Raw genomic sequence first — 140,072 nt, forward strand, 5'->3', positions numbered from 1 at the left:
AGACAGGGAGAGACTTTCATTAGAAAGAAACACTATTGCAATAGGGAGAAAGAACGCTCCCATCTCAGAAATGTGCAAGTGTCTTAAAATCAAACAGAAAATGTTTTTTCTTTTATAGGGTAGCGGGAGACGAACGAAGATGAGCAGAATCTTCGGAGGGGACACTGAAGGAGCAAGGGGAAATGCCAGTGAGGTCTGACCAAAAACGTGTCTCACTGTGATCAGCCAGTTTCCATGAGAGGCTGATAAAGAGGGGCGCATTCCCTGTATTTTGTGCTTGCTCAGGCTGGGAAGAAAGCAGAGTTCAGGGCCTGTAGGAAAGAGGGAAGCCTGCCTGAACTGTTCTTGAGGCAAAGCAGGGAGTAAGCAACGGGCAATTGTGGGCACTTGGTCAATCTCTAGAAACCGATGCTTTTGATGCGTGTCAGACGGGTGAACATGAGGCCACCGCTGGGGCCCCGCATCCCTCAGCTATTTCCCGGTAACCAGCCACGCCCACGCCCACACACAGACAGACCACAGGGCTCTTATCCTGTGGTGATTCTGATTGCTTTACTCTATATTTTATATTTCTTTCCAGGCCATGAAGAGTAGCTTCCCTTCTGGTGGGTAAAAGCCAACCTAATTACACCCACAGCACACCCTATGGCCAAAGAAAAATGGAGAGACAGGTTCAGATACATTCCTTTGTTACCTAAACAGAAAAGCCAGAAGAATGGAAACAGAATTTGTAACTTCCAGACCTTGAGAGAGAGAAATACAGTAAGTAAAACTTGACTTACCTCACAAAAGGCAAGAGAGGGGAGGAGAAATAGAAACCAAAAAGCGAGAGGAAACTCAAAATAAGGTGTTAGAAAGAGATCCAAACATATCCTTCAGTACAATAAATTGTGAATACATTGTTACTAATGAAAAGAAAGGCATTCAGACTGGCCAGTTATATGTGATTTGCAAGTGTTTACCTATCTATTGAGCCAGGACAATTCACTCCAAAGTGTCATGGTTAAAGACATAAATGAGGGGTGCCCGGGTGGCTCAGTCAGTTAAGTGTCCAACTTTGGCTCAGGTCACCATCTCATAGTTCGTGATTTCGAGCCCCGCGTTGGGCTCTCGGCTGTCAGCACAGAGTCTGCTCCGGATCTTCTGTCTCCCTCTCTCTCTGCCCCTCCCCTGCTCGCTCTCTCTCTCTCTCTCTCTGAAATAAACATTAAAAAAAATGAAAACGAAAATGATTTCTCCTATTTCATGATCTTGTGGGTTGGCGATCGGAGCAGTTCTTCTGCTGGTTTTCCCTGGAATCACTCGCTTGGCTGCTGTCAGCTGATGGCTTGACTGGGGCTGGAGAGTCCAGAATGTCCTCAGTACATGTATGGCAGCTGGTATTGGCTGTTGGCTGGGGCTCCTCTGTTCTTTTCCATGTGGTGGCTCATCCTGCAGGAGGTTAGACGGGGCTTCTTCACGGCATGGTAATCAGGGGTTCCAAGAGGGTGAAACAGGGAGCTACAGGCCTCCTAAGACCTAATCTCCAAGGTCACATGTTACTTCTGCCACATTCTATTGGTTAAAGCAGTCACAATAATCCATGCAGCGCGGTATTGGTGAAGGAATCAATGGAAGAGAATAGAGGACCCTGAGATAGATACGAGTGTGCCCAACTAGTTTTCAACAAAGGTGCAACAGCAGTTCCATAGAGGGAGAATAGCCTTTTCAGCAAAAGGTGTTGGACCAATTGGACATCCATAGGCAATGCTCCTTCCACCTAAACCTCACGCTTCCACAAACATTAACTCAAAATGGACCATAGATGTACATGTGAAACCTATAACTATAAAACTTCTAGAAAAAAATAGGAGAAAATCTTCAGAATCTAGGGCTAGGCAACGAGTTCTTTGACTTGATGCCAAAAGCATGATCCATATAAGGAAAAGTTGAAAACTGGATTTCATCAAAATTAAAACCTTCTGCTCTGTGAAAGACCTGGTGAGAGGTGAAAAGACAAGCGAAAGAGAGGGAGAAAATACTCAAGCACGTGAGTGCGGGAGGGGCAGAGGGAGAGGGAGGGAGAGGGAGGGAGAGGATTCCAAGCAAGCTCCACACTCAGCACAGAGTCCCACACGGGGATCGATCCTACCCAGGAGCCCCAAGGAGCCCCAAGAACAGCTTTTTATTAAAAAACAAACAGGGGTGCCTGGGTGGCTCAGTCGGTTAAGGGTCCGACTTCAGCTAGGGTCATGGTCTCACGGTTTGTGGGTGTAAACCTCGCGTCAGGCTCTGTGCTGACAGCTCAGAGCCTGGAGCCTGCAATCTGCTTCGAATTCCGTCTCTCTCTGTCTCTCTCTCTCTGACCTGTCCCTGCTCATGCTCTGTGTGTGTGTGTCTCTCTCTCTCAAAAATAAATAAACATTAAAAAATTTTAAAACAAACAAACCATTCAAAGAAAAGAAAAGAGAAGGAAGCTATAGAGAGAGGAAAGACATTTTAAATACAAAGGACTCATATTCCAGAAAATATAAAGAATGCCTGTGAATCAATAAGAAAAGGATTCTTATTCCAAATAGATGAATGAGTAAAAGACACTATGTAAGAGGTGATCCAGATGGACAGTAAACAACGGTGTTCAATTTGTTAATCACCAGCAAAATGTCAATTATAGCCACAGTGCAAATGCTGTTCCACACCCAACAGAATGCCTACAACCCAAAGCAGACAATGCTGAGTGTTGATGAGGACTCTCACTGCTGGCACGAGGGTCAGTTGGTACATATTGCAAAACTGTTAGGCAGTATCTGCCAAAGCTAACCATATGCATACTGTACTGCCTTGTTATTCCATTCCCCCCAAAATGTATAAATTCTACAAAAGACAAACACAGAAATGTTTACAACAGCATTATTTCTAATAGCCCCAAACTAGAAATGGCATAAATGTCTAAAAACAGTAAGAGTACATGAGATTGGTATATTCACACAATGGAACATTATACAATAAATGAGAATGAACAACATGTGGGACAACACAGATGCAATATGTTACATGCAATAACAAGGATGCAATGTGCTATGTACAATAACACAGATGCAATGTGCTATATGCAATAACAAGGATGCAATGTGCTCCATGCAATAATAAGGATGCAATGTGCTATGTACAATAACAGATGCAATGTGCTATATGCAATAACAAGGATAGAATGTACTATGTACAATAACAAGGACGCAATGTGTTCTATGCAATAACATGGATGCAATATGCTGCATGCAATAAAAAGGTTGCAATATGCTCTATGCAATAACAAGGATGCAATGTGCTCTATGCAATAACAAGGATGCAGTGTGCTATATGCAATAACAAGGACGCAATGTGCTATATGCAATAACAAGGACGCAATATGCTATATGCAATAACAAGGATGCAATGTGTTCTATGCAATAACATGGATGCAATATGCTACATGCAATAACAAGGACGCAATGTGCTATATGCAATAACAAGGATGCAATGTGTTCTATGCAATAACATGGATGCAATATGCTACATGCAATAACAAGGATGCAATGTGCTATATGCAATAACAAGGATGCAGTGTGCTATGTACAATAACAGATGCAAGGTGCTCTATGCAATAACATGGATGCAATATGCTACATGCAATATCAAGGATGCAATGTGCTACATGCAATAACATGGATGCAATGTGCTATGTACAATAGCAAGGATGCAATGTGCTCTATGCAAAACAAGAATGCAATGTGCTATATGCTCTAAAAAGGATGCAATATGCTATATGCAAAACAAGGATGTAATGTGCTATATGCAATAAAACAGATGAGTCTCACAAACAGAATGTAAGAACAGGCAAAACTAATCCATGATGTTAGAAGGCAAGAGAGTGGAGGCAGGAGAGTGAAGGAAGGGAACACGAATGATGATGGTACTCATCATTTTTTTGGTGCTCTGAGTGCTGGTTGTACATGTTTTCTCTTTGTGAAAATACTTTTCCATATGTATGTTATACTTCAATAAAAATAGACCTGAAGGGGTACCTGGGCGGCTCAGTCAGTTACGCGTCTGATTTTGGCTCAGGTCATGATCTCGTAGTTTGTGAGTTTGAGCCCTGCGGCGGGCTCTCTGCTGTCAGCACAAAGCCTGCTTTGGATCCTCTGTCCCCCTCTCTGCCTCTCCTCTGCTTGCACATGCTCTCTCTCTCTTTCAAAAATGAATAAGCATTAAAAAAAATTTTAAATATATATACAGTGCAAAACGAGCAAAATGACAAGGAAAAATAGACAAATCCACAATCATGGAAGGAAATTTGAACACACTTTCCTCAGAAATTATTAGAGAGAGCAGAACAAAAAATTGAAGATATAAACAATAAAATTAGCAAACTTGACCTACTGAACGTATAATCAAGAACCCAATTCAGGAGCAAACATTCTTTTCAAACATACATAAACATTCACAAAAATTAACTACATGCGATTCCCCAGAGCAAGATTTAATAACCAATAACCAATAACATCCAGTCCATATTCTCTGACAATACAACTGAATTAGTTTCAAAAACAAAAGTGGCAGGGGAAAAAAGCACATACATTTGGAAATTTAAAAGCATGTGTCTAAATAATTCATGAATCAAAGAACAAATCTCATGAAATAAAATATTTAAAACTAAATGACAATGCAAACACTACGTATCAAAACTTGGGGCATGCTGCTAAAATGGCACTTACGGGGACATTAATAGCTATAAAGGCATACATTAAAATGAATAAAGTTTAAAAATTAATGAATTAAGGACTGAACTCAAAAAGTAAACACGGAGAGTTGTATCGGTCTGAGTCAGAGGGAGCCCGTGCCATCAGTCCCTGCAGTGCTACTCAGAGAGAAAATTATTATGTTGGTACCAGCAGGATTCTGGGTAACCTCACAAAAGAGTTATATGTGTTCCACTGTGGCGTGAAAGCAGCCAAAGACCTTTGTGTGAGTTTCTAGGGGGAGCTGAGTCATGCCCACACACCTCCCAGACTTCACCCTAAGCAAGCATCACCATTGGGCTGGCCCTGGGCCACAGGTTAGCTCTCCATACGGTCAGTATGGGCTAAACCACTTAATTTACAGTCAGCACCGGGCTCCAGGAGCACCCAACAGGAATAGCACCTGTCAGCCTTGCACGGAGACTGTGCCTCGGCTCCTGTCTGACTTGTTCCCAGTGACATCAGTTCTTGCAATATCCCAGGACCACATTGGGCCAGATGAAGGGGAGCAGAGTCCTAGGCCCCTGGTGGGGTGCGGATGGCGGAGATAACACCCTTCACATTCACTTGGGGAGGCTAAACTGAACCAGATGGAAGCTGCCTAGACTGGGGCGGTGTTAATGACACCGCTTCTATTTCCATACAGATACGTACATATTTATAAATGCAGGCAAAATTGGTCTGAAAAGATGCATGCTACCCTGGTAAGAGTGATTACCACTGGGGAAAGCTCTGGGATTGCAGGTTGGTGGTCAAGGAAGTTTCCGTTAATCAGTATCTGATTATCTTAGGATAAGAATATGCTACTCGTGTAATTCAGTAAAACTTCTGAAGAAAGAGACTGAGAGGACTATAAAATGTTAACTCTGGTTTTCATTGGATGGGGTTTATCTAAGTAACAGATTATTTTTTCTACACACTTTTGTGTTTTTTATTTTTCTATACCAATACCACCAGTAGAACTTCCTGTGGTGATAAGAATGTTCTGTATCTCTGATGCTCAATATATAGTAGCCACTAGCCGTGTGTGGCTACTGAGCACCTGAAATGTGGCTAGCGTGATTGAGGAACTACATTTTCAATCTTATCCCATTTCGGTTAATTAAAATTTAAGTTTAAATAACCACACTGGCTAGCGGCTACTGTATTGGACAGTACACTTCTTTTTTTTTTTTTTTAAGTTTATTTATTTATTTTGAGAGAGAGAGAAAGAGAGAGAGTGCAAGCAAGGCAGGGGCTGAAAAAGAACCCCAAGCAGGCTCCACGCTGTCAGCACGGAGCCCTATGTGGGGCTTGATCTCACCACTGTGAGATTGTGACCTGAGCTGAAAACAAGAGTCGGACGCTTAAATGACTGAGCCACCCAGGAGCCCTTGGACAGTACAGTTCTATACTGAGTACATATTACTTGGTTGCTTTATTTTCTGGGGTTATTTTTCCATTAAAAATTTCTTTTAATGTTTATCTATCTTTGAGAGAGAAAGAGACAGAGTGTGAGCGAGGGAGGGGCAAAGAGACACATACACACACACACACACACACACACAAAATCCCAAACAGGCTCCAGTCTCTGAGCTGTCAGCACAGAGCACGACACGGGGCTCGAACCCACAAACCGTGAGATCATGACCTGAGCTGAAGTTGGACGCTCAACCGACTGAGCCACCCAGGCGCCCTATGTTATTTTTCCATTTTTAACAATTGAAGTATAACAAGTACAATAAAGTGCACAAATCTTAAATATATGGTTTGAATAATTTTTGCATATGTATACACCCATGAAACCGCCACCCAGAGCAAGGCAGAGAACATTTCCAGCACCTCAGAACACTCTTTTGAGCACCCTGTCTAATCCTGGTCAGTACCGTCCAACGCTATTCTGACTTCTTTCACCAAAAATTAATTTTGCCTGCCTTGAAATCACACATTACACATTCTTTTGTGCCTGGCTTCTTCACTCAACATTAAGACATCCATGCGGTCGTATGTAATTGTCGTTTGGTTTTTTTCATTGCTGTCTGGTGTCCTATTATATGAATATACCACAGTTTTTTCCCCATTCTACTCTCGGCGGATATGTGAGTTACTTTCAGTTTGGGGTATTACAAATAAAGCCATTACCAACATTCTTGCCCTTGTGTCCACCGAAAGAGTCATTTGTCTTTTGCTGGGCATAAGTGCTCACTTCTATTGGGTACCAGCCCAAGAGCAAAATCGCTGAGCCATGAGTGATAATGTATCCTTCACCTTAGTATAGTGGCAAATGTTTTTCCAGAGTGGCCATACCCATTTACATTTAATCACGCATAACTTTTAGGGGTGCCTGGGTGGCTCCGTTGGTCGAGCATCCATCTGACTATTGATTTCCGCTCATGTCATGATCTCATGGTTCATGAGTTCAAGCCCCTCTTTGGGCTCTGCGCTGATGACGCAGAGCCTGCTTGGGAATCTCATGCTCTCCCTCTCCCTGTCTCAAAATAAATAAATAAACTTAAAAAAAATCACGCATAAAACTTTTATAATTGGGGAAAAATTTGCTATTCTGAGATATAAGAGAGGGCAAGAGAAACTCTTTCTAGACGAACTTCATAATCGGCAGCAAATTTAACAATATAAGAAATATATTATCCCTCACTTAAATTGATTCATAGAGGTATCAGAAGAAGGTTTGGCTTTGTGGCGAAGAGCTCTGTTGGAGTCAGACAATCAAAATACAAACCTCAGCCCTGCAAACCAACAGCTATGTGACCTTCAGCAAATTACTAACCCTCTCTGTTCTTTGTTTTCTTTGCCTAAATTGGAATAATAATATTATTACTGCACAGGATCATTGTAAGGATTAATAAAAGAATGCTTATAAATTCCATAGTATGTGCCTGAAATATGGCAAGCTTTTAATAAATGCTAGTTGTTGGTGGTATTATTAATATTAATTTAAATATAATTTCAATTAATTTTAACTAAATATTTATTTGGTGACCATTAGCATGTTTAGCCTGTCTAAATACATAATAAGCCACTTCTATTAAAAGAAAAATTGATAATCTCCATTCCCGTTCTTTCCCTATTTCAACACTGATCAATTCTTATGAAGTTCCTTTCTGATGTGTATGAGTGTGGCAGTTTTTCTCTCAGATGGCTGGACGCCTTGAATGGCTTTTAGACTCAATTTAAGAACCAGTTTGCTAGAATGTTGCTAAGAGAAAGTACATCTAATTTGCCAAAACCAAATTAACTCCTAATCCACAAGGGGACATGTTTAAGCAGTAAACAGTTGATAAAAATGTAAACATTTATTCTCCTTATTCCATGCGGGCTGAAACTTAATTATTAAACTTACATTCACATGTCCAGACAAAGCACGTGCAATTAGCACAATTTAAAAAATCATATCATCTTCAAATTACCTAAATTACTTATTCAACCAAGGGATGATACAAAGTCTTTCCAACTAATTTAACCCAACGAGTTGGTTTTATTTTCTGCCCATCATGGGGTCTTGGGATGGCTTTTTTAAAAAACCTATATCAAGTCTCATTAGGAACACTGGCCATATTTTGAATTAGATGCTAATACTGTAAGACATTTTCTAATTCAATCTCTTTTATATGCCAGTCACAGCAGATCTCCCGTTTTCAGTGTGTTATTCTCTATTGAGTCCTAAGGCAAAATCTTGTCTTCGAACACATATGTGTGGGTGGGTGCGTTGCAAATGCAATCAATTAATTGACACATTACAGCTGAAATGGCTCTCCTTGCTCCATCCCCAATTTTCCAACAGAATTGCTCTTGTCAATATCTTTATGTTGGCGATTTACAAGGTAAAGGTATTTGGTAGGTCAGACTTCACAATTTATGGCCTCTGCATGGGACCTTTCCTATGTCCTAGTCCCTGAGTTGGGCTTATTCGGCAGAGAATGTACTTCATCCCTGAAAGGTAAAGGCCCCAGAGTTTCTCCTGCTCGGTGGCTCAACCATCATGATTCTTTCTCTGCAGATGATGCCTCCTGTTATGCAGAAGAGCCCTCTTTCCCTGTGGAGTATATCACAACTGGGGCTCTCATACTAAGGAATCTGGGGCAAGAAGACAGCCATAACAAGATGCCACCCCCTTTCCTTTACCTACCAAAATGCTTTGCCCTGAGATCGAGGAGGGAAAATCAAGTTCAGCCTCCCCACCAGGGAGTCACTGTCCAAACATTTACTGACTCAACTAATCTTTAGAAATGTTAGCTTTAGTTGTGGTTGTTATTCCAATGTCGTAGGTAGAGGACTGCATTCCAAACACAATATCAGGAAACACTGAACCCCTACCCCCAGCCCACTCCCACCCCTGCCCTGCACTGCCTGCTTCTTCCTCAAAGCAGCCCTGCCTCCCTTTGTCTTTTTGTATTAATGGACTTTCTCTAACGATCTTCAAGAGGGTTCTCATTCCAGCTGATCTTTAGGAGACACTTGGGGAGGAGGGCCCTCCCTTCAAATCACCTTTCTGCAGACAGGTTTCCAATCTGCTTCAAGGCCACATCCTGGGCATCTGGTTTCTGTAGCTCAAAGAATTACTGTTCCTGATAAATTGCTCTGAGTTCCAAGGCTACTGCTGTCATATTGCATTTTCTGAGCATTTTCCAGGTCCCCCCAATACACGCTTACACACGCTCACACACACACTCCCCAACTTATTGGACCCCATTCCCACGTTGCATCCAGGTAAGTTTTATCACAAAACACACAGGAGAGAGGACTAAGCTAGCACAGTAGCTGGAGACACTAAAAAAAAAAAAAAAAAATCTGGGGGCACTTGGGTGGCTCAGTCGGTTGAGCGTCCGACTTCGGCTCAGGTCATGATCTCACGGTCGTGAGTTCGAGCCCCGCGTAGGGCTCTGTGCTAACAGCTCAGAGCCTGGAGCCTGCTTCAGATTCTGTGTCTCCCTCTCTCTCTGACCCTCCCCCGTTCATGCTCTGTCTCTCTCTCTCTCTGTCTCAAAAATAAATAAAAAAACATTTAAAAAAATTAAAAAAAAATCTGCGTTGGATGGAAAGCGTTACAGCCCTTGAAGTGTGGGGGTGGAGGTGGGTATTATACCTGCAACCTCTGTGGTTTCTCACAGGGATCAGGCAGTGGCAGAGGCAGGCCTGAGGGGTGGAAATAAGGGAGGAACACACTTTACATTGCTCGACAGTTGGTGTCTTGGGGGGAGAGAGTGAGTAGTGAGCTTCCCACGTAGAGGCCCCTTTTAGGCCAACAGGCTTGAGCAATGGAAGATAGAAAGGGCCCACAGAGACCCTCTGGATGAATACAGACAGGCCCATCAGGTGACCCACCTCAAAATATCCATAGGCCCTAAATGACACAGTTACCCAAAAGGGAAAATTCCATACATGGTCCTACCTCCTCATCTTCCCTCTTTTTTTTTTTAATTTTTTTCTAACGTTTATTCATTTTTGAGAGACAGAGAGAGAGGGAGACACAGAATCCGAAGCAGACTCCAGGCTCCGAGCTGTCAGCACAGAGCCCGACGCAGGGCTCAGACTCACGAACTACGAGATCATGACCTGAGCCAAAGTCGAACGCTCAAGCGACTGAGCCACCCAGGCACCCCCTCATCTTCCCTCTTTAAAAACAGCCACACCCACTGCCTCCTTGCAGCCTCTCTTCTGCGGTCCTGTCCACAGCTCCCTTGCAGTGTGTTCAATAAACTTCTATCTCCTCTGTTCTGCCTCAGGTGGATTCTTTTCACCTCCTGCACCACTGGGTGCCACCCGATCATCATCCCACATTCAGGGACCCTCATCTGATCGGTGCAGACACACCATTTAGACACCACACTCATTTCTGGATAAGCACGAGTGGAGGTCCTGCAACCACCCGACGAGGGCTCTGTAGAAAAGAATTGAGCCTCAGATAGGCAAGTCTTCAGGGTCCCTTCCAACCCTGGGATTTTATGAGACTCTCTGAGGAAGAAATCAGGGAGAAGAAGAAAGAAAAAGAACAGAGAAGAGAGATGGGGAGGAAATGGAAATAAAATTTGAAAGAGACGGGAAGGAAGGCTGGAAACCATTCTGCTCCTGTGCCGAGTTAGTACAGAAAGAAGCTGGTAAGAGCCTGAGGGCGCTGGTATCCTGATGGGCAGTCAACAGAGTGTCACGGCACCCTGGTCCTCCACCTCCAGCACCCACCTATTTCTGTCCTGAGAGCCAAGACTTCGGGCCTGGCCTGGCCCTGAGAGCACAAGGCCCAGCTGAGCAGCATATGTTCATCCAGTAGGAAGCCTGGGCCAGGACAAAGGAGGGGCAGAACTCTCAGCCACTCGGCACATCCTCTGGGGCACTAAGGATCCTAGGGGATCTGCAGGAAAACCCCCAATCCTCAGACAGAGAGGGCAGGAAGGATCCCTTCTTTTCCCTCTCCCTCCATACCCATGACCAGAGGATCGGGTTAGACCAAAACTGCTAAGCACTCATCCGCCCAGTCAGGCCTCTGCCAAACGCAATCATGTGGGTGGATTCCTGAACCAGTTATAGAAATTGGGCCAGTCCCTGCCCCCTGCTCAAAGGCAGCATTTTCAAGTAGAACAAAGCTTTTACAATAAAAGATTGTATTTCTGAGGGGCGTCTCTGACACAGTGGGGTGAGGTGTAGGGGCAGGGCTCTCAAGCTGTCACTCTTCAGAGAGGAATTTTTCTTGGACACAGGTTTGCCAGTTTGAGCGGGCAATCAGGGCTCTGGCCCTGGGAAGTATCTCAGCCACAGCCTCTGCCAGGAGACAGGCTAGGATGGGAGACAGGGTGTCTGGACCTGGGCCCAGTCCCCAGCCTAGACTGGTCCAATTAGGAAGACTTAATACTCACAGAGAGGGTGACGGAGGAAAAGAGATCGGAAGCTGAAAGAACAGAGAAGCTGAAAGAACTCTTCCTTTCCTCTTACACCTCCCTTCCTGGCCACTCCCTGTTTGGGGTGGGGGGTGGGGATTGTCGGGGGTTGAGATTCAGCTGAAACACACAGTCAGCCCAACCCCAGGACTGTAGGCTGGTCAGGAGCACAACACGCACTCTTGATCCCTCTGTTTCTTCCCCTGTTCTCCACACAAGAAGCCTCATTTCTAGGACTATTAAATCAGTGTGCTTTCAACCCTGATTCTACATGTGCACCCACCTCAACCCACCCCGAGAGACTCACGGACCTTGTCAGTTGTCCATCGTTCACTGAGTACCCCCTCCCCAAACACATGCACACCCACAGGCACCCCCTCCCCAAACGCATGCACACCCACGGCATGCACTTGGCAACGCACACACGGCTCCTCCACTAAAGGTGCCAACTTGTCCTGTGCAACCAATCCTGCCTGGTTTCCCCTTTTCTGCTCTCCACCGTCTGCCTGCTCTGTAGTTTGCGTTATTTGTGACTTCTTTTGTGCCAGCCATGGCAGTCTGGCCCCTAGGAATGCCCCCACTGGCTTCTCAGAGAACTGAGGGACTGGAGTTGAGACAGAAATGAGACAGTCCTCTCTCTCTCTCAATCTCTCTCTCTCACACAAGCACAACCACACCCCATCCTAGTAAAAGTGTCAACCCATGGAGGGTTTTGCACCTGCACGTAACACCCTCATGCACACACCCCGGGGCTCCCTCCTGTTCAGTCTGCAGAGACCCACCCCACCCTCCCCACGAGCCCTCTCCACTCATTTCCAGCCTCCCCCATCCCACGTGGTTTCTCCCCCTCCATCCCGGAGTTGGAGGCACCAAGAAAGAGCAGGCGCCGGGTGTAGACACCTGGCAAAATCACAGGACAGTCAAACCGACAGGCAATCACACAAAGGATCCCAGTGAGAGGATCCAGGGGCTCCTTCCTTCTGCGGTTTCCTCCAGCAACCCCCCCCCCCAGGCTTTCTTCCACTGTCCCCCGACAAAGAGTCACCGAGCCCAGTTCAAATCGATTGTTTTATTGACTGTTTACATACAGACGCCTTTAGAAAAGGGCGCGGGCTCCAGGGGGGCTACTCCGCCCCGGGCCCGCACTTGTGCTGCGCTTGGTGGACAGGGGCGGTCTCGACGCCCGAACCCCCCAAACCCAATCCCGACGTGTTCCTTCAAGAACGAAAAAAGTACCCCCCCCCCCCCCCCGCCCCAGTCGTCGCGCCGCGTCCACCCTCCCATCCCCTCCCTCTCCGCCCACCTGCCTGCCCGCCCGCCCCCCTACACTACACGGTCACACTTTACAGAACACAGACTTCTCCTACAGAGCACGCTCGTCTAGGACTATACGCCAGGCAAAAACTGTTCCTGTGGAAGGAGGGGCGGGGCGGGGAGACTGGAGGACCTAGGGGCTTTTCTCCATCCGGATCCCGCTGCGCTGTCACACGCCAGCTTTGTGCGAAACAGGGTGCAAGCGCTATAGACAGACCGCGTCCAGGAGGCCGCAGTGTGCTTCCTTTGTCACACTCCCCCACCCCCCGCCCCCGCCTCGTCGAACCGAGGTCTGGGCCACGTGCAGCAGCGGAAGCGGAGCTGTCGAGTGCTTGGATCTCTGAAACCCCCAACTCACCCACAACGAAATTCACCCGGGACCAAGCCCACACTCTCCTCATTAAAAGGGAGGGCGGTTCCGCGGCGCTTAAGTTAGCAGAGAGGGAGAGAGAAAACGGATTCCCCGCCCCCCCTCCTCTCACGCACACCCAATTTTCCCAGAGGCTGGGAAGGGAGTGTTAGCACCAGACCCGGAGTGTCGTTGTCCTTTGGAAAAAAACAAAAAACGAAAATATGAAAATCAGAGTGTGCAGCTGAAAGGCGCCCCAGGCACCGGGCTTGGCTCCAGCTGATCAGAAGCGGATTGGGGGGGGGGGGGGGAACAGACGGGTTTGTTTCCCAGTCGGAAGGGGGCTTTGAAACTAAAACTAGGGAGTTGCTACCGAGTCCTGACTTCCGGGACGTGCACCCCGGAAAGGGCGGAGTAGGGGTCCAGGCAGGACCCTACAGCGGTCCACGCAAGGGACATCTGCTGAGGGTCCCAGAATGACTCCCTGCCACAGCGTTACCACCGGATGTTTCCAACGTCTTCTCCCGTTTCCTCTGGTTCCAGAGCCCACGGTGGGACAGGCTGCAGAGCAGATTTCGCAGATAACAATTGCGGTGGGAATGGAGAGGTGTGGATTTCGCTTCCCAGTCCGTGGGTAGAGCTAGTAACCGTGCTTGCGGTGGTAATGGAACTGAACCCACAAGGACAAGGACAGTAGTGGGCGGCCTGGGACTGCTGAAGTCGCCCCACTCCCCACTGGAAGTCCCCAGTAGTGAAGATCGGGTCTGGTAAAGGGGCGGAGTAAGTGAAGGTTGCGGGTGGGGGGTGGGGAGGCTTACGTCCTGCCAGCCCTAGGCTTCAGCTCCCAGGTACCCAAGGTGGGGGATGGGAATGGGCGGGCCAGTCGGGCTGGGGGTTCAGCCTGCCGTCTGCCTGTAGTTGCCATTAATCTCCTGGGCGATGTTGACCGCCTCTGCGCCCAGGGGCAGCCGATCACTGTATTCAGAGCCCGCCTCGAACTCCTCTTGGTTGGCCTTGGACTGGGACTCCACCAGCGAGCAGGCCGCCAGGCTCTCCTCCCTCTGCAGGTCCCCACCTGGGTCCCCCTGCTCCGCGTCTTCATCAAGGCCCTCCCCGGGAGCCTCCTCGGGCTCCACGACGTCTGCCTCACCGCCTGCCGGGTAGCTTTTCTCGGACTCGAGGTAGGACGCACGGGGGTCAAAGTCTGCGGCGATGCGTTTCTCCATGGGGTCAGGGGCCTGGGGCCTCAGTATAAGACGATAGGGCTTACCCGGGTGTTTGGCCAGCAGATGGCAGCAGGCGGCGCCCAGCAGGGGCACGGTGGCCAGCACCAGGAGGAACACGCTCACCGCCACGATAACCAGCAGCGAGGGCAACTCCTTCTTGGTGGCAAACACCACTTGCACGTGGCAGGCCTCGCCTGCCAGCGCCAGGCACACCGAGTAGTTGGTGCCAGGCCGCAGGCCGCGGAACCAATAGGCGTTGACGCCCTCCTCCACTCGCGACCACTGTACAGCTGCGCCGCCCCCCGCTGGGCACAAGTAGAGCAGGCGCAGCGGCCGCCGTCCCGGCCGCCCGGCTCCCCCAGCCCCGCTGGGCCCAGATCCCCAGCGCGCCGCCAGCGGCGTCAGCTGCACCCGAGCCTCACGCTCCGCCACGTCCAGCGCGATGACGCCCAGCTCAAAGACGTGCTGCTTGAGCTCTGCGCTCTGATTGAATGCGTGGTTGGACACGTACCGCGAGGGGTCCCCGTGGCCACAGCGTTGCTCCTCCACCGGATCTGCAGAGACCTGGTCTTCTGCCTCCTCTCCCTCACCTGCCTCCTCCTCCTCCGGCCCCGCCTCCGTCTCGCCCAGGATGCTAACCCGGACCAGGCCTGGGCCTTTGATTTTACCCTCGGGTTTGGAGGGTAGGACGCTGTTGCCCCGGCCTTTGGCTGTGGACTTGCGCTCAGAAGTAGGGGCCTGCCCATCAGAGTCTCCCCCAGAGCCAGGAGCGTGTTTTGGGGGCCCAGAAGCCGCCACTGCCACGCGTAGTGACGTGGAGTTGGCACCCAGCTCGTTGTAGGCACGGCAGGTGTAGACACCTGCTTCCTTGGCACTCAGGAGCGGAACCAATAGGGAACCGTTTGTGAGGGCCAGGAAGCGTGGGTTGGCTGGGGGTGCGGGCCAAGCGGGTGCCGGAGTCGGGATTGGGGCCTCCGTCTGCGTTGGCCCGTCCCCATCTCCTTCCTCCTCTCCGTCTTCCGCCGCATCCGCGTAGTCCTCCCCGCTCTGGACCGGAGGCTCTAAGACCACGGTGCCACCCGGGATCTGAAGTTGCCATTGCAGGCGGGGCGTGGGATGTCCTTCCGCGAAGCAGTGTAGCAGGAGCGCTAGGCCCGCGGGCCAGGGGCTGTCCGGTGCCTCAGGCGGTGGTTCAGCACTCAGACGCACGCTGGGTGGTGCACAGGACAGGGCGGGCAGGCGGTGCACCGGCACCCCCTGCAGCGCGGGAGGCGAGGCGCACGCGATGGAGTCGGGCTCGGGTAACGAAACCCTGGTGTTTGCGGCCCAGGCCTGCAGCCACACAAGGCTGCAGCCGCAGTGGAAGGGGTTGTGATAGAGTTGCAGATGTGACAGCGCGCTAAGCGCGTCGAAGGTGCCAGGGGCCAGTGTACGAAGGCGGTTGTTGTTGATGCGCAGGGAGCGCAGGTCGGGCAGCGCACCCAGTGCGTCCCGGGGCAGCGAGCCCAAGCGGTTGTGGTTCATTTTGAGCAGCTGCAGCGCGCTCAGGTTACGGAGGTCGCTCCACGGGAAGCTGGATATGAGGTTGTGGCTTAGGTCGAGGTTCTTGAGCTGGCTCAGCACCGCCAGCGCGCCGGGCTCCACCGTGCGCACCTCATTGTGCGCCAGCCACAGCGACGTGACCTGCGTGACGTCGGCGAAGGCCCCACGCCGCAGCACGGTGATCTTGTTGGCCGACAGACTAAGCGTGGTCACGTTGGCCGGCAGTCCTTCTGGCACCTCGCGCAGCTCCTTGTAGGCGCAGTCGGCGAACTGGTGTGCATACTTGTCCACGCAGGCGCACGGCTCTGGGCAAGCTGCGGCCCCTCCTAGCAGAGCCCAGGCCAGCCACAGAGCCCGCAAGCGCACCATCGCGGATCCTGCGGATGGAAGCCGGGGTGGGGAAGAGGGGAGAAGGTGACTTATGAGCCCCAGCTTTCCTCCCCTTTTAAGCGCTGCCTCCGCAAACCCATCTAGGGCAGGCCCTGGGGTTCCGGTAATCTCCTCTGTGCTCAGGAGTCTCTCTCCCACACGAATGGGGCTCAATGGAAATCTCAGGATTCAATGCATCCTCTCTCAGGGCCCTGATTTCCGTTTCCAGCGGATTTATGCCTCGCTTTCCACCCCCTTACTTGCTCGTTCAGTCTAGCAGTGGTCCTTCCAGAGGCTCTGCAGCTCACCTGTCTGTCTGCTCTTGGGCTCTACCCTGGCCCCGTGTGTTTCTGAGCCTTCGTTTAACTCCGTGAGGAGGATACACAGAGAAGGTATTTTTGTCCATGACCTGTCGTCCTTCCTCCAACTCTTTGTCCCCCGCACAGCACTCTCGCGCACACACCCAGACAGCACACAGCAATACAAACACACGCTGGGGCACCGCCATCCAACCGCAAACTTTTACAGGGTTCACAACACATTTCCTAGCACAAAAACACAAAGACATGGACACACTATACTCTGGAGACCTCATTGTTCTTTCAGCTGAACTTTAACATCAGGACAGCGTTTTCCCTTGCGTGCTTTCCTGTTCATTGTGGGAGCTGACAGACACAAGGACACATGTCCTCACACGAACTGACCCACACTCAGGGACACAGGCGCGCACTTGCGCACAAAAGCCCTCCACTGAGACTGAAATCCCAGCTGATGGGCAATGCCCACAACTTGCGGTGGGTGGCAGGAGATGGGACCCCTGGCAGCAGACTCGAAGCCCCCCCCCCCCTCCCTCAGACACCAAAGCAGCCTGCCCTGGGCTGCAACTCCCTGGAGGGGCCAGCCGAGGTTGCTATGTCAACTTCCGACTGAGGAAGGAGATCCTCCCCCAGGCAGGGACCTTGAGCATTGAGGGGGATGTCACTAAAGATTCCCTTTCCCATCCCCGAAGAACGCAGGCGAGGCGGCTCCCAGAGGGCGTTGGGGTCCCCAACCGACGGGTCATGGGGGCTGCCACTAGCTAAGGAAGTAGGAGACGGTGTAGGATTCCGCCCCTTTTCTGCAGCTCCACGATGCCTGAGCAACCCCTCCCCACCCAACAAAAACCTTCTTATCCCCAGCCACACAAACCCACTTAACGCAGACCACCCCGCCCCCCGCCGCCGCCCCCCACCCCAGCTCCCCTCTAGGACTCCTGGCAGGTTGGGCAGAGCCCCTCCCACCCTCCCGTCCTTAGGAACCCAGGTTCCCCACGCCGCCTTTGGTCCGGGGAGAGGACCCCTCCCCACCCCTCCGTGGACGCCCCCTGACAGCGCCAGCGGGGTATGGCACCCTAGGCGGGATCTGCCCACACCGGGGTCGAGCTTGTGGGGCGGCCCCCGCGGCTTACCCGCTGCTGACTCTCTGAGCGCTGCCCTCGGGCTGCCACCCCTTCTCCAGACTGATGTCTCGGCGCCCAGACGATTGCCCAAGGGCGCTTTCCACATCTGTTGCTGGCTGTGGAAGACAGGGGAGGGGCAGAGAAAGGGACAGGTAATTGTGGGGACTGCCCGGGCCCTGAGGTCCTGCTTCAGTTTCCCTTTCGCATCTGTCCCCCCCCCCCACCCCCCACCAGGTCTGTCTGGCCGCAGACTGAACAGAGTCCTCGCGCGCTCCCGGGCGCAGCAGGGACGCGCACAGCCTCTCCCGCCTCCCGCATCGCCCACATTTGTTAAAACCTTAGAGGCTCTCCCCGAGGCTGAGACGCGTTGGTCTCAAGGGGCGCCCCCACACCCACCGCCCTCGTCTGGGCTCTTCCCAGTTCACCGCACACGCATAACCCGCGTCCCTTCGCACTTACACATCTTGCAGGCATTGTCCCTGTGCCTAATCACACCGCCCCCCCCCCAGGTTCAAACACATTTCGTACAGACACACGCAGACCTTCACACCCTCCACCCAGTCGACCTTCACATGTTAGAATTGTCCCTCATCCTGTAATAATAACCGAGTCAATGTGTTGAGCCGTCCTTGCGTTCACACTCATTTTCAAAGGCACGCCTTCACGCGGGACACTCACCCTCTCCCCCTCCCGCGCGCACACACATTCACGTTCACTCACCCTCACTCGCGGGTCCCGCCAGGGCCGGTGAGCTTCGCTGCTAATTGAACGCGAGCCGCTTTTACGCCCCGCAACACGTGAGACAAACCATCTTTGAGGAATTTGGGGGAAGGCAAGAAGCACGACTGGGGGGAGGGCGTGTCTTTGCCTTTAAACTCTTTTTGCAAATGCGGGCTGTGGCACAGACAGACCAGGAGTGAGTAGGGACCCGCTGAGCTGCGCGCAGCCGGGCTCGCGCGGACCCTTCCTTCCCGCACTCCCCTCCCCACTAGCAGCCTCCTCCCCGAAGCCACGTTCAACACGATGCATAATTGATAGTGTTAGCAGAGCGCCTCACCCTCCCTGCTATTTTTGCCAGGATCTGGGTGGATGCAAGCCCTGGTCTCCCCCGCCCCCCACCAGTCCAACCCGAAGACTGGAACGCACGACCCCGCGGGGCGCGCGGGGAAGCGACGCCTCCTCCCCAGCCCACCGCCACCCTGCCCAGCCTCTTAAGCCCTACTCTTTAAGTCTCATCTTTTGTAGCAAAACCAGCGCTTGAAGCCCACAGCCCCACACGCCTGCCTGTGCGCCCCGCGGGGTGCGGCGGGTGTGCGGTATCAGCCTCTGCCTCCGCAGAAGGCTGGCCTGGGCGCACCCACGCGCCTCGCCCTCAGGTCTTGCCAGCCACAGGCGAATGGGGCACCGGGGCTGCGGCAGACCGAGGCACCACCGAAAGGGATGGTTACAAAACGTCCGCTCCTCCCGAGCAGTGTGGGCTGGGTACTTAAGGCCCGAGGCTCTCTCTCCCCGTCCCTCCCTCGCCAACATCTTCACAGCCTCACCACCAAACGCGCCGTCAACCCCACACACTATCCCCCGATGCCTCCGCGGCCCGCCACCGCCAGCATGTCTCACACCCTCACACAACAGCCGGCCTCGGCAGATTCGAATACTCGCTGTTCCCGACTCTCGCTCCCTGTCTCTGGCGAAACCCCGACATTTCTTTTAGCGACGAGGAGGCGGAGGCGCAGGAATGTCGAGGCATTTGGCTGAAACTCGATGTGTGTCTCCCGCACTGCCCATAGCAGCCCTGGAGACAGAGTTGCTGGCCAGAATCGAGTAAAGGGGAAGGGAAACAGGCTCCCGGAGACACGCAAACGCCCCCCCCCCCCCCCGCCTCTTTCCCCGGTCCTTTCTGTAGACATTGAGCTCTCGGGGCACACGCGGCCCCCAAGCCCGCACCTCGGGCCGTAGGGTTCTCTGGCGGTGGGTCGATGGCGCGGGTTTGGGGCCTCTGAGGAGATCAATCTCCTGATTTGAGTGTTGAGCATTTTAATGAGCTAGGGAAGTGGGGAAGAGAGACGCACGAGGAGCGCTGCAGCTAAAGAGACCACCCGACCGGGCGTTCCGAGGATCCTTTGTAAATTAAATATGAACGGACTGGCGCACGCCTACTCCGCATCCCTCCCCCTCTCTTACTCTTGCGGCCGCTGCTGGCGGCGTAGCGGGCTGGGACCAGACAGCTCGTACGGATCAGAATTTAGAACCCAGAACTTCACTCCACTTCCTTGGGTCTGTGGTCCCCACGGACGACCTAGGGGGAGGACACAGGGGAGCTCTGAGAGGGGAGGTGTCTTCAAGGAGGGTGGGAGGGTGAGGGCACCTTGACCCTGCGGTGGACACTGCGACGGCCCCCTAGTCTGGGGATGAGTCCCTGCCGTTGGGCCAGGGAGTGGCGCGGCTGGCTGGCCAGGCACAACCTCTTTGTCTGCGGAGCAAGGGGTGGGGGGGGCGGATTGGGAACGCTGAGGGGGCGGTTCTGGGAGCCTCGGTCCTAGAAGAGGGGTCTGGGAGGCGAGGGACCAGTAGCGAGGAGGGAGAGGCAGGCCCGGGATGGCGGCTCCTGGAGACTTCCTCCGGCGGGGGCGGGGGCGGGGTGGGGGGAGGGGCGCCTGCCCTAGAGGCGGGGACCGAGGCTGCGACTCGGAGGCGCACAGCTTGTGGACCCCCGACCCAGTTTTCACCTCTTTTTCTGGTCCTTTATGCCTTCGTCGAGGAGGCGGACAGGTAGGCAGGTGGGCAAGGGACAATTTGGAAGCGCTGATGGACTGGAAGACAGAGACTGGAGAGTAGAAGGGAGAATGGGCTCGCTTATTCTCTGCGGAGAGCTTCCCAGGACCGCAGGGACCCGCCCCTCCAGCGTCCCAGGAACCTACGGGGCCCACGGGCCAAATAAGACCCCTTTTCCTTGGCTCACTTGCCAGGGATGCAGAAGCCCGGAGAATTTGGCAGAGAGACAGGGCTCCAGGGGCCAGGAGGGCGCCTATGGATGTGGTGGCCACCCAGGCGAGGGCGCAGACTCCCGCGGGCCCCTGCGACTCCCGCCCACTCTCCAGCAAGCGCTTTTGTTCCCCGAGCCTACCCGGGGGGAAAGACAACCCTTACCCCCGCCTTCGACCCCGGAGCGCCCAGGGCCTGCCCTGGCAAAGTCCGCCGAGGCCTGGGGTTGGAGCCACGACTCCAGGATCAGCCTCCGGGCTCAACTAGGAGAGGACAGCGCGTTTCGCCCGGCGCCGCCCGGGCGCGCAGGAGCAGGTCTGATGTCTATACTGTTAATAATGGTACAGTTACTGAGGGGCTGGGGAACCGGGAGCGAACACACCACCCCCGCCGCCGCCGCCCACGTCTTTGATCGTTAAAGAAACAGGCACCTAATCAGGTGCGTGGAAGTAGGTGTGGGTGAAGGAGGGATTTCAAGGTTCTAAGCCGCCAGAGGGGAGGGCCCAGAATCGGAATCTGTAGAATCCAGGCTCAAGGTTTTTGACCAGGTTGGGGTCCAGACCCTAGACAGACGCAGGGGCCAAGAGCTGTGGCTCGGGCAAATTTTTGCGAACCGACCTCTAACTTTGACTTTGCGGACCCGGACGGTCCGGAGGGTGGGGTGGGTTGAAACCCAGTGGATCCCCGCAGTCGCTCTCCAGGCTCTGTCCCCTCTTGGTTTCTGTCCCAGGCCTGGTTCGTGAGCGCCCCCTGCTGCACACCGCTGGCCGGTGCAGAGGCTGGGGCAAGGGTGGCCGGGGGCCTGCGCCGCGAGCGCGGAGGCTGGAGCCCTGCGCTAAGACGTGCTCTGTCCCGGGTTCGGTGGTCCCGAGGCGCAGTGTGCCGGAGTGGGGGCAACGCTTACCGAAGGCACCGAAGCTTCCCTTCTCATGCCCACCCAGTCTACGTCCCCGGAATCTGCAACGTCCTCTCCCCTGCCCAACACGGACACAGCCCCCGCTTCGCACCCCATTGTGTTTCCGGCACCCAGGGCACAATAGGCACCCTTTGAATACTCGTGTAAGGAGTAGGCCCTGGCACGAACCGATGCTCTCAGTTCTGGGAGGAAACCGTCCTGTACGCCTCCCTCGCGGACAGCGCCCCCACCCCCACCCTCAGCACACACATCCCGGGCAGGGTGAGCGCTTTCTCTCTGAGAAAGCCTCTCGTAGGAGGGCTCTAGAGCACAGTCCTTAAGTCTTATGACTTTATCTGGGCCTAAAATGTCCGAGATCTGAAAAAGAAAATCTATCGGCTCTAAGAGGAGAAAGAAAACTACGAAGTAGGAAGTAATAGATGTTTAATGAAATGTTCAGGACAGGTAACATTGTGCAAACGCTTCCATTCCAACTGCATTGAGAGTTGTACTTGCCCCTGTATTTAGCGAGGCATGTGGGTGATTTAAGGGATGTGGGAAGGTCCCGGAAAGTCAGAAAACCAGGGCCCAGAAGGGCATCACCTACCCGCAGCAGAGCGGCCTCAGGGGATCCCTCCCACAGCTGCACTCCAGCCAGAATCTCCAGAACACTCCCCCGCTCCCATCTTTCAGCTACTACAGTCTGTCCCCTTGCCTGCCAACACGTTCTTACCTCTCTTCCCAAGAAGCTGCTTTCTCTTTCTAATTTCCAGCAGAGAGCTCACCTTTCTGGGAAGCCAGTCCCTGTTTATAATGCCCCCTCCCACCTTCTCTCTCTCCTTCCCTTCTTGCACACTCTGTGTGGTGGTTAGGAGGAAAGGTATTAGCATCAGACTCCACCACGTACTAGCTGTGTGACCTTGGCCAAGTTACTTAACCTCTCTGTGCCTCAGGAGGAAAACGGGCTATAAATAAGAATATCTACATTATTGGGTTGCCCTGAGGATTAAAGGAGTCAAGGCATGCAGCTCACTGAGTACCTGGCACTTAGCACTCCGAAATGAGCTATTATTTTTTACAACATTAGCCATCATTATTGCCTTCCAGAGTTGGGTACAAGAATGAAGAGATGTCTGCTACACACGCCCCTACGTGCTTGTGTCCTTCCTGCCTCCCCCACAGGGAGAAGCAGCCCCCAAATGTCTCTTTACTCCCCACCCCCCCACATACCATGGCATAGGTAGCGATCAGAATTACTACTACCATTTGTAAAGATGTCTAGTCTCATCTCAGATACTTAAAACTCAGATTCTGATGCCTGTAGCTGTCACCAGTGTGCCTGTTTGGAAAGAGAGACCAGCAGCTGCAGCCCTGGTGGAAGGTTTTTAATTAAAACCACAATCTGTTTAAGTATTTATTGGGCTCTGTGACTTTAATTATTTTCTAGGGAAAAACAAAAAAAAAAATCTACATTTGCATATGGGAAGACTGTTGATTTCAGAGGAAAGTAGCAACCTGTGGCAGTTTGCTGGAGGCAACTGGGAGGAATTCCCTGAATGGTTCAGATGCAGCTCGACATTATTAATAATCTGGGATCCGGTCCACGACCTTCCTCCTAGTGCTTTCATGAAATTAGCCTAACGTGCTGGCGAGGCCCTTCCAGTGGCATCTCCTGTAATTAGCTGGGCCTGTGCTTGTCTCTGTAAAGATGGGGATCTCCTGCCTGGAGGAGGCAGCATGCTTAGCTATTCTACCAGCCCAGGCAGGACTGGTTCTCCCCAGCGTGGGGGGTCTTGGGCCTCCGCAATAGGGTGAAGCAGGGAAAGGGAGGACTTCCATCTGCGGATAATAAATGTCTCATCTCAAAGTGTTTTAAAAACTGTATGTGTATCATCTCACAAGGAGGGAGGGCTGGCTTTAGGGCTGGTTGATTCGGTGGCCCAGACTCAGTCCCTCTCCTCTGCCAGCCTTAACAGGGCTTCTGCTTGAGACTTGTGTTCTTTGGTGCCCTTGGAGGGCTTCCGCAGCAGCTGGGGTAACATGCTTAGTGGTAACAGACTAGTGGAATAGAGAAACTGGGTTCTCCTTCTAGAAGCCACAGCCTCTCCTTAGGCCTTATGGACAGCTGTTGGCTCAGGCCTTCCCAACTGATAAAATGATCACTGGTAAAGGGAATTGAATTGATTGGCTCAGAGTAATCATCTAGCCCGGAAATAGATGTTGAGGAGTCAACCCCAAGATTATCCACAGGCGAGCAATCCCCTTTAAGTAAAAGTGCTGGGGAGTTGCGTGGTCAGAGTAATCTACTATTGTGTCAAAAGGAATTGAGCTGAAATGGACCATACTTGTAATAAACCATATGAGACATTAAACCATATTCGACACCTTATCTGGAGGTTAGACCAGTCTATGTCTACCATCCGTGACCACGATCAGGGCCCAGTGTGTGACCCGGATGAGGGAGGTCTCTTGGGTGGGAATACATACAAACTAGAGAATTCTGTGCTTTCACAGAATTCTTGAAAGGATAAAAATTTGTTCTTGGAAATGCCTGTGCTGGGATCCAAAGCTATTTTGGGAGCAGTAGAAGCTTGAGTCTTCAGTTGGATATTTATGAGCAGGAGATGTTTATGAACTCAAAGATGTTCCTACATGACTTCACATGACTGAACATGTCACCCGGTCCCATGGCGGAGAAGAGTGGCACTTTACTGTCGCGGTGGAAAACAGGAGGACGAATTGTACCCTGGCCTTGGGAAGAATGTGGAAGCGGTGCAAAGCTTCCGGCTTCACAAACTCGATTGTGTAACCTTAAGCAACTCCTGTCCTCTCTTCTTCAGGTCTCTGTGCTTGCAAAGGTAGGAGAGTGGGCTGGACGTACTCGGGGGCCCTTCAACTGCTGCTGCCCTCTGAGACGCTGGCTCTTGGGTGCTGTGGCTTTAGAAGAAGCCAGTTTGCAGGTTGAGTTGGAGCATCTAGGGGGCCTCTGCCGGGGCTTCCTTTGGAAAGTCTGGGGACCAATGCTTGCCCTCTTCCTCATGACCCTGGGTGGTTTGTTTTCCCTCCCACCGCACTCAGCTGACTCATCAACATGGTCATCAGCACACTTGGGCCCAGGGGCAAACCCTTTCCCCCAAACTGTTGTGCATTGCTCTGAGGGCAGGGGGAGTCCTCTCACTATGAGATGTATCTTTTTTTGCTAAATTTTTTTTTAACGTTTACTTATTTTTGAGACAGAGAGATACAGAGCATGAACGGGGGAGGGGCAGAGAGAGAGGGAGACACAGAATCGGAAGCAGGCTCCAGGCTCTGAGCCATCAGCCTAGAGCCCGATGCAGGGCTCGAACTCACGGACCATGAGATCGTGACCTGAGCTGAAGTCAGAGGCTTAACCGACTGAGCCACCCAGGCGCCCCACTACGAAACGTATCTTGAAGGCCCTGCACATAGTCAGATTCAGGGGATGTGTGTGTGCGTGCGCGTGTGTGTGCAACATCATTAGAGATGAAATCTGATCACTGAATATTTCGGGAGCCTGGTGCATAGGCCCAGGAAGAAATGGCCAAGGCTGCCAGGGGCTCCCTGACTGGTGGGGTCATGTGGAAGGAAGACACAACTCCTCTTGCGGTTCTGGCTACTTCTCTCTGCTCTGCAGCCCCGAGTTCTCCATTGCCTGGTGCCATCAGTGGAGAGAGGTCACGGTGAGCACGTATTCTGAGACCCACCTGAGCTGCGCATTGGAGACCCCAAGGGGCAGGGCTGGGGTGGGGGTTGGGGCTCCTCCTCCTTTATCCTCCAGGCTGAAAACTCCTGGGGGGGTCGCCCAGAGCCTTCTCATCTACCGTCCCCATCAAAGCCAGAACAGCGCACGATAGTGCACATGGCAGCATGGAATAAACGGAATTTCCTGCTATCTTCGGTCTCACTGTCAACAGGCTCTTCGTTTGTTTTTGGAGATGGCTTCCGAAAGCAGAGCTGAGACCAAGATTCACGCACAGGCCGTGGATTGTGGAAATTTCTTCACAGAAACTGGCAGGGGAGAAGGGAAGCAGGAGAGGAAGGGGAGGAAGCCAAGCCAGGGTGTGATTTCAGGAAGTCGCAGCCTCAGCCTGATCCCAAGGAGCTCTAGGCAGAAGTCACACATCAGAGTTTCTACGTGTACTGATTTAGGCAGGGAAGCTCGGTCTTCCGTCTCTGGTCTCCATAGATGCACAGCAGTCAGAAATTGACTAGGGGCTGCCCCTAGGGGGGGCTGTCCCCAGGCACTTAGCTCTCTCTCTCGCTCTCTCTCGCTCTCTCTCTCTCTCTCTCTCTCTCTCGCCTGTGGGAAGTCAGCTCCAGTAGCCCAAGGGCAGGCCTAATGTGAGCTCTCAGAAGACACAGAAGCCAAGGGATGGGCACACAGAAATGGATCTGCTATAGCATTCATTCTACAAATAGGAATGAAGTCTCCTCGATGTTGCCAGGTGCTGTGCTTGGCATCGGTGCAGCTGTGAACCAGGCAGACGCCGTCTCCGCCCTCCACCACCCAGCATGTTCAGGACTCCTTAGGTGTGTGAACTTTAGGGCTTCTGGCATCCCAGGACAGGCTCCGTCTGCTCCAGCAGGTGCTAGAAGGTCTGTGATCCCGCACCTGTCTTAGAGGAAGGATAGACAGGGAGCTGTCCAGAGTCACGGATCATTAGATCTTGGGGCCTGTAGGTCCCCTATCCCAGCCCCTTCATTTTATTGGAGGCAACACAGGCCAAGAAGGAGGTCACAGGAGGTGGGACTGGGAAATGCTCCCAGCATGCGACTTCTCTGAGATTCCCTCCCAGGGCAGTCTGGTCAAGGGCAGGCTGAGCTTGGTGGCCAGTGCTGACCTTGCTGGTTCGCAGGAGGCCCTTGGGACTCTCAGGCAGATGTGGCCTATCTGATGGGTGTTTCTGGGTGGGAAACGTGCCCGCACTCAGGTCTCCTGTATTGGCCCCCTGTACCCCCCTCCAGTGCTCGTGGGCCCCAGTAGCAGAACCCTACCCATGTCTGGAAGAGACGGAGGCTGTGCCCTGCCAGGCAGCTGGCTGGGGCAGAGATTTGGAGGAAGGAGAGCCCACCCTTCGGTGGGTCTTGGCGTGTCCATTTCTGCACCCAGGTAAGGCCAGTTCTAACGACCATGCCTTGGGAACAGCCAGGCACAATTTAGTGTAAGGGGGTGCAGAGCGGGAGACCAGGGAGTAGGGGGCTGACCCTGCTTTTCCACTGACTTTCTGGGGGACTTTGGGAAAGTCTCCCTCCCTTCTCCATTTCAGTTTCTCTCTCCATCTGCCTGTCTCAGCTGAGACAGGAGCTTAGATCTGTCACATTCTTGCTCTCAGCCTGTCCCTGCCAAATCTAAAAGGGAGAAGCATGCTCAGTGGCCTCCCAGGAGAAACAGCCCCCTCCTGTAGTGCTCCACAGTGTCCTCTTTGAAGTGCCCCCAAATAGGTTTTCCCTGCGAAGCCAGGGACCGCCTCAGCCTCATCTCCCTGAGCCCTTATCTCCAACCCCAGCTGGAAACTTGATGTATTTATTTGCTTCTCCCAGGACCTCTTCTGTCCAACCCACATCTCTGCTGGTGCTGCAATGTGACCTTCCTGCAGATGGCTGTGTCTGGTAGCCAGGTGCAGGCCGAGGAAGGAAGGGACAGCAGTAAATCCCTCCATCTTTCCATCTGCAGGGTGACCCCACCGTTGGGGTAGAGGAGACAGTTGTGGAGGCTTGGAGAGGTGGAGACCGAATTCTTGGGAGAAGTAGTGGGGACAGGGTCTCCCAGATCTTAAATGGACTAGAAATCATCCGGAGAGGGAGAGGGAGAGAAGGGAGGGAAAAAAGGAGAGGAGGGGGAGGGGCCTGAAAGGGGAAGGGAGGAGGGGAGGGGGAAGGCCGAGGGAGGGGAGAGGAGGAGGAGGGGAGGAGGAGGGGAAGGCAGTGAAGGGAAGAAGCCCACAGGGCTTTGTGGGGTCAGCAACAGTGCCTTCTCTAGGGCGTTGGAGATACAGAGTTATTTTTTGTTGAGCATTGCCCATTCACAGTTTAGTCTTTATGTACATCATCTCATTTAATCCTTATCATTTTCGAAGTCTGTATTATCACCCCCAATTTGCATATGAGGCCACAGAGGCTAAGTAGCTTGCCCAAGGTCACACAGCAGAGCTAGGATTATGAGTCAGGTTCCTCCAAAGACTGTGTCCTAACCACCACCCTGCACCCTTCCTCACTCCCAAGCAGACTCACTGGCTGCTCCATCATGGGCCCAGCCTCACCCATCCTCTGCCTCCTCCTTGGCTGGTCTAATTGGCTGTGGAATCGGTCCATCCTGGTGTCAGCCAGGGCTTGGTGGCTCTAGAACTCCAAAAGAGGGTCTGCCGGGGTAAATTCTATACCCAGGCCCTCTGCGCTCAGTCTGGTCAACAGTTTTAGGCGATCAGACAGGTGGACTGGGTTTCACAATATCTCCTCTCACACTTGTTTGGCTGGCTAGCTTTGTGGAAAATTTCTGTGGTTAGCTAGCTAGCTTTTGTAATCTGCTTGGCTATCAAGTTTGGGATATTTATATTTATAAACTGACTTTAGCATCGTCCAGGCAGCTGGCCTTTAAAGAATTCCTCAGGGCTGAGTTTAAGGAAGTTCCTTGAGCCAAGAATGAAGGAATTTTCCCTTCACTTGTCAGCAAATGCATTTTGTAAGGGTGGGCAGAGACCTTTTAAACTTTCTGTTTTGTTTTTTTTGAGAAGGGGAGTCAGTTGAAATTCTAGACCCTTCTCTCAATAGATCACCATAGGCATCTGCTTAATTCAAACCCAAAGGGTCTGGAGCTGACACCTGGGTTCGAACATAAAAATAAATGATGGTGCTGCCCCCATTTTCCCCTAGCCCAAGACTCAGCCACTAGGCCCAGTCGGGACCGAGGTTAACCCAAGGAAGCCTGTCCAGACAGACCTTTGCTCAAGTTTGTTTCCATCTCCCTGCAGCCCTTTCCCACCTCATTCCCACCTGTGAACTGAGCCACAAGGAGGGGTTAATACCACGCCCTCCCCAAGCCTTCTTACCTGCATTGTAACCGGGGCTGGCGCCTTACCCTAAATCATGCATTCTCAACAGGAGAAATATCAACCCGCAGAGGACGAAAATTGGCTCAAGAGGGGCACATTAACCACTTTAGATATTTCAGTGGTTTCTGACCTCCAAAGGACCACAGTACATAAACAGATATACCATACCTGTGCGTAAGGAAGAAGTAAAATTGTTGCTATTTGCAGATGATGTGATTTCTTAATGTAGAGAATCCTGAGGAAACTACAGGGCATCTATGGTATTAAAATTTCATTGGGGGGGGAGTCATGACTGGGAAAAAATATGTTTAAAGAAGCTCTGTATGGGAGAAATAAAAAAAAAAGAGAGAGAGAAAGGTTTGAGAAGCACTGGCCTTAAAGAAAAAATTAGGATAAATTCAAGCACTGGGAGCAGGAGGTTGGGATATTAGCCTTCTGAAGCTTGAATTTTTCATCTTGTGAGACCAACAGACCAGGAGGGTACAGGAAGGAGAGGGTGGAGAGCTGCTCACCACCCCCAGTGGCAGGGCAGTGCACCCGGCAGGCAGCCTCATGGGCACAGGTCACAGATGGTGCCAGTCTAGACACAGGTGCCCTGCTGGGCAAACCCCAACTCTGCCACATACCAATTTAATGACTTTGAGCCTGGTGCATGACCTTCCTGCCCCCCCCCCCCCCCGCCCTGTGTTCATCTGTAGAAAGACGGTGATCATGTCACGGCAGAGGGCCACACGGAAGGCTCCATGAGGTTACCTGTGCTAAGTGAGAAGATCGTGTTTAGCACGTAGTTACCTTCCGGTTGTGTCAACTGGGGGCAGTATTCACCTGCTCGTGCTGGAGGCTCTCAGTCCTGGATTGGACCATCACTGTGCCTCCCCTATCCCTGGGGTTCGGTGAGCTCAGGTGGAACCCCTGTGGGGTGCTTCTAGAAGAGGATGCTGGGGAGGGATGCAGACCACACTTAGGGTGCCGTATGAAGGGGTTCTCAGAAGCTCCTGCCCATCTGTCCATGGTCTCATGGACTCTTCAGCTGCTAAAGTGACAAATCCCTGTAGCCTCAAGAGTGACTCTAATTTCTTTGCTATTCTTCACTCCATTGCTAACCTTCATCACCAAATGTGCCCCTAAATTTGATATTAGCCCCAAATCCTAACCTTAGGCCTCACCCGACTTCTAACTCCACCCCATCCCTACCCCAGTTCAAACCTGGGCCCTAACCTTAGCTCTAACCCACATCCATAACCTTCACCCTGATTCCACCAGTATTTCCCGAAATTAAGTTCCTCCCTTCCACACAAGTTTTGCTACATCTGTGTTCCTTCTGAGATTGTAGTTACCTCATATATGTTCTTAAATTAGACCTTTAAATAATCCCAGTTTATCGTTATTCTGAGCATCTATATTCCAGAAATCACGGTTTTGATATGCTGGTCATATTTTTTTCTAATAGCTGTTAACAGGAAGGACAACATGGTTGACGTTTTTGAAAGGTTTTTCCACGCACCATCCACCTAAAGCTACCTCCCATACCACCGGAAGTGCAGGGGAGGGGGCGCTCAGGGAAAGACTGAGCTGCTCGGAGCCCAAGCCCCACGCACCTTCACTCCCCACCCACGTGGAACCCAGCCTGACTGCGAGGCCCGGCGGGGCTGCAGCGCCCCCTGCCGGCCGAATCTGGGAGCAGCTCTAGCTGGGCTCCCTTCCCTCTGGGCGGGGTTCACGACGTGCTACTTTCTCTGACTTGCCTTTTGGTGTCATTAACTGTCGAGTTCCCCTGCGAGGAGTGAAGAAAGGTGAGAGAAGACCCCTCTACTCTAGACTCAGGGGCTGGGGACACCTAGGGTGTGGGGTGCAGACAAGCCTGAAGTCAGAGGATGCAGGAACCTTGCAGGGGCTGGGCCTGCGGGGAGGTGCAGGGTGAAGGGTAAACTCTGAGATAGGGAGAATTGTCAGGGTTGGGACTAGGGGTCAGAGTGAGTGTGGGGGAGGAATAAGGATGAAGTGTGGCAGCCGGGACTGGAGGAGGAGGGAAGGGGGAGGGCGACAGCAGGGCCAGGCACCAGCCAGGTGTTGTGCAGGTAGAAGGAAGAGCGGGCTTGGAGTTAAAGCGGATTTCTGAGGGGCTCCTGGGTGGCTCAGTCGGTTGAGCAACTTACTCTTGGTTTCGGCTCAGGTCATGATCTCACGGTTTGTGAGTGCGAGCCCCTTGTGGGGCTTTGTGCTGATAGTGTGGAGCCTGCCTGGGATTCTCTGTCTCCCTCTCTTTCTGTCTCTTCCTCGTGTGTGTGTGCGATCTCTCTCTCTCAAAAATAAATAAACTTAAATATATATAATATATTATATATTATTATTAAATATATATTATTATATATATTATTAAATATATACATAGTATATTATATTATATAATTAAATATATACATAATATATAATATATTATATATACATTATACATATATATTATATAATTACATATATAATATATAATACATATATTATGTAATATATAATACATATATAATATATATAATACATATATAATACATATATATAATAATATGTATGTGTGTGTATATATATACATATATACATGTATATATATACATATATATAATATATGTATGTGCGTGTGTGTATATATATATATATATATATATATATATATATATATATATACACACACAAGCAGATTTCTGAGTGATGATGTTTCTGGGAGTGTGAGCCCTTGGATCTCAGAAGGAAGGCCCTGGAGCAGGCAGGACTGGCCATGGCTGAGCTGGTTTCTCTGCTTCAGGTGTGTGTGGTTGAAATCCCCCATTTGGCTGTGTTGGGGACACAGAGCCACCCACTTGTCAGCCACTGCAAGGTGGACTCCCCTGACTACCTTGGACCCTAGGACCCCCCACAATTGTCTGCTCTGTCCCAGATCTTGTTCTGTATTGCCTGAAGCCAAGCCCATGTGTATTTTTTTGCTAAGATCTAATACCTGTTCATTTTTATAACTCACGAAGCAGTAAAGCTGTCATCTTGGTTGCCTGTAAAATAAGATCGTATATTTGTGTGGTTCTTCACATATTACATTGTTTTTGAGGTTTATTTCTTCTTGAGGTGGGGAGGGGCAGAGAGAGAGGGAGACGCAGAATCCAAAGCAGGCTCCAGGCTCTGAGCTGTCAGCACAGAGCCCGACGCGGGGCGTGAGCCCATGAACTGTGAGATCATGACCTGAGCCGAAGTTGGACGCTCAACCGAATGAGCCACCCAGGGGTCCCTGTGTGGTTCTTCACATATTAAAAAGCTATTTGCACATTCCCTCATTGGTTCATGCAAGCGCCTGTGAGGTAAAAATGATCTGTATTGTCCCATTGGATAGAGTTGGAGCCCAAGCCTCAGTGAATTTGACATACCAGACCAGTCAGAGGTTATGGAGTGAGAATTGAAAACTCAGTGCCCTGACTTCCAGCCCAGCAAGTTCATGGTTAGTTGACATGGATGAATCTGAGATAGCATTCAAAGATGAAGCACAGGGGACACATGTGGACTTGCTCTTAGAAGCTAAAACTCCAGGGCTGGAATCTGGTCATCTGGGCCAGGGAGGTGGGGTTACGGGTGATGGCCTGTGCCGTGGGAACCCCTGCAGATACTAATGTGGATTCCATTTGGGACACCCCAGACAAGACAGCCCGGACAGCGACACATTAATTACACATTGCTAACATCCTGGGCTCCCCTCCCTCTTGTTAAGGGTGTTACCACCTGTGACTCTGGGGACACAAACAGGGGTGTGAGATTACCCGGCAGGGGGCAGAGGTGACGTTCTTACAGATGCTGGTCTCTGGCTCCTGACTCCCTCTAGAGGGTAATTCTTGAAACTGGCACCCCTTTTCCTCCATGTGCCTCTCCTTTTGGGAGAGGATCCCTGACGGGCCCACCCTGGGTCTTCTCTTTTGGAATGGGGGCGGGGGAGGGGCTCACAGATGTGAGCAACAAGGAGCTCTGGGCTCTGCTAAGCCCTGACAGGACTTCGCAAAGTGCAACTCCCCCATGTTCGGGAACCTCCCCCCCCAACCCCCGCTCCCCGCCCCGCTTTAACGCAGACAAGAAACTGCTCAGTGGCTCCCGGGTGGGCTGAGCAGAGTTTGGTGCCTGAGACTTTGAGCATTCACATCTTTATTAAAGGCTGCATAAATGGAGAGAGGGCAGAAGAGCCCTTTGTTATAAAACCTGTGGTCAACTACATCTGCAGATGGCAAGCACGGGAGGGCTGTAAACCAGCGGGCACTGCCTCGTTCGGGGGGAGGCTGAGGGAAGAAAATACGAGTGGTGGCCCAAGGGCTGCCTTGCATTTGCCAGGATGGTCAGCACAGTCAGGCTGGGGCCCGGCCTCCTCTTCCCCTCATCCATCAGGCTGTTCCCACAGCTTTTGAGCCGGCACTCGCTTTACACTCGAATGCTATTTTAAACACGTCAAAGCTCACGGTTAGAGTTGACACTCCCACTGTGGTAGCTGGTTCCCATGTAATCCCTTCGTGGATCTATCTCCAGGGCACCCAGCGGACGGGGGCTGAGGTGTGGGCACACAGACTTCACTCCTGTGAAAGCTCAGGCAATAGGGGCAGGAGGCCCTGGGCTGTGGCCCAGCTGCGGGAGCCAAGGGAGGGGGAAGGGAGAGGAGATGGGGAGGGACAGTGGTTCTGCTAGTCAGAGGGAAGGCCCTGACCTTGCTGAGTTCTGCTGCTGCCCTCTGGTGTGACCACAGATTGAGGACCTTAGCTTAGATTAGGGCTGAGAGCCAGGTTTTAGGTTGAAAACCATCTTGTCCACTGGCTCGGTGGCTGCCGTCCATGCCTAAAGTCCCAGTATGGAGGAACTGGAATGGGAGCTCTGAGCCCATCTGGGCCAATTGGCCCATTTGACAGTGGAGACACCAGGGGTCATTTCCTAGGTCACAGTCAACGTGCCCAGTCGGGGCCAGGACTTTCTCTGCTGCTCTTTCGGGAAGCAGTCTATCAGAGCACCGGTTCTTAGCGGGCATCAGAACCAGTTGGAGAACGTGCTAAAACAGCTTGCTGGGCCCGCCTAAGAGATGCTGATCCCAGAGGTCTGGTGTAGCGACTCTCAGGGGATGCCAACGCTGAGGGCTCCTAGTGTGTGTGGCGGGCAGCCCTGGGCTAGAGGACATTCCTAATCGGGCTGAGGGGGCGGTACAGAGAGAGCAAAAGCCACCCTGAGAGGGGCTGATGGCCTGAGGACCAAAGAGAAAAGCCTGACTAAAGGAGAGGCATCTGGGTGGCCAGAAGGAAAGAAGCAAGCTTGGAAGGGTCAGACTCTGGAAGGTGGGACAGACATGGGGCAGCAGATTCTGTCTCTGCAGACACAAGGCCCCGTGGGGATGAAAATGCATTTTTATCCCCAAAGGAGAAGTGACCAGGGAGCCGGCCTTCAGACAGGCAGGTGGTGGGAAAACCCAAACTCATGATGGTGGTTTGGTTGAGAGGCACTTTGGGTGCCTGTGGGGTGTCGCCGGCAGGCAGTGTCCACGGGGGCTGTTGGCAGGTCGCCCAGGGCAGTGGCCGGGGTCAGGGAGGAACTGCAGGGACACTCGTGGAGGTGGCGAGTTGGGTGGCTGGGGGCCTTCTTCACGTAAAACCTCCCTGGTTTTGGCTCCTGGAGGAGAGGGGCCAGGTGTCTGGGGAACCAACCCACTGGTGCTCCCAAAGCCGGAATGGGGATTTGGTGGCCCCTGGGGGATTAGGACTTGGACTTAGAACCTTCTCTGTGGGGCTTTTCGAGAAGGGGAATTTGGTCCGAGAGAACTGATTCTGGACCAAATGACAACTGCGTACTGGGGCCCGGGGCCTGGAAATGCGGTCATGGGTGGGGCCTGCTCAGAGGCCTCATCCCTCTCGGCCCCCCTGAGATTCCAAGCCGGTCATCGCCTCCTCTCAGCTCTGCTGGGGCGCCTTTTCTGCCAAGCTGTGGCCAGCGATGCCTTCTGCCCGTGCCACGGCGGCCTCCTCCGACAGGCCTTTGAAGTAGCTGCTCAGAGCCTGCAGGTTGACAGCGCGCTGCATGGGGGGTGACGAGGTGGTCTGCAGGCTCAGGTAGCGGCTGTACTTCTTCAAGCCCCGCTCTGGGTCACGGCGGTGTGCGGTCAGCAGCTCGGTGAAGCTCACGTTGTGGAGGGCCAAGAGGCGGGCCTCGGCCCGGAGCAGGGCGGCCGCCTGCACCAGGGGCTGCAGGGACGCAAAGCACTGCAGGCTGCTGAAGGAGTAGACGTGCTGGGCCAGCTGGGGGCCCGGGGAGACCTCGAGGAGGCGGCACAGGTCTCGCATGGCCAGCACGGCGGCCAGGGCGCTGCGTTCGCTCATGTTTCTCGCCAGGTAGGTCTTGGCCAGACTCTTGAGTTTGAAGCTGCTGGCCCTGGGCACGCGCTCCCGGATGAGGGGCAGAGCGGCCAGGAAGCCCGAGATGACCTCCTGAAACTCCCACAGCCTGTTCATGTCCTCCAGGGCCCGGAAGAAGTTGGGGAGGCCGGGCCCCCACAGCTTGTAGCAGGCCAAGATGGGGCGGCGCATGGAGCCCAGGAAGCCAAGGAAGTGCTGTAGCCCTACCTCCAGGGAGACGGCCTTGGAGTAGATGCTGAAGAAGGCCTCGGGCTGGATGAGCACGCGGAACTCACTCTCCCGGTTCACGGCTGCCAGCTGGCTAATCTTCTGGGCTGGGCAGGAGAGAAGGGCAAGGTGAGGCCCCAGGGGCGGGGTGGGGGGCCCAGGGCGGGAGCAGTGGAAGCTCTAGGACCCCACCTGGGGGCCTGCTGGCAGGACCCAAGCGTCAGCCTCCAAATGCAGCTCTATGCTGGCTCCAAAGGGGACAGGGGTCAGAAGGGGAGGGCGGGCTGCTTTCCAAACACCCCCTACTCACCTGGTGGGAGTCCAGCTCCCCCCTGCCCCCCTGCCCCTGTCCCCAGCCCCAGAGTTTGCCAAACAGTTTAGATCCAGGTCCCTCCTGTCCGGCTTCTGTTAGCCTTACCCGCCTACACTCGGGACCCTTTGTTGTTTCCACCGCATCCTCTCCCCCCTGCCCCAGCCTCCAATCCCATCGTCACTGAGCCGAGATTCCCAGCCCAGGCAGACAGCACACCTGCCCAAACTACTCCACTCAGAACATGGCTCACAGCTGCCCTGTGAGGTCTGCGAAGGACTCCCCTGTCCTAGGGAAACCCACTACTTCTGTCTGGCTGGGCTGGCCCCGTGCTGGGTCTGTGCCACAGGGCAGGCCGGAACCTTCTGGTTCGGGGAAGGGCATTGCGAGGCCAGGGTCAGCACCGTGGAGAGTTGAGGGGCTTCTGGGAGAAGGGGTCATCTTTCTCCGTGACCTGGGCTTTGTCGGCCTCCCTGTGGAATGAGCTCTGTACTCAGAACTGCAGCCACAGCTTAAGGCCTTGCTTGGATCGCTGGCCTCCTAGCAGTGACTTCCCACATTGTGTTCTGTTTACAAGTGTGTTGCCAAGGGTCTCTAGAGAAGCGCTGGTCAGGGGTGAGCTCACGGATGCACCTGCCTCATGCTTTCAGGCCCTGGAAGTCCTTATTCAGACAACCAAGTGTACACCTGGAGTCCCAGGGGAGGCTGGGACTCAGGGACTGCCTGCTCTCTGGCTGCAGTCATTGGCCAGAGCTCTGGGCTCTCCCGGGCCCAGAACATAGCTCTGCCTGCACCTACTTCGGGGGCTCAGAGACTAAGCTAGAAAGGGGTGGGGGTGGCCACTGGAGAACCCACTTTCACTGTCAATCTTGAGGTCAAAGAAAACCAGGGGCCTGTCTTCTGCTTGGGGGTCGGCGAGGCTCTCATCCAGGACCCTCAAAGAGCTGGGACCCTCCAGTTGGAGGTCACTGGACTCGCTGCTGCTGTCGTCCAGCTCCCGGGAGGACTGCAACACAGAGAAACCAACAGGTCAGGGGCCCGGAGGGCGAGAGGGGGGCGTGTTGGCAAGGTGAGCATGTGCCCACGGGCCGGTGTGCGTGTGTGATGTGAACGTGGGAACAGGAGCAAGCTGGTATGGTGGGCGGGGGGGGGCATCCGCACACACATGCGGGAGAGAGGGGAAGGGGAAGGTGTATATCCGTCTAAGCGAGTGCGTGTGCATGAGGATGTGTGCGTATGAATGGATGTCAGTGTGCATGTGCACGTGTGAGGGCCGTGTGGGAACCACACGTTTGTGAGTAGGGGCGAAAGGCTGAGATCACGCAGACGAGTGTGTGCAAAAGCACGAGCATGGGAATGAATGCAAATGCCAAATGTGTGTGTGCACATCGGGTGTGAATTTATGAACCTGTGTTGACAGGTGTGTGGGAATGTGAGCATGTGTGAGTGTGCACATGGGCGCATAGCGCCGGGTCTGGAAGCTCAGGGAAGGGGCCAGTGCTCTGGTGGGCAGGGCCGGAGGGGTCTGCTGCTCCCTTCTCTCTGAACAGACTCAGAAGAAACACTTCTTGGGACGGGAGGAAGGAGCCTCATCTCAAACCTGAGGTTTCTCTGGAAGGGGCCAGGAGCTTGGCTCTTCTTGTCCCCATAGCCAGCCAAGGCTCCAGTGTCTTAGGGGGACCGCTCGCCTCAGGAATGCCACATCTGGGTGGACACACGAAGCCTGGAGGCCCTCTGTCATTTAGCATCCAGGAGCCAGCTGCTTAAGGAAGCCTCAGGCCCGGGGCTCCTCTAGCCTGGGCACCCAAGGCCCTGTTCTCACCAGCACCAAGACAAAAAATTTGAAAGGCCTCAGGGTGGGGGAAGGGCTCTGTCTCCGTGAGCCCCAAGGGGCTGCGGCTACAGAGGGCGGTAGAGGCTCATCATCTGCAAAGCTGCCAAAGCCAGCCGATGTCTCGGGAGGCCTGCTCAGAACTTCCTGTGAATGCCACCTGTGGACGTGAGCCAGAGACCAGGGGGAAAGGACGTGGCCAACGTCACACGGCCAGCTGGGGGTACTGCTGGGACAGAGTCCAGAGCAGCCCTCGGGTCTTTCCTACTTACAGGCTGCCTCACTCGGGGCTATCTGAAGCCTCCAAGGATGAACGCTGGCCTCTGGCTAATGTCCTTGGCTCGGCAGGTAATAAGCATGGGCCTTGGCCCTTTTATTCACCAGGTGAAACATTTTAACAAAACTTCAGCCAAGAGCAAAGTCCTTACTAGCCACAGGTAAAATATGCTGGTTTTCCCCAGGAGTGGCCGATTTTCACTTCATTGGCTTTTCATAGCCCTACCCCAGGCTCACCAACTTCCTCCCGGTCACTGATAGAGAAAGACATTCACTATGAATCCATCTAGAGCTGCTCTTGCTTAGAGAAGCCTGGAGTTCGGGGATTCTATACATAAGGTCCCAATAAAAGTCTTCGTCAAACGCCTCGCATATCTGGATCCTCGATCGGCCACGCATCAAAGGTTTATTTTGCAAGGGTTGCTCTGCATCTTCTGTCTCACTGTGGCAGCTCCCTTTCCTCCCTGTGAGGAACCTTCTCCAGGAATCTTCCTCGAAGTTGCTAGACCAGATACTCCACCTTCTTTCCTTGAGGGAAAACCCAGCTGGTTTTTATCTTCAACCTTCCAGACATTGCCCTTGCACCTGGGGTGGTGGAAAGAGCTGGGCTCTCCTTGCTGTGTCCTCCCCCGGACTGAAGAGCTGTCCCTTTGGCTGAGGCTTCTCTGTCCCCACCGACACGGCACCCGGAGCTGTCTCATCTTCCTTCCTCTTTTGGCTCCCAGCATGACTGCAAGAGCCCGTGCAGTGGCCCTGAGTTCTTCCGCCTGCCTCCTTCCTTCTGGAATGTCTTCTCAGGCCTTAGAGCCTTGGTCACCTCTTTGGGTATCTTCTTTCAAGACTTGAGCTCCCGGGACAGCAACACAGCTGCATCTTTGGGCTAGCTCCATTTCTATACCAGGTTGTTTATTTTTTTAAAGTTTATTTACTTCTTTTGAGAGAGACAGAGAGTGTGAGCAGGGAAGGGGCAGAGAGAGGGAGAGAGAGAATCCCAAGAAGGCTCGACACTCAGTTCAACGTGGAGCCCTATGTGGGGCTCGATCCTGCAACTGTGAGATCACGACCTGAGCCAAAATCAAGAGTCAGTTGTTCAACCAACTGAGCCACCCAGGAGCCCCAACCAGGGTCATTATGATGGCCATCAGAATCTCATTTTTACGCCCTCCCATTGCCCTGGGGTCATTTTCTCTTATAGTGGCAGAATGTCTTTTGTCCTGAACTTACAGAAGAACTTGGTGGCTCCCTTAATAAAAGGACACCCCCTTTCTGCTGAGCTTGTCAATGGAGAGAAGGCTGGAACTTCCAGCTCTGACTCCTCTTCCTTTCTGATCCTTCCTCACCCTCGGGGCTACTGCACGGAGATGATCTTGCCAGCACGCCTTCCACTCAACTCCAGCCAGCTGTAAACCCCACTCCCTCTCCCTGCTTTACGTCCCAGCAACGTGGCCAGGAAGTGCCCGCATGCTTAAAAAGGACTTTTCTCAAGACCCAGGTTTAGCAAAAGGACAATCGGCATGAGAGGCTCTGGGGCAGGAAGGCTTTCTGCCCCCTGCTCACTACCCGAAGCCCTATGTTCCAATGCCCATAGCGCTGCCCGCTGGGCGAGTGTGTGGGCGGAGAGTGTAGACGGAGAGGCACAGAGACCCGGGCCCAAGCCAGGCAAGGGCCTTTTATTGGAAAAGGCTTGACATGTCCTGGGAAGGGAAAAGGAATGGTGGCAGAAGCCAATGGAGTGGGGAAGACTGGAGCCCGTGTGCTCGGCCTGGAAAGTGAAAAGTGGGGAAAGCTCCAAGGAAGTAGGGAGCGGACACAATGGGAGCTGAAGAAAAGAGGAAGAGGAATTGAAGATGTTCTGCTAAGAGCTGGAGGAGTCGAACTCACTTTAATATTCTTTAAAAGATGCAAGTAAATAATAGGATTCATTTCTCTCTTTTTTTAAAATGTTTATTTTTGAGAGAGAGAGAGAGAGAGAGACAGAGCATGAGCGGGGGTGGGGCAGAGAGGGAGACACGGAATCTGAAGCAGGCTCCAGGCTCTGAGCTGTCAACACAGAGCCCGAGGAGGGGCTTGAACTCACAAACTGTGAGATTGTGACCTGAGCCAAAGTCGTCCGCTTAACCAACCGACTGAGCCCCAGGATTCATTTCTTTATTATACTTGGTTAATGGACTTCTTTGACTGCAAAAGTGTGCTCAGACCGAGCCACAGGGGACCTGGGAGTTTCTCAGGACCCACATGTAACTAGGATACACGTGCAATCTGGCTTGTGAGCTTTAGTTCACTTGGATTCAACACAGATCAACTTAGCAGGGCAAGGGCATTCCACCTCCACGCTCCACGCGGCAGGCTGCACGGCCGTACCAAGCACACCCATATGGCTGGCTTGACATTTCAATCACCTTCCCCAAGTCTAGGTCTCTCTGGGAAGATCCAGCACCCCCTCGCCCCCGCCGGATCATATCCCAGTATGTACAGGGCACCCCCATTCAAGGCTGATACACACAGATGACAGATATACAACTGAGTCCCCCCATCCGGTGGTTCTCTCGTTTTTGGCTGGGCATTAGCAGCCTCAAAAATCCAGATGCCCAGGTTGCACCCCAGACCAGTTCAATTACAATCTCTGGGGCAGGGGGAGTGACACCCAGGAATCTGTCGTTGGTAACCACCCCTCCCCCCCCTCCCCCCCCCCCCCCCCAAGATTCCAGTGCGCAGCCAGGGTAGAGAACTACCGTCCTACTGATTAACTCCATGTTTGGGCATCGGCCACTCAGGAGCTGAACTCTGATATTTGGCATCCAGTCGCCTGAAGTTGTCTCTGCAGTGCCCGACATCAATTCTTATCAAGAGTCCCCAAATTCCCGAGGGACTTCCTAAGCCCCCACTCTTGAACAACAGCTGGGGTCAGTTTGGCAACACACACAGATTGCTCTTTTTTGCAGACACAAAATCCCAGCTCTTGCAACGTCCGGAAGCCCCGCGGTACCTCATGCTTGTCCGTGAGCCGGACATCCTGTTAGCTAGCCTATGGCCCCTGCTGCCCCCTGCGCCAGGCCCTCGGGGGACAGGGCTCCCATCTTCTGTTACACACACTCACCAGCATCCCAGCCCCTCCCCTGGATCGGTCGTTTCCCACGGGCCCCTCCTCCTACTGCTGGTCACCACTGCCACTGCAGTCAGGGACTGTCCCCTCCTGCTTCCTCTTGGTCTTGCTACTGCCGGATAGTGGGGCGAGTCCTCTGTCACAAGAGTAGCTGAGAGCATCTATCTTTTCCTGCCTTGGACCCTAACCCAGGGCCCAGGGCAGAGGCACTGCTGACCCACCCTCATTTCCTAGGATAGTCCTCACCCCAGGCCTCCACCATCAGGCCTGGGTCTTGCCCCGCCACCCAACAGTGGCGCCCCCGCCGCTTCCGGCAGCAGCAGGGGCTCTTACAGACCACTCTTCCCGCACGAGCCGTCTCTCCCGGAGCCTTGCCCACCTTGCCAGTTCTGCACCAGAGCCTCCAGGCGTGTCTAGCTGCAGTCTGGGACACTTGGAAAATGTGCTCTTTTCATAGGCCAACTTCCACACACGGGAGGTGGGATGAAGGCCACGGACAGGAGAGGACATGGGTATGTGGGAGCCCGGAGCACCTTGTGGATGTCTCCCTGCTCCCCACCCAAGCCGCTGCGGGTACTCTGGGAGTGCCAGGGGTCTGGAAGGGAGCACAGAAGGTGGGTGAGAAACGCGTGGAGGGGACCTAATTTGTTGTTTTTGCATAGATGTTTTTTAAAGCTTGGGACACATGATGGTTAATTTAAAAAATGTGTGTCTGGAGGCACTCGGGTGGCTCAGTTGGTTAAGCACCTGACTCTTGATCTCAGCTCAGGCCGTGATCTCATGGTTTGTGAGTTCCAGCCCCGTGTCGGGCTCTGCACTGATGGCCTGGAACCTGCTTGGGGTTCTGTCTGCCCTTCTCTGCCCCTCACCTGCTTGTGCTCTCTCTCTCTCTCCAAATAAGTAAACCTAAAAAAAAGAAAGTGTGTCTGAAGAACTGAAGAATACCAACACAAAAGCAGTGGTCCTCTGGCCCTCCCCCACTCCGGACCTGGTCTCCACAGGTGAGCAGCTGTGCTTCTAACTGTTTTAACTCTTCACCACCTGAAACACACTCCCTCCTTCCTGGAATAATTCAGACATAACCTGGCGACTCTGCTGACTGCTGAGGATCAGACTGACACCCCGCCCCCGCCCCCAGCAGTGCTGGTTTCAGTTTCTGCGCCCAACTGTCGTGAAGTCTGGTGAGACTACTGGCATGCCGATCCTTTCTCGAGCTTTCCTTCCCAGACTGCTACCTCCACCCAGGGTCAGTTTTGTTTGATGAGGTTTAGGGGATGGAAAGAAGTGCCCAGATTTCAGAGGAATTTAGAACATGGCTTAAAGGGAAGACTGAAAAATTGACTGGCGGTGAAGAATAATCGAAAGAGGGGCACCCAGGGTGGCTCTGGGGGCCTTGGTTTGTGTAGCCGGGCAGACAGTGTGACTTAACAGAGAGGAGAGGAAGAGAGACGAGTGATCTACAGGACACCCGAGTGCAGACGTCGGAGGGCCACTGGCTATCCTGGTCCGGCAGCAGGAGTGAGCGCTGGGCACCAGCAGCCTGTGGGCGCTAACTGAGGCCATGGGCAAGGCTGAGACCACAAAGATGGGCTGTAGCCGGAAGAACAAGGTGGAAAGGAACAGAGCCCTGAGAGGAGGGTGAGGAGGGGTGGCTGGAGCTACTACAGGAGCTGGGACAGGGAGGGCAGGGGTCCTCGAAGTACCAGTGAGCTCAAGGGGCAGGAAGCTGTGGCCAGAGTCCCTGCAGGCCAGCTTTCAGTATGGTGAGGTCCAGGGGGTGGCCATGGGGCTGGCGGCTGCAGTGGGGTGGGGCAAAGACCCCAGAGAGGCCAGGGTGCTGGATGTTGAAGTCCCCCAGAAAGAAGGCTGGACCTGGCTAAAGAGAGGCCACCTGGGAGGCGGGTGCTGGAGCCTCCCCTGTGTGGGGGGAGGCAAGAGGAGGTGTGAAATGATCTGGGGAAAGTGGGGTTCACCTCAAGAAAGGCGCAGAGAACCTGACTAGATGGTGGGACCGACACAGTCCAGGAGGCACAGAAGGCCTTGACCCACCTACCCACTCTGATGCTCACAGGGCGTTGGAAAGAGGGGACATGGTAACTCCACCAGAGAACCAAGTTTCAGTGCAGGGAGGACACAAAACCACCTGCGGAGAAGAGCTAAGTCCAGCAGGGAATGTGATGGTCATGGAAGAAGGGGTTGCCAGGGCAATCTTTCAACAAATATTTATTGAGCAGCCGTATCTGCCAGGTCCTGGGATCGACACATTCCCTGCCCTCATGGGCTTAGGTCCTGGCAGAGGCCCAGCGGAAAGCCTCGGGGTGGTGGGATGGGGCAGTTGGAGGGGCAAAGGGAGATAAAAGCTTCCTATTTTGGGGCAAAGAGGCCTGGGGATGTGAGGAGCGGGCAGCCTGTATCTCAATCATGCCCTTTCAGGTGAAGAGGGCTTACGTCTCCCTGACGGGTCTGTGCAGCCGCTCCTTCCTTGGTCCGCTCCTTGACCACGATGCACGGAATGCCTACTGTGTGCAGGGCCTTCAGCAAATGGGCCAGGCTGGGTGGTGGGGTGCAGGAGGGACGGGGAGCAGGAGCCAAGTGAGCGAGTGGTCACACGGTTCCAGGAGGACGGTGGCCACCAGCTACAGAAGAGGGAGGTGCTAGGGGTTCTCAGAGGCCTGTCTGAGGGGGGCCAGGCTGGTGGGGGGTAGGGGGAAGAACTCGAGGGCAGGGGGTTGGGAATGCAATTGGAGGCACCTCCAGAGGTCCTGGACGGGGTTCTCCACGGGGGTGGTGTCAGAATTCCCAGGGGGAGATCCTGCCCTAAGAGTCTGGGGTGCTCTGCCTCCCCCCACCCTTCCTGAGAGAGGTGTCAAGCTGGGAAGCCACAGAGAGAGGAACGGCAAAGAAGCTGTTGAGCCACTGGGCTATGTGGGGGGAGCCCCGGAAGGAGCGGCCGAGGGAGCGCACTGCTCCCCGTGCCCGGCCGCGTTGACTGATGGCCCTCTGGAGGTGGCAGGGACTCTCCTGGGGATTGGCAGGATGGCTGGGAGGCCCTGTGGCAGCAGGGGTGGTGGCCTGGACTGCGGGGGGAGGACACGTCCACATGGGGTTATAATACACTTTGAGGGGCAAGTGGAAGGCGCGGTGAAGACGGGGGGTACTCTGTGCTCTACGCAACAGGAAGCTAGTCCCGCGGCGGCTGCGGATGGCAGTGTCTTCCCGGTGACTGGCGGGCTGGCTGTGAGGATCGGCTTCAGGGACCGCAGGTTGTTCGGCGGGATGTTGGGGAGACCAAGCCGGGGGACGGCATGCGCCATGGGGCAGGCGGGGGGGCCGGCAGGGGTGGTATGCTCCTGGTGCTCTTGGCAGGGGGTGGGCTGGCGAGGAGTGTTGTGCAGCAGTCTCCATGCGCTCCATGCACTTTCCAATACAGAACCTCAGACTGAGGGCCGGAAGGGACCTCAGAGGCACCCAGTCCAACCTTTCCCTCTGTTCAACCCCCCTTTCCCCACCTCCATTAACCAACCTCCAGGGACAGAAGGGTGCAATCCACAAAGGTACTCGTTCCATTGTGGGATGCCTTTAAAGTTCTTTCTTATCGAGTGAACGCTTGCCTGTTTGGGCCCTGTACGGTGTTGCCCGTGCCCTCACACCCCTGCACTGACCCTCACTGGCTGCGATTAACTGGGGAATGGGTTCTTGCCCCCCCTCCTCGTTGAGGACTTAGAGGTCAGAGAAAACATAAGGAAGCTCCAGACAAAGGCATTGGCTAGTTCAGAAGAGAGACAGGGCTCTGGAAGGAAGCACTCAGCATTTCAGAAGAGTACATATGGTTACTGACAGCTCCTGCCCTGGTATAGAGGGAGGGCTGGGCTGGTTCAGGCCCGCAGCTGGCATTTGGAGACTGTCCTCAGGACAGCACAGAACTCACTGCCTCGCTGGAAAACTCCCCAGGCGCAGGGCAAGTCTAAGAGTCACCTGCTGCGGCTGGGTCCCCTGGGACCCGGAATGTGGGGAGGCAGGAGTCCAGGGCTGAACTTCTGGACCACTCACCGAGTTTTCGGCATCTGAGTCTTCTGAGCTGCTGATCACCACGACGCGTTCCTCTGAAACAGGGCAGAGGAGACAGAATTAGGCCCTGCCAAGATGCCCACTCAGTGGGGCCCAGGTGTTCTGTGAGAATCCCTGTGGGCCAGTGGATGGGTGGGCGATGTGTGCCCTACAGAGGGGGATGTGAACATTCACCAAATGTGCTAGTATGGATCTGTTTATTCAAAGGGACTTTCCGTCACTGCCCACTGTGCCCTGTACATGAATACTTAATTCAGTTATTGGTCCTGAATTCAGAATCTGTTCCCTATACAGGCAGCTTGGCAAAAAAGCACCTGGTTTGTTTTGCAATCTTAAAGAAGCACATTGGTTTGTTCCAATTCTGTCTCATGAGCTGAGATGTTTGAATTAAAAGCTACTTTATATTTGGTTAATCAAAACCTTTTGATTACCAATAGCATTGTGAGCAAGGAATGTCGGTCAGGGCTCAGTGTGCAAGCAGGATCAGGGCTCAGTCTGAGACCTAGAATGAAAACAAAGGGGGCCTCTGGGTGAAGCATATCTAGGAAGAACTGTCTTGACCATTCCAGAATTCTATCAGTTGGCCTCAACTCATGCCCAAGAACTCCCAGTCTGGTGGTGTCCATAAAAGGTATCTAGGAGAAATGACGTACTTTAGCCAGGTGGCCTTTGCAGACAAATTTGGGAAGTGATGGGTGTGGACTTTACCCAAGGTCTCTCTGGGAGCATGCCAGGCACTCACCAACAGACACTGCCTGGGGAGACCCACCTTGTGCAGAGGCACAGTGCTGGGCGCTGTATGGGTGCGTTCGGGGAAGGGGCTACAGACCGTGGGTTTTAGCCTCTTACGGTCCCCACACTGGAATCCCAGCAAATCACACGGTAAACTGTATCCAATCTTATCCCCCAGGAAAACCATGGGCTTTCCCTGCGCCATTTGGTGGCAGCTGAGAGCAGGACACACAGGGGATGCTGTTGGCTTTGGGCTCCCTGGGTGGGGTGAGGATTTGGGGGAAGGGTCCCACCCCACCCAGCCCCTGGAGGACAGCACGTAGGCCTCAGCCTCCGCTGCCCACCCACTTCCTTACCTGCCTCCCCAGGCTCGCCGGTCGCGTGGTTGCTGTTGGGCAGGAAGACCTCGTTTTCGATGATGGGGCTTTCAGGGCTGCAGGGCCCATCCAGGTGGGGTGGAGAGACTGCCTTGGAGGTGCTGGGCCTGGGTTGCTCGGGGGAGCTCCGGGCCAGCCGTGTCTCCTTCTCCTCCTCAGACTCCATCTTGATTGCCTTCCTGGGGCACTCGGTCTGGCAGGACTTCCTCTTCTGGGGAGTGACTGGGCTGCAGACCTCCTATGCGGTGGGGAGTCACAAGGCCGGGTTAGCAGCCTTCAGGGGTGCTGGGGTGGTGGGCAGAGATGCGAACCTGGGTGGCAGGGACCTGTGGCCCGTCCCCTTTGCTCCTGCTGTCGCCTCTGCTCTCTGCCACGCAGATCGTGTCTCTCTCCACATAGGAAGACCCCTGGGCTGCCATGCACACTGGCCGTCTGCTGACCACTGACTCTGCTGGCCTCTGCCTGCCCTGCAGTGGCTCACGCTTACAGGGGAGCTTCCTGGCAGGGCAGCCAAGAGCAAGGGAGAGAACAGCGTAGGTGCTGACTAAGGCCTGGCTTCTCAGGTGGGAACCTGACTGCCTGGTGGGATCTGGGCCTCCAGGTGCAGAGGCAGGGGGCGGGGAGAACCTTACCTCTCTGCAGGAGGCGTCTTTGATGGAGTAGGCATGTATCGGCACCGGGTGTACCCCGGGCACCGACTGTACCAAAGCCATGACTGGGGTCTCAGCTGGCCCTGGGGCCTGTGCCCGGGCCCTCTGCATCTCCTCTGGCTGCGAAGTCCGGAAATAAGAGAGACAGAAATGAGTGGGTGGCAGGCCCAGGGCTGAGACCCCAGGCCTGGGGTCAGCCCAATCCCCAGGGCCTCAGCCAGCCACAGGTGCAGGCTGTCCAGATTCCCCCGGGGACCAGGAGTCCTCCTCACACCCTCCTTCTGACCCTGAGGTGCTGGCATCCAGGGGCACTTCAATTCCTGTGCATCCTAACAGAGCCAGAAGGTGACTGCTGAGATTACACGGGACCAACAGCGCCTAAAGGTTTGCTCGACAGCTAGCTCCGGGTTAACAAAGCGCTCGCTCCTGGTGGCAGCAATTCCTCTATAGCTGCAGAGCTGTAGCAGTGAGGACACCCTTCCGCTGAGCTGAAACCCTTCCAGGGAACCTCCCTGTGACCTTCACTCTGCCCCTGGGCCTTAACTCCCCCTGGGTCAGAACAATTACACACCTTGACCAAATCCCTTAAAACCCCTCAGCCCTCAGTCCCCCTCTGTGAAATGGGAATAATATTAACATCTGTCTCACAGGATACCGTGGATGAAATGTGTTACCACAAGTAAAGTGCCTAGAAGAGCACCCAGCACTTAGTAAGTGCCACTGATGATAATGATGCTAAATATAGTTTTTATTGCCACTCTGAGCCAGGCATAGTGCTAACTATACATAAACCCACCCCAAAACGGACTTGGGCTGGTTCTTCAAAAAGTTAAACACAGAATTCCCATATGATCCAACAAGTCTTTTCCTAGGCATGTACCCAAAGGACTGAAAACAGATGTTCAAACAGAAACCTGCACACAAATGTTCACACCAGCCCTATTCACGACAGCCAAAAGGTGGACACAACCCAAAGGTCTACCAGCCTCTGAGACATCAGCCAAATGTCTAAACAGCCCAAATGTCAGACAGTCATACAGTGGAATTTTATCCAGCCGTAAAAAGGCATGAGGTTGGGGCACCTGGGTGGCTCTGTCGGTTAAGTGTCAGACTTTGTTCAGCTCGGGTCATGATCTCGCAGTTGTGAGTTTGAGCCTGTGTCGGGCTCTGTGCTGACAGCTCGGAGCCTGGAGCCTGCTTTGGATTCTGTGTCTCCCCCTTTATCTGCCCCTCCCCGGCTCATGCTTTCTCACTCTCTCAAAAATAAATAAACGTTAAAAAAATTTTTTTAAAGGCATGAAGTTCCATACGTCAACATGGATGAACTTTGAACACATTACACTAAGTGAAAAGAAGCCAGCCACAAAAGAATACATGTTGTGTGGCTCCACGTATCCACACAAATATCCACAAAAGCTGAGCGCACAGAGACAGAAAGCAGACTGGCAGCTGGAGTGGGGGTGGGGGCGGGGCAGATGTGGAGTGGCCGCGTCATGGAGACAAGGTTTGCTTTCGGGGCAATGGGAATATTTGGGAACTAGATAGGTGGGGTGGCTGTACAAGATTTGGAGGGTGCGATGTCACTGAACTGTATACTCGAAAATAGTGAAAACGGAATTTTCCTAGATGAATTTTACCACAATAAAAACAATTATAGTTAAAATAATGAAATAGGGACCATCCTGTGATTATTGCCAATCTACAGAGAAGGGTAGGAGGCACAGAGGTGAAGTGACTAGATTTCCCAAGGTCATATACCTAATGAGGGTCTGGACCAGGGTTTGAGGCTAGTGTCTTTGAACTGGTGGTTCTCTTTCCTGGTCACTGTCTCTCTTACATCCCCCCACACCGCCTTTCTCTATACTGTGTGAAACAGAAGCATCCACTGGGCAGTTCACTGAAAATAAGTGACGAATGACCTGGGAAGTGTCCCTCCGAAAGGGGAGGCCCAGACTCTGCCACTCCCGCCTGCAATCCTGACCCCTTGCTGCCTCCAAGTCTGTGTGTGCCCAGGAGATGACCGTGAGCAGGCGCCTGCAGTGGTCTGTGCGGTGAGGGAAAGGAAACAACACCCAGCTGGAGGGGGCGCTTCCTCGAGCACAGCCACGCTGGACAAGTCAGAAGCTGGACTTTAAGATCAGGAAGCCAGGGATAGGCTTTCCTCACAGGGGAACCCCAGGAATTAGCTGGCCAAACCTGGGCTGGGGCAGGTGGGGGAAAGCCCCACGTGGCCCCATCGTGCTGGGACCGGAGCTCGACGTGGGGCGCTTCTTGGTATTGAGCACTTTGATGTGGGCTCCCAAGTCAATTGCTATAACGGACTGACTTCCTTTTCCCCTCCCTCTCTGCGTTTCTTTCTCTTAACATCTTTACAGAAAGGGAGGAGAATTGTCTCTCTGGATCAGAGTGTATCTGGGGGAAGTGGAGAGAATGGAGACTCTCCTGGGCCTCTAGGAAAGTATATAATTGTGGAGTGCTCTACATCAGTGTTTTTCGTTTTTCCTTTTTTTAAGTTTATTTATTTATTTGAGAGAGAGAGAGAGAAAGAGAGAGAGAGGGAGAGAGAAAGAGGGAAAAGCACAAGTGGAGGAGGGGCAGAGAGAGAGAGGGAGACTCCCAAGCAGGCTCCACAATGTCAACTCAGAGCCTGATGTGGGGCTTGAACCCAGGGACTGTGAGATCATGACCTGAGTGGAAGTCAGACGCTTATCTGACTGAGCCACCCAGGTGCCCCTATACCAGTGTTTTTCAGACTATAGTCTGTGACCCATTAGTGAATCATGAAAGCAATCCAGTGGGTCACGACCAGCATTTTTTAAATTATGCAGAATAGTATAGAACAGAAAACCCATGTAACAAGGGTAATTTATTTTGCAAAACTTCCATTTTAGCTACAGTTATGCATGTGTACATATATATACCGTAGATATAAAATATATTTCTTTATAATGGGTAGTGGTCAGAAATTTAAACCATGTCACACCCATTAGGATGGCTATTAGTGAAAAAAGTGTGGATGAGAAGGTAAAGAAATTGGAAACCCACGAGGTGCCTGGGTGGCTCAGTCCGTTAAGTGACCGACTTTGGCTTAGGTCATGATCTCATGGTTCGTGGGTTCGAGCCCTGCATTGGGCTCTACGCTGAACACTTGCTCAGAGCCTGGAGCCTGCTTCAGATTCTGGGTCTCCTTCTCTCTCTGCCCCTCCCCAGCTTGTGCGCTCTCTCTCTCTCTCTCTCAAATAAATGTAAAAAAAAATTTTTTTTAAAGAAACTGGAAACCCTGTGCACTGTTGGTGGGAACGAAGAAGGGCATGGCCAACTGTGGAAAATTGCATAGTGACTCCTGAAAAAATGAAAAATAGAATTACCAGATGAACCAGCAATTCCACCTCTATGTAAATTTTGTTACGTATATTTTATCACCATTAAAAAATTTGTTTAAAAAAGTGAAAAAGGTCCTTTCATGTCTGGATCTACAAATCACTGGTATGTGAAAGACCCTCTTTCCAGAAGGGCAACAAACTCCCTGAAAGTGGGCCTGGGATTCTCTGCCTCTGTCCCACCCACGATGCCCTCCCTCCTGTGTTAATGAAGCAGGGGACAGACAGGAAGGCTCACTAAAAAAAAAAAAAAAAAAAAAAAAAAAAAAATCATGATGCCCAATTTGTTGTTTGGTAGCTTTAAAATGTTTTATTTTTTTCCATTCAAGTATTATAACGTCATGACAAAAAGAGCCTAGAGGAAATGGAAGAAAGATGGCCCCCAAGCTGGGGAGTTCTAGTTAAGGCTGTTGCTGTGTTTTCTCGTCACCTCTGTGCAGATACATGACTGAAATGAAAGTAAACCAACAGTTTCAAGAGGGATCCAGTGTTGGGGCGGGAAGCCCAGCTCCTGCCTCCTAAGGCAGGGACATGGGCCCGAGAGTCACCTTTCTCCTGGCATAGCTGAGCGACCGGACTTTCTCCAGGGACTGCCCGGCCACGCCTGCCTCCCTGGAGCTGCTACACCAGTCCTTTGCACTCACAGAGTGAGACGACATCCTTCCCCCGGCTCCACTGGCCTGCCTGCCCCCTCCTCCAGCCTACTACCAAAGTGAAAGCAAGAGGCTTTGCAGAAAGAGCATTCTTCTGATGCTCCAAGTTCAAACTACTTAGTAGCGAATAGTGAGAGGTCACATAAAGACAAAGACCCGGAAGAATGCCTAGACCTCACACAAGATAGTACAGGGTCTCTTGCTGTCCATCAACCAGCAACTGGCACGTGGAAGACAGCCGAGCTCTGTGGACCTGGGGCACCTTCCCCAACTATTTGTAGGATTTCTTTGGGGGACATTATTCATCCTACCATTGTGATACCAAAACAACCTAAATATGCATTGACAGGGAACTGGCTAAATAAAACATGCTACATCCATTCACTAGACTGCTATACAGACACAAAAAGACATCAGGAAGCTACCTACCTACTGAAAATGTAAGAATTCCAGAATACTTTGTGGGGTGAAAAAGCCTGGGGCGTAATACTATGAACATAGGGTAGTATGCTACCTTTGTGCAAAAACAGAATGGAAAATGGAATTACCTGTAATCATATTTGCTTGTAATTACATAAAGAAATTTGGGAAGGATATGTAAGAAATAGAGACAGGTATATGGGCATAAGAAGTGGAAAGATAGGGACCAGAAGGGAGGGAGACATGATATGTTACTTTCTTTCTTTTTTAAGATCCAGATACCGTAAGTGCAGGATTTGGGCAGTAAGGTGCCATGTGTAGGGTGTTACGTGAAAATATTGGATATGCACAAACACAGTCTTAGTTTGCACAAGAAATTTCTGTGATGCTGAGTAATGGAGAGCTCAAATGAGAAACGGGGTGCAGAGAGATGTTGGGGTGTCCCCCCACCTCAAAGCATTGGTTCTCAACTTAGCTACAAATTATCATCACCTGGGGATCTGAAAAAAAAATTTAGGTACAATTTATATACAGTGAAATGTACAAATGGTAAGCGTACAAATCAATGGATTTTAAGAATTGAAGTGTAGTTGACATATTTATCATTCTATGTTTTTACTTCTGACCGTGTGATTGTATTACTTCAAAAATATAATAAAAATGTCCTTTTTTACTTTTCAAGCTACATATGTGGGGATGCAGGACCCAAAGCAGTTAGGAGTCTGCTTCTAATCCTATCCCTAGCTTGCTGTGTCATGTAGCCTGGAGTTGTCACCCTCTCTTTGGGCCTCAACCTATGCAGAATAGAGGGTTAGACTCCATGCGCTCTCCTAGCTCTAAAACTCTCAGTTCCTAAATCCTGCATTCTCCAGGAAGTCTCTCCAGATTGCCTCTGCCTACAACAATCTCTCTCCCCCAATGGCCATGCATGACAAAGCTAGGCTCGCCACCCGACCGCTACCACCAGAAGACCTGATTTCTGTGGAAGTCTGATCAGTCCTGGGCCCACACCTTTGACAGGCAGACACAGGCAGACCCAGATGACCAGGACGTGGAGGAGACCAGACGCCTAGTCCAAGGAAGGATCTCAGGAAGCTTATCCCAGAGGATCCATGCATGCAAGCACTTAAGAGGGCAAGCCAAAGGGGTACCACTGCATTTTCTCCCAGGGAAGCAATCTAAGGGCAGTGCAGAGATGGGGGTGGCTGTCTCAAGCATGAGTGAGCTTCCTGTCCTTGGGAGGTGTGTGTGTGTGTATAGACAGCCATAGGTCAAGGGTGCTGTAGAGGGAATGCCGACGTTAGAGGGGGTATGGACACCTCCCAACCCTGAGAAACTATGATTCTTGCATATATGCTGGTCCTGAAATCACACCAATGAAACCCAACCTGCTGGGACTGAGGTCTGCCTCCTGGCCCCATTCTCCTCTCCAAGAACCATGTTGGGGGCAGGGGAGAGGTGGGGAAGGCCTCCGTGTTGATTCCAGGAAAATGCTCACATATCTAGGATGGGGGACAGGGTAAGGGAGATGTCATCTACCACCATCTGTCAGGGCCACCCACCAGTGACCGCCTTCTTCACCTCCTGTCCATCCCTGGTTCTCACCCCTCTCATATCTATCAAGTGCTACTTTGGCATTTAAGATCTCAGAGCCAGCCAGTTCACCTGCCCTTCCTTTATTCCTTCCCACCGAAGGCTCCAGTCCGGCCACTTGCTGTCCCTCTCTGGCACTCTCCCCTCTCTAATGCCTGCAGACACAGGGGACAACAAGACTCAGGTTCCTTCCTGACACAGGGGAACTCTGAACCCGTTTGACCTGTGGGACCATACCACCTCCCCTTGAGACCTCAACCCATCTTACCAGGTCAATGTCAGAAGAGTCCCTGGGAGTGCTGGAAGCCTCTGGGCTGGCCCTCCTGTGTAGAGCTGCATCTGGAGAACACAGAAAAGGTCACAGGCAAGTCAGGGACATCCCCGGTGGGAGGCATCTTTGCTTGGGACAGTGACAGAGGAAATGTCTCTGCTGCTTTTCCTAGAGACTCATTCTTCAGGGCCTCTCACAGCACTGGGGCAGCTCCATGGAGGGGCTGTCATTTGGAAGGAGAGCTCCCTGATTGCAGTGAGCATGAACCCAGCCAGAAGGGAGAGGGTGGCATTAGAGAGTGCAAACCCCAGGTGCATCTCTGTCCATCTCTCGGCTGCCACCGAGGCACACTGTGGTGGGATGAGCCCACAGCCATCAGCTCCAAGGGCAGGCGTGAGTGAGTGAGCCCCCATCACTGGCACTTGCCCGGATGCCTTCAGATTCTGTTGCCACCCACCTCTTTCCCAGTAAGGGCATCCTCACACCAGCTATTCAGAGCTCAGATGTGAGCCTAGAGATTTCCTCAAAGAGCTGTTAAAGGTTCCTCACCTTGGAGGCCCTTTGGGGCACCCCTCCCCTTGGCGTCCCTTGAAAGCCCCGATGACGTCACCAGCTCATACAGAGCTGCTCCAACTCCTGGATCTGGACTGCAGAGCCAAGCACTGCCTCATTCTCCAGCTACGTGATGTGCTCCCATCTTGTCCCAGTTGGACTGGACAACTGCTGAGGTCACAAATTGGTCTGCTCTCCACTTCCCAAGGGCCCACAAAGGTAGGCAGCTGGTCCAGACAGCAGGCCACGCTGGAGGCGAAGCATCTCCTCCACTGAGGCGCAGTATGGTTTCTGGTAAACACCCAACCACTCCAGGGGGGTTTTCTCAGTCCCCTTCTGCTCTAACCTCACGTTCCAGTTGACTTCTCTGTTGCTAGCCAGGAGGCTTAAGAGAATTTCCCGAAGTGGTTATCCCTTTGGGGCTAAAATGATACTGTGTCTGGTTCTCAGCTTAGTAGTTTCTTAATTCTCCAAGGGTCACAAGATCACAGCTAATCCACAGAGCCCTGTAAATTAGTAAAACGTGACCCCTCTGGAGGGCTGCAGACGCACGTCAGGGCCTCCTCTCCTCCTTATCCTGTGCTCTGGAATGTACGATGTGAGCAAATCTGACTTTAAACAAAAACAAAACTAAAAACAAACCCACGGCTTTCTTTTCTGCCCTGTCTCCCCCAGGGAGCGACAGCAAGGCATAGGCCCTTAAATGGTAAACAGGTCGGCCACAAGGGTGGCTCGGGTGCTTACCCGTCGCCTGAGTGATGCAGGAGACGAGTCCCTGCAAGCGCACTTTGAATTCGTCGAAGCCATCGGTGCGCACGGCGGCTTGCAGGTTCTGGGGCTCCTCCTGGCGCAGGCGGCTGAGCGCCTCTCGCAGGAAGCCGTGCATGTCCAGCACCTCCTGGTCAGAGGCGTAGCGCTTCATCCTCTGCACCAGCGCGCCTCCCATGCGGATGCGCTGCAGCACCGCTTCCAGGTGGCCCAGCTGGCCCGCGATCTCATCGTAGCTTCGCTGGTACCGCGCGCTCACTCCCTCCAGCAGCTCTTGCTCCTGGGCCAGCACGTGCGCTACCACCTGGCGCACGCGCGAGTGGATCAGCTCCTCGGTGTCTGCGCGCATGCGGCCCAACTGGCTGACAGCCGCGTGCATCTGCGCGTGCGCCGCGCCAAAGGCGCGGTCCTGCTCCTGCAGCGCCTGTGCCATGGCGTCCAGCTCGTCCTGCCGCTGTTGGATCTCCGCGCTGATGTCACACTTGAGCTCGCTGTGGCCGCTATCCAGGAGCGCGCACGAGCAGCACAGCGGCTTGGAGCAGCCTCGGCAGTAGATGCTGCAGACACACAAGGCCGGCCTCAGTTAGGGCTCTCCTGCTTCTAACCCCTTTATATTTTTGTTATTAAACTCCTTTTCAAAAATTACAAAACTTTGAATCATGGTATGTCCCTAGGTTCGTGCTTTTCTCCATTCAGTTTGTGGTCTCCAAACTACCCATAGAGCATTAGAACGTAAAAAAGTTACTTAAGTAACAACAGCTAGCCTCCAGTCGTGAAACAAGGCACAGATACACAGATTGTCTCTCCACACCGTTTCTGAATTTCCTTTCCCCGCCTCCGAGGCAACCAGGTGAGCACTGGGGTGCATCCTTCCACAACTGTCTGCTCAAACCACTTTACACAAATATCCAGATTGCTTGCAGGATTTTAAGGACTTGATACATTTCATCCCTTTCTTTTTAAAGTTTACCGGGTACGTGGTGCATGGTGCGTGGATGGCTCAGTAGGTTAAGCCTTGGACTTTTGACTTCGGCTCCGGTCATGATCTTGGGGTTGGTGAGTTCAAGCCAGCAATCGGGCTTTGCCCTGACAGCGCGGAGCCTGCTTGAGGATTTTCTGTCCCCTCTCTCTCTACCCCTCCCCCACTCGTGCACACATGCTTGCTCTCTCAAAAATACATAAACTTTAAAAAAAGGTATTAAAGGGGCGCTTGGGTGGCTCAGTCGGTTGAGCGTCAGACTTCAGCTCAGGTCACGATCTGCAGTCCGTGAGTTCGAGCCCCGCGTCAGGCTCTGGGCTGATGGCTCAGAGCCTGGAGCCTGTTTCCGATTCTGTGTCTCCCTCTCTCTCTGCCCCTCCCCCGTTCATGCTCTGTCTCTCTCTGTCTCAAAAATAAATTAAAAAAAAAAGGTATTAAAGTTTATTTATTTTGAGATAGACAGTTGGGGGGGGGGGGCAGAGAGGGAGGAAGAGAGAATCCCAAGTAGGCTCCACACTATCAGTGCAGGGCCCAAGGAGGGGCCTGAACTCATGAACTGAGATCATGACTTGAGTCGAAATCCAGAGTCAGAGGCTTTAACCTACAGAGCCACCCAGGTGCTTTCACATTTCATCCCATATAATCCTCACTAGAGTTACTGAGGGGAGAATTATTGCTGTTCTCATTTCACAGATGAAGAAAGGGAGACAATCAGTGGTTAAATAATTGGCTCAAGTATCTACAACAATTTTGGTGAGTTGACGTTTGTTCTTAAAAAGAAAAAAAAGATCATGCTATAAAAGATCATGAGTAATGTCTTTGTAGCTTCCTCCTCTAATTTAACTTTTGTTCAGGACATTCCTCTAGGTCTAATAAGTATAGATCTAATGTATTCTCTTTATAGCCCCCTTAAATTCCACATTGTACCACAACTGATCCAGTCATTCTCCTGTTAATGGACATTCTAGTGATTTCCTATTTGTACTTTTTTTGTCAATATGGATAAAGCTTTATGTGGCCTAACACATGGGTGCTTTTGTTTCTATGAAATAGGTTACAAAAAATAGGAATGCTAAATCAAAGGGTGTGCATTATTTTCATTTACTTAATATATTTTAGCTAGCACTTGCACAGCATTTATTGTGTATCAGACAATATTATGAGTATTTGAGAAATATCACTCTTTTAATCCTCCTAACAATCCTACAGAGTAGGAATTATTATATCCCCATTTTAAGGATGAGGAAACTGAACAAGAGGTACAATAACTCGTCCAGGATCACAGTTGGTAAGTGATAGAGTCCAGAGGGCAAACTGTAGGAGGCAGAATAATGAGGCAGAATAATGTACTAATTCCCAGAACTGTAGTATGTTAACTTCTATGACAAAAAGGACTTTGTATATGTGATTAAGGATCTTGGGATGGGAAGATTATCCAGGTGGACCTAGTGTAATTACGAGGGTCCTTATAAGGAAAAGGGGGAGGCAGGCAGGTGTGAGAAGGAAGACGTGATAATGGAAGCAGAGGTCTCGTGCTATCCTGCTGGCTTTAAAGATGGAAGGGGGTCATGAACCGAGGAATACAGGCAGCTTCTAGGAACTGGAAAAGGCAAGAAAATAGATTCTCCCCAAGAGCCTCCAGAAGGAACATGGCCCCGCCAACATCTTAATTTTCTCTCAGGGAGACCCATTTCAGACTTCTGACCCCCAGAGGTACATAGTAACAAATGTGTAATGTTTTAAGCTCCTAAATTTGTGGTAATTTGTTGCAGCAGCAATAGGAAACTAATATAAAAACCCAGCCAGCCAGGCACAAGTCCAGGCTCTGAAACGCTATAATGCTGCCTCTTCAAATACTACCAGGAAAATATTGTTAGTTACTTCCCCAGAAATATTGCTATCATCTGTTATCAACAGCAATGATAATAAGTCAGCCCACCTGAGGCCAGGAGAGAGGCTCTTAGCTGGAGCCACTTTGGCCTCGGTTAAAGATCAACTTGTCCTGGAACTGCCAGCAGAGACTGTGCTGGCCAACCTGACTCCAAAATTGTGGCACGAGGCACTGGTCCTCGGCTTTGTCGGCTCTCAACCTCCCCAGACCACCGAAGAGGGCAAGGCTTCAGAGCTCGAACCTCTTGATCAAATACAGGAGATTTATGCTAGGCTAGCTGAGGTTTCCTGGAGAGCCCAGAGCGTGAGGGAAGCATGGGAGTTGCCACTGGGTCAAGAGCACTCAGCAACTCCAACATGGGGAAATCTGATCTAAGTAACAGAGACCCATCACCAAGAGGCAGGGCCGGTGACTGAGGTAAGCGTCAACTGAAGCAGAGGGCAACTGTGGATCTGACCTCAGCTCTGTGCCCTTAGCAAGTCACTTAACCTCTTTTTGCCTCTATCTTCTATCTGTAAAACAGGGATAACCCCCACCTCATATGGGAATTCTATAGAGGATCAAATGAGAGAAGTCCTACATATATGTTCTCAACAAAGACTGCGATCATTATAATTGACTGAGATATTAGTGCTCACCGATGATACCATTAACAAGAAATGCTGAGCAATTATGAAAAGAACTAATAACTCTACAGAGGGCAGTTTGGCAATATCCATCAAAATCACAAATGTATTTATCCTCTGACCCAACAATCCCCCTTCTGCGTCTCTATTCTGTAGCTCTACCTCAACATGTACAAAATAACATCTGTACAATGCAACACAGTCCATAATGGCAAAGAATTGAAACACGCTAGGCAAACAGTTGCATAAATTATGATACAACCATACAATGGAATGCTATCCCAGCAATTCAAATGAAAAGAATTATGGAAAAAATTCCCAAGCTCTCATTCACAAACAACAATTTTCAAATGCTCAAAAAAAAAAAAAAAAAAAAAGTAGACATACTTTTAACAAAAAATATATACATGGGAAAAAAGAATTCCACTGAGAAAGAATCTAAAAAACAAAAGTGTCTCAAGGCCCCAACTGGAAACACTAAATAAATATCACGATATCAATTCTCTTCAAGTTCAGATAAAGGTTTAAAGCAATTTTAATCAAATTACAGATGAGAGTTTGAAACTTCATCAATGGATTCTCAATTTCACAGGACAGAATAAACAGATCAAATAGTTAAGAAATTTTGGGGAAAGGGCACCTGGGTGGCTCAGTCGGTTAAAAGCTACCAACTCTTGGTTTCTGCTCAGGTCATGATCTCAAGGTTCATGAGTTCGAGCCCCATGTTGGGTTCTGTGCTGTCAGTGAGGAGCCTGCTTGGAATTCTCTCTCTCCCTCTCTCTCTGTCCCTTCCCTCCCCCTGACCCCGCTTGCACACGCTCTCTCTCTCTACTAAATAAACTTAATGGGAAAAAAAGGAATTTTGGGGAAATCAGTGTCAGAAAGGGGAATTTTCTCTGCCAGATAACATAGGATAGAACTACCATTATTTTAAGAAGTGTGTGTGGCACTAGTCCAAGAGTAAAAAGGAAGGAAAATTAGCAGAACAGACCAGATATTACTTATCTAGGTCCTGGCATCCATATAAGAATGTGATATTTTATAGAATAAAGAAAGCATCCCACACTAATGGACATTAAACAATTCCACTCAACAGTCAGAATTGAGAAAACCAGCTACTGCGGTGGGGAGAAGCAAATTAGGGCTTGTTTCACTCGTGATGCCGCAATACATTTCCGGTGGGTCACAGACTTAACTATGAACCATAACACCATAGAGGTGTGATAGTTGACTACTGATGATGGTAAAGACCTTATAACCACTGAAGAAATGGAAGAAATCATACACTCAACAGATGCGACTACCCAAAAATTCAAAACTATGTATTTTTCGGAAAGACATTCACAACTTCCTATCGTGAGAAAAGCAGGTTACAGAACTATCTGCTTCTGTTCAGTTTGGTTTATGTGATTGTAGAGACGGCAGGAAGGAGAGTAAACAGTCTATATATATTTTTTTTTTTAATTTTTTTTTTCAACGTTTTTTATTTATTTTTGGGACAGAGAGAGACAGAGCATGAACGGGGGAGGGGCAGAGAGAGAGGGAGACACAGAATCGGAAACAGGCACCAGGCTCCGAGCCATCAGCCCAGAGCCTGACGCGGGGCTCGAACTCACAGACCGCGAGATCGTGACCTGGCTGAAGTCGGACGCTTAACCGACTGCGCCACCCAGGCGCCCTAAACAGTCTATATTGATGGGAGTTACTTCTTTCTCTTTCTCCCTCCCTCCCCCTTTTCATCTATTTACATTTTCCCAAAATTTCCATAATCACTTCTAAGTGAAGGAGTTTGGACTTTAAAGAGGAGGCAATGGAGAACCCTCAGAAAACATTCCATCTAGGAATAATAAAGCTTTTCCTCTTCTTCCCTGACATGTATTGTTTTGCTTGTCCCTTTATGACTGTTCAGTGAATTGACTATGTCGTTAATATTTTAGTTAGAAGCCTCAACATGTTTCCTGGGTTCTCAGTCTCCCTATCTGAAAGCTGCCTATGTCTTAAATTGCCATGCCAGAGGCCATGTGACAGCAGGAAGGATATGGGTCCTGGAGGTGGACGGCCTTGGGTCTGAATCTGAGCCCTTCTGATTCCTAGCTACAAGGCCTGGAGTAAAATACTTTCTCTCGAGTCTTAACTTCCCTGTCTATAAAATGGGGATAAATAAGAATGCCTCTCATAGACTGTTGCAAGGACAAAGATGGGCTGGTGTATGGGAAGTCACCTGCACAGTGCCAGCTACACATTGGACATTCTGGAGCCATGCAAGAAGGGGAGGCATTAACTACACATGTTTGCACGGCAGGGATATTAGCCCTACTGTTGGTCAGTCAACCTCTCAACCTCAGACAGTACGGAAACATCATATTGAGTGTGGTCTCTGGGCTGTCCCCTTCCCACTAGGGTCAGGCCAGCCCAGTGTAGCCACACCTCCTGCTGAGGCCAGAGCGGTATGCCACTTCTGCTGTTCTAAAAAACAGGGCTGGGAAATCCAGGAAGCAAAAATCCTATGAAAATGGGACCCGTGGAGGAGAGCTGGCCCCAGAGCAGGACTCCAGGGCAGAGCCCGGCTGGTCTGAATGGGAACTGAAAAACTCTCTACTCTACCATGCTCACTTCCACGAGAGCGACAGGGAGCTTCCACTTTGAGGGAATAGCAAAAGGAACAGCCTCCTTTGGAAACTCAAATTATTGGCTAGAGGGCAATTAAAGGGATACATTTGTCATTTACATACAAATATGAATGCTTTCAATCAGACTGGTTTCCTGCTCTGCTGGGAAACAGAGTTGAGGAAAGATTTCTGAAGCCAGGAGAAGAGATGGGTAATTGCAGAGCCTGGGATACTTAGAGCGAAAGCATTATTCCTATTGACTTCCCCTCCTCCAACTCTTCATTGGTTGAGAAGGTGGTGACAGAGATCGTAGAACCTAAGGGCTCAGAGAGGAAGACACCAGAAAGGCAGCAGCGAGAAAAGGTAAGAGGAGGAAGCTTTGTCTGTTTCTCACACCCATCTTATGCCAACCCCACAGCCAAGAATGAGAAAGAGAAAGTTTGTGCTTTTCCTTCCCCACTCTTTTCTTTTTTCTTCAGACTGTCATGTAAATTCTAGATAGTTAACATACCATACAATATTGGTTTCAGGAGTAGAATTCAGTGGTTCAACACTCACATACAACACCCAGTGCTCATCAAGACAACTGCCCTCGTTTAATGCCCATCACCCATCTACCTTCCCCACTCTTTTCTAGGCAGGTCCCTGCTCCCAAGACAGAGGGCTGGCGTGTCCATTATGACCCACTGAAAGGCCACTCAAGCCAGAGACCAAGGGGGAACGCCAGATACGCGCCCCCCTCCAACCCCTTCAACAAATCACTAACTCTTGCTGATTCTACCTTCATTTACCCTCCACCCCCAAATATTAAATACCAACTATGCACGAGCATGGCACTAGGATGTAAAGACGACCGAGGTAGAATCCTGGTTCCTAAATCTGTCACATGAGTTCCCATTGCTACACACCTTTGTTCTTGCCTCGATCACAACTTATCTCCTTTGGCATATCCCCTAACAGGCTTCCCTGCCTCTGGTCTTTCCAATCAACCCTTCCCAGTGCCACCAACACGGTATTTCTAAAATGTGATGATCGTCATATGCTGGGACCATTGCAATGACCCCCCTCAGAAGTATAAGCCAAAACAGTATCAAGTGCAAGACATTTTTAAAGCATCACATAAGCTATATGTTAATAAAGGAGATTTGATTTTTGGAACAGTTTTAGATAACTTGGAATTCACTGCATTTTATAATGGACTACAATTATACAATATTGAATGTTAGTGAACAGTGATGAAGTAGGGATTTACACGCCAGGAAATGTTGCAAGGCAGCAAGACAAGGTTTATCACATAGATGAGTACAGTGACTACAAACTATTTAAATCTGATCTAATTTCAGTAAATGAGATGGCAAAAGAGATGGAAGTAGCTAAAACAATCGGTTAATTAAAGCCATGAATAAGAAAAACATGATTTGACTAAGTTAACAATAAACACTGTTTATCAGTCAAGTGACACATGGCATAAAAAGGCAGCTCTTCTACTTGGCTATACCAATCTTGAAATGCTTTTCTAACTCTAACAGCTTTGGCAGAATAAATCCAAATTGTAAGAGATGCCAAAGCGGAATTTGTTACAAAATTCAAAGACTAAAGTTAATCATTAAATGTTAATGACTCTGGTAAAATAGAAAACAGGCAGTAAATCCTTACGTGCAACAATTTTGATAGTCTCAAGTACTTTTTCTACAATGTGTATAAAATGATTTATCATCATCTTCATTACTCATTCAAGAGTCATTAAACAAATCAGTTCCCCCCAAATCATAGTAATACTGTTAAGATTATGAATCAGAAAAACCCAAGAAACAATACTAATACATTATAATACTAATGGCAATAGAGCAAAAAAGAGTACAATGAGGAGGAAAAGGAAGAGGAAAAAAGAGAAGGAGTAAGAAAATTTCCCTGTAATAAGGAGAATTTCTAGATTGAAGAAGTCTGCCAGGTTTCAGAATTGGATACAAAATGCTCAACACCAAGACAGTTTGGTTAAATTAATAAACTTCAAGAATGAAAATACCTTTAGGTATCAAGACAGAAAAAGCAAATAAATTTGGCCTCAGACCTCTCCTCATGAACATTTGATGCTGGAAGACTATGCGGCAAAGTCTACAAAATTCTAAAGGCAACAGTGTAACCCAGGTATATTATACCCAGCCAAGATATCATTCAAACAGAAGAGCAACTGATAGACATTTTATTTTTTTAAAAAAAAAATTTTTTTTAACGTTTTATTTATTTTTGAGACAGAGAGAGACAGAGCATGAACGGGGGAGGGGCAGAGAGAGAGGGAGACACAGAATTGGAAGCAGGCTCCAGGCTCTGAGCCATCAGCCCAGAGCCCGACGCGGGGCCCGAACTCACGGACCGCGAGATCGTGACCTGAGCTGAAGTCGGATGCTTAACCGACTGAGCCACCCAGGCGCCCCAACATTTTCAATACTAAGAGATCCTAGGAATTTAGACTGCTTACTGACAACATCCATCCAATTAAGAGCTGAATTGAAATAAAGAATTTATAGGAACGAATGCTAAAGTACAAGGGCCAGGGCCACTCATGAGAGCCATTTTAACATAGAAGCAAGAGAGATAGATGGGAGTGGGCCATCCTGATCTTTTTCAGCAGAGACTCTAGCTACTATTGTCTAAAATGGAAATGTTTCATTAAAACCAAACTATAATAACTACAACCTCTTAATGTCTTAGTATTTTTTTTTTTTGCTTAGTCTTAGATATTTTAGGAAACATTTTACAATGAAGAAACATTTCTTTGAAGTTTAGTAAAGTCTAATTTTACTTCAGTAAAATTTTTCTTCAGTATCTTTTTCTTCTGCTAAAGTTAAGGAAAATTAAATTTATCATTTCTTAAATAGCACGCTTTCTTTTAATAATCCACGTCTGAGGGGAAAAATCACTCGAGTTCTAAACAAGCAACTTGCAGAATCCTTTTTTGCAACTCAGCCCAGTTGTTAGTTGAGGACTGCCTGTCTGTAGTGGCCAGCAGTGCCAGGAAACGCACACACGGTTTGCAGTCAGGAAAGCCTCTACCCCATTTGGGTCTTGGCTCAGACAAGTTCTCCCAGTTGGGTTAGCTCCCATTAATGCATTGGCCTCTTGCCTCATTTATACAATGGGAACAGTTCTCTCTTCCTCAATAATCTTTCAAGAAGGCATGAGAATTAAGATAACAGCCCAGGAAAAACATCTCAAAAGACAGATAAGTATTAATAAAAGGGATACTCCAACCAGAAGAGCCCATTCTCTGCCCAGGTTGGAAAAGGGAAAACACCTCCTGCTGGAAAGGGACGGCCCAGGTTCCAAGGAGTTGGGAAGCTTCATCTGAGGCTGGCTTCAAACCTGTTGCCTGCATGGATGGGTGTCTGATCCAATCAGAAACAAACTCAGACTAGGCTTAGAATCCGGGAAGGGATTCTTGCTTTCTCCCACTGGATTTGAGAATGAGGGTGTGTACAAGGGGCCTCTGGAGCTACAATCATCTGGCAAGCGACAGGAAGAAACCCTTCCGTGAATGGGGCTGACTTGGAGCAAAGAAGGGTCACAAGAAATACAGAGAAAGCAGGTCCTGTTGACATAATATGAATATCTAATCAAGTAGGGTCAGAGGCTGGCCACAACCCTGTTCACTTCTTACATAAGCCATTCATTCATTTTTTGCTTAAGAGACTGACTAAAAATTTGTTACTAATTTACACGTTTGTTTTCATTGTATCTCATACAGACAAACCTCTTCAAGGTACACTTCACATGGCCCTCTTATCTACGCATTCAACCAAATCTACCTTGGGGCTCCATGCCCCCCACCCCCATGAAAGGAAAAGCAGTTGCTCTTGGCTTGGCTCAGAAAACAAGTCCCCTGGGTGAGTTCATAGAAAAACTTGGAAATGGATTCTTTGTGCCCTAACTCCTGGCAGCATCCTTCTGCTTGCTCATGTGGTGCTTCTGGGTCAGCTTTCAACCCCGGTAAGATCATCAATCCCCAAGAAGACGCAATTTACTGATAACTTCACAGAGGGTACCAGGAAGGCCCCAGACAGGCTGGGCCAAGGAGGCCAGCCGGACACCGAGGGTGCAAACGAATTTCAGGAGGCACTTGCTTGGTTCATGAGGGCAAGGGGGCTCCTCATAGTTTGCACCTGTGGCATCTGGCCTTCTTCCCCCACCCAGCCCTGAGGGGGAGCCCATGAGGTCCATGAGGATGTCTTTTCCATTTCCTTCTCAGCTAGCAGCCCTTCCCTTCCTTGTCCCCAGCGTTGCCACTGCGATCTGTCTGTCTCTGCCCTGAACCTTCCCCTGGGCTGTCCCGCCTGCTTCTCCCTGTCCTCTTGTGAAATCATTCCAACTTCTGGCCTTGGGAACTCTTTTCCCAGGTTACGGTCTCATCACACCTTTCAAACTGGATTAATAGATCTTTTGTTTTTTCCACTCAACTAATCCAAATGCTTTCTGGCTATAAGCTTTGATGCCTCTGGATTAATTCCTCCACCCCATCCGGCCAAGCTTTGGGATCTGACACCCAGATATGGGAGTCAGTTTCAACTGCTGTCCTCGACTCAATATTACTATTGGGCAAAAGGCACTCCCCAGCAATCCCCAAAATGGAAAGGTTGGCGGTCACCTTTAACTCCAGGTGAGGCAGGCCCTGGTAGTGTGAGATTTGGGCCCCTTCCCCATTCTTCCATCTCCGCATTCTTGCAGACCTCACCCCCATCTGTACCACAGCCTCAGTCTCCTAATGGGGCTCCCTTTCCCCTGGTCCAGGTCCTTTGCTTCAGTTTCTGCTAGGTACGTATGCCCAACAGCACAGTGGTCAATCTCCTCAAATGCTTTATGGAATGGGGTGAAATATAAATAAGTATGCAGCCAAAGAAACAAATACTGGGTCTCCTGGCTCCCAAACTTACCCACTTCACAGAACCACAGTGCAGGGAGAGAATCTGACCGTCCCACCCTCTGCCTTAACACCCATCAGTGGGCTTCCAGCAGAGCCCCCCCATAGGGTCCCTCTCAAAGTGTGTTCTATAGACTGTTCACTGGTAAAACAAGAGTGAAATGCACGAAAAAGGAACAAGCTGAGAATAATCTATGTCCTAAAATTTTAGGATAAAGTTCTAAATCCTCTAAGCCTCCCATGTCTGACCCCAGTTCCCTCTTCCAGCCCCTGCCTTCAGGCATACCCTTTACTTGCAATTCCTGAAATGCAGCCGACTGACTAGTGCCTCTGCCTTTGTACAGGCTTCCTGGCCCACCCTGTCCTGCCCCCAATGCCGTTTCTCCTTTCTCATGTGTCAGGCTAAATGTGACACCTTCTTGGAAGCTGCATACGCCAGTCAATGCCTTTTCGAAGATGACTCACTTTTGGGCCTGCGCTCCTCCTGCTTTCTGTCCTTAACAAATGACCGAGCACACATCCCGATGTCAGCCCAGTGCGCATGGGGATACTGGCAAGGGAACATGTAAGATAGCAAGGTAGAAGACAGTGTGAAAGGGCAATTATCCAAGCTCAGGGTGAGCAGATTTCCTCCTGGCACTTTCTAGCCTTGATGGTTAGTCGCAGATCTGGTTCTTCCACCAGATGGCGACCTCACAGAGGGCCAGGGCTGTATCTGTTCACATTTATACCCTAGTACCTAGCAGACTGCGTGCCACATAGAAGGAAGTAGGAAATGTACTCCACGCAGGGCGCCTGGGTGGCTCAGTCGGTTGGGCGTCCCGACTTAGGCTCGAGTCATGATCTCACACTTTGTGGGTTCGAGCCCCGCGTCGGGCTCTGTGCCGACAGCTGGGAGCCTGGAGCCTGCTTCCGATTCTGTGTCTCCCTCTCTCTGCCCCTCCCCTGCTTGGGCTCTATCTCTCTCTGTCTCTCAAAAATAAATAAAGGTAAAAAAAAAAAAAAAAGAGGACTCCACGCCAGTGGTGGAAGTGGTGATCAGGATCAATGCCAGTGGCCCAGGACAGACATTCCCAGGCTGAGTTCTGAGTTTAAAGCCACCTGTGGTGCTGCTCCCCAACCAGAGTCCTAAATCAGCTTGGTGTCAAAGGACGGAGTGGTTTGTGACCGCATTGTGACCTGAAGAAAGCTGTGGGTTATTTATGGCACTGAAGTTTTGTGCAGAAAAAACAAGTTGAGTGTTCCCAGTAACTGCTAGCAAATCATGAAAACAGTGTGAATCGTGAGTGTCTGTGTATGATTTTTAAGCAATATGATCAGGTTTTTGAAACCATCCACCTTGATCAAGGGATGGGAATCCTACGCTCTTGGCTGGACCAGCCCTGCCCATTGTACCTGGACAGAAACCCACCCCAACCCCTATATCAGAGGTGGGACCACTTGTAAGCCACTAACATCTTATTTAGAAATAAGAAAGGGGGGGCATAGAGACAGGTATAAAAGAAATTTTTAAATTATGAAAGAACTTAGGATGAACTGGAAAATTTTCAGAAAATCTGACTCAAGATCCAAAACAGACAAATACCAAGGAAAAAACCTGACTCTTCAAAAAAAGCACCAGTCTCAGATAGTTTCTCGAGAAACTTCTACAAACCCCAAATTGCTTATGTTCTTGAATTGTTCTAAAGCAGAACAGAGAAATTATAGGAACAGGATTTTAACATTGACTGTGTACTTAATATGTGCCAGGCACTGTGCTAAGCAGTTTACGTGTGTGTGTATGTGTGTGTATACCATGTTCAAACAAGCTTACAAATTCACTGGAGGAGATTAGTAGAAAATGGATCAAAAAACGTAAAAGAAATCACACATATTCATAAAAATTGATCACATTTATAAATATAGATAATAGCCTAAATAAGACAGTATTAAATGGAATCTAGCTATGAATTAAAATAATAGTATCAGGACCCAATAGGGTTTTTTCTCCTGGGAATTGAAAAAACGGCTCAACATAAAGAAACATACTTCTGTATAATTCATCACACTGAAAGGTAAAAGGACACCTTCACAGGATCAAAGAACACCCATTCCCGAGTTAAAAATAAAACAAAATAGCAGCCACAAAAAACTTCGTAGTAAGAGAGAAGCGGGAGGCAACTTTCTGAATGTGATTTTGTCAAGTTACCCAAGGAAGCCAATAATAAACAGTGTATTAGAATGCATAAACTTTCTCATGAAAGCTAGGAATAAGATAAAGTTGCCTTTCCTGACCACTTCTTCGCAGTATTCAATATTGTTCTGGCAGTTCTAGCTAATGAAACAAAGCTACAAAGAGGAAATATGCATAAATACTGGAGAGAAAAAGGTTTTTATTATTTGCAGATGATATGATTGTTTACCTAGAAAATCCAAAAGAATCAATTAGAAAACCTTACAAAAAGGAAAGAGCTCAATCAGATGGCTAGTCTAATACCAATATATATGAATCAGGAGGCCTAGAGCATGTTAATGATGACCAGCTAGAAATTATAATGGAAAATATTTTATTCACAGGGTTATTAAATATTATAAATTAAACTATAGTTTAAAAGTTCAAGAAGTATGTCAATAGCACTATAAAACTCAAAAGATATAACCAGAGATGTAGCCAACTCCCCCCAGATTTAATAAAATCCCAATGAATATGTAGGTTCTGAAATTACATAAACTGTAAGAACAAAAGAGAAGCAAAAATGAGGAAGAATGGGAATTTAATTTGCCTTATCAAACATGAAGCTAGCTACAGCATTCCCTACAGCAGTAAGGATTAGCGAAGGAATAGTCAGATCATTGGCCCAGAACAGATATTTGCAAACATACTCATGATTACTTGGTTATTTAGTAGAGCATTAGAGGGCATTTCAGATCAAGGCAAGAGTGGATTATTCAATAAAAGTTGTTGAGAGAACCAGCTTTCCATTTGGAGAGAAAAGCAAAGTGAGAATCCTACTTTATACCATGCAGAAAAAGAAATTCCATACAAATTAGAGATTTAATTATAAACACAAAACCATGAGATTATTAAAATAGAATATAAGAAAGTATTTTTAACATTGGAAGGGGGAAAAAGTCTTTCCTAGCATGATTAAAGCCAGACACGGTAAAGGAAGAGACTGATGAACTGGATTCGATAAAACTAAAAACTTAAACACAATACCTCCTAGGAAATGAAATGACAAAAGTCAACCTGAGAAAAACACTTGCACAGCTACTGGTTCTTGCAATTAAAGAGACTTATTTCTGGAAGGAAAAACATCAAACAAATAGGTAAAGGACCTAAATAGGCAATTCACAATTGAAGAAAAAACAATGGCCAATAAACATATAAAAAAGTCACTAAACCTGAATCTTAATAACAAAGAAATCCAAATTCAAGTTGATATTATCTGTTGGCTGAGGAACCTGCAGGAAATGCATTCTGGTAGTGCAGGTGGTAAAAGTCCAAGCAGGAAGCAAGCCACCGTGAGTTTTAGGAGGAATGCAGTTCTGAGTGTGTCCCCTATGGGCAAAGAATACCTTCACTTTGCGGATCCCAAGGGATCTACAGAATCTTACAGAAAGCAATCTATTGGGAGTGGGGAGAGTTCACGTTCATATGCCACCTTTTTGGCTAAAAGAGGGAAAATAAGAATGTATAAGACTATATACCCCTATCTATCTGTGCGTATACTCCCAAAGAAACCCTGGAAACATTCAAAACTGGTAACAATGGTTAACTGTGGATGGGGAGGGAGGGAGAGAGAAATGGTAGGAATTAAGCAGACAGGGACAGAGTGGAAAGGAGACTTGCCCCCTCTCTTTATAAATTTTGTGACTTTTTGACATACAAACGTATTATCAAAAATACTGAATTAAAATCCTGTGCTGTTTAATAAAAATAATTTTAACTGGATTCGATAGGGTTTTTTCGAAATAGACATCCTGAGATAGTACGGTGTTACAGTTTTGCCTTTTCGGACAGAAACGAACTACCTGCATCTCATCTAGAATCCAACTCTATACCCTGACTCCATGGCTGTGACATGGAAAATTCCACTGTAAGACTTTCTAAAGGCAGTTTGGTAACAGGTATCAAAGTATACAATTTTCACACCCCTTCACCCAGCAATGGCATTTCCAAAATTTATCCTGAAGAAATTATTGGATAAATTTGTAAAGCCGACTCTGCAGCTTTATTTATTACAGGGGGAACTGGAAACGATTACTACCCATTTGTAGGAGACAACAGAAATTGCGGCCATGGCCACAGCACAAATGCTGCCGGTCTGAGGACCACACTTTGAGTTGCAGGACCCTAGAAGCTCCTCATCTCACGTTCCCAGCTATGTGCCTCTCTGGATCTCTGCTCCCTGCACCTTCTACCGGTATCTTGGATGTGCCACCCCACCCTGGGCCGGCCGGCTCACCTAGTCAGCATAGGGGTGCGGTGGTTGGGGTTGGAGCAGAAGATGTTGTTGGACTTCCGCGTGCCATCTAGGAACTCACGCACCGACTGGCTGCGGAGCTCTGCCAGGGGCCGGGCCTCGTGCTTGAGGAACCACTGGTGCGCCTCGAAGCACTTGGCACAGAGGAGCTGCTCACACTCGAAACACCAGAAGTCGGCAGTTTCTTTGCAACGGGTGCAGAGTGCCTGCGCGTCCACGATCTGCCGATACACCGACAGGCGCCGCTGCAGACTCTCGAAGAAGACGTTATCCAGGGCCAGCGAGTCAGAGCCTGCGGGCCCGGGCGCCTGGCAGATGGGGCACTGCGTGCCCGGCGCCCCCAGGCATCCCGAGCACAGCGTGTGCAGACAAGGCAGCAGTTTGGGGCACTTGGCTTCTACCTGGCAGCCCTGGCAGCGCAGGAACTCGAACTCCTCCTCCACGGCTTTCTGGGGGACCAGAGAGGTAGGGGTGAGGCCTGAAATCCAGGAGTCCCCACCCACCGCACCCACTCCTGTGGCTGCACAGAGGCCCATTCCAGGCAGGCTGATACAAAACCGAGGCTTACCAGTACCCCACTCCGCCACTCACTCACACCTTCCAGCTCTCCCTCCACAGTTTACTGAGCATCCCCTAGGCCCTGAGATACCCGGATGGATGGGATAAATCCCTGCCTTCAAGGAACTCAGTTTAGAGAGGAGATACATTAAAGCGTCTCTCATATGACATCGTATAAAGTGCTTAATATGGTTTGGCGGCTCCTCAAAAAGTTAAACGTACAACTACCATACAAACTCAGAAATATCATTCCTAGATGTATTTCCCCAAAGAACTGAAAACAAGTACCTGAACAGATACTTACGTGCACACCCATGTTCCCAGCATCATTAGGCACATTATGCACAATAGCCAAAAGGCAGAAATACCCCAAGTGTCCATTGATAGATGAATGGATAAACAAAAGTGTCTACATGTGCAATGGAATATTATTCAGCTTTAAAAAGGAAGGAAGGGGGTGCCTGGCTGGCTCAGTTGGTAGAGCATGTGACTCTTGATCCTAGGGTTGTGAGTTTGAGCCCCATGCTCGGTGTAGAAGTTGCTTAAATATAAAACCTTAAAAATTAAATAAAATAAAAAGGAAGAAAATTCTCATACACGCTATGAGAACCTTGAAGACATTACGCTAAGCAAAGCAAGCCAAACACAAAGGGACAAATATTGCATGGTTCCACTTTCTAAACTAGGCAAAGTCATAGCAACAGAAAGTAGATTGGTGGTTACCAGGAACTGGGAAAAGGGGGGCAATAAGGAGCTATTGCTTAAAGAGTACAGTTTCTGTTGGGGTGATGAAAGAATTCTGGAAATAGAGGGTGGTGATAGTAACACAACATTGTGAATTTACTTAATACCACTGAAAGGTACACTTAAAAATGGTTAAATTTTTGGAGCAGCTGGCTGGCTCGGTTGGTGGAGCATGTAACTCTTGATCTCAGGGTTGTAAATTCAAGCCCCACGTCAGGTGTAGAGATGACTCACAAAAATAAAATCCTTAAGGGGCGCCTGGGTGGCTCAGTCGTTAAGCATCCGACTCCGGCTCAGGTCATGATCTCGCAGTTTGTGAATTCAAGCCCTGCATCGGGCCCTGTACTGACAGCTCAGAGCCTGAAGCCTGCTTTGGATTCTGTGTCTCCCTCTCTCTCTGCCCTTCCCCTGCTCTCTCTCTCTCTCAAAAATAAACATTTAAAAAATTAAAAAAAAAATAAATCCTTAAAAACATGGTACGTTTTATGTTATGGATATTTTACAGCAAAAAAAAAAAAAAAAAAAAAAAAAAGTACTTAAAACAGTACCTGGCACGTGAGGAGTGTTCATAATTAAGTAGTATTACTCCTAGTTTTAATAATGCAAATAATAAAAGTTACTGCAAGAAGGTGCTTTCATGAAAGGGAGCCAAAGGGCCTGGAAGAACATAGAGCAAGTGATGTTAAGTAGCTCCTTTGGGGGAGGAGGGGAGCTGGGGCATTTGTCCGGGAGAAGACTGAGGCAAGCTTCCAGGAGGAGGACCTTGTGGACGGGGGCTGTGCTCGAGGGGTGTTCCAAGAAAAGGATCCTGGAGGTATCCTAGCAGAGAAACCACCACAGGAGCTGTGAGGCCTTAGCCAAGACACTTCTCTCATCCGGGCCAGTTTCCCACTTTCTGATCTGGGAACTTGGGTTTTGGTTTTCCCACACCTGGGACACGTTCCTGGCTCCAGAGGCCTGCGCAGTAGGGCTGCTCCTGCCATTCTCCCTAACCTGTGGACCTTCATCTGAGGCAGGAGCTTAGGAGGCAAAGCGCCAGCGTGGTCATTTTGCCCCCTGCGCCTGGAGAGGCTCCCCTAACTCATCCTGGTCTCACTTACCCCTACCCCAGCCAAGAGGGTCAGGACCCAGTGCCTGCTTTTCTCTCTGTGTCACTCTTTGAGGTGCTTGGCCAAGTTGCCCTCTCCCTTCCCACCTCTCCCCGCAACTGACCAAATCAACAAAGCCTAAACCCCATCTCCCCAAACCCAGTAGTACCTCCGTGGGGCTGTGGCTGGGGCTGGGCTGGTGGTCTTCGGAGACGGACTCCGGGGGAGGCATGGTGGGTGTGGGGGGCAGTGCGGGGTCTTGCTGGGGACCCGGAGATTGGGCGAGTGCAGGCTCCCGCTGCATGGATCACAGCACAGTTTCGATTCTGGGTTTTGAGCTTGAGGGGCGGGAGGAGAAGCGGAACGAGAAGCAGGCGCCAGAGGGCCAAGTCTCCCGAACCCGTCCGAGTCTATCCGTAAGGGGCGGCGCCCGCTGAGAGCCCGCCTCCCGAGAGGAAGTGAGACAGACCGGAGGGGCGGTTCTAGGGGCGGAGGGGCGGCTCTAGGGGCGGAGAGGCCGACTTGGGGGATTTGAAGACACGCCCAGAGCCGGAGGACGGATGGAGGAGGAGAGGAGAAGACGGTTGGCTGACCTGGGGGTAAGGGAATGTAGCAGATCTGAGCTGGAAAGGAGGCAGCGCCCTCCCTCGGCTTTGAGGGAGGGCCAAGGGGGTGGGGACAGAGATGAGCCACAGGTGGCCCTGCTTCGGGAGAACCCCAGGTCTAGTGGAAGAGCAGTTACCCAAACAGAAGTTTTCATACACTAGTGGGACTGGCTGGAAAGGAGATCCTCGGCTGGCACTTGAAGGAACGGGGAAGGAGGGTGGGTAGTCGCCAGGACTTAGGGGCTGGGGGAACACTTGAACAGCACGTGCAAAGGCATGGAGGTTTGACACAGGAGAGCCTCTTTGAGTCATGTTCAGATTTAAGAGGGGACCCATGGGCAGCATCAGAGCCAAGGAGATGGACCAGTTCTGTGAGCAACAAGAGTGAGTTTAGAACCCAGGAACATGACCCAACATGGATGCTGGGATGGGCACTCTGACAACCGGGACAGGTGGCCTGATCTAGGACAATGGCTGTGGGATGCAAAGGAGGGATCTGAGTTAGAGACACTGGGAGGACACTGAGTGGAGATGAGGGGGACAGGATGATGCCTTGGGTGGCAATTGGAAAGGCTGGTGAGTCTGAGGCAGTGGTGGCAGGCTGGCAAGGGGAAGACAGTGAGGAGAGAGCAAATCAGCTCTTGGCCAAAGGAGAAGCGTGCCAGGTCCCAGCTGGTGAGGGGAGAAAGCACAACTCCTCACTGGGTCAAGGGCCCTGGCTTTCAAACATCAAACCATCCCAACCACTGTGCCACCTGCTGTGTACAATTCTGTGCTCAGTTCCAGCTTGGAGCAGACTAGGGATGGTGACAGGATCTTGCTCTTGTAAAGCTTATCATCTGGGGCGTGTGGGGGAAAGGGAATGGCGGGGAGACCCAACTTCCTAGGGACTATGTGAGAGGCCTCAGGGGCCTACCCTAACCTTCAGCCTGATCAGTACCCACCAGGGCTTTAGAATCAGGCCATCAAACTAGGACAAGCCAAAGATGGTGAAGCAGCATCTGCAGAAGGGACATGGCTATGGCTGGGGTGTGAAGGGCCTGAGGAGGCAGGACTGGCATGTGGCTGAGACAAAGAAAGTTGTATTAATTTCTTTGCTCACTCTTTTTTTAATGTTTATTTATTTTTGAGAGAGAGAGAGAGAGAGAGACAGAGTGTGAGTCGGGGAGGGGCCCAGGGAGACACATGCACAGAATCTGAAGCAGGCTCCGGGCTCTGAGCTGTCAGCGCAGAGTCCAGTGTGGGGCCGGAACCCATGAACCTCAAGATCATGACCTGAGCTGAAGCCGGATGCTTACTCAACTGAGCCTCCTCTTTGCTCACTTTGAAAGACACCCCGCCCCAACACCAAGTTGAAAATCAGTGCTTCTCAGAGTAAATTCACCATTTGCATTTGGATTTTCTTGAGCCATGGAGTGGCAAGTTACCTCTGGATCAAGGGGTGTGCCATTTCTGGACCTCTGTGATGCTCTCTCTGGAGGGCCTGCCCCAGGGTGGTTTATGCTCTCCCCCTTCTTCCTCCCTGAGGTCTGCACATGAAATTTCTCTTTTTGTGCCAAAGTTCAGGCCCTCCTGCCACACCTGGACCACAACAAGCTGGTTACGGCTTCATTCAACAAGTCTGAGATCCATTCTGTGCCGAGCACTGCTTGCTGGGCTGTGGCGACACAGCACTGCTTGCTGACCAGACCCTTAAGAAACCCTAATTCTAGATAAGACACCCCCACACCCACACGCACCGCCACCTCAGTATGTGAGTTTGCAGCGGGAGTGCTGAGAAGGCTGGTAGCATTTCCTTGATTCTGGAGTTTTAAACTTCGGCTTCTGAAAACCCACTCACAGAGTTCACCTTGCCTTCCTGCTCCTTTTCCAAGGCCTGGCGAGGGCGGAGAGGCAGGGCTCCAGCGGAGAGGCAGGCCTCCAGCGGGTTCGGTCCTCCCGGCGCAGGGGGCGCTGTGCGACGGCCGGAACGCGGCCGAGCTAGCCGCCTCCTCCTGCGTCGCGGCCCGTGAAACCGGAAGCGGCGGCCTGCCGGGGGCGGGCTTGGGGAGCGGCCGGCTGCGCTTGCCGGGCACCGCGCGGGGGCGCGGGGCGTGCCCCAGTCAGGAGCCATGCTCGGCAGGTCCGGGTACCGGGCGCTGCCTTTGGGGGACTTTGACCGTTTCCAGCAGTCGAGCTTCGGCTTCCTGGGCTCGCAGAAGGGCTGCTTGTCCCCGGAGCGGGGCGGCGTGGGGCCGGGGGCCGGTGAGTGGCCGCCCAGCACAGCGGACCCGGGGCGGGGACCGGCCGGCACCCTCTGGAGTCAGCCGGTCTGGTGCCCTCGCACCCTAAGAGGAGGCACAGAGTGGCCACGATGTGGAGAAGGGCCTGGACCGGGCGTTGGGATGCTAGCGCTCCTCCGTCCCCCCGCCACGTAGGGCTGCTGGGCTGTTGCCCCGGAGCCGTCTTATTTTCTAACAGGCCTCACCCCCTGATTTCTCCTCTCGGCTCTTATCAGCCCTTTAAGCCTGGGAAGGGATTTCAAATCCCCATTTTGACCAGAAAGAACCCGGGGTCTAGGCATAGGAGGTCACCAGCTCACTAAGGGCACTTGGTGGCAGAGAAATGGCAGAATCTTCATCCCAGTGACTACTTCTGGATGCCCTGAGCTTAAGCATCTACCTGTTTCCTGATGGATAGCGACAGGAGAAAAAGGCAGGCCTTCAGCTGCCTGTTGTGTCAGCTTTGGTCCTCTTTTGCTCCAGAGCCTTGAGTGTTTCCCTTAGCCCCCCCCCCCCCCCCCCCCCCCCCCCCCCCCCCGTGATCAGATCCCACATGCCTCAGTCTGAAAACCAAACCCTCCTGTAATGATAGCTGACCCTATCCCAGGGTTTCTTTCCTGCAGTAGCCACAGGGGTCAGAGCCAGGCAGTATCCTGGGGCCTGGAGAGCCCAGAGGGCATGGTGTTCCTGGGAGGTCTGAGCAGAGGCTCCCGTCTGCCTCTTGTCCAGCCTTGGCATGGGAAGGAGAGCAGAGGATAACCATCCTAGATTCTGGGGCTTTCTCAGCTCCACTTTTCATTCTGGGCTCTTGGTTCTCCAGGGGCCAGGGCCTCTGTCTCAGATGAGCCTATCTTCCTAGTTCCCACACCCTATCCGAAGCTGCTTCAAGTGAAGCATTCAGTAGTCCTTAGGGCATTAAAGGGGGTGCATGGTGAGCCTGAGAAGAGAGAAGAACATCTTCCCTGTCATCCATGGCTCCTGTTGAGCCATTAGTGCTTTATCCCTTTAGGCTAAGGTATTATCTGCAAAAGGAGGCCCTGAAAGCACGCTTCTGGGGCTGATGGTAGAGGAGGAATGTTTTATACCACCAGCATTCAGTTCAACCCAGCACAGTGTGTACAGATGCCCAGGTGCCCCTGGCTCTGTGCTTCACATAGATAGCAGGCTATATCAGACAAGGGAATTGGTCCAGATACCCAGAGAGGAGAGCGTCACATGGATGGCTTCTCACATCTAATGGCTGTTGCCTAGCAGAGACTAGGCCTTGTGGAAGCGGGACTCAGACAGATTAGTTTTGATGTGTGGGAGGAGGGAACATCCTTAACTAGCATCTGGTTAAAGATACGGGAGTATTAGGCAACGGAGAGCCCTGAAAAGGAAAGAGCTGGTGAAGGGGGGGTGGTTGGAGGTGGGCAAAAGGTGCCCTTGACCAAGTTCATTCAGCCTGCCGCTATCCTGCCAGAACCAGTTGGCGTTCCTTGACCGCCTCTGCTCTCTTGTCCCCAGATGCGCCCCAGAGCTGGCCTTCCTACCTCTGCCATGGCCTCATCAGTTTCCTGGGGTTCTTGCTGCTGCTGATTACCTTCCCTGTTTCCGGCTGGTTTGCCTTGAAGGTAAGGCTGGCCGGGTTACCCTCAGGGTGGTTGGGCTGCACTGAAACCTTTGGTGTTGTTAGATGAATTCCCCATCCTCTATCCACTTCCTCTAAATATTACATTATCACACCCCGATGAAATGGGCTAGTCAAGGATGGTTCATTTGCATCTTTCAGATGAGGAAAGTGAGGCTCAGACTTGCCCAAAGTCATACTGGGTGCCAGTAAATGGTCATCAAGCCTTCCCAATTTCCCAAGTCCTGGGGTCTGGACACTGGCTTTATGGTACACACAGATATCTTTGCCATACATTCCTTTCTTTGGGTCAGGCTAAAATCTGAAATGAAAAACACTCAACTTGGCTCAGCAGGTAATGAGTAGTCGGAATTCAGGCCTGGTTCTCAACAGGGCTGGTGTAGAGGGGAAAAAGATGAACTGTAGTTAAGGATCACATCTGAGAGCTGCAGTGAAGGTGGAAGCCCAGGAAGGCCTTGCTCTTTGTGTGACCCTAGGCAATAATAGTCAACTTTTCTGGAAAGCCTTTGGGTTTGGTGTGGTCTGGAAGGAAGCCTTAGAAGGTCCTAAATCCTGGTCCTAAAACTGCCACTGAAACAACTACTGTGTGACCTTAGGCAAGTCACTTTGCCTCTCTGGGCCTTCATTTCTCAATTTGGACATATTTACTTCTGAAATTGGGAAAGCCCTTTGCTTGGGGTTGGAGTCATTCAGAACTACATCCAAATCTTGCCTGTTTCATTCGGGGGCTCTGAGATTTTTGAGTAAGGCATTTAACCTCTCAGAGCCTTGGTTTTCTCTTCTAAAAAGATCTAAGGATAACTGACACCAGCCAAAGCAAGGGAAGAGAGAGGCGAGGGAGGGACCCTGCCGGACATTGTTGCCTGCCTACACTCAGCATTTTCACCCCTTTCCCTCGCTCTCGTGAACAGATTGTGCCCACCTATGAGCGGATGATAGTGTTTCGACTGGGCAGGATCCGCACCCCTCAAGGGCCTGGCATGGTTCTGCTCCTGCCCTTCATTGACTCCTTTCAGCGGGTGGACTTGAGGACACGAGCTTTCAATGTCCCTCCCTGCAAGGTGAGGGGCTTCTCGGCTCCCCTTGACAGAGGGAGTGGGGGCTTGTGCAGAATGTATTGTGGGAGCGGTACCTTGGTGTACGAGTAGCCATCAGGGGTGGGGTCGGGGGAGTGACCAGAAAGTCAAGGATGGAGGTTGGAAGGATATCCTTGCTTCGTGTACCTAACACCATGCACTTGGCGACATGATTTTCCCCTTCAGGAGCTAGGTCCCATGCGGGTGGGTCAAGCTGGGTGGTCTCAGTGGGCCTGACCTACCTGCAGCCCCAGCCCTTTGAGTGTCCCCTGTCTCACGTCCTCCCCCAATAGTTGGCCTCTAAGGATGGGGCTGTGCTGTCTGTGGGGGCCGACGTCCAGTTTCGCATCTGGGACCCGGTACTATCTGTGATGACTGTGAAGGACCTGAACACAGCCACGCGCATGACAGCCCAGAATGCCATGACCAAGGCCCTGCTCAAGAGGCCTCTGCGGGAGATCCAGATGGAGAAGCTCAAGATCAGCGACCAGCTCCTGGTAGGCAGCTCTCACACGGTAGAGGTCAGTGGTGGGCACGTGGGCCTGGCTCTGCCTGCCAGGGCACTTTGAGCAAAGCACCGGATCGCTCTGGGCCTCAGTTTACCATATGTCCTAACTTTTGAAGAGCCAGTGGTCTGGGTGGGACTGTGAGTTGAGGAACAGAAGACGGGTGCAGACCAGAGTGGTCTTGGGCGAGCCCATCTTAAAGAGGCAAAGGGGCCCTGGAGGGGAGTGGCCTGCCAGAGATTCCTGGGTCCTGCCTCACTGCTGGGGTTTTACCCTGCCATGCCCTGCGGGCACTGCCATGACCACACTGCGCCTCACAGGCAGGCGGGAAGGTGAAAGGAGCAGGCCTCCTGCCAGTCACCTTCTGGGGACTTCTGTGCTCGTGTGCAGCATGTGCATTTTGGGGGCCTTGTGTTCCTTGTTCAGGACAGAACAAAGGGACGTCGGGACCTGGGGACCTTTTTCCTGCCTCTTCTCCATGTGTGAGTAATTATCTATACCAGAATTCCCCTCATGTCCCTTCTATGACAAGATGGGGTGGAAGTGAATACACATGTGGCAGCACGTCCCCTGCTCCCCATGCTTACCTTGTGCTTTGTCCCGTGTCCCAGTGGACCGTGGATGAGGTTTCCCCTTGTTCCCCTTGGCTCTGTTTTACCCCGGAGACTTGGGGTGAGAGGACAGGAGGGGTGGGGTAATGCCAATCCCTTCAGGAAGTGAATCAACCACGTGAGTGAAACTCCTCGGGAAATCCTACTGCGATGGTGACTGCAGCTGTCACATGCAGAGCATTTTCTAGTTTACAAGCCCCTTTGCCTGCCCAAGCGTAGCTCTGCTTTACATCTTGCTGTGAGAGGGCCTATTATTACTGTTTTATTTTGGAGGGAGGAAACTAAAGGCTCAGAAACTTTTTTTTTTTTTTTTTTTGATGTTTATTTTTGAGAGAGAGAGCATGAGCATGGGAGGGACAGAGAGAGGGAGACACAGAAACCGAAGCAGGCTGCAGGCTCTGAGCTGTCAGCACAGAGCCCAATGTGCGGCTTGAACTCACAGACCCCGAGATCACGACCTGAGCCAAAGTCAGACGCTTAAGTGACTGGGCCACCCAGGCGCCCAGGGCTCAGAAACAATTTGAGATGCCTTCTAAGAGTCACAGTCAAGGGCAGAGCTGGCCTAGAGCCAGATCACCTGCCCTCTCACCCCCCACACCTCCATCTTCTACAATTGAGAACAATTTTTATTTATGAAACCACATGCCATTTTAACGTGCTTTTCAGAGGAGAAAACTGATCTCAGTCATTGCTGTCAGGAGCAGGGTAGGGGAAGAAGCCAGAAAGCCAGGCATGTTGTGCAACAAAGCCAAAGAGAAGCAGTTTGGGGGAGTCAGTCCCACACCAGGATGTTAGTCATTTAGGGCCTGTTGCCCAGACTGAGTTGGCGCCTGGTAGAGTAGGGTCAGGGCCTGTGGTTAAAACGAAATCCCGAGAAACCCAGCATGCCTCCCCAAAGCCCTGGGTCAGGCATAAATGTCTCATTCCCACTCGCCTTTTTGCCTACTTCTCCCCTGGAGGGGTGCACGCTCCCCACTGTCCCTTGCCAGGCCCTCCCTTAGCTGCTTGCTCACTCTTCCTGCAGGCCGATTGCTTCCCCTTCACCACCCACCCACCCCTTGTCCCTCTGCCACAGCCTCGCCTCTTGCTCCTGGGGCCGGGGGCGGGGAGGGGCAGATGCTCCAGGACAAGAGCCCTTTCAGCACCTCCAGCGTCACCCCTTCTACCTCCTCTACATAGGTGCTATTTTCCCTGCTTCACTGCCAGCTTCCTCAGAGACTCCGCCCTGCCAGGGCAGTGCTCTGGGCCCAGGGCTCAGCTCCTGCCTCCGCTAGTCCTCCTCTCCTTTCTGTGTGGGCAAAGGCTCATCCACCACCCCAGCCCTTACTGGCTCCCACCTGCCTCTCCCCTGCCCTTCAGCAGCCGGTCCTCAGTTTAGGCTTCCTCCAGGCCCCTAAAAGAGATAGCCCCTTCTGCTAGCTCTGGGGGCGTTTCTCAGTCCTATGCTCGCTTCACCTGGCAGTAGCCTTTCACTCTGTGGACCCTCCTCCTCTCACTCTCAGACCCTCTGTTTCCCTTGGCTTCCACTATTCCACAGTCTGCTTGTCCTCCTTGCTTCCAGCTCACTGCGTTACTCCTTGTTCTCCTGCCCTTCAGTTTCCAAGTTTCTGGCGTTGGCCTCCTCTTGTCTGGGACGGCCTGGGAGAGCTCGTCCACCCGGGCTTCGTGCTACCTCTGGACACTATTTACAATCCTCTGCTCTAGCCCTACTCCTGTGCCCGGGACCCTATTTATCCCCAGTTTATCCCCTGTTGGACAGTTGGCTCTTCCATAGTTATCATCCCTCCCCTAGCCACCTCCAAATCTGTGTCTCCCTCTGTGCCTGCTGTCTAGGTGAACACCTACACTCACGATCCACACGGGAGCCCACACCAGAAATCTGACTCCTCACTGCCTTCCCTCATTGCACATCCAGGCAGCCATCAAGCTTACTGGTTGCTTCTTTAGTGTCTTGCTGTAGCTTTATATAGTTTCCAGAGTTGTGCTCTGTCCTCTGTGTACCTTGGCTGCACAGCCACATCTCTGCCTGACACCAGATCCGAATCACTTCTGCCTGCAATTTGAAACAATGTCTTACCTGGACTCCATGCCTCCACCTTCAGCCCCCTTCAATCCAGTGTCCACACAGCAGCCAGGAGGATCTTCCCAACAAGCAAGTCTATCACCTCCCTGCTAAACTCCTCTCTGGGGCTCCTTGCGTGTCAGAATAAATCCAAGTGAACCGGAGCAATCCACCCTGAGCCCTCAGCTATCTCCAGTCTCCCAGCCCACACCTGATGGTCCAGCCTAATGCACCTATGGTTACTCACACCTCCTCAAACATTCCAGGTTCTCCAGTCTGGGCTTTTGCACATCCTGTTCCCATTGCCTGGAAGAGTCCTTCTTTTGGGGTTCCCGGGCCCATTTCCAATGTGGGGGAAGGGGGGTTCCCCCCACACTACACCAAGCAATTTTTAGACACCAGTAGAATGCCCAAGAATTCAGCTCAATTCTGACACTATCTACCGGGAGACAGCATCATCAGACCCCATGGGTTGAGGGCTCAGTCCCACAAGACTGCCCCCCACTCCCCACTAAAGATGCCAGTCATAAGCCCCAGGCCGTTACGGTGCTTATGACCAACCAGATACAGACTGGACCTGGGTGACCAGTCTGGGTGACCTTCCTGGGTTCTTCTGCTAGAGCGGCTCCCAGAACTCTGGGAAACACTTAATGTTTGCCAGTTTATTAAAAGATACGATAAGATATATGAATCAACGGCCAAAGAGATACACGGAGTGAGGTCTGGGGAAGGGGCATGGAGCTTCCACGGCCTCCCCAGACACACCATTCTTACCACCCTCCTGGTGTTCACCAGCCTGGGAGCTCTGGAACCCAGTCCTCTTGGGGATTTTATGGAGGCTTCTGAGGACTGAAAGTTCCAATTCTCCAGTCACATAGTTGGTCCTCCTGGCAGCCAGCCCCCACCTTTGGGTGGGGTCCAAAATCACCTTTGCTGTCAGAACCAAAGACACCTTTATCACTTTTCTCACAGGCAGTTCCCAGGGTTGTAGGAGCTGTGAGCCAGGACCAGGCCAAATGTATAGAAATATTTTGATGATTTAAATGATCAAATGTATATTTCTTACAAATCATAACATTGCAGCCCTCCTTTCCCTTAGGCCCTTTCACCGGCTTGACTCCCCTCCAACCAGCACCCATGCTCCCTCCCTGGACCTCACCAGGTTGCTCACCACCAGCTGCGCACTGCTGGGTTGTAACGGCTCTCATCCTGTGTCCCCTGGAGGAGCTTGGCCCATAGGGAGTTGTCCCGGGAGGCTGTGGGGCCTCTGGGCCAAAAAAAAAGGTGCTCCCAGAAAGCTTGTTGATTTAATTCCATCTCTCCCCACGCTTTTTTCCAGCTGGAAATCAACGATGTGACCAGGGCCTGGGGGCTGGAGGTGGACCGAGTGGAACTGGCAGTGGAGGCTGTGCTCCAGCCACCCCAGGACAGCCCAGCGGGGTCCAGCCTAGACAGCACCCTCCAGCAGCTGGCCCTCCACTTCCTGGGAGGAGGCCTGTCCTCGGGGGCAGGAGGTGCCCCACCCCCAGGGCCAGGTGAGGAGCCCCGGGGGAGGAACTGGGCGGCGCTCAGCCAGGCTCTCAGCTTGGTGTCCTGCCCAGGCGCGGCTTTGCCGCTTGTTCCCTTACGGAGTTCGGCACCTGTGTGCAGTGCACCCCTGCCCAGCTGCTCAGCCAGCCCCGCTGGTGAAGCAGACTGAGCTAAGCAGCAAGAAGAGCCCAGGGACCTGAGTGTGTAGAGGCCTTCGGGAGCCTCTGTGGCAGGAAGTGACCGCACCTGGGAAAGAATTTGACTCTCAGGGCTGGAGTAGCTGAGAAACAGGCTCTGGGGATTAAGGCTGAAAACGTAAGGGCTACTTCTTAGAGGAGGAAGCTGAACTCAGGCCTGAAGGGCATATAAGAGGAAACTGCCACGAGAGGTACAGAGGTGACACTGGTCCTGACCTTGGCAACACACTGACTTTCTTCTCTCTGCCTCCTTCCCCAATCCTGTTGGCCACGCCCAGCGGACACCTTGGAGATGGTGAGCGAAGTCGAGCTGCCTGCCCCTCACGGCGGCGCCGGGCCCAGCCCGAAGCAGCCTGTGGCCGAGGGGCTGCTGACGGCCCTGCAGCCCTTCCTTTCGGAGGCCCTGGTCAGCCAGGTTGGGGCCTGCTACCAGTTCAACGTCCTCCTGCCCAGCGGGACCCAGAGCATCTACTTCCTCGACCTCACTACAGGTGCCACCACCTTCCCCGCCCTCTCCTTCACACCCACCTCCCACCCCGGTGGTCCTTTTTTAAATTGCCCCCTGCTCCTGCCAACAGTTTAGTCGGGGGCTCAGACCCCACGCGCAGACAGCGATTATCTGGGCCTTTGTCTCCCTGCCCTGTCCTGGCCAGCGGGACAACCTAGACAGCCGAGCTTCCTACACCAAGAGCCCCACACATAGTGCAGGCCCACTGCACGCCAGGCTCTCTGCTGAGCATTGCGGTGTGTGAGCTCAGCTACTTCTCACCACGAGCGTCTGATTTCGGGACGATCAGCATCCCTATTTCACCAGTTTAGAAGCTAAAGCCCTGAGTGGTCACACACACTTAGAACCCGCACACTTTACTACTTTCCACTCCCCCCAGCGGGACATGCTAACCCCGTCTTCCCCCTGCTGCATAGCTGTCCCTCTACTAATACTCAGTTTTCTTTCCCTGCACAGGGCACGGGAGGGTAGGACACGGGGTGCCTGACGGCATCCCTGATGTGGTGGTGGAGATGGCTGAAGCAGACCTGCGGGCCCTTCTGTGCAGGGAGCTGCGGCCCCTGGGGGCCTACATGAGTGGGCGGCTAAAGGTGAAGGGCGACCTGGCCGTGGCCATGAAGCTGGAGGCTGTCCTCAGAGCCCTGAAGTAGCAGCCTTGGCTGACTGTCCATAGCCCAGCCCCAAGTCTGGCATCAAGCCAGGGGGGGGCATCTGGGAGGAGGAGGCACCGGTGCTGTACCTTGGATTGTTGAAGCCTTGAGAAGTTTCAGCCTCAGCCAGGAGCCAGTGAATGGAGGCTGGCAGACACCAGACTCTGGGAGAGACTAAGTCAGGCTGCCCTGCCTTGCTCACCTACAGTGGTCTTCTGAACAAGCCTTTGCCCGTCCTGGTCCCCTGCTGAGTGCCCAGCCCTGAGCTGAGTACACAGTGTGATGACAAGAGAGCCAGGCCTGCTTCGCTCTGCTGGCTACCTGAGTGGAGAGGCAGGGCCCATAGAAACAGTTTGACCATAACTGTTTGGTCCCAGTGTGAAGGAGCAAAGCATGTGGCTCAGGTCCAGCTCCAGAGTGGGGATCAGAGACGTGGAGTTGGGGAGAAGGAAGGCAGCCATCAAGAGGTCACTGCATGGCGGGGATTTGGGGGTTGGGCTGGGCCTGCCTTCCTGGTTGCAGCCTAGGCCCAGGCTGCTGGGTGGTGGGGATGGAAAAGCGTGGGGCCTGCTCTGCCGCCGGCCCTGCTCCTGAAGACGTCTTGACTAATCCGCCAGCTCCGTCTTGCATGCTTGACGGGCTGGGGCCCAGGGCAGCATGTTGGAGAGCCCTGCTGTTCTGTGCTTTTTACCAGAGGTTTGCAAACCACCAATAAATGTGCTGTTTACAATGTATTGGAGAGAAGTGGGGGCACGGGGGTGGGCTAGGGGGCTCCCAGAGGCCATTTCCCTGCTGCCCCCCCGGGCAAGGACGAGGGTTTGGAGGCTGACACACCCTCAAGGTACACTTGAACCACCCACAGTTCCCCTTCCTGCCAAGGGTTTCAAAGACCCTGGGGCAGGTGCTGGGCACTCTGTTCCTCTTTAGGGTAGAAGTTTGCCGGGAAAGAGAGGGGATGGGTGTGTCAGAGCTGGTGCTGCAAACAACCTCCTGAGGGGCAGGGTGGGGGTTCTGATCACATTCAGGAGCCCCTGTCAGCTCCCCTTCTTGTTACACCGGGTCACTGTTCTCCACCAGCACAAAGGAAGGAAACAGAAGGAACTGGGCCTGGAGGCCTGGCCTGGGCTTTCGCCCCGGGAGCCCAGCCCTGCTTTCTGCTCCAGTGGTCCAGCCCAAACCCCAGGGACCCCAGAGAAGGGGCCTTTTACTTCTTCAGCCCTAAGAAATGAATCTCACTTCCTGGAAAGGCTTATGAAAAAAAAAAAAAAAAAAACCACAGAAATCCGGACCTCCCCTTTTGAGAGCAGCCTCAGGCTTGTCCTCTGGCACCAGGCCTTTCCCCTCGGGGCCCTACCCAGCTCCCCTGGCACCAGGCTCCATCCAGTTTTCCCCTCGGTTCCTGCCAGTGCCTGCCTTTCCCTCCTCCTGTAAGTCCTCCCAGCATAGACTGCGTGGCCTTCGGGTTCAGGTTTTAGCTACAGGGCCCCAACCTGGAGAGCCAGAGCCCCCGCTGGTTGCCCCTGCTCTGCCGCTGCCCCTCACCTGGAGGCCACCCCGCTAGCCAGGGCTGTTAGAAGCCTTCCCTCGAATCCTTCCTCTCCCGGTCAGCCACCCTTCTGGCACCCCTGAGGCCTAGTGGGGCGTGGGCCTCTGCTCTCGACTGGGCCCCCTCTCCACTTCGGGGCCGCCATTGTGGCCCTTCCCCACTGTGTCACTGTCCCTTGCATAAGTGCCTGCTCTCCTTGCCGGACCTTCAGCTTCATGAGTGAGCTATTTACCTATTGCTTCCACCACTGCTGCACACAGTGCACCAAGAGTTCATGGGAACGCCCAGGCATCTTCCTCAGGAAAGCTTAGAGGAGAAACTGAAACTCAGGTGTTCTTTGTGGATGTGTGAGGATCAACAAAACATTTACAGGAAATAGAAACTTTTGGTTGTCTATATAGGTGGGGGGTAAGGCCTGCCATTAATCCCCCCTATTGAGGGGAACTCATTCCTTGGCCAGGGTAGCACTCCAGGAAAGCGAGCCCGTGGATTCAAGGACCCTGGGCTTCAGAGGGCTGACATGACCTTGCAGTCCCCAGTCCCCAGGGGAAAACAGGGGCACTTATGTGAGGGAGGAGGATGTGAGGAGGGAGGGAGAAGGTGTCGCCAGAGGAAACTTCCCCGAGGAGGTGATGCCCTTGCAGCCACAGGGCAGGGGTGAGAGAAGAAAAGAGACGGGGGCAAAGCATTCCACAGAGGAGAAAGCCCCCTCGAGGACTCAGATGGTGGAGGCAGCTGAGCGCCTCTGATTTGGGGAACTGGAACCTAAAGTATGGGGGGGGGTGGGTGCAGAGATTTGGGGACAGGGGGAATAAAAATAGTAACACTGTACCAAATATGTCCCCGCACTGAACTAGACACTTGCCATATATCATTTTTCCCCTCAAGATAACCCTGTGAATAATTAAAATAACTTATGTTGACGTATTATTTTGATGTTATTTAAAAAATAAGTTCATTTTGAATAGCTAGTACCATCACGTTCAAAAAACGTTTTAACTTTTAAATTTTTTTTTTTTTTTTAAGCGAGAGATCGTGAGCAGGGCAGAGGGGCAGAGGGAGAGAGAAAATCTTAAGACCCTAAGCAGGCTCCACGCTCAGCGCAGAGCCTGACACGGGGCTCGAACCAACGACTCAGGGATCATGACCTGAGCTGAAATTGAGAGACGCTCAACCGACTGAGCCACCCAGGCACCCCCCCAATTTTTTTAAGGATTAAAAAGGTACACTGTTAAAATTGTCCCTCATACTCCTGACTCCATCCATGTATGTCCCACACCTTCCTCCAAACAGGTATCCCCTGATGCTAGTTTCTTGGTTATTTTTCCAGAAGTTTTTAGCCTCTAGATTTATTTATTTATTTATTTATTTCAGAGAGAGAATGCAAGTGGGGGAGAAGAGAGAGAGAGAGAGAGAGAGAGAGAGAGAGAGAGAGAGACTCTCAAGCAGGTTCCATGCTGAGCGTGGAACCCAGTGCAGGGCTCTATCCCACAACTCTGTGATCATGACCTGAGCTGAAATCAAGAGTCAGACACTCAACCGGCTGAGCCACTCAGGCACCCCTCTGGCTTTTTAAAATACAAATGGCAACATCAAATATAATGTTGCTTTATTCACTTAACATTACACCTTAAGGATCTTTTCATAATAGCACACACAGACTTTTCCCACTGGGTTTTGTAGTTACATATGATTCCATAATACGGGATGTATCATAATTTATTTCATCTGTCTACATTGATGGACATTTTAGATTATTTTGTGTGTTTTCCTATTCCAAACAACGTTGTGATAATAATCTTTAACATACACTATTTTGCGTGTGGTTGAGTTTATCTGTAGGATAAAATTCCAGAAGGGAAATTCCTAGGTCAAAGCATTTGTAGTTTGGGGCGCCTGGGTGGCTTGGTCGGTTAAGCGTCCGACTTCGGCTCAGGTCATGATCTCACGGTCCGTGAGTTCGAGCCCCGTGTCGGGCTCTGTGCTGACAGCTCAGAGCCTGGAGCTGTTTCAGATTCTGTGTCTCCCTCTCTCTCTGCTCCTCCCCTGTTCATGCTCTGTCTCTCTGTCTCAAAAATGAATAAACATTAAAAAAAAAAAAAACCACTTGTAGTTTAATAAAAATTACCCAAATGCCCTTGCTAGGGGTTGTTCCAATTTACACTTTCATCATTAGTGAGTGAGAGTGTGCTTTTCCTCATAGTCATGCCAACACAGTGTGTTATTAAATTTTTGGATTTTTTAACAATCTGGTTAGGTGAAAAATTGCATCTCAGTGTGGAGTTTTTATTATTGTTCAATTGTTTACTGCTCTTTAACTTGGATTTTCAGTCCCAGCAAAAACACAGGACTTTTGTTGTCTTCCTCCAGCAATTACTTAAAAAAAAAAAAAAAGTATAATATAATGAAATGCGCCCATTTTAAATGTAGTGCTTGATGTGTTTCGACAAATGTGAACACCGTGTAACCATCAGCCAACACAATCAAGATCTAGAACATTTCCATCAACTCACAAATTACCCCGTGACCCTTTCCCCTATCCCTTTCCCAGGCCGCCACTGATCTGCTTTTCTATTGCAATGGATTAAATCCCACTTTTCTAGGGGAGCCTGGGTGGCTCAGTCCGTTGAGCATCTGACTTTGGCTCAGGTCATGATCTCGTGGTTCCTGAGTTCAAGCCCCGCATCGGGCTCTGTGCTGACAGCTCAGAGCCTAGAGCCTGGAGCCTGCTTCGGATTCTCTCTCCCTCTCTCTCTGCCCCTCCCCTGCTTGCACTCTGCCTCTCTCTCTCTCTCTCTCTCTCTCTCCCTCTCTCTCTCTCTCTCTCTTTCAAAAATAATAAACATTAAAAGAAAATAATAGTAAATTCCACTTTTCTAGAACTTCATACAAAATGGAATCACACAGCATGTTCCCCTCTTGTGTCTAGCTTCTTTCTCTCCCTGTAGTGTTGCTGAGAGTCATTTGTATTATGTCTATCTGTAGGTGGCACCTTTTTCCTGTATGCTCCTTCCACTGTGTAGATAACTGCACAATTTACTTATTTGTAGTTTTCCATTTTTTTTTAACTTTTTTTTTTTTTAACGTTTATTTATTTTTGAGACAGAGAGAGACACAGCATGAACGGGGGAGGCTCAGAGAGGGGGAGACACAGAATCTGAAACAGGCTCCAGGCTCTGAGCTGTCAGCACAGAGCCCGACGCGGGGCTCGAACTCATGGACCGTGAGATCATGACCTGAGCCGAAGTTGGACGCTTAACCGACTGAGCCACCCAGGCGCCCCAATAGTTTTCCATTTTTGATGATCAAACAAAGCTCTTTTGAACATCTATATACAAGCCTCTGTATGGACATATGTTTCACTTGGGTAAACACTTAGGAGTAGAATTTCTGGGTCAAGAAACTGCCAAACCAACTCCAGAGTGATCATGCCAACACTTGGTATTGTCCATCTTTTTAATGTTAGCCATTCTAGTGGGTGTGACTGATGATGCTGAGCCTCTTTTTATACGCTTATTGGGCACGTCTTCTTTTGTTGATATCTTTATTGGAATTGCATTAAATGTGTGAAGAAACGCATCAAAAATCACAATCTTTGTGATATTGAGTCTACTGCCCCGTGACCGCAGCATGTTTTCAGGTCTTCTTCTGTGTTCTTCAGGAATTTTACCATGTTCTTCATATTGGTCTTGAGCATTTCTTAAGTCTATCCCAAAGTACTTTATCTTTTATGATACTACTATAAGCAAGGTCTTTCCTTCCATTTTAATATCTGATCAGGATGCAATTTACTCTGTAGGAATTTGGTGCCTCATTGACTTAACTGTATTTCTATTTAGATCACTTCATCTTCAGCACCCAGCCACCTGCAAGTGTTAACTTTATCTCCTCCTTTCAAGGCTTTGAGATGCTTTCCGTTGTCTGATTGCATTGGCTGGCATGGAGATGAGTACTTTGAAGATGGGAGTGAGAGATTATTACACTGAGAGGAAAGATCCAGTAAGAAGAGAGAAAGAGGGAGGGGCGGGGAGGTCCTAGAGGAAGAGAGGGAATGGGACCTGAGCCCGATGCGGGGATTAGCAGTGGACAAACGGAGTGACCCCTTACCCTGAAGAAAGAAGGAGAAAGTAAGGATGGGGTAAATATCTGGGTGAAGGTGAAAAAGAATCTCTAGTTGGCCCCATGTGCAGCCCGGGTCTAACACGTGGGTAGGAGTGGCTGGTGGTAAGATCTCAGTCGCTGAAACATCAAGGCCCTGGTGGGTCCCCCCAAAACCTTGCAATGAGAATGATGAAGAGGTAGGCCTTGGGGAGACTTGTGTATGGGAGGGATGAAAGCTGGGAGGAGAACACTTCTGGCTCATTCTGGTAAGTAGTTCTTGGAAGGGAGGGGAGGGGGGAGGGAGAAAGCAGAGGATAAAAGGGGCTCATCTACCGCAGTCCTCCTTCACCGGGAGCTATTCCCCTAGACTGAGACTCTGACTTGTCTTCACTGACTTTCCAGAGCCTGGGACAATGTCTGCTGCACTGGTTTTTAAAACTCACTTGTTGGGGCACCTGGGAAGCTCAGTCGGTTAAGTGTCCGACTCTTGATTTCGGCTCAGGTCATGATCTCACAACGACATGAGTTTGAGCCCTGCATCGGGATCTGCGCTGATAGCACAGAGCCTGCTTGGAATTCTGTAACCCTCTCTTTCTGTCCCTATCCTACTTGCTCTCTATCGCTCTCAAAATAAATAAAAATAAACTTTTTTTTTTAACGTTTATTTATTTTTGAGACAGAGAGAGACAGAGCATGAATGGGGGAGGGGCAGAGAGAGAGGGCAGACACAGAATCAGAAGCAGGCTCCAGGCTCTGAGCCATCAGCCCAGAGCCCGACGCGGGGCTCGAACTCACGGAGCGCGAGATCGTGACCTGAGCTGAAGTCAGACACTTAACCGACTGAGCCACCCAGGCGCCCCAAAGATAGACTTTTAATAAACTAACTTGTTGAATGAGGTGGAGTAGTATTAGATATGTTGAGGCAGATATTAGATATGGATGGCAGAAAGAGAGAGAGAGAGAGAGAGAGAGAGAGAGAGAGAGAAAGGGACTGAGAGGTACAGACAGGCACAGACAGGGAGAGAGACAAGAACAAGGAGAGACAACAAAGTTGGGAGACCAGGACAGAGAGGGAGCAGGAGTCAAACTTCTGTGCCCCGCCACAGTGGTGAAAACAAAGCCATGCAGATCACCCTGGAGGGGCCACAGTCACCCCAGAGAACAAGCCTGGGGACTGGGGACGACACCCAGGGGCCTCTCTTGTCTCTTCTCTCTGAAGGGAGCCCACAGAAGCCCAAGCGTGAGCTTGTGGCACCACCTGGTGGCGATTTGGGAGATTGCTGGTTTCTTTAATCCAGAAGCTGCTTTCAAGGGGAAAGAGATCTTGGGCAGTGACGCAACCTGAGTGGAAAGCAAATGAAGAGGGCACCAGAGCCTGGGAAATGTACACCTCGCCTGACCACACACACACCCACACACACACCATGTGTACCAAAGGCCAGGGTCGGTTTGTTGGAGAGAGTAGGTAGGGAGTGGGGGGAGTGGTGTTGGAGTAGGAAGCGGGGAGGACTTGGCCAGGAGAAATTGGGGAGGTTGACTAGTGTGACCAGGAAACTGCAGATCATAGAGTTAAATCTGTAAAGTGGGGCTAATTGTATCAAATAACAATTTTAAGAACTTTAACATTTTAAGAACTTCCTAGGATGAAGTACTATCACTTTTCAAAGTTCCTCCCCAAATCAATTATTAAAACGTACAGAATTGCCACATTAAATATAACACATTTACTCTAAAATAATATGAAGTGAGGGGTGCCTGGGTGGCTCAGTCAGTTAAGCGTCTGACTTCAGCTCAGGTCATGATCTTGAGGTTTGTGGGTTTGAGCCCTGCATCGGGCTCTGTGCTAACAGCTCAGAACCTGGAGCCTGTTCCGGATTCTGTGTCTCCTCCTCTCTCTGCCTGCCCCCCCCCCCCCCATGCTCGTGCTCTGTCTCTCTTCCTCTCTCAGTAATAAATGTTAAAAAAAAAAATTAAAATAATACGAAGTGATTTTTGTAACTCTGCCTTGGAAATTATTTGGCTAAGAGTAATTCATTTACACTATAATTATCTGCGAATTCTCTGTACTCTTTGGGCATTCACTTGCATTCTTGAAGTGCTCGAAGAGTTTTAAAAAATCTAATCTACAAATTATTTCGAAACGTAATGAAATACTTATGAACACTACATTTAATAATTAAAGAAGTTGACGGAATTAATGACATAAATTAACAGCTGATGACATTTTGTAGACGTTTCATTAAACATTTATTAATTTGGGCTATTGTACGTTTTGCATTTGGGAGCTGGGGCTTTTCTAGGGCTTTCAACTTTTATGCAGGTCTCCAAGAAGCTCCAGGATTCAGCACCGTTTCCCTGGGACTACCTTACTTGGAGAGTTAGTGGCCCTGATAACACCCCCCCCCCCACACACACACACCCATAGAAGAACTATAAAGAATAAAAATGGGATAATATATTAATGCAGGATGCTCAGTCAACTCCAAGCACCTGATAAAAAGTAGTAGATGTTATCTGCACACACATACTCATGTATTCACTCATGCATTAAAAAAACAAAACAAAACATTGTATTGGGCACTCTGTGCTAGGCGAGGCAATGTTGTAGGTGCTGGGCTAGAAGTCAAGCAACCGACCCAAACTTGTATCCTCATGAAATGTATACTCTAGTTGAGAGTGCTAGATACAAACAATGAGCATGAAAAATAAGAAAGCCGAACAGCACGTGAGAAGGGCCATACATGCCTTGGGAGAGGGCCTGGGATATTCTAGAACAGCAAGGCAGTCAGGTGTGGCTGGCGTGGAGACTGGGGGAAAGTAGGAGGGGATGAGGCTAGAGGGGAAAATGGAGCCAGGTCACGTAGGGCCTTGTAGGCCATCGCGAGGACTCTGTGTAATGGGGACTCACCGGAGAATTCTAGCAGAGGAATGTGAGAGACTGAATCTACAAACCGACAATGGCCAGGCTACATATAAAAACAGAACTCTGACCTGCAACCTGCAGAAACCACCCCCCTTTTCTATGATAACCAGGCCAGGAAGCCAGCCTGCAGTGAGTCGGGTTTTCGAGACGCCAGACCGCTATCTCTGGTGACAATCCAGGAAGCCAAACAATAGCTTCTGTAACAACTGGCCCCAAATGGTCAGAACTTGATGCATAACTGACAGGTTCCCTACTTTTTGTCCTTCCTTCCAACTTAGAGTCAACCAGAAAAAGCCAAGCATGCACTCCTAACCAATCACACAGGATGTCTGACTTCTGGTCAGCCCACCTGTAGCTTGCCTATGCCAATGACCTTCAATGGGGGCACACCGGAGGCTTCCCCATTTTCCACCATCCAGCCTTCCCACTCCCCTGCCTGCCTTTGAATCTCTGCCAGAACATAAGGGACGGTGGCTGACTCCCTTCCAAAGCCGGCTGCCCATAAATAGCCTTTGCTTTTCTCCTTTGGTTGGTCTTCATTTATTTCCATAAACGACAGAAATCGCCTTCCATTTTAAAAGCTGCTCTTTTTGAGAACAGGCTGTATGTAAAAGCGGGAAGACCCATGAAGAGGCAGTTGCAATAATCCAGCCAAGAGATGATAGTGGTTTGGACCGACCTGGTAACAGGGCAAGTGACTGGAAGGGGGTGGATTCTGGCTATATGGTTTTTTAATTAATAATTAATTAATTAATTAATTATTTTTGAGAGAGAGACAGCATGTAAGTAGGGAAGGAGCAGAGAGACAGACAGACAGACAGAATGCAAAGCAGGTTCCAGGCTCCAAGCTGTCAGCACAGAGCCTGATGTGGGGCTCGAACTCACGAACTGTGAGATCATGACCTGAGCCGAACTGGGACACTCAACCCACTGAGCCACCCAGGGGCCCCTATATGTATTTGTTTATTTTGAAGTAATCATAGATTCACAGGAGGTTGCAAAGGAATGCACAAAGAAGTCCTATGTACCTGTCCCCCCATCCCCCTCTCCATCTCCCATAACTCCAGCACAGTAGCAAAAACAACAAATTGACATTGGCATAGTGTAATTTACTCAGATTTCACTGGTTCTATGTGGACTCGCTTGTGTGCGTTTGCATGTAGCTCTATTTAATTTTTGTCACAATGTGAGCCTGGAGTAACCACCACAACAATCAAGATGTCCAACTGTACCATTGCCATGAGGTCCCTTGTGTCACCCGTTTTTAGCCACATCCTTCCCTTCCCATTCCTGACCTCCAGCAGCCACCAATATGCAGCCCTGTAATTATGTTACCCACAATTGTTACATACGTGGGATCATGCAGGATGTATTCTTTTGAGACCAGCTTTTTCAGGCCATGTAATTCCCCGGAGATTCATCCACATTGCTGCATGTAACACTAGCTCATTCCCCTTTGTTGCCAACTAGTGTTCCAAGGCAGGGATGTACCAGGGTATGTTTAACAATTCACCTGGGTAGTTTCCAGGCTTGGACATCTGGGTAGTTTCCAGGTTTGCACTATTGCAAGTGAAGCTGCTTGGGAACATTTGTGGACAAGTTCCTCCGTGAAAATAAGTCTTCATGCCTCTAGGATAAATGCAATTGCCAAGCCGTCGGTAAGTGCATTTTTAGTTTTGAAAGGAACTGGTTATATTTTGAAGACAGAGCTACAGGATCAACCTGACGGGTTAGATGTGGGTGGGAGAGAAAAGACAGGAGTCAGGGAAGGTTTGAAAGAAACTTAGCGCAGTGCTGGGACACGGTAAGGGCTCATGTCAACTAAATGGCAGTTACGCCAGAGACAGCAAACACAACGCACACTGTGGGGAAATGAGAAGTGAGGTACTGGAGGCCATGGGCACCGGGGAGTCACTCAGAGGACACTCAGGGCATGGAAACCCCTTTGACTATCTGCATGTATTAAAAGCGAAAGAGAGGAGTTCGGCTTTCTCTCGGGATGCAGAAAGCCACAAGAGAACGTCACTTCTAACAAGACAGAGCCAGATAATCTGCAAACTGAAAGTTTAAAAACCCACCAGAGAGCTGAGGTCGTTGTGAGCGACCAAGAGAACTGAACTCCAAAGAGTGAAAATTGCCTCTTAGGAACGACAGGACGGTTTGCCTCGGGAGCTCAGGTTGGGGGCGGGGGAGCGCCCCGCCTTTCCCAGGAAGCAGATTGAAGGCCGAGTGGGAGGAGCAGGAGAGGGGAGAGACACCGCCCCCACCCCCCACCCCCACCCCACCCCCCCCAGCACGTGCAGGAGGTGATTGGCTGGAGGGCAGTCCCTGCGACGTCTCCTGTTTCTCAAGGAGGTTGTCTCTAATAAACCACTTCCGGTGGGGCTGGTTGGGGGCGCAGCCGACTCTGATCCCAGGGCTGCTGGAGGAGAGGCAGAAACGAAGATCCTCTGTTTCTGGGGAGGATAAAAGCCCACGCCGCCTCTTGCCTTTTGGGAGGTGCAGGAACCTCTCTTCTGTCTAAGTCCCACCGAGAGACACGAGGTGAGGGTGAGGAACACTGCCAGGACCAACCCTGAGTCCCAGGTGCACAGGTTCTGTGAGGCTGGCCGGGAGAGCGGAGAAACAGTAACAGCAATCTACCACTGGGGGGGGGGGGGGGGGGGAGCAAGAGCACGCGGAGGGACGACTCAGCCGTTGGAGGCAGGCAGGGACCTCTGAAGGCTGAAGGTGGAACACCAACAGCGGGGTGGGGGTGGGGGGATCCTCGCGAACCCTAGGCTGTGCCTCCAAGAAACCCGCTCTAAATATACAGACCTAGATATTAGGTTAAAAGCAAAAGAATGAAAAACAGACATGCCATGCAAACGCCAATCCAAAGAAAGATCAAGTGCCTATACTAAGACAAAGCAGACCTCAGAACAGAGAATAATTCCAGGAATAAAACACATGATAAATGGGTCAAGTTCATCAAGAGGAAAACCAACCTCAGGGGGGAGCACAGACCCCCAGGATACATATAATTACAACTGAAAGAACTGAAAGCAGAAATGGACAGATCCACTTCTCTCTGAATACTTCAAAGAACGAGTGAGTAGACAGAAAATCAGTCTGGATGTGAATAACTCAAATAACACTGTTACCCAACTAAACCCGACTGACATTTATAGGACACTCCACCCAACAACAGTGGAATACACATTCTTTTCGAAGCACGTGGAACTGGACCAACATTGATCATATTCTGAGCCATAAAACAAATCTCAACAAATTAAAAATAATGAAAATCATACAAGTATGTTCTCTCATCATAATAAAACTATAAATCAATAACTGAAAGATACCAGGAAAATACCCAGATATTTGGAAGTTAAACGATATATTTTTAAATAATTCATAATTCAAAGAAGAAACCATGAAAGTAATTGGAAATATTTTCATTAAATTAAAAAAAAAAACACAACCTGGCAAAATTTGTGGGACAGAGTTTAAAGCACTATTAGAAGGAAATGATAGCATTACGTGTTTATGTTAGAAAATGTAGAAGAATATGTCGGTGACCTAGTTTAGATAGAGATTTCTTAGATAGAACAAACAGTACAATCCATTAAAAAAAAAAAAGATTGTATTGGCTTTCACTAAAATTAAAAACTTCTGCTTTTCAAAAGGTACTAGGAAGAAAATGAAAATACAAACTCCAGATTGGGAGAAAATATTCGCAAAACACATAACTGATAAAGAACCTGTATCCAGAATAGATAAAGAAGTCTTCCAACTCAATAATAAGACAGGCCATTTAAAAATGGGCAAAGGATTTGAAGAGAGACTTCATCAAAGATGAGATATGATGGAAAATATGTACATGAACAGATGCTTACCATTATTAGCCATTAGGGTATGGAAAATTAAAAACATAATGAAATACCAAATACAACTACATACCTATTAGAATGGCTTAAAAAAAAAAGACAATACAAAGTTCTGGCAATAGCCACTTTGTAGAGCAACAGTGACTTCGGACTTTGGCAGTTTCTTGTATGGTCAAACACGCACGTATCATATGACTGAGTAACCTCATTCCTAGATGTTTACCCAAGAAAACTGAAGATGCGTGTCGACTCAGAGATCCGTATGTGAATGATAACAGCAGTTTTCTTCATAATGGCCCCAAACTAGAAATGACCCAAATATTCATCTTCCGGTAAATGAAAAAACAAACTGTGGTCCAGGGGATGGAATACCACTCAGCAGTAAAAAGGACCAAGCTGTTGATACATGCGACAACATGGGTGAATTTCAAAAGCATTATGTTGGGGCACCTGGATGGCTCATTCGGTTGAGCATCAGACTTCAGCTCAGGTCATGATCTCACGGTTGGTGAGTTCAAGCCCCGCGTGGGGCTCTGTGCTGACAGCTCGGAGCCTGGAGCCTGCTTTGGATTCTGTGTGTGTGTGTGTCTCTCTCTGTCCCTCCCTCACTCGCACTCTGTCTCTGTCTCTCAAAAATAAATGAACATTAAAAAAAAAAAAGCATTATGTTATGTGAAAGAAGACATACAAAAGACCATACACTATATAATTTCATTTATATAAGATTCTAGAAAAGGCAAAACCATAGGGGCAGAAAACGGATTAGTGGTTGCCAGGGGCTGGAGGTGGGGGTAGAAAATTGGCCACACAGAAGCATGAGAGAGCTTTCAAGGGGATAGAAATATTTTACATCTTGATTGTGTGTGTGTGTGCGTGTGTGTGTGTGTTTTACAACTGCACATACTTGTCAAAACTTATCAAACAGTACACCTAAAGTGGGTGAATTTCACTGTATGTAAATTATTCCTTACTATATCTGCATTAATTTAAAAGTGAAAGAGACAATTGCTGTGAATCCAAAACAAGGTGGCCTTTGACGTCACATATCCTGTAAACAGAGTCCTGCACCTTCTGGTGGCCTCCAGGTACAGTGACAGTTTGTTTTCTGGCTAAGAAGCTCCCAGACAGCTGGGACCCCAGACAGAGGCCAAGGCCCGCACCTCTTGTCCAGCGTGGGTACACTGCCAGCTGGATCAAATCCCTTGGGCCCAGGATTTGGTAGCCCAAGTCACCGCAGGCACTGTCCCCAAGTTTTTGGGGGGTATGTATATTGATACCTCAAAGAGGGGATTCCATTAACACTTGATTATTTAATCAGATGTTACCAAGCCCAGCAGGGAGAAGGCAGAGGACGTAACCTATTTAAAGGCAAACAAGCAAAGACCTAAGAGCTTCTTGAAAAGAAAAAGAAATGACAAATTATCAACCTCACAGGGTATTCCAGCTGACCACAAGTTTCTAGCACGTAGCAGTAATTCAAGCGTAATTGAATTCAAGTAATTCAAGAAATACAAATTCAAAGTTGTATTTCTGCGGGCTTTGCATCCTGTCTCTGCATCCTGCGAGGGGCAGTTAAGAGTGTAAGGGAATGTTGGGTCCCTTTTGTTTGGACCCAGATATTAGGGTCCAGTTTAGCCCCAGCAAGAGCAGGGGTGCGGGAAAGCATGCCAAACACCCGGTGTTGGATAACTGTGGGCATCACTGACTGCATCAGAGAACACGATAATACGGGGTTCTGCTTGCTGGCCTTTTATCCAGGACTTGTGTATCCAGTGCCAAGAATAAACCTGGTCTGTGGTTATTCATCATGAGGGCGGGCAGGGTGACACGGTTATCTTTGTCAGATTTCTGTGTCAGGATTATGTTAGCTTCATAAAATCAATTCAGAGGCATAAAATCTCTCTGTCGTTTCCCCCATATGCTCTGGAAAAGTCTAGCCTAGAAATGACCTCCTCCCCTAGTTTGGAATAACTCATTCTAAAACGCTCTACCGGTGGTGTCTTCTTTAGAGACGACAGCTTGTAAAATTTCTTCTGCGGTGTCTGGCCTTGCACTCACTGAGCCAATTTTGGCAACTTGCAAATATATTCCTAGAATATTATTATTCAATGTTGAAACACTAATTAATAAGCATGGAGTTGTATGTACTGTTCTCTTAAATTTCAAAAATAATCGCCATGGCTGTGTTAACATTCCCTTTCTAATCTTGTATTTTGTGTTGTTATTTTTCTTGACTAGACTAGTTGATGGTTTGCCTATTTTATTTTCTTAAATTTATTTTGTTTTTATTTTTAGAGAGAGAGAGAGAGAGAAAATGCACATAAGCCAGGGAGAGGGACAGAGGGAGAGAAAGAGAATCTCAAGCAGGCTCCACGCTCAGTGCAGAACACAATGCAGGGCTCGATTCCACGACCCTGGGATTATGACCTGAGATGAAAATCAAGAGTCAGACGCTCAACCGACTGAGCCACCCAGGCGCCCCAATGACTTGTCTATTTTAATTAGCCCCTACCTTATAAGCATTCTATTTATTTATTTATTTATTTATTTATTTATTTATTTATTTATTTTAATGTTTATTTTTGAGAGAGAGAGACAGAGAGACAGAGCATGAGCAGGGGAGGGGCAGAGAGAGAGAGACACACAGAATCTGAAGCAGGTTCCAGGCTCTGAGCCGTCAGCACAGAGCCCAACGCCGGGCTGGTTTGGCTTTGAGCCGAAGTCGGACGCTTAACCAACGGAGCCACCCAGGCACCCTCCTTTAAAAAAATTTTGTTTTTAATGCTTTTTATTTATTTTTGAGAGAGAGAGACAGAGAGCGTGAGTGGGGGGAGGGGCAGAGAGAGGGGGACAGAGGATCCGAAGCGGGCTCCGCACTGAGTGGTGAGCCTGATGCAGGGCTGGAACTCACAGACCATGAGATCATGACCTGAGCCCAAGTGGGACGCTCCACCGACTGAGCCACCCAGGTGCCACTTCCCATAAAGAGCGATCTAAGTGTGATTTATACGACTTCTAAGAGGAATTTTGCTTTCCTTCTCCCAGCCACTTTTTGAAGTGTTGTTTCCAGGAGTCATGATTCCAGAGAGTTGCAGAGGAAGGAGATGAAGGTTTGAACAGTGGTCTGGCTGTGCTTCAAAGCACAGGCATATGGCTTTGGGTCTGGTCCCAGATGTCTTTGAGGATCTGGTGGAAGCCACGCCCCCATCTCCAGAAATGTGCCTGCATTTGAATCCTGGCTCTCTTATTTACTAGCTGGGGGATAGTGGGGCAAGTCACACGGCCTCTCCATGCCTCAGCTTCCCCATCTGCAGAATGGGAATAATAACAGTGCTGCCTTTATACGGTCATTGTGAGGAGTAAAGACTAACATTTGTATAGCATTTAGAGCAGAGCCTGGCACATGGCTGTGTTCCAGACGTTAGCCATCATTATCATTTAAATTTTTTTATTAATTTATTTGTTTAATGTTTATCTTAGAGAGACAGAGTGCAAAAGGGGGAAGAGCAGAGAGATTGGGGGACACAGAATCCAAAGCAGGCTCCAGGCTCAGAGCTGTCAGCACAGAGCCCGATGCGGGGCTCGAACTCACAGACGGAGACACCATGACCTGAGTCAAGGTGGGACACTTAACCGACTGAGCCACTCAGGCGCCTCCCCCTTATTATCATTACTGATGTCCTCCTGCCCTGTCTTTTTCTCCTCCCCTGCCCCACCCCCAGAAGGTGCTTGTGCTTCCCCAAGCCCTTGGCTTCGTGATCAAAGTGGCTTCGTGAACCCAGGCACACACCATGGGGGTGAGGGAAGGTTGCCCCAAAGAGGAAGAGGAAAAGAGGGAGGGATTAGGAAGGACATGGTGGAAGCCGGCAGAGGAAGGGGGATGGGAGACCTACCCTCCCTCACCCCCTCCCCCTCGACCGAGAGATGGGCTATCCCTCTGCTAGTAGCAAGGACAGTGTCCTGCCTGGGCAGTGCCCTGGGGGGTGTGGTGGACCTCAAGGGACATGGCTGCGTGGGGTCCTTGTGCCCAGCCTTGCAGGAAGCAGGGATGCCCTCCCTGGGGAGTTGTCAGTGGGCCAGCGGGTGCTGCCTGCCACCGACTGAAGACCTCAGGGCCCCTCCCTGTTGTTCTGGGCCTTTTGAAACCCCTAAAGTAAACCGACTCAGGACATCGGATTTCCCACCTAGTAGCCAGCGGCTCAAAACTAAATTTCATTTTGAAGAATTAAAGAAATAGAAGTGCTTTCACACAGCCAGGGAATATGGAAACCCAAATCCATACCTCCTTCCCTTGCCTTGAGTATTTTGAGTGTCACTGCTAAAACCTTTTCAGGACCTTTTCATTCTCAGAAAGTTCCGCGACAGTTTCCAGGGTGGCGTGTGTCATGTGCACCCTTGGGTCTCAGGTTCTGGCTGCTCTCCTCACCCATACCCCCAGGCCCCAGTGAGCTTCCTGGGGTGCGGGCGGCACCACTCATTCTCCCTGGCCAGCTGGTGCCAACCTTGCCCACGGGGACCATCTGCATGATTCAGTCTGGGGGATGCTGGGCAGCACTTTCCAGAAGTGCCTTGGTTGTTGTAGGTATCCGGATGCAGCCATAGGGAGGAGCAGCTGGGGAGGGCCCGGCCCTATCAGTGGCCACAGGGCTCAGAGGCTGTGGTTGGGCAGCCAGAGGGCTTTGGTCTCTTGTTGTGGGCACGAAGGGGAAGAGATACCTGGTGGGAGCTGGGAAGTAGGGCCCCCCACCCCAGGCTGGAGGGGTAGGTGCTATCAACCTCACTCAGTCTGGAATCCACAGGGCCCCACAGGAACCTCTCTCAGGAGGCTGGCCTGAGGGGTGGCATCAGGCATAAGATGTGGCCTGGGGCCACCGTGGGTGCTGCGGGATTGGGCTGAGAGACCTCCGATGCAGAGGGATAGGGGCTGGGCCCGGGCCCCATCTCTTCAGGGTCCAACTTCAGAGGCTTTGTTTTCGTGAAATCTGTAAATAGCCTCACAGCGCCCCTCCCCCTCCCCTTGCTGAGCAGTCTATGAAAGTGCTCTCTCTTGAGTCAGTTTTACAGAGGAAAAGCTCCTCGCCTAAAAGAACCAGCTCTGCCGTTCACACTGTGGTTACCAGATGCTTCCATGAGACAGGCCTAAGTAGCTTCTCAAAAAAGGTGGGAATTTTGTGGAGCCGGGGGAGCCAGGACCCGTAATGTTTTCTCCCGGGCCCTGGCCTAACGAAGAAGGTGCTGCTGTCCTGGGTAAGGAACAGGTGTGGAACTATGTTCCTCTGGGGAGGGAATGGAGAGAGGATGGAGGCTGTGACTAGTGAGCAGAGGGATCTGGGTCCAAGCTGCCCCATTAGCAGGATTTCATCGGAGGCCCCGTCCCTGGCCAGGGTCCACCCAGCCACACCTCCCCCTGCCCAGGGCCTACTGACTGCCAGCCTTTCTGAAGGTTCCAGATGCAACCTGGTTTGGCATCTGATGCCCCCACTTCAGGCCTCCGTCTGTGGCATCCCCCATGGCCAGTGATGCCCCAGGTCCTCCACAGGCTGCAGTCTCTCCCTTGGCTGCCCTGCTCTGAGCCCAGCAGCAGTCCCCAGGCCTGTCCCCACACAGCCTGGGCTTTGCATGGGTCACCTCTCCTCTCCTCCTCTCCCTCCCCTTCCCTACCCTCCCCTCTCTTCTCTTCTCCTGCCCAGTTCGCTGGCAGATGAGGATCAGCACTGGAGCCCTAGGAGCCCAGCCCCTTAGGGCACAGATGGGGAGATGGGGGCCTACCAGAAGGGAGACTTAGGGCCACAGGCAGGTCCCCTGCCACTTGCATGGCGTCTGCTCTCTGTCCTTCCTGCTTTCCGGCCATGCCCATCCCAGGTTGTTAGTACCTAACATTCTGTGGCCTCGACCTAAGAGGAGTCTGAAGGGAAGCCCATTGTGCCTCGAGATGTTTCTAACAGCATCATCTGAGAGTCGTAAGCTTCTCTGCATGGGCGCTGAGCAAGCCCGGGGCGGGGGGGGGGGCTACTGGGCAGGTGTCCGGGACGCCCTTTGCAACCTAGGTGGCTTCCTGCATGTGAGTGCCTAGATGTGCTGGTGGAGACCCTCTGGCTTTGTGAACCCCCGGAGGGAAGTGCTGAGAGTCATGGCTCACCCACCAGGCCTCCCTTCTTCCCCCCCGGGAGGGGGTTGAGTGCGAGCTCAGGTGGGGCACGCAAGCATTGCCAGGGACCAAGAGGGACCCTGTGTGGCACTGAGGACCTCACTGACCGGTCAAACCCCGTAGCGTTTTCTTGGAATGTGAAGGATTCCAGGCAATCACCCTTTTCGGGCTCAGGTGGGGAAGGCAATCCTGCTCCTCTTGCTGTGATGCTCCTCAACCCTCGGGTCCCTGGAGAGCAGCAACCCCCCGGCCCCTGAGCACTGTGCATCCCAGGGGCCTTTCTTGAGCTGAAAGCACAGATATACCCCCCCCCCCCCCAACACACCTGGCATGCGGCCCCGGCCTGGGTTAGAGCATGGGTTCCGGCACTGGGTCTGGTTTGAACTCACCCGTGGCCTCAGACAGGCTCGCATTCTGGACTTCAGCCATCTGACCTGGAAATTGGGGACTTTTGACTCTACCTTATAGGGTCCTTCTGTCTGGAATTGGGGACCTTGTCTGAGACCTCCCTTGCTCACTCCTGGGGACACCTAGAAAGGAGAGGGGTGGGGCTGGAATCAGACAGCATTCCTGAGGCATACATGGGCAAGAAATACAGCAGAATGGGGGGACCCCTGGATGACAGGCTTCTCCAGCCCCTCACAGAGAGTGGCAGGTCTCAGCACCCACCCTGTGCCAGGGGAGAGTTGAAGCCTCTCACGGCTCAGTCGGGGAAGGTGGGAGGGTGCAGCCATGCTTCACCCCGTCCTGCTGACTGGGCTGGGGAGTGGTCCAAGGGCTCCAGTGGGCTGGGGCCAGGACCCTTCTAGAACTGTGTGGCTCCGAGAAGCCCTCCCTCTCCACAATGTCCTTCACAATGTCACCCAGCCAGTGAGCAGAAGAATTGGCCCTGGACCCTAGAGCCCTGGTTCTTGGACCAAGTGCCCTACCCTTTCTCACTAGTGTTAATCCCCTAGGAAAGAAGGAGGCCGGCAGCAGCAGCAGGTGGCAGGGGCCAGCTGAGATAGCCTAAGGGCTCATGGGAGGGACAGAGGGGAGGTGCCTTCCTTCTGCTTCTTCCTGCCTGGACTCCCCTCGGCCAAGTAGATTCTTGTCCCTTCCCTTCCCGGGAGATACCACCTGCCTTCAGAAGTTTCTACCATTTCCCCAGGGCTGTCTCACTAGGTGTGGTGAACACTCTCCTCCCTGCCCTGTGAACTGCCCGAAAGCAAGACTGATGCTCAGCCCCGGCACAGGCCCGGCATTCAGTTGGAACTCAATATGTGAGTAAGACAGTAGGTGGCTGGAAGAGTGAGCGACTGTGGGAGAAAGTGGGGGGGGGGGGGGATGGCAAGGCTGCAGGAGGAGGGGAGGCAGAGGAAGGAGACCCCGAGGAGGGGTTAGTGGGCTAGAGCTGCCCACCCCATCCTGCCAGGACCCCTCTCTCAGGGATGTGGGCCCCTTCCCACACTGTGGGCTTGGCCTTGGGATAAACCCACGGGGTTTCCACACTGGGCTGGATGCCCTCTTGGTCAAGCTGTGGTCCTGGAAGGTGGCGGCTGCCATTTCCACATTCTGCTAGGGGAAGGAAGAAGCCCGAGGATGTCCCCTGAGCCCAACTTTGCTTTGGCCAGTCCAGCCGGCAGGCCACATGCAGAACCACAGAGTAGAAAAACCTTGTTTTATTCAGCCCGGGGCCTGGGCAATCTTGCTCTGTGGTAAGGCCAAAATACAAAAAATAAAAACCAACCATCGACAAAATAACGTTGTAGAGAAGAGTTAAGTACAAAATTGGGCCTGGCATCCGGAATCCCTGTGGTTTCGGTCTGCGTTTGCTCCCTGAGGCCGGCAGGGAGGGATGCCTGTGGCTTCCAGCTGCCCCTGCCTGTGGGTGGGGGCTGGGCCCCTCGGGGCCAGGTCTGTCCTGGCAGGAGGCTTCCTGGGGAGCCGGGCCGGCTTTGGGAAGTGGGGACATTGGCCGTGTGTCCATCCTCTCCGAGATCAGGATCTAAGGAAAGAAAGAGAACAGTGGTAGGCTGCAGGGCAGGACCCCTCACTCGACTGTCAGCAAGCCCACCTCTGCCTCCCAAGCTGAGGGCTCCCCTTCCACAGCCCAGATCCCTGGGACGGGAGGCCCCAGCTTCAAGAAGAGGGGTTTCATGGACTCACCGACCCACGCAGGGTGTGGTCTCTGCACCACCCCCTCCCATGCCCCGAGTTCCACAGTGTTTTCTAGGCCATTAGTAGAGCTGCTACTGTCTGGAAACACTTTTTTTTTTTTTTTTTTCTAACTCAGTACTTTTCAAAAAAGCCTCCTTCTTCCTTTTCAGAAACATGAGCGAAACCCACAGGCGTCAGTCCCATGGCCTTTCTGGGAACACTGCGTCCGGCTTCCTGTGCGCTGGCCCGGCCGCCCGCCTGCGGTCAGGGTAGCAGAGACGCTCTAATAAGACCTGAGCCTTTCCAAGCACTTATGTAAAGGGCTTGGAAAGAAGGGCCTCAGCCTTCCCTGGCCCGCAGGCCCCAGGGGAGCTGGAGGGGTGCATGGGGCTGCTTCTCTGTCTGCCCTGCTGAGGGGCCTAGCTCATGGCATCACCGGAAAATGGGATGCTTTTCAATCCACCTTTCCCAGCAGCAGGCAGGACAAGAGAGGGATGCAGGCTCCCTGCTTCCCTGCGTATCCCTCGACCCCCTTTTTTCTTATGTGCCCCTTCCTCCCTTCCTCCCTTTCTTCCTTCCTTCCTTCCTTCCTTCCTTCCTTCCTTCCTTCCTCTTTCTCCTTCCCCAGAATTGCTTCCCAGAGGCCCTCTACCACTGAGATGGCCCCTGAACTGGGAATGGCTGAATAAGAGAGGCCCTGAGGAGGAAGGAGGTCAGAAACCCAGGCCTATGAGAGAGCCAAGTTGCCAGAGATGGGGCAGGAGTCTGTTGTTTTAGACAGACTCTGTGACCTTGACAATTTTGATCAAATTCAATTTATGAGGAATCTGATCTCTGTATTCAACTAGAGGCTGCTGTTCTCATTTTTAGCATACGTGGTGTAGTGGGGGTGGGGGTGGGGGTGGTGTGTGTGAACAGTTAGTTTAATGGTAGCAGCCAAGGGTAAAAGGGCTGTATCTAAATGGGCCCTGACTCTGATCACACACTGAGCCTTAATCCTGGTCACACACTGAGCCCTGACCCTGGTCACACACTGAGCCCTAATCCTGGTCACACACTGAGCCCTAATCCTGGTCACACACTGAGCCCTGCCCCTGGTCACACACTGAGCCTTGAGCCCGGTCACAGGCTAAACTTCCTACCTGTCAATCATTGATAAGCATATGCTGACTCTCTGGGCCTTGGAATCTCTGCCATTTGTCACCCAGCTGATGGCCTAAAGCAACTCCTGGGCTTTTTGTTTGTTTGTTTTTAAATGGAAAAGAGTTGCTGTGGTCTGATCATTTTAAATTCACATGGGTGGGGTGGGGTTTCTTTGTGAGTTTGTAAGCAGAGGGTCCCTCTGCAAAGTGGCAACTGAGGACCCCCGCCAAAGGCTTGGGCCAGAGTGCATCAGCTTCCCCTACCACTGGGCCCAGGCGTGGATGAAAGCTCATTCCAGCCAGTATCAGTTCTAACGCGGGGCTGTTTAACTCAATCCACTTGATAAGGCCACTAACGATTCACTGAGCACCGTTATGAAGGATTCTCCAACCCGCAGACATCAGGCCTTTCAATCTTTCGGTCTCACAAGCCTACAGGGGAAGGGCCTATTTTGTAGTTGCGAAAAGTAGTTCGGAGAGGTGAGGCGAACTGCCCAATGGTCACAGAGCGAGGAAGCCTCAGAGGCAGGACTGCAGACTTCCACCCAATTATGCTGCCTCCTGCTGGTTCCCACCTGGAGCCACACAATCTGGCCCCAGATCAGCACGCCAGGGCCCGGCTTCCACCTCGAGCACTCAGCCTGGGGCTGGCATGGACGAGGCTCCTCCTGCTTAGCCTGTGGGCTGGGCCCAGGCGCAGCTGGGTTTGGCTAGGAAGGTGACCCAAAGCACAGGTATCTTGTGTATTTCATGCAGCCCTGCCTGCCGCTCTCCCTCCCCCCCTTCCCCCCCCCCCACCTCAAGGGTAGAAAAGGGGCTGGGGAGGGGAGGGTGGTGGGTGTGCACTTACTGGACAATCTTGCAGTTTGTTGTAGAAACATAGCGACCTGTATAGTGAATGTTGCATCTCACCACATTGTTGGTGAAGTCAGACTCCAAAACAATATACTTCGGGTTCACGTGAACCTGAAGAAGAAGGGGAGCAGAGGGCAAAGGGACCTGGTCAGAGGGCTGCATTTCACCTGGTCATTAGGGAAGGCCCCGGAGACGCAGACAGACAGACGTGGAGGAGACAGATGACAGAAGGATATAGGACGATGGAGGAAGACCCCTCAAGACCAAGAGGTACGGAGACAGAGCCACACTGGTGGAGAGACATGGAAAGAGAGAGAGGAAAGAAGAGACAGCTCGTGGTCAAAGAAAACATCGCCAGATCACCCTTGTAGGAATGTGGGAAGCTTCCCCGGAGCCAGAGCCTGGGCCAGGTGGGCCCTCCATTGGGCACTCAGGGTCAGAGAGGTTGAGTCACTGCCCCAGGGAACACAGCAGTGAATGGGGGGCAGGGGCTGGGCAGGGATACCAAGGCTGGTCTCCTGAGTCTGAGGCTGGCACCCTGTTACCACCCATGCCTGTCTACATGACCGATGGAAGGGTTGCCTCTGCCAGGTGGCATCTCCCACCCTGGAGCTGGAGAACCTGACGCTCAGTGAGATGATGGCCCACCCGTGCCTTTTGTCTGAAGAACCACTGGGACACAGGAAGCCTTCTAAACGTCGGATTAACTGGGGAGGGGGCGCTTCACTGGGGTAGGCTACACCCAGACTTATATCTGCAGAACATGGAAGAACATGTTACTTTTAAATCCTTTACACTCCCCAAGGGCAGGAATTGTGCATTACTTATGCGGTTCCAGTCCCCAGTGCCTGGAACTCAGAGGGGCCTTTGTACACGTCTGGTGAGTGGATGAACCAAGGGAAGGAGAAGCACCCTGGCCCCTGGGTGAGTTGAGCAGAGGGGCCTCTGAGCCTGCTGGGAGGTGCTTGGGACCGGACTGTAACCAGTGGCTTCCGGGTTGCTGTGTTCTGAATGCAGCTTTCCCGACAGGCTGTGTTCATGCAGGTTAGAGCACCTCCCAAGCCCCATCGTCACTGCTCACAGCTCTGTCTTTGCTGCTCTGGGGTGTGGAGCTGCGGGTCCAGGGGCCCTGGTGGAATGGTTCCCCACCTTTGCTTTGCACCTTCACAGAGGAGGCTGACCTTTGACTTCCCCAGGTGAGACCGTGATGCCCCGGCCCCAGCACAGCCTGCATGGATGTACCACATGGGGCTGTGTGTCCATAACATGCTTTTCTACCCACTCTCACCCCACCCCCAGGGAAGTGGCTTTGGAGTAGCATTCATTGCAGGAGGGGTTCAGGCCAGAAGGGACTCTTGGTCACAGGAGCCCTGGGCTTTGCAGGGGTCACTGTGAGGAGTGGAGGGTCTCTTCAGAGAATGGCAGGGTCCCCTTCCAGATGGCACAAAGCCTGCCCTGTCTGCAGACAGGGGGGTGCACCGCACTTCAAATCCTCTGTCGCTTAGGGAAGACAGTGTCACTGCCTCCTGTAGCATCACCGCACCTGGGCCGAAGGTGCCTTGGTGTCTCTATGGAAAGAGAGGCTCTGTCGGCCTGAGGCTAAGAGCCTCCAGGGGGAAGAGGAGACCCCCACTCCAGGTTGATGTCCAGGATGCCACCTCAGCAGCTGGGGGAGGAGGGGGTGCCCCAGTGGCTAAAGCATATCCCAGAGGCAGGGGCACTGAGCACAAGCAATAGTAGGGGGAGTGGCCCAGACCAGGAGGCCCACCTTGAGGACATAGTTCCCGGGCTGCACATCAGTTATGTCAATCCACTGGCAGTCGATGTCCGCGTTGTAAGTGTCATAGCAGCCGGGGCTCAGGCCCTGGGAAGAGGGGACAGGATCAAGGCTGGGGTGCCACCCTGTGCCTTTCCAGCAGTCTGGCCCCACCTTCCTCTGGCCCGGGGTAGCTGTTCAGAGTGGGTGTGTCCCTTTTTTTTTTTTTAATTTTTTTAAAGTTTATTTCTTTATTTTTGAGAGAGAGGGAGAGAGGGAAAGAGACAGTCCCAGAGCCGGGTGCGGGGCTCAAACCCAAGAACCGTGAGATCATGACATGAGCTGAAATCAAGAGTCAGACGCTCGACCGACCTAAACACCCAGGTGCCCCAGGGTGTGTCCCTTCTGAAGCCAGTGGGTGGATAGACCAGAGAGACAACAGGGAGGTATAATAGCCAGGCGGAAGGGACTGAAGGAGGGGGATGGCTGGAGAGATGGATGGAGGACTGGATGAAGAGACAGAGGGGCAGGACAGATAGACACTCGGTGGATGTTTGGACAGACTGATAGAAAGGTGGATTTGGGTGGACGACCAGGCAATGGAACACCACGCCATCTACATTTCACTGCAATGTTCCTTTCTCTCCTTGGGCAGCACACCTGGGAGGCGATGCAGGGAGGGGCCCAGGCAGGGGAGGGGGGTGGGCGGCCCCCACAGGGCCCTGTGGTGGCCTGATGACCCGTGAGAAGACCCTTGCTCTGACGGAGCTGAGTGGAGCCTTGGCGCTGACCCGTCTTCAGCCTGGCCCAGCTGGACATCGCTCTCCGCTCCCTGGTCCCCCCTGGCCCCACTCCCCCTGGGCAGGCTTCACCCCCATGCTCCCGTGTCCCCACCGCGGTGCCCTCGCCTGGCCGGACCTGCGTGTGAGAGGTGCATGCGTAGCGCTTGAGGTTGCCGAAGTCACAGGTGCTGTCCTCCAGGCAGAAGCTGGCCTTGTGGCCCTCGGCTACCTTCTTGCCTGTGGCTGCATCCAGCAGGTCGTAGTGGCTGAACTCATCCATGCTGTGGTAATGCCTGGGGGCAGAGGACAAGAGGAGGGAAAGAAGGGGGCCTAGTCACCCCTGGGCTTCCTGTGACACCGCCTCCTGACCAGTCTGGGCTCCTGGGGCTCCCTGGTTCCCCGTGTCCCTCAGGGCAGGGTCTCTGGGGCTCCCCACCTGGCCAGGTCCCCTGGGAGGGCACCCCCTCAGGATTCCTCGCGTCCTTCTTGGGCTCCCACCTGTACCAGCCTCCCTCGGGCAATTCCCCGTACTCTAGACATTTCTGTCCCCTAAGACGGATCCTCCTAGGTCCCCCTCCTGCAGTCTAGCTTTTGCTAAGGAACTCTTGCCCCAGTGGTGGATCCATGGCAGCAAATGTCTCCCGGGAGCGCCTGCCCCTCCCTGAGCACATACGCGGTGGGGGGAGAGGAGGGGCCCCACCCGGGCCCTCCCGCCAGCACCTGCCCCTCCCCGGGCACCTATGGGGGAGAAGAGGGCCCCACTCACTGGTGACAGCTGTGCCACTCCCAGGCGTGCCGCGGCCGGTGCGGGAGGAAGTCCGCGGCGCCCTGGTTCTTCACTCGCTGGGGGAAGCGGAGTAGCACCCGCACGTCGTAGTCAGTGGCCTCGGGAGTGTAGGCCGTGCTGCAGGGACAGGGTGGGGGACCGAGGTGGGGCTGGGTGCCGTGTCACCAACGCCCAGAGCCAGCTGACCTGTCCCTGACCGTCCTCACAACTGACTCCCTGTACTGAGGCTGGGGCTCAGGTCTCTCCCCGTCTCTCCTGACCACACGGGCTTGGCTGTACCCTCCTTTGCGGCTTCCACCCTGTGGCCGGCAGCTGCCAGCGGAGTCTTTCTAAAGCAGCGTCTGGTCTGGCGATGACAATCTCATCTGCAGGTGACTCTCGGTGGGGGACAGCCTCTGGGGGTGGGGGGACCTATCGATATCTCTGGAGGGCTTTTTAAGAATGGGCCCATCCAGGAGATTCTGATAAGTGGTCCCTCCTCTGGATGGGGCCCCGGTTGTTGACCAAAGTACGGCATGTCTCAGGTGCAGGACTAAGACACAGGCTCGGGCTCTTCCATGTCAGAGTCTCTTCACTTTCCCGTTCCTGTCTGCCCTGCTGCTCCCCCACACATCCTGGGTTCCAGCTTCAGACACTGTTTCTCAAAAACGCACTTCACTCATGCTAATCTATACTTTTGCCCGTGCTGTTCGTCGGACCCAGAACTCACCCAGCCTCCTAAGCGCGACACAGGCTCCCTCCTCCAGGAAGTCTGCCTTGATTGCCCCCCCCCCCAAGAAGACCCTTGATGGCCTGTGATCACAGCTCTAACAGCACTGCCTATGGCACAGCCTGATGCCACATGCTCCTCTGAGCTAGGTGGGTGTGACTAGGTCCTTTCCCTGACGGTGTGGCTTCTGGAACAACGATCTGCCCTTTTCTGTTTGGGGAGCATAGGTCTGAGGCAGACTGCCTGCTCACAATTTGCTTGCTGACCCCCAATTCCCAGCTGACATGGGCTTTGTGAAAAGAGAAAGGGAGGGGGAGGAGAGGCGTGAGGGACAGCAGCGAGGGGAGGGAGGCAGACAGAGACACACACGTGCAGAAGGGCTGACTGGAGCTCCCCCCCTTCGTCAGAGTACTGCTGATAATCGTCCAGGCCGGCCTCAGGGGCACTCCCCTGGCACTCATTAAGGTCTGGGCCCTAAAGCCAGAGGCAGGAGGTGGCCAGTTGTGGGGATCAGCTCTCTCTGAGAGGATGTCTGCACAACAGGCGGTGCAGGCTCCCGTCTGCCAGGACGTAAGGCCCTTGGCCTCGTCTGGGGGAGGCTTGGAATCTGTCTGTGTCTGGGTTGGAACAAAACATCCTCCTTCCCTCTGTTCAGTTAAATCCTGCCCTTCTGTTCAGCCCAGCACACCGTGGGAACCCGTCAGGGTCTAGGTTCTAGGCCCGGCTTGGCCACAGACTCGCGGTGAGACTTGAAGCACGTCCCCTCCCTGGTCCGGGCCCTGCCTGCAGCCCACGCCGCCCGTGATCCCGGGGAGCCCCACCATCCCAGGCCTCAGTTCCTCTGGCTCTTCTGGCTTTGTGCCCCGCGCCCAGCTTCCTCTGCCGCCTCGGCCCTTGCTGGCCTTTCCTCCTCTGACCATTTTCTCCTCCTCTGACCGTGAGCCACTCATGCCAGCTCTCCTCCCACTCTCTGTGACTGGGTCCTGTCATCGGGACGGCTGAGGGGCCGCTCTCCAGTGGCCCAGGACAGGGGGCCGGGCTGCCTCTTCCCCAGCCCATCTGGGAGCTCGGGTCTGGGCCCACAGGGTGCTTCATGAAGATGGGATGATAATTTAGCTTTGACTCAAACTCCTCAAAACTCAGCTTCAGTGGACTGCCTTGCAGGCTGTCAGGTGCTCACTGCTGGAGGGACTGGTGACAGCAGGAACACGATCATTATGCTCCCTTCCCAGGGACAACTGAGGGGAGACCAGACCTGACTGGGCAGGCCAGCTGAGTGGTACAGTGGACCTCCTTATCCGCAGTCTCGTTTTCCGTGCTTTTGGTCACCCACGATCAAGGGCCAGACATTCTGGACCTAGGAAGCGGTGGGTGAAGTTACAATCTGGTGTAAGCATCTTATCCCGTGACAGACAGAGAAGGCCTTGTGGTCAGCTACTGAGTGGCAGTGCACTAGCAAGTCCGTAAGTGGGAAAATGTGGAAATTCCAAAGGGCTTCCCAGATACTGAAAAGTGAAAGTAAATAAAGACTCCAAAGGGGTGGGGGGGGGGCAGAAGGCAGCAAGTAATTAAGAAAAATAGATGTTCTCAACATAGAGAGATGTCAACAAACGAGGCAGGACAATGTAATCTCTAACAGATTCTTTTAGCACAGGGAGATGTCCCCAAAGCATATGTATTTGAACAGAATATTCGCCGTTAATAAATTCAGAAGCAAGGGCTGCAGGAGGCAGAGTCGCCCAGGAATAACGGAGAGTTGACTGTGCTCACCTTCCGGTTCTTGCAACCTGGTCTCCTTTCCCGGTCTCTCTACTGCCACGCATAACTGGGGCCCCTTTGTCACCCGCACCCACTGCCCCTGCTGGAGAGCCACACCTGTCCTCCTTGGAGAGGGCTCTGTACTCCTGCCCTCTATCCTGAAGGCTCGTTCCCCCATTGGACTTCCCTGGGTCCTTGTGGGAGCACCTTCTCGTGAGGCAGCTCAGATTGGAAAAGTTTTAGTTCCTCTCTTTGCTCCCCAGTTGCGTGGGGCGACTTCATACTTTCAGGGCTGGAGTGAAGATTAAATGCCCCAGTAAAGTTCCTTGTATAGTGACCTATACAGAAATGCTCACTTGTTCCCTTCTCTTCCTGACTCCCTGCGGGCAGGCAAGGCTCACAGAGGTCAGGGTCCTGAGAGGCTCAGAGGCTTGGCCAGGGTCATTCAGACTGTAGGCAGCCTGGCTGGCATGAGCACAGGCTCAGGGTGAGCCCCAGAGCCTGTCCGGACATTCCATGCTTCGTCGTCACCTCCTTACCTGGCCAGACACTTCTCCTCCGCAGCACAGCGCAGAGAGTACAGGTGGGCTCTCTGGACATAAGTGGATGCTTGCACGTAGTTGGGGTCCGGGACCAAGTCAGGGAGACCTGGGGATGGAGTGGGGTAGATGGAGGTGGGGGAAAGAGTTGGCATCGAGGGGTGTCAGGCTGGCCACGGCTAATGCCCAGAGACCTCCCCAGCCCCAAGCACCCTTTGCTGTTCTCCTTCCTCTACACAGGCTGTCGCCTCCTCCAGGAAGCCTCCCAACCTGAGCCAGGGGTGTGACTGGAACTGTTTCCCCTGGGCTCAGGTGTGGGCCAGAGAGGTGGGGGACCTCCATGCTGTGGGAGCCTCTGAGCGCCCCCTGGAAGAGCTGGGATGTGAGTGAGGTCTGGGAGGCAGGATAAGGTTTGGTGAGCCAGAGAAGAGGAAAGGGTATTCTTGGCAGGGCGACCAGCACGAACAAGGGCCTGGAGGCAGGACTAAGTTGAAGCAAGCAATTTCCGGACACTACCTCCCTGTCCTTGTTCCCCAGGCCTTCGGACCCCAGCCCCCGTCTGCAGACAGCTTTCTTCTTGAACCACCAGGAGAGCCCTGGGTTCTGGCCCCACGTGGGTCCCAGAGAGCTCATGGGCAGGGCCAGGTAAGTGCTGGTTGGCACAAGTGGGGTGGACAGGAAGGGAAGGGCTAGTGGGAAAACACATCCCCAGAGCAGGCTGCTGACAGGGCAGGATTCTCGGACTGGGCGCCCAGCCCGACCTTCTTCAGGATTCCTTTCTTCCTGCCATCGGCCCCCAGACCTGACCGCACCCTCCCCTGTCTGCAGCTTCTGGCCTGCAACCTGAGGGGCCCAGCTTCTCCCCTGCAGGACCCAGGGAAGTCGGGAGTCTGCTCAGCTCCTGTGATCACTTGTACCCTGGGACATGCTACAGCCAGGGATCTGTCCACCCTGCACCTCCCCCACCTCTGTGCACAACTTGGTCCCAGGGAGCGTAATTAGGAATTAGCAGAAACCAAACTCAGGTGTCTAGACCGTCTCCGCACTGGAATAAAGAAGGAAAGATCTGATCTGGTGCCGGGCGTGCAGGAGTGGTGGGGGCAGGGCGGGGTAGGAGGTGGGCAGGGGGCACTCCAGAGCCTTCAGCTCCATCCCAGCTTGGCCACTGACTTCAGGTTTGCGAGCTCGGGGCTCTTTGTCCCCTCACCCTCAGGCTTCGGGGATTCTGGCAGATAAGCAATGACATGAGCCTACAGGTTGCTTAGTTTCTTTCAAGCTCTCTGCTCTTGGGGGACAAGTAAGGTACGGGGACTTGAGTCACACAGACCGGATTCCGGCCCCTCTTCTTGCTGCCAAAACCCTTGTCAGGTTCCAGGTCCCGAAGGTGAGGCAGACCCTCACACACACACATCCCTTGGGCTCCAGACCCCAGCCCCGCTCACCCTGGGCCTGGGCCTCATGCGGGAGCCTGGTCCAGGCAGCCAGCGTGATCTCACCTACTCGGAATGGAGAGGAAGCTTGGAGCACAAGGGTGGGTGAGGATGAGGTGGCTCCTGGCTGAGGGGGGCCGTCTTGGCCAGCCTTGGTCCCATTACTCAAGCTCCAGGAATGCCTGCAGTCATTTCCCAGGGGATCCTAGGGCCCTCAAAGCGAGGGTCCACCTCGGTGCCAAGGTGGTTCTCGCACTCTGGTCCCCGGAAGCCTCTGGTGGGGTGGGGGGGGCGGGGGAGGTGAGGAAGACGGGAATGGTCCCTCTCCCCATCATCAAAGTGCCTTTCCCATAGCAACATGTGGGGGTGGGTTAGCTGGGCCTGAAGCCTCACGAGATCCAGTATTTGGCACCAGACGGCCTGCCTCCCCCACCCCAGGCCCGGTTTCAATAAACAATGCACAGATGGCTCCTCAAAGCTTTTCTGGCCCGACCCTTCCTCTCTAGGCCACTCCATGGAGTGGCTGTGCAGTCCAGGGAAGTTAGAAAAGCCAGCTATGGAAGAGGCCAGAAGTACTCAGGGCCAGCGAGGGCTGGTGCCACTCCTGGCCTGTGACTGAGCCCCGACCCTGCTCCTATACTGAGCCCTAATTTTGGCCACACGCTGAGGTCTGACACCTATCAACAACTCGGAACCTCAAGATTATGGACCAAAAACTCTGTACTTAAAACCATTTTTAGGGAATTGCTTTGACATCATTAATCCTTGTTGGTTATAACTGAGTGGGTGGAGGTGTGTTTTTTTTTTGTTTGTTTGTTTTTTTTGTAAATTCCAAAGCCATGGGGGGAGGGGCACCTGTAGCATCTACACATGGGGATTCCGGAGGAAGACTAAGGACAGACAGCTCAGAGCTGCTGGTCACAATCTGAGCCCTGGCCCTGGCCACAGGTGACCATCTTCCTCTTACTGTTGAGGAATCGCAGATTCACACGGGTGCCTTCTGCTCCAAGAAGTCTCCCTTGACTGGCAGACATTCCAGGCTCACATACTTCTCCTGTCTCCCCGCTGGATCTGTATTGATCTATAATTAGATTTCATCGTATTTACCTGTGTCTACTTCCCTCCAGATCCTGCACTGGGTACCACTCACCCCCTAAGCAGGCAACCCACCATGCTTTGGGGCTGACTAACTGCCCCGTCCCATTGGCCTCTGTCAGGCAAGTTTCTTTAGTGATTAGTGGCTTAATACTTCATATTTTACCCTGTTCCTTGCAAGGCACCAGGGCACATGGAGGTGCTGGAGGGAACCAAGGCTCAGAGAGGGCAATGAATTTGCCCACGGTTGCACAGTGAGTTGCAGCAGCCCTAGGAGGAGCTCCCCACCCCCTCCTAGGACTCTACTTATCACTCTTTTTATACAAATGAACTTTTTTGAAGTATAATCTATACACAGTCAAATGCAGATTTAAGATACACAGTTTGATAAGTTTTGACAAATGGTATACACAGCGTGACTACCACGACCATCAAGCTAATTATTGTTTCCATCATCCCTGAAAGTTCTGTCCTGCCTTTCCCAGTAAGTTCTTTCCTCCCCCAACCACCCCAAGTAGCCATTGATCTGCTTTTCAATCACCTTAGACAGTTATGCCTTTTCTAGAACTTAAATGGAATCACTCCTATTATTTTATCTTCTTTGTTCTGTATCTCTGATCATCACAGGGGTCCTGTGACTCCCCTAACTGGCTTCCCCTGGCCATACTCCACCTCTGTCACGCTGGGGGAAGCTGCTGGAAAAGAAAGTAGCCTTGGGAGTTCAGGCTGGGTTCCCCTATGCCTTTCAGAGGAGGGGATCCCCTGGGAACCCCAGGCCCTTCCCTCAGCTGGCATGTTTCTCTAGGAAGGAACAATGCCTCCTTCTCCGCCTGCTCTCCCAGGAGGCATTCCATCAGCAGTGGGACCTGCAGGCTTGAGATCTCAGCCCCCAAGGGCCGGGATTTGGGGGGCAGCCCATGTGTTGTCACAAGGGGGTGAGGGAAGGCTTGAGTGGGGGCTCGCAGATGCAGGAATAGGGGACTGGTCTCCTGTTTCTGGCTTATGGGGTACAACCAGGCCCTCCAGGCAGGGTGGCCAATGTGGAGTGAAAGACAGTTATAACTGGACCATGTGCTTATCCCCCATCCCCAAAAGTGTGCATTTTAAAAGGAAGTCTCTAGAGAGAGGGTAAGGCTTACTTGGAAGGCAGGAGAACCCTCAAGTCGTGGAGATACAATTTTGAGGAGGGCCTGGAACCTTTTATCCAGAATATATGGAATCATGCAGCCCTTGGACCTAGCACTGGCGATTCTATAGAGTGGGTTCCAGTGGGAACTTCTCCCAGACACCCCCATTTCTTTAAATGCAGAGACTGAATCCAGCATAATTCTCATTTCGGAGCAAACAAACCATTATCACTGGTCTACACAAGGCTCCCCCTTTTGGAATAACATTTTTTTAGTGTTTATTTATTTTTGAGAGAGAGAGAGAGAGAGACAGAGCACAAGTGGGGGAGGAGTAGAGAGGGAGACACAATCCGAAGCAGGCTCCAGGCTCAGAGCTGTCAGCACAGGGCCCCAGGTGGGGCTCAAACTCATAAGCTGTGAGATCACGACCTGAGCTGAAGTTGGATGCTTAACTGACTGAGCCACTCAGGTGCCCCAGAATAACATTTTTTTTTAACCTTCATCATCACCCCTGACCTTCAGATATGTCCCTGAACATCTGTGTCTCTGTATAAAATCTGCACCGTGTTGGGGGTGGGTATGTATCCTTAAAGTACATAAATGATATTGTTTCACAGTCTCATCCTGTTTCTTGATTTTTCAGTCAATGTATAAACTTTTAAGATCTATCTAGCTCGTTATTTGTCATTGCTAAATAGGACTCCACAGTGTGCACCCTCCGTGGCCAATATGGCCAGTCTTCTGGGTTGGACACCCAAGATGGGGCCAACCATGGCAAGTGTGGCTGTACGGTCTGCCCAGGCTACCCAAGGAGTCCCTGGTCACCAACAGCATCCTGCCTTCCGCTCCCAGGAGGCAGACGGGAGCTTGGCCTCTTACCCCATTCTGTCACAGGCTTTCTGCGTGACCCGAGGCAGGACTGGGTCCTCTCCAGGCCTCACTGCCTCCATTTATCCAGCTCTGATCATTCTCTATCCTACTCAAGGCCTTTTGGAGCTCTGGGCCAGTCCTGGGCACCCTTCCCCAGAAGCAATGTGCTGACTGTGGGGGTTGGGCACATAGGGATTCAGGCTGCCCCAGGGTCTGGGCCAGGGTTAGAGGAACACTGAGTCAGAGGGCAGTAAAGGCCCTTGGGGTAGCTGAAGCCAGGCTGCTGCTCCGCCGGGGAGGGGCTGGGCATAGGTGAATCAGGTCCCAAGGCCATGCTGCAGGCAGCCTTGGAGGGGACCCCGTCAGACCCTCCAGGGCAGGGAAAACACAGAACCAAGGATAAGGCTCTTCTGCATTCCTGCTCCGTCCCTGGAGCTTCCTCTGAGTGGGCATCCAGGGCCCCTTCACAAGGTGCTCTGGACAGTCGGTCATGCTCCCCACCCCAAGCTGGCCTACATGCCAGCCTGGGGGAAGCTGAGGCCTGTCTCCCTCTTCCCTGGCAGGACTTGGCTGGGACCTTCTCTGGAAAGACATCAGAAGGCAAGTTTGCTGTCCCATCCAATCCCCCATTGTACAGTCCCTTCCCTTTCCTTAGGCTCAGTTTCCCCATCTGGACTATGGACACACTAGCCTAACCTGCCCATGAGCAGTTTGATGGCTCCCAAAACACTTGGAGATTAAAAGACTTTTCAGGAGCTCTTTGGTCTATTCCCCAGCCTCGGGCAAGAGCCCAAGACCTCTCACAACCTCTACAGACGATACTTCAGCAGCCAGGAAATTCTCCCACTGTCTGACCTAAATCCTTCCTGCTTCATGAGAAATCTGTTCCCTCCTGCTCAGCGGTTCCTGGAGGCTGCCCAGTGCAGAGGGCCTGTGGTTACATTCCTGTCCCTTGCCCACACCTCACCTGTTTCCCTCTTGGCTTGCCCCTTTCTGTGGGTTCCATAAACCTCAGCTCCTTTGAACTCTTTCCTCCCCAGGCCTCCTGCTCACAAGAAGCAGATGAAGGAAAGTGGAATGCAAAATAGCCCTAATCTCTTGAGCCTGGGGCTGGAGGATAAACAATGTCCAGCAGGAACCGGTCAGTGGGTTGTGAAATATGTGTGCAGCAGGATGTTTTGGCTCAGCAGCCAGACTCCAGAGGAGCCCTTAGGTAGGGAAAGCAGCAAGCTCACACAGAGATGAGCTGACAGGCCCTCCGGGGTGGAGGCGGGCAGCTCCCAGCCCTGTGAAATCATCATCTGATAATCAGGACATTAAATTGTCAGGGTTGGGCCGGTGGTGCCACCCCTGTGTGGCGAGCAGGTCGGCAAGGTGGCTGTGGGGTTCGCCACATCCTACCATGAAGGGGCGATCCCGGCCCGGGAGAAGGAGCCATGAGAGCCATAAAGCCAGGCCCAGAGCCTGCAGTGGGTCCCCACTGCCTACAGAATCAAGCGCAGACTTCTCAGGGTGGCAGCTGAAGCCTTTTGTGGTCTGGCCTTCACCCGGCCTTTCAGATCTCATAGCCCGCAGGGTCAGGAGGCAACTCGCTAGCAAACCTGACCTCTTCTGCCCCTGGCCTCTGACACCACGGTGTCTCGTCTTGGAATTCCGGGCTTATACACGCACCCAGAGCCCTGCAGGGGCACACAGTCCTCAGGCCCCAAAGCCTACCTTGTCAGTCCTGACCGCCGCTCTGCCAGCTCACGTCTGCTGCCCCCCACTCGACTGGGAGAGACAGTCCTCACTCTTCCCTGCCGCAGGGCCCAACTCCGAGGAGGGGATCTGGGGCTGTGCGTTCAGATGAGTGACAATGGGAACAGGCTGGGGCTGAGCTGGCAGGAGGCGGACATTCACCTTTGGGGAGGTCAGCCGCCCTTCCCTCTGCTGCCTCCCTGCACGCCTCACCCCTTCACACTCTGCTCCGTGTGAACACAGCCTCTGCCCCTGCTGCCCTCCCTTCCCCTGCAGGCAGCGGGGTGCCCCCTGCCCCTACCTCCAGAAGTCTTTGTGGGTGCTTCTGTCCCCTGGGTCCCTCCCTGCCCCTCAGACCCTTCACAGGGACTTGAACTTTCATCGTTCTTACGAAACCTGCTCAGCCACCGCCTTCGCATCTCAGCGTATGGCAGCTGCGACCTAGCTGTGCAGGCTACACGCCTCTGTGTTACGCCTGGCCCCTGTCTTTCTCTTACACCCCACATCCGGCCCATCAGGAAACCCCATCAGCTCCCTCTCCAAAAGAGATCCTGAATCTGACTACCCCCCACCCCCGTCGTTCCCGCCCTGCCTGCCGCTGTCACCTCCACCTCGATCTCTGTACCAGCCTCCTGTCAGCCTCTTGCCGGCCTCCCCACTGCCCATCCCCGCCTAGTGGTCAGAGACCTTGTTTAAATGTCACTGCTCAGCTCAAAGCCTGCAGTAGCTCTCCAATGGATAGAGAGTAAAAGCCCAAGTCCTCACAGTGTCTTCCAGGGTCCTGTTACTTCTCTGACCTGCCTCCTATCACGCCCCTAACTCCTGGGCTACTCTGCTGTGAGCAAACCGGGAACACACTTGAACCCCCCTACCCCCACCCCAGGAATTCCTGCCTCAGGGCCTTTGTACTGGCTGTTTCTTCTACTGGAATGCCCTTCCTGATTGCTGCGTGTTTCATTCATTCGCCTCCTTCAAGTCTCTGCTCCAATGTCACCTTCCTGAGGCCGACCTTAACCAGCAACCTGCTCATCCCCCCTCCCCATCCAGATCTTATCAGTGCTCACCACATTCTATTATTTACCTATTTATTATGTTTGTGCATGAAAATATAATGTCCACAAAGGCAACGGTTTTGTCTCTTTCATTTCACTAATGAAGACCCAGCTCTAGACCGTGCCCAGCATGCAGTAAGACAACCCATAAATATTTCTTGAATGGATGAGTTTCCTCATGAGAAACCTGCCACCCAGTTGTGGGTCCGGGGGTTGGTGCACGGCAGGTGGGGGCTGGAGACACAGGTGAGCTAGTGGTGGGCTTGGGCCCCTGCACCCCGTAGCCTGGTTTCTGGCTGCTGGGCCGAGATCTCGAAGGGGACAGGGCTGGGTCTGACGCACCCCTGACTTCTCTGTACCCAGCTCGGGGCCTGACACCTGTGTGCCCTGGCGAGCACATGCCTCAGTACCTGCAGGGTCTGGCGGCATCTCCCTGCACGAGCAGACTTCATTACCAAGCAAAGGCTGGGACTGACTCCAAAAGTCCTTTCTTTTGACAAAGGATCAGCTTTGGGGTTGGAAAACTCATGGTTCCAGTTGGTCTACAAGCAGGAGGAAGGGTGGGTTGTCTCCTGAGGCTCTGATGGCAAAGGCTTCCCCACCCGAGTCCCTTCCTGCTCTGGCGTTCCGACACCTCATTTCTAGGTGGCACTAAAATGCCCAGTTCCGGAGTGTCCGTCAGCAAGGGGGAGAGGACACGGACCCAACCCTAGCCCTGTGATCCCGAATCCGTACAAAAAGGCCCTCTGGGTCCGGCTGCCTGCGGCGAGGAGGCTGTTAGGTCAGAGCAGGGGAGGCGACAAGACCCAGCCTTTCCTTCCGGCCTCTGAGCCGACTGCCGCTCCGCAGGAATGCCCGGCGCGGGAATTGGAAGCAGGTGTGGGCTGCCTGGGCGGCCCACCCGCCTCCTCCCTCCCTTCCTCTCCTGCCATTCCGACACTGCCCTGGGGAGTTTCCCATGTGTTCCCGGCTTGGACACGAGTGGGGTGGACTCAGGCCGGGGCTGCTGGCGGGGGCGGGGGGGCCCCTTCAGAGATGAGAGGACACCGAGATGGGGGCTCCCCGGGGTTAGGGGAGAAGGAGGAGGGGGGACAAGAGGCCAGAACTCCCAGGTCGAGTGTGGCCGCAGCCTGGTGCCCGTAAGGCTCTGATGACGCCCCACCCTGCTCGAAGGCTGTGTGGGGCCTGCGAACTTGAGGCAGAAGTCCAAATTTTGGCTTTCCAGGAGGTGTAGACCTGGGAGAAACAATGGACAGGAGCCATACCCTTCCCAGAGAGTCGGCTGGGGTCCTTGGATGAGGGACTGTGAACTTCTCTAGCCTAGTCCTGGTCTGCACCATGGCGGTGATAATACTCTCTACCTCACAGGGTTGCTGGGGGGTATTAAATGAAAAAGAAAAAAAAAAAAAAGAAAACAAAATGCTTAGCATAGTGTCTGGGGCATAGTCAGCGCTCAAGAAATATCAGCGGCTATTATTATTATTTAGAATAGGAACTGTCTCTTTTTGCAGGGATGGAGGGTTTGAGAGCAGGGGAGAAAGGATGTGGCCTTACGACTGGATGATAACAGAGGAGACAGGAAGTCTGCCTGAGCCGAGGCTGCCTGGGACACAACTTGTTTGTTCCGACACTAGTGACCTTCAACTGCCAAACAGGGAGCAGGAAGAGGACCCAGGCCCCTCTGTTGCCACAGCTCGCCTGAGCCTTCACAACAGCTTCCTCGGCCTGAAGGCTCCATTTCTTCCTGAAGGAGCACCCGAAGCAACCTCAGGGAAGGAAGAAGGGAGGCTGAGCTGTGGTCACCAGCGATGTGACCTTGGACGAGTCACTTAACCTCTGAGGGCCTCAGTTTACTCATCGACAAAATGGGGATGAATGATACCCAGGGTTGTCCTGAGGATTCAGTGCCTCTGATCCTGAAGCTCCAGGAAGAGTATAAGACACTTAGTAAGCGATGACAGAAGTGCTTGTGAAATAAATGCCCTGGAACCTGCAGTGAGAATTGCAAGGCTTTGTGGACACCACGCCGAGAAGGGACTCTTTGCGTCCAGGGCCTTGCAGATCCACTGTCCCATCTCACCCTGTCACCACAGTGCCTGGAACACAGCAGACAGTCAAATCTCTGTTGAAGTACCAAATGAATGAGTGGATAAATGAGGAGTGTGGGATAAGCAAGAATACCTAACATTTTAAAAAACTACGTATGGCCGTTAAGAACCCGGGATGGGACCGCCATCCTGGTTTCACTACTAAGAGGTCGTGTGATAATCAGCAAATGAGCCTGTCACCTTATCTATGAGATGGGGCAAAGAGCAGTAGCTGGCTGGTGGGGCTGCTGCGGGAATGAAGAAGGGTGATGTGCAAAGTGCCCACAAACGCTAGTGCCATTCTCTGTCCCCGGGTTGCAGTTGGAGGAACTGAGGCCCAGAGAGCTGGTGGAGGAGGCCCAGGCTCTCTCCCTGCCCCCCACCCCCCACTCGTAGGTGGAGTGTGGGTCCTCCTGGGGTCATCTCCGTGCAAGGCAGAGATGACGGGCTCGGTTTGAATTCTGGCTCAGCGGCACAGCTGTGAGACCTCCCTAGGCCTCAGTTTTCTCATCTGTGCCAGAGGAGCATAACCTCTACCTTTCCAGGAGGCTGTGAGAATGAATGAAATCGCACATTTAAGCCACCCAGCTCAGCGGGTACCCTTCAGCAAATGGCTGGGTTGTTATTATCTTCCCTGCCTTGGGGCCTGAACTCTGGACACTTTCTGGGGAGAGGTCTGCTTCTGTCCTTCCCTGCATTTACTCCAAGCCCTGTGGAAGTAGGGAGGTGACCTGGAGATGGGGAGGTGGCCTGGAGGGCGTGGGGGGGGGGGTAGGGGCTGGGCCAGGCATTGGGGCTGCTCTCAGGGACTGAGGGGCCCCGTCTGGCTTCCTGAGTGCAGGACGCTAGATGGAGAGGGGAGTACCCTAGGAACATCCCTGGGTGTGCAGGGAGGTGAAACATCCAGGTTGAGGAGCAGCCCAGTTCCCATGGGACTGTGGGGGCGTGAGACAGGGAGGAGAAAAGGAAAGAGATGCCTCTGGTTCTAGAGCAATAGGCTGAGGCATTTAAGTTTTATCCTGAAGGCCTTCGGGAGTTATAAAACTCTCTCCAGCGGGAGAATAATACGGTCAACACTGCAAGGATTTATCCGCCCCACATGTAGAGGGACTGGCCGGGGACAGGCTGAGAGCAGCCCCAGCTTCCTCCTGGGCTCTGATTGGCCATGCAAGGACAGGGACGGAGGACGGCGCCAGGCAAGGCTGGCACAGCCATCAGCGATGCCCCGGGAGAATGGCCAGGGAGGCGGCTCCATGTTGCTTTCACAGGGCTGCCAGGGCCGGGGAATGAGGCTGGGGCTGGAAAGGGGAGCCCTGCGAGAAGAGTTGTGGTTTTCTGGGACCAGGAGTCAGCTTAGCCCAAAGACCACCAGCTCAGAAAAGCTGAGGCTATGGGGAGGCAGGAGCAGAGAAAAGGGGCTGGGAGAGGAGGGCCTGGCCATGGTGGAGGGAAAGGCAGGGGCCACAGCTGGGCCTGGGAATCCACCAGTCACCCTCCAGGTCTCTGCATGGATTTGCCGAGAGCCAGGCGAAGTATGTGACCCTCTCTGGGCCTCTGTTTCCTGGTTTTCTCTCCAGTTACAAGTTTCAGAGTCAGAGACAATGGTATTGCAGGAGGCCTGGGCAGCCCCAGCCCCGGGTGGGAGGGAAGAGGGTGAAGGCGCCAGAGGAATAAACCGGGCTCTGGACAGGCGCTTGGAAACTGCCCAAACATGGAGGGACGTGGGCGGTGCGCACATGTGTTTGGTGTTGTGAGGACACATCCACGCCCACACACACACAGGCTGCCAGCACCCAGCCTCAGACCCCTGGGTGTGTGGCCAGGAGGAATGAGGTCAGTCCTGGAGAATCTGCCCTGGACTCCCACACCGGGCCTGGGGGTCTGATCTCAAGCACAAGGCTTGGCCTTCTCTTAACTGGGATTTTCCATGGTCTGGGCCTAGCAGGGTGGGGAGGGGGAACCAACGATCGGGGACAAGGTACTGTTCCCTCTTTGGCTTCTTAGTGAGCCCCAAACTAGCCTGTACCCTCCCCCCCCCAACTCCCTCCCACCATCCCCTCCATGACTAGGGGAAGGAGCACCTGGAGGATGCTGATGGCCATCGCTTGCAGCAATGCATGGGTACCTCCTCCTCCGGGAAGTCCTCTCTGAGCCCCTAGCCCCTGACTGGGGAGGCCCCTTGTGTGGGCCCCCCTAGCTCATCCCTCTAATGCCTGCCCAACCATAGCACTGATGTGTCCCCTATGCTATGCCTCCCCCAGAGCACGGCCTGGATTGCATGCATATCAGCACACTGGGCGCCTGGTAGTCTACCTTCAGAGGGAAATGTCTTTAACCCCAAATGAACTGCGGGGCTCAAGAGCAAGACCAGAGGCCCTGATAAGCGCCAAGCACCCCCAATCCAGACTTGGCCTTGCCCTGGCGGGTGGCCTCTGAACTTTAAGAACTGTCAGGCCAAAGAGGGGGCCCTAGAAAACACACCGGCTTGGAGCACAGATGGGAGCCCCAGGCCTGACTCTGCCAGCAGTGCTATGGCATCTGAGGTCTTAGTTTTCTCCCCTGCCCAGAAAGTGGGGCACTTCTGGCTGAGCCCCACTCTGAGGTTGTGTATTCTAAGAAGAGCCACCGTGAAAGCTTAGCTCCCTCTAGATGGGATGGCCTCTCCTCCAAGGAGCTCTAGGAGCAGATGAGGCACAACTATGAAGCACCCTGCTGCAGGATGGTCCTGGTGACGACCAGCTGTGTGTGAGGCCACGCTGGGCAGGAGGATGCTCGTCATCACAGAAGTCCCCCGCTGCCCCCAGCTCCTGTCCTGAGCCCCTGCAGGTTCTCGAAGTGGGATTCAGCACCCAACTTGAGTGCTATGCCAGGGATGTGAAGGAGTGGGTGCTACCAGTGTGGACCTTCCTCACCCCTAGCCTTGGGCTCCAGCTGCCCCTAGGGAGACAGAAACCTTACCTCCACCCCCAAGAGGCAGCCTCTCACCCAGGTCAGTGTGGCTGGAGACAAGACAGCAGTCCCAGTGCTGACAGAGCCAGAGTAGCAAAGGCTGGCAGAGGGGGGTGGGCGGTGTACCTGTGCCCCTGGGCCCTGCAGGGCTTAGCCCTCCCCTGGTGAGTCCCGCGCAGCAACCTCAGCACCGAGCAGAGAATCGGGGCACCGACTGCCACCTCGAGGAGGCAGGCCAGGGTTGCGATGTGGACACACAGGGGACTGCACGGAAAACCTTGACCAAAGCTGACTTTGGACTGGCAGCTACAGAGGCAGAAAGGGGGAATTCTAGGACAGCAGAAGATGGGCCAACAGTCAGCTAACCTTGGCCAGACCACAAGTGGGCCCTCACCACAGTAGCCTGCCTGCTAAGAGCATGTGTGGAGTTGTCCATCTGAAGAAGGAAATCTGCCCCTTCGCTGTGTTCTCACGTACAGATGGCTTGGGCCTTCCCTAGACTAGGTCCTGTCTTCACGTCCCCTCTCCCCCCAAAAGATGCCAAAAGGGAGGCCTGTCAGCAGCTCCCTCCCAGGACTCTCCCCCACGCCCAGGACTAGAGTGAGCTGAGCGAAACGAGTGAGACACTGGCCTGGGCGCCAAAACATTCAGGAACCAAGATGAGTAGTATTTGAGGCAATACTTTTAAAAACCAAAGCTAGTGCCAAAAAATCTGTGATGAACAAAATATCAAAAGTTTAAATAAAGGCAGGATCAGTATTTCTGAGCTTTCAGTTTGCCTCAGGCTCCAATAGGGCTTGGCATGGCACCACTAACTCTTCTTAAAGGCTGGATATTTTGTTCATCACAGGTTTTTTAAATGTTTGCATTACTGTTGATCTAAAAATGCCATTAAAATATTACTTTTCTTGATTACTGAGTTTTTTGACATCCCCTTAAATTTTGCACCCAGGCCAATGCCTCACTACCTCTCTAGTCTGGCCCTGGCCCTGTCCCTCTGAAGGAACTCCTGTCATCTAGTCTGGACTCTTGCCTAGGGGAAGGGCTTCCTCCCTAACCTCCTGCTCAACCAGGCCAAGCTCACAGATGCGAGTGCCTGGGACCTTGCCACACTTCCAGGGGCATCCCCTAGGGCCCTGCTGACCCTGAAGGTTTCTGATGTTGATGCTCCCTGCTTCACCCTGTGTGGCTGGCCCGGGGGCATCTCCAAGGGTGCCCTGATTGAAATGAGGGAGGGCCAGGGAGAAGGGCTCCTTCCCTTTGTCCCCAGATGACCCAAACCAGGTCTGGAAGGTGCCTCCTCCCAAAGCTTGGCCTCCAGCCCCTACCCATCAAGCCAGGGTCAGAGCCCAGGCCTCCCTGGTCAAATGCTGCCACTAACGATGAGAGGACACGGGGAAGGTTGGGAGGTGAGACGCACGGTGGCTGTGGAATTCCTTTCTTAGCTCAGGGGAGGCCCATGGAACAGTTCCGCCGGCCATGACCGTGACCGATCGTGCCCCCGGAGGGTGGGCGGCGGGGCGCGGAACGGTACTCACCGCGGCCGTTCTGGTTGGGCCGGTACACGCTGCCCACGCTGAGGCGGCCCTGCTGCGCGCCGCCGCGCTCCCCGCCGGGCGGGGGCGCGTCGGAGCTGCGCACCGGCAGGTAGGGCGGCTCCAGCACGCGGAACGGGGGCTGCGGCTCCACGGCCCGCGGCGGGACGTAGGCCTCGGGCGGCACGTTGGCGTAGGGCGGGTACCAGCCGAGGCGGGGGTCGGCGGCGTAGGCGCCGCCGCCGGCGGGCGGCGCGTCGGGGCCCGGGTCGGGGTAGGGCTGCTCGAAGCCGGCGGTGCCCTCGTGGTACAGGCTGTGCGAGTAGCGGCGATCCAGGCCGTCGGCGGGCGGCGGCGGCGGCGGCGGCGGCGCGTAGGGCCTCTCGGGGGCCGGGTAGAAGGCCTGCGGCGGGTACTCGGGCTGCTCCTCGCCTCCGCCGTACTCCTCGTAGCGCGCCCGCGGCTGGAAGGGGTAGATGACCCCCGCCGAGGCCACGGCCGCCGCCCCCGCGCCACCGCCGCCGCCGCCGCCGCGGTAGTACACGTAGCCCTGGTCGTAGGTCCGCGACGCGGGGTCGTAGGTCTCGTACTGGCTGACGAAGGGCGCCTGCGGGTAGGGGAACTGCTGAGGGAAGGAGGGCGGCTGGCGGTAGGTGGTGGCGAAGGCCGAGGCCGAGACCGAGGAGGCGGAGCCCCCGTGTCGTTGCTGGGAGACGGAGGTGCGGACCCGGGCCATGCCAGTGCTGTCCCCGACGGCCACCTCGCGCCAGTTGTCGGGCACCTGGCCGAAGCCGAACGGGTGCCGCGCCTGGCCGCGCACGGTGTCCGAGCCGACGCGCCCTGGCAGGGGCAGCGACGGGGCTTGCCGACGCCGGGGGCCTCCTTGGCTGCGCCGCTGCGGGGCCTGGGGTGCGCCGGCTAGCAGCACCCGGGAGCTACTGTCGGTGCGCTGGGGCCCGGCCGGCACGTACTCTGAGCCGGAGTTGAGCAGGCTGTACACCTGCCCGTTGTTCTCCCACTGAATCAGCTGCCGCCAGCGCCCCGGGTCCGAGCCCTGCCCCTGCCGCGCCTCCTGCCCGTGCACCAGGACGCAGAGGCAGGCGCCCCACACCAGGGCCCCCAGCTGCCAGCATGCTCGGGCTACAGCCATGGTGGCCCCTCTGCAGAGGCCTGGTGGACCGAGAGGCTCTCAGGAGTGTACTCCTGTACGTGCTTCTCTTCCCACGGCCTCGAGGACAGGACGGCTCCTTGCCTGCCCCAGCTCTAGCTTTGTCCATCCTGGCCTTGTCCCGAGCGGGACGGCTCCTCCGATGACAGCATTTCGAGGCCAAGGGGTCAGGGCAGGGCAGGGGCGGTGCCCAGGGCTGCACGAGGCTCTCTGCAGGGCACCGGACAGGCAGGACTGCCTGGGGGCCTTACATGGCCAGCCCGGTACTGGCTGGCCGCTGGGCTGGCGCTTTCCCACTCTGAATGAATAAGCAACAGGCTGGGAGCGTTGGGAGGTTTCAGGCAGCCTGGTCCGCCTGCTGGGGCCTCCTCCGCGGGGCCCTATGGCCCGCCGGCTTTTAGCTATGTTGCCTGTCCCACAGCTGCTGTGCTCCCTCAGTCCCTGGAACTCCTAGCCAAGCCACCGACCTGCCTCTGAGGAAGGGATGGAGCAGGGAGTAGAAAGGAGCCTCTGAGGGTGTGTGTCTGTAAGTGGGGCCCTGGCAGGCGGAGCAAGGCTGGGGTGTCTCTACCACTATGGCCATTTCTCCCTGCTTTGGACCCAGCATTGCTGGTCTCTTTGGGCTTGAGCCCCTGACTCCTGTCCACTCCAGCCTCTCCCCAGGACCTCCAGAGCTCCCCTTCTCCCAAGTCAGTGCTAAGAGACCCCCCCCCCCTCCTTGCTGGTGGGCTATTTGGGGAGATGGTGAATTTTGGACCCCAGGTGCACCTCAGTTCCTTGGGCTGAGTACAAAGGGGCTGGAGCTTTAGCTTTTTCCTTCTTGGGCCTTACTCGCCCAGTCTATAGAATGGGGGCATGCCCTTGTGGTGAGCAGAACTTGTGAAATCCTGGGAGAGGTCAGCTTCTCACGCATCACCTCACTCGAGGTTTCGGTTCTGTGTCTTTTGAGTCAACATAGCCTGGCAATAACCTGAGTGTGCACGTTGCTAAAAACGAGACCCAGGGGCTATCTTTGACAGGAGATAGGAGGCCTTAAGTGCTGTCAGCATAGAAAAGCAGAAAGCGGGATTCAGGGGAACTAGGCCCGGTCCTGTTGCTGTGATTAAGTTGCTGGGTCATCCTGGGCAAACCTCTCTTCTCCATTCTGATCCAGTTGTCACATCTGATCTCTGGAGAATGAGACGAGATGGTCCTCAAGAGTGCTTTGGGAGTTTCTCTGTCCTCTCTGAGGACAGCAGAGCTGGGAGGTTCCAGAAGTTTGAATGTCTTAGCATCCAAGAAGTCACCCTCTGCAAGCCTCCTCTGGGCTGCCTTCTCCAACTTTGCTCATGAACTGAAGGGCAGAAATTTCCCTCCTGTGCTTATACACCACCTAGGAAGAACTTGCCCTTAACTTGGCCCCTGCAGATCCTCCTCTACTTTGGAAACTCCTGGAGCCCCCCTGGGGGAAGATGGCCAGTGTAGACATTCCTGGGGGAGCCCTTGAGCCCTGGCCCTCAGCATTCATTCACCCATTGTGCTGTGCCTCAGAGTGGGGCTTGATTCAGGTGACTTCTGGCATCTGTTTACCCTCCTAATCCAGCCAGCAACAGAAGGACATGGGCCCCTCAGCAACCCCGTGTGGGGATAGGTTTCATACTCCAGACAGGACCGAGCCTGATGCCGATGCCGAGCCAGGCTCACTGGGGGCCGGGACCTGGAGGGTTAAGCCTTTCCTGCCTCCTGCCTGCCCCCTGCAGTGCTGGCCCCAGCTGCTTGGAATCCCTGGGGTCCTGTAGGGCCCTCCCGCCAGCCAGAAGGGCAGCAGAGCCAGGAGAGGAGGAGGAGAAGGAGAAGTGGAAACAGGCCTCAGGGTACCCCCAGTCAGGGAGGGGAAGGGAAGGGAAAGGATGGAGGGTGGACAGAGGATGGCTGTGAGGTAGGGGAGCCCCACTAGCTAAGAGTGGAGAAGGCAGGACCCCCTCTTTTAGAGCCAGGCAGCGTGCAGGGGCTGCCTCGGGCGTTTGGGGGCTGTGGGGAGATCAGGGCACAGGCTATCGTGCTCGGCTGGCCCCTGCCTCGGAGCCAGCTCTTGGCGTGAAACCCTACCCAGTGCTGGCTCCCGATCCTTTTTTTCTTAATAAGGTCGAATCAGAGTGAGTCAGAGGAGCCAAGTTTCCTGTTAGGCTCTGTTGGAATAAACTCCACTCGGAACATAGCTTGGGCCTCTGCGTAGGTCCTCCGGGCCAGGGCTGTGGCCCTGCTGGCCATCTCTGCAGAGGCCAGAGAGCTGCGGTCCCTAGGGTGACCCTGCTGGGGACCTGGCCTGGCCCTCGGCCATTCCCTGGAGAAGCCTGTTAAACTCAGAGCTTCAGCCTTCATCTGTCTCTTGGGGGTGACAATACCTTTCTTGTGGTCAATTTGGTAGGATGAAATGACATTATGAAAAGTCCCCCAGGCACAGTGCCAGGCACGCGGCCACCATTTTCTTCCCTCGGCACCTCCCCAGGGTGTTCCCCCTCCCCCCATTTTCTCTGTCCCTTTCCTGTTTTTATCTGTCTTCAGCATCCTTCCTAGTTTGGGGCTGAGCGCCACCCCTCTTCTTCCCTCCTCTCCACTCCCTCCCTCAGCCTCCTTCTCCCTTCCTGTCTGGATCTCCTGCAGCTCTGGGAGCCCAGGGGAGCCTGCCTGGCTCCCCCTCTCCAGCCCCAGGGCCAGGCCTTGCCTCAGTAGCTGGAGGTGTCCTGGCATCCTTCGACTGCAACTTTCAGAGTGGCCGTCTGAGAGAGACCTGGGCGGGCTGTAGAGGGTGCAGAGCTTGGCTCCAGGGAAGGCCTTGAGTCACCAGGCTGGGCTGGGCTGAGCTGAGCTGTCTGGACCTGAGAGGGTGGGGTGGGGGCTCCTGTCTAGGTCCTGTCCTTACAGGCTGGGATTCACACCCACATTTTTAAGATCTAGCCATACGGTTGAGACGTGTTACCAGTCCCTGGCACTAGGAACCAGTCTCAAGGGACCTTGGAGGGCTGGCGATGCAGGGCTGAAAGCTTGTTGAGAGCGCACGATTTCGCTAAGCACTTACTATGCTCTTGGATCTGGATTGGGCTGCTCTGTGGCTGGGGCTCTCTCATGGAGCAGTTAGTGTCCCGTGATCCTGTGATGGAAGTCCAGGTTCTGGAAAATCCATGCAGGAGTGAGAGAGTGTCAGTGCTGACCAGCAGAGGGGAACAGAGAAGGGACCGAGTGTGGGACGCCTCACTGCTTTGTAGAGGCAAGGAGGCCCATTGTGGGTCCGAATGTTTCTGTGACTGGGGGGTAGGGATGTGTCCCACACAGGGCAGGGCCTGGTCTCCCCCTCCTCCCTGAGATCCCTGACTGCTGAGCCCAGGCCCTGGCACCTGGGCGGGCAGCTCAGGAAAGGGCATTGATGGGATTTGTGTTGAATCGGGAACAGAAGGCCCAGCCCAGCCAGCCTTGGACCACGAACTACATGGCGCTGCCTCTGGAAAGGGGGCTGAAGGAAGTGCTGAACGAGGAGGCCTGGCGAGCTGGCACGGAACTTGCTGACTCTGCAGGGAGAGGACCACCGAGTGACCATTGCCAGCTGAGGCCTGTGCTCTCCGCTCCCCAGCAGCCACATCTGGCGCAATGGTTGGGGAAGCAGGGGGGCTTTGGTCCCCAGAGCCAGGCCAAGGGAGGGGCCCATGGTGGGGACTGGGGCCCTTTGGTTTGGAGTGTCTCTCCTCAGGGCTGGAACTCTGGAGAAGTCCGGAAGTGGGGGGAGGTGAGGTCAGGACCTTTGGGGGGGGGGGACAGATGGGGTGGGGGTGGGGGGAGGGAAGGAACCCATCCTTCTCTAGGACCCAGGGGAATTCAGTAGCCCTGGCCACCTCCCACTCGGTTTTCCCTCCCAGCTCTCTGGGCCCCTTCCCCTGTGGTTCCCTGGGGAATTGGAAATACCAGAGCTGAAATAACAGTCTGGGCACAGAGGCAAGTCTCCATGGAGGCAGGAAGCCCCCTAGATCCCCCTCAGCCACCCGCCTGGCCATCTTCTGGTTTTCCTGACTTTCTCCCCCACTCAAGAGGCAGGCGGGGCTGCGGCCTGCTGAATGGGTAATCTTGCCTGTTCCCACCCAGACCCCTCTGGCCCAGGGCTCCGGAGCTGGTAGAGGCCCAGCTGATCTTCAGTCCAGGAAGGAAGAGAGGGGATCTCATCCCGGGGCCTTCCTCAGTGAAGGGATTGTGCAGAAACTGCCGTCTGGGGCCTGCTGAGCGGGAGAGCCCCTTCTGTCAAGGTGGGGGGTGGACCTCAGCCAGGAAGCAGGGGCGGGGAAAGGAGGTTAACAGTCCCCTGCCCAAAGGAGAGAGCCAGCCAGACCAAGCAGGGTGCCAGTCCCCTGGGTTACAGCCCTGTAAACCCTGAGGAGAGAAACTGAGGAAGGAACCCAATGATGCTGACTAATAACATCCTGGCAAGGCTGAGGGAAGTCGCTCTCCTCTCCTCTCCCTGCTTTTATTTTCCTGCCCCTGTTCATTTGGGTCTCACTGGGTTTCTCTAGCTTTTTTGTTTCTTTTTTCTCCACACCTTCCCCCATCTTGTTATTCATTTGTTCACTCATTCATTCACTCATTTACCTTCTCCATCTCCATTTCTGAGGCCTGCGGTCTCTTCCATCCGTCTGTCCATTTGTCTGTCTTCCCCACTCACTCTGTCTCTGTCTGCCCAGTTTGTCTCCCAACTACTCATCTTCACATTTTTTTTTTAATTTTTTTTTTAATTTTTGAGAGAGAGAGTGTGAGCAGGGGAGGGGCAGAGAGAGAGGGAGACACAGAATCCGAAGCAGGCACCAGGCTCTGAGCCGTCAGCACAGAGGCCGATGCGGGGCTCAAACCCACAAACTGAGATCATGACCTGAGCCGAAGTCGGACCCTTAACCGACTGAGCCACCCAGGCGCCCCTCTTCATCTTCACATTCTGTCAGCATGTCCCCTGCATACCTGCTGAAGGCCAGGCCCTGGGCTGGTGGCAGGGGTGACAGAAGCCTCACCTGGCTGGTCCCCAAAGAGCCCCAAAGAGCAATCTAGTGAGGGCAACACAATAGACAAGACGAGAGTGACAAGTCCCCAGTGGAGGCGAGGGCGTTGTGCCAACTCTCTGTGACCTTCAAGAGAATTTCTGTCTGTCCATCCAACCATGGTCCCTGTCCATGTGTGACTCTGTGTGTGACTTCACCCTTGGGAGGTGGCTCGCTTTCTCGCTTTCCCTAGGGCTCATGCAGTTTGCTTATTTCCCTCTGGTGGGGGGAGGCCAGTGTTCTGGGGCAGGTGGCCAGGGCCCAGCGCTCCAGTGCGCTTCTGAGGCGTGAGTCTGACGCCTGGGATTCTACTCAAAGGGTGTAGCTTTGCAGGCGGTTAGTGGTGGTCATGGGTATGGATTAAGCTCCTACTGTATGCCACGGGACTGGACAAAACAAGGTTCTTCACTGATGGTATTTCCTGTAGTTTAGTGTGTGGGACCACCTTTGCCCCCAACCCCCCCACCCCAGGAGCCCTCCAGAAGTTTAGTTTTGCCCACCCGGGGCCTGGAAGTAGGGGTCACAGCTTATGAAAGAGGAGTGGAGGCAAGGTGCTAGCAATCTCTCCTTCACGTATTCTGTAGCTTTTTATTTCAGTTTACAAAAGAAATGAGTTACAAGAAATTTAGAATATAGACAAATCAAAAAAAAAAAAAAAAAACCTTACACTGTAACCACTCTTTAGAGTGACCACTCTTTCAGGCTTTTTCCTTCATTAAAAAAATTGAAATCATGCTGCACACATTGCTTTATAACCTGCTTTGCTTATGCAACGATATTGGATGACCGTTTTCTCATGTCAGGGTAACCGTCACGACCTGCTTCCCCTTTCAGCATTCACACTGACCCCCGGAGCTCCTCCTTGCCCAGAAGAAGAGGTGGCCAAGACTTTGTTCCCTCTAGATGCCTCTGTTTGGGCCTAGCTCCAGCCTTCCCTGTTAAGCCCTCCTCCCCTGCAGGACTGAACCTGGATCCTGAGGCTGCAGTCAGATCCTCAGTTTCACTCTGGCAGGGGGAACTCGCGTCAAGATGGAAGGTCCCCAAGGAGTAGGCTGGTGGCTGCCAGCCTTATGCCTGCAGAACCAAGAGGGACTCTGGGGACCCCGGAAGACTAGCTCCATAGACGTGACTGAGTTCCCCAGGAGGAGAAGCATCTGACAACATTTTTAAAATAACTTAAAAATGTTTTACTATAGGGGAGCCCAGGTGGCTCAGTTGGTTAGGCATCCGACTCTTGATCTAGGTTCAGGTCATGATCTTGAACATGAGAGCCCCACATGGGGCTCTGTGCTGACAGCATGGAGCCTGCTTGGGATTCTCTCTCTCCCTTTTTCTCTGCCCCTCCCCTGTTCTCTCTCTGTCTCTCTCAAAATAAATAAATTATTTGCAAAAAAATTTTTTTTTACTATAATGTACACACAGAAAAGCATGCAAAGTGTAAAGTTTGATGAACGATCCCAGAGTGAAGACACCCATGGAACTACCACCTAGATCGAGAAATGGAACATCACAGCAGCTGGCAACTTCCGGCAGGAAGCTCCTTGAAGTTCTGCTTAGGTCAGCACTTGGCTACATCCAAAATGATTTTTCTTCAACAAGATTTTTGATGACTGAATTCTATGTTTAGATCATAATTTAACTAGTAACCTCCCTTTGTTGGTTTCATTTTACTTTCTTAGCTCTTATAAACGAGGCTGTAATAAGCAACCTTGCACGTAAACCTTTGTCTGCCTCTGCTATGTAGGAGCCTCAAGTGCCTGGGTTTGGGTCCAGCCCTCCTTTGTGAGCTGCAGGACCCATTATACCTTTTTTCTTTCTGTCAAATGGGAATAACGGTAAGGACTTAAATGAGGTGACATATAGGGTGTGTTTAGTACAGAGTCTGGTGCTTACAAACAATAAGCATCAGGCATTATTAGTTCCTTAGATTCATTTATTAGAAGCTGGATTTCTGGAGAAAGGGTTTGAATATTTCTAAGGTTTTGAAACAAGTTACTCAGCTGTCTCTAGAGTGCCCTGGCTCTTATCGCCACTGGGTACTATCTTCTTAAAGAGCATTAAACATTGGGTAGGTTAAAAACACATCAATGTATTTTTTTAGTTGCATTTCTTTGATCACCTGTGAGAGGGAGCCTTTTTTAAAATGTTTATTTATTTATTTAATGGTGTGTGTGTGTGTGTGTGTGTGTGAGAGAGAGAGAGAGAGAGAGAGAGAGAGAATGAATAAGGGAGGGGCAGAGAGAGGGAGACACAGAACCTGAAGCAGGCTCCAGGCTCTGAGCTGTCAGCACAGAGCCCTACGTGGAGCTTGAACCCATGAACCGTGAGATCATGACCTGAGCTGAAATCTAGAGTCGGATGCTTAACTGGCTAAGCCTCCCAGGCACCCTGCATCAGCATTTTTTATACTTTGCTGATGTGCCAAAGCACTTCATTTTTAAGCTGTCAAATTATTAATTTTACCTTATGATCCCAGACTTTATTGTTGTGTGGCCTTTGCTTTCAAGAATATATACATTAAAGAAATTTTTTTTTGTAATGTTTATTTTTGAGAGAGAGTGAGGCAGAATGTGAGCAGGGGAGGGGCAGAGAGAGAGAGGGAGATGCAGAATCCGAAGCAGGCTTCAGGCTCTGAGCTGTCAGCACAGAGCCCGACGTGGGGCTTGAACTCACAGACTATGAGATCATGACCTGAGCCAAAGCCAGATGCTTAACCTACTGAGCCACCCAGGCATCTCATACATACTTTTTTTTTTTTTTTAAGTAGGCTCCATGCCCAGTGTGGAGCCCAGTGCTGGGGTTGAATTCACAATTGTGAGATCAAAATCTGAGCTGAGATCAAGAGTTGGACGCGTAAGTGACTGAGCCACCCAGGCACCCTCTAAACATTTTCAATTAAAATTTCTTTCATGATGTTATGATTTCATTTGTTAAGCCTTTAGTGTATTTTGTCTTTACGTATGGTGAGAAGTAAGAACATAGCTTTAAAACAACTTAAGCAACTATCCCAATATGGATCATAAATGAATTAATCATTTTTGAGTCATCTAAACGCCATTTTTAATCATATGCTGAATATATTTTATGTGTTTGGGCTTTCCATTCTGTTCCATTGGCCTATCAGATCATTCTTGCACTGATACTGTCCATTGCAATAATTATGACAAGTCCCCTTTATTATTTTTTTAAATTATGTTTTGCGGTTGTCATTTATATGAACTCTAGATTTTTTTTTCTTTGCCAAAGTAAACAGAAACAAAACAATCCCTCTGGGAATTGGAATTGGCTAAAATGTATAGATTAATTCAATGATGATCAACTTCTTTGTACCATTTGAGTGTTTTCATCCAGAAACATGGCGTTTCTTTTTATTGTGAAGGTCTCTTTTATTGTTATTCTTCAGTGAAGTTTTATTTCATAGATGAGTGTGTTTGGTGCTTCTTTTCATGAAATATAGAATGTGTGTCTGTGGTTTGGTGGCTCCAGAAATGGCTCCCAAGGATCCTTGAAAGTCCTCACGTTTATGATCTTCTCCCCTTGTATGTGGGTTCCACCTAGTGACTGCCTTCTAATGAATAGAACATGGCAAAATGTGATGAGATGTACTTCTGTGATTATGTTATAAAACACTGTGACTTTGTCTTGCTACAACTCTCTCTGGCCCTCTCACCCGCCTGCTGTGATGAAACCACCTGCCACATCGTGAGCCACCTTAGGGGAAGCCCATGTGGCAAGGAACTGAGGGTGGCTTCTGACCACCAAGTAACAAGGAACTGAGGCCCTCAGTCCAACAACCCATGAGGAATGGAATCCTGCCAGCAATCACCTGAGTGCACTTCCCCAGGTGAACCTTCAGATGAGACCACAGCACTGGCTAAAAACTTGATTGTAGCCTCATGAGAGACCCTGAGATGGAGAACTCAGCTGAGCCACACCCAGATGCCTGACCCACAGAAGCTGTGAGATAGTAAATGTTTTTTTTTTTTAATTTTTTTTAACGTTTATTTATTTTTGAGACAGAGAAAGACAGAGCATGAACGGGGGAGGGCCAGAGAGAGGGAGACACAGAATCTGAAACAGGCTCCAGGCTCTGAGCTGTCAGCACAGAGCCCGACGCGGGGCTCGAACTCACGGACCTCGAGATCATGACCTGAGCCGAAGTTGGCCGCTTAACCGACTGAGCCACCCAGGCGCCCCAGATAGTATATGTTTTAAACCACTAAGCTTCGGGGTAATCTGTTATGCAGCAATGGATAATTAATATAGTATCTTTTGTGCATATATTCTTTTTTTTTTAAATGTGTATTTATTTTTGAAACAGAGAGAGACAGAGCATGAATGGGGGAGGAACAGAGAGAGACGGGGAGACACAGAATCTGAAGCAGGCTCCAGGCTCTGAGCTGTCAGCACAGAGCCCGACACGGGGCTCAAACTCACAGACCATGAGATCGTGACCTGGGCCAAAGTCGGACGCTTAACCCACTGAGCCACCCAGGCGCCCCCATATATTCTTTTTAAAAAATATTTATTGGTTTATTTTGAGAGAGAGGGGGAGAGAGAGAGAATGTTCACGAGTGGGGGAGGGGCAGAGAGAGCCTGATGCAGCACTCGGCCCCATGAACTGTGTGATCATGACCTGAGCCAAAATCAAGAGTCAGATGCTTAACTGACCAAGCCACCCAGGCGCCCCTGTGCATATTTTCTAACAGGTTAGTAGGAAGTAGAAAAGACATTAACTTTTCTGTAGTTATTTTATGTCTGGCCACTCTTCTATTCTGGTATTTTGTATTTCTTTTCCTAGTTTTTCCAAGAAGATCATCGTATCTACAGATATGTTATAATATTATAATTTTTTCCCCTGTCTAATTGCATTAACTAAGATCTTTAGAACAGTGTTGAATAACAAGACAGTAAAAATCTTTGCCTTGTCTCCATATTTAATGAGAATGCTTCTTGAATTCCACTCTTTTGCCGCGGGCTATGGGTTTGAGAGTTAGTATTTTTTATCATGTGAAATAAGTACACTTCAATTTCCAGTTCGCTAGAGCTTTTTAAAAAGAAAATGAGGAATGGATCTTGACATTTACCAAACATTTATTTGGCATATAAAATGATTTTTCTCTTCTCTGACCTATTGCTGTGGTTAATCAGCTTACTGCATATTTTTAATTAAACTTTTTTCTAAGTTTATTTATTTTGAGAGAGAGAGAAAAAAAGCACATGCCCAAGCAGGGGAGGGGCAGAGAAAGAGGGAGGGAGGGAGAGAGAGACAGAGAGAGAGAGAGAGAGAATCCCTAGGAGGCCCTGCACTGTCAGCACAGAGCCTGATGCGGGCTTGATCTTATAAATTGTGAAATCACGACCTGAGCCGAAACCAAAAGTAAGACACTCAGCCAACTGAGCCACCAAGGCGCCCCTCCTGCATTTCTAATATAGCATCCTCCATGCATTCCAGGAGTGTTTGCTCATGGACTTAAACTTTCCACTTAATCTGATTAAAATTTTATTAGGACTTTACGTTGATATAAATAAGACTAGTATATGATGCATTCATTCATTCTGTCTTTCTTTGGTGCCATTTGTCAGGTTTTTAATTTTTTTTAATGTTTATTTATTTTTGAGAGTGAGGCAGAGGGAGGACATGAGCAGGGGAGACACGGAATCCTTAGCAGGCTCCAGGCTCTAAGCTGTCAACACAGAGCCCAACACGGGGCTTGAACTCACAGAACCATGAGATTCTAACTTGAGCTGAAGTCAGATGCTTAACCAACTGAGCCACCCAGGCGCCCTGTCGGGTTTTAATAACAAGGTTATTCTGGCTCTACAAAAAGAATTGAGAAGTGTGTGAGTCAGCGTCCTGGCATGAAACATTCTCCCCAAATGGTTTTAAATAAAGAGACTTTAATGAAGGGACTACCTACAGAAGTGCGAATCAGGTGAAGGGAACAGACAAGGGATGGCAAGACACCCAGAGACTAGCAATGACCAGGAGCCATTGCCATCCCCGGGGCCATGGGGACAGGGTGGGAGATAGATCCACACAGGCACTGAAGCTGGTGACAGTGCATAGAGAGAGGGCACTAAAGTAGGGAGGGAGCAGGAAGGATCTACTAAGGCTTGTCTCCTCTTACCCTCCAGTCTCCTGCCCACTCCTCCTGCTGTGAGAACCCAGCCCAAAGCTGGAGGACCCGAGCCTGGCCTGATAAATGCAGCTTGTGGGGTCAGCGCCCCCCTCTCCCCCCTGCATGCAAGCGACTAGGCAGGGAAGGATGTAGTTTCCGTGACTGGAGCCTCACATATCCCTGCAGAATCATGTGCCTAACACCTTTTAAATATCCATTTCCAGGTCTTTTACACAACAGCTTCCCCATACAGATATTTTTTGTTGTTCACTATGATTTTGCTTATTTGGATCCTGTCATGCTTGCTAAGAGTGCATGGCTGAATATGTTTCCCCCACAGAAGGTAGAGCCACGCGTGACAATGTGTCCTAAGTTCTGGTATGTACGAAAGTCTTTCTCTCTTGTCTTCATGTACGAATGCCCCTGGCAGGTTGTTGCAATTTTAGGTCAGAGCTGTGATCTCTCAAAATTCTGTAGAAAAGGGGTTCCTAAAGTGTAGTCCAGCTTGCCACACGGTCAGTGGAAAAGGGTTTCATCATCAAATAAATGTGAAAAAAAACTGTGCTTGCTAATCTTGCTAATAATATGCACAATTTAAAAGCCCTGAGACAGCCTCAGTCTGGGATTTTCTCTCTTTTTTTTTTTTTTTTTTTGTCTCATTCAGCATTTCCCATGTTTGTTTTATGGCAGAAGGCTCTTTTCTCCAGCAGAGAAGCCCTTCCCGACATTCCACGGAATCGCTCTTCTGATTATACAATTTCAGAAATGTTGTAGGTGTTCCCTGCATCTTTCCCTTCCACATGGGTGCTTATAGGATTATTTCTTTACCCTTAAAACGGACAAAATCCTGCGTGGTATTTCCAAGGACGCCTTTCGT

General features: G+C 52.1%; 4 protein-coding genes and 1 long non-coding RNA gene across 11 annotated transcripts; 2 read left to right on the top strand and 3 right to left on the bottom strand.

Moving 5' to 3' along the window:
* Window positions 1-13,597: 13,597 nt before the first annotated feature.
* On the bottom strand, window positions 13,598-16,450 carry ISLR2 (immunoglobulin superfamily containing leucine rich repeat 2). Its single transcript, XM_042940483.1, has one exon. It carries the CDS (start codon window positions 16,424-16,426, stop codon window positions 14,186-14,188), a length of 2,241 nt encoding a protein of 746 aa, XP_042796417.1. The 5' UTR covers window positions 16,427-16,450; the 3' UTR covers window positions 13,598-14,185.
* Window positions 16,451-32,965: 16,515 nt separating this feature from the next.
* Window positions 32,966-72,720, bottom strand: PML (PML nuclear body scaffold). 4 transcript variants are annotated; one of them, XM_042941439.1, is made up of 9 exons: window positions 72,452-72,720; window positions 69,875-70,341; window positions 54,383-54,963; window positions 53,084-53,154; window positions 46,752-46,889; window positions 46,099-46,357; window positions 44,993-45,045; window positions 36,588-36,738; window positions 32,966-35,529 (listed from the first exon to the last, which is right to left on the bottom strand). In XM_042941439.1, the coding sequence occupies exons 1-9, from the start codon at window positions 72,584-72,586 to the stop codon at window positions 34,754-34,756; spliced, it is 2,631 nt and encodes an 876-aa protein (XP_042797373.1). In that variant the 5' UTR covers window positions 72,587-72,720; the 3' UTR covers window positions 32,966-34,753. The 4 variants fall into 4 exon arrangements, with proteins under 4 accessions (XP_042797373.1, XP_042797375.1, XP_042797374.1 ...); XM_042941440.1 differs by having other exon boundaries at window positions 35,431-35,524; XM_042941441.1 differs by lacking the exon at window positions 36,588-36,738 and having other exon boundaries at window positions 35,410-35,529.
* A 106-nt stretch (window positions 72,721-72,826) lies between these two features.
* STOML1 (stomatin like 1) lies at window positions 72,827-84,648 on the top strand. Of its 2 annotated transcripts, none has more exons than XM_042941445.1 (7): window positions 72,827-72,881; window positions 76,655-76,761; window positions 77,690-77,839; window positions 78,148-78,351; window positions 82,373-82,568; window positions 83,039-83,251; window positions 83,725-84,648. In XM_042941445.1, the coding sequence occupies exons 3-7, from the start codon at window positions 77,711-77,713 to the stop codon at window positions 83,916-83,918; spliced, it is 936 nt and encodes a 311-aa protein (XP_042797379.1). In that variant the 5' UTR covers window positions 72,827-72,881; window positions 76,655-76,761; window positions 77,690-77,710; the 3' UTR covers window positions 83,919-84,648. The 2 variants fall into 2 exon arrangements, with proteins under 2 accessions (XP_042797379.1, XP_042797378.1); XM_042941444.1 differs by lacking the exon at window positions 72,827-72,881 and adding an exon at window positions 74,930-75,131.
* A 19,503-nt stretch (window positions 84,649-104,151) lies between these two features.
* On the bottom strand, window positions 104,152-128,336 carry LOXL1 (lysyl oxidase like 1). Of its 3 annotated transcripts, none has more exons than XM_042941446.1 (7): window positions 126,858-128,334; window positions 112,973-113,081; window positions 109,946-110,083; window positions 109,316-109,472; window positions 108,410-108,505; window positions 106,637-106,752; window positions 104,152-104,492 (listed from the first exon to the last, which is right to left on the bottom strand). In XM_042941446.1, the coding sequence occupies exons 1-7, from the start codon at window positions 128,002-128,004 to the stop codon at window positions 104,486-104,488; spliced, it is 1,770 nt and encodes a 589-aa protein (XP_042797380.1). In that variant the 5' UTR covers window positions 128,005-128,334; the 3' UTR covers window positions 104,152-104,485. The 3 variants fall into 3 exon arrangements, 2 of the variants coding, with proteins under 2 accessions (XP_042797380.1, XP_042797381.1); XM_042941447.1 differs by lacking the exon at window positions 126,858-128,334 and adding an exon at window positions 115,370-115,470; XR_006203445.1 differs by lacking the exon at window positions 104,152-104,492 and having other exon boundaries at window positions 106,666-106,752; window positions 109,417-109,472; window positions 126,858-128,336.
* Window positions 128,337-131,838: 3,502 nt separating this feature from the next.
* On the top strand, window positions 131,839-135,041 carry LOC122221162. Its single transcript, XR_006203109.1, has 3 exons — window positions 131,839-132,293; window positions 134,496-134,630; window positions 134,753-135,041. It is a non-coding gene; the product is annotated as an uncharacterized LOC122221162 (long non-coding RNA).
* Window positions 135,042-140,072: the final 5,031 nt, after the last annotated feature.

Source organism: Panthera leo, chromosome B3 (assembly GCF_018350215.1).
Source record: "Panthera leo isolate Ple1 chromosome B3, P.leo_Ple1_pat1.1, whole genome shotgun sequence".
In the NCBI taxonomy this organism is placed as follows: domain Eukaryota; kingdom Metazoa; phylum Chordata; class Mammalia; order Carnivora; family Felidae; genus Panthera; species Panthera leo.

Excerpts from the sequence above, each read along its gene's own strand:
- ISLR2 (XM_042940483.1), bottom strand. The coding sequence starts at position 16,426 with ATGGTGCGCTTGCGGGCTCTGTGGCTGGCCTGGGCTCTGCTAGGAGGG.
- LOXL1 (XM_042941446.1), bottom strand. The coding sequence starts at position 128,004 with ATGGCTGTAGCCCGAGCATGCTGGCAGCTGGGGGCCCTGGTGTGGGGC. Across the intron at positions 113,082-126,857 it reads GCCCAACCAGAACGGCCGCG|GTCTCCCTGACTTGGTCCCG; the intron begins GTGAGTACCGTT and ends CTCCATCCCCAG. Across the intron at positions 106,753-108,409 it reads CCGGGAACTATGTCCTCAAG|GTTCACGTGAACCCGAAGTA; the intron begins GTGGGCCTCCTG and ends CTTCTTCTTCAG.
- PML (XM_042941439.1), bottom strand. The coding sequence starts at position 72,586 with ATGCAGCGGGAGCCTGCACTCGCCCAATCTCCGGGTCCCCAGCAAGAC. Across the intron at positions 70,342-72,451 it reads CCAGCCACAGCCCCACGGAG|AAAGCCGTGGAGGAGGAGTT; the intron begins GTACTACTGGGT and ends CTGGTCCCCCAG. Across the intron at positions 45,046-46,098 it reads CGGCGAGCCTGGGGAGGCAG|AGGAACGCGTCGTGGTGATC; the intron begins GTAAGGAAGTGG and ends GCCCTGTTTCAG.
- STOML1 (XM_042941444.1), top strand. The coding sequence starts at position 74,999 with ATGCTCGGCAGGTCCGGGTACCGGGCGCTGCCTTTGGGGGACTTTGAC. Across the intron at positions 75,132-76,654 it reads CGGCGTGGGGCCGGGGGCCG|ATGCGCCCCAGAGCTGGCCT; the intron begins GTGAGTGGCCGC and ends TCTTGTCCCCAG. Across the intron at positions 82,569-83,038 it reads TGCCCCACCCCCAGGGCCAG|CGGACACCTTGGAGATGGTG; the intron begins GTGAGGAGCCCC and ends GGCCACGCCCAG.